General features: G+C 50.2%; 3 protein-coding genes across 8 annotated transcripts; 2 read left to right on the forward strand and 1 right to left on the reverse strand.

Moving 5' to 3' along the window:
• The first annotated feature begins 21,699 nt into the window (after positions 1-21,699).
• On the forward strand, positions 21,700-32,645 carry C1H1orf174 (chromosome 1 C1orf174 homolog). Its single transcript, XM_003775827.5, has 4 exons — positions 21,700-21,828; positions 29,304-29,417; positions 30,690-31,178; positions 31,705-32,645. Exons 1-4 carry the CDS (start codon positions 21,814-21,816, stop codon positions 31,819-31,821), a joined length of 735 nt encoding a protein of 244 aa, XP_003775875.1. The 5' UTR covers positions 21,700-21,813; the 3' UTR covers positions 31,822-32,645.
• DFFB (DNA fragmentation factor subunit beta) lies at positions 28,028-65,991 on the reverse strand. 4 transcript variants are annotated; one of them, XR_008517257.1, is made up of 8 exons: positions 65,516-65,956; positions 64,391-64,517; positions 57,125-57,313; positions 54,998-55,077; positions 52,518-52,688; positions 49,709-49,809; positions 39,195-39,488; positions 28,028-28,217 (listed from the first exon to the last, which is right to left on the reverse strand). XR_008517257.1 is itself a non-coding variant. In XM_024254779.3 (7 exons), exons 1-7 carry the CDS (start codon positions 65,627-65,629, stop codon positions 39,254-39,256), a joined length of 1,017 nt encoding a protein of 338 aa, XP_024110547.2. In that variant the 5' UTR covers positions 65,630-65,991; the 3' UTR covers positions 37,527-39,253. The 4 variants fall into 4 exon arrangements, 2 of the variants coding, with proteins under 2 accessions (XP_024110547.2, XP_063571645.1); XR_010136975.1 differs by lacking the exon at positions 28,028-28,217 and adding an exon at positions 37,527-39,060 and having other exon boundaries at positions 65,516-65,991; XM_024254779.3 differs by lacking the exon at positions 28,028-28,217 and having other exon boundaries at positions 37,527-39,488; positions 65,516-65,991.
• CEP104 (centrosomal protein 104) lies at positions 65,930-109,917 on the forward strand. Of its 3 annotated transcripts, XM_024254754.3 has the most exons (22): positions 67,112-67,347; positions 70,770-70,896; positions 74,401-74,574; positions 75,557-75,695; positions 77,829-77,891; positions 78,196-78,272; positions 83,415-83,583; positions 84,072-84,227; positions 85,348-85,575; positions 86,176-86,373; positions 87,789-87,956; positions 89,266-89,439; positions 92,347-92,523; positions 93,565-93,771; positions 94,177-94,284; positions 96,797-96,833; positions 97,093-97,159; positions 97,663-97,771; positions 100,060-100,198; positions 100,381-100,448; positions 107,351-107,441; positions 108,232-109,917. In XM_024254754.3, the coding sequence occupies exons 1-22, from the start codon at positions 67,254-67,256 to the stop codon at positions 108,345-108,347; spliced, it is 2,886 nt and encodes a 961-aa protein (XP_024110522.2). In that variant the 5' UTR covers positions 67,112-67,253; the 3' UTR covers positions 108,348-109,917. The 3 variants fall into 3 exon arrangements, with proteins under 3 accessions (XP_024110535.2, XP_024110522.2, XP_054398349.1); XM_024254767.3 differs by lacking the exons at positions 67,112-67,347; positions 70,770-70,896 and adding an exon at positions 65,930-66,350; XM_054542374.2 differs by lacking the exon at positions 74,401-74,574.
• The last annotated feature ends 8,422 nt before the right edge of the window (positions 109,918-118,339 follow it).

The raw sequence follows: 118,339 nt of genomic DNA on the forward strand, positions 1-118,339 counted from the left end.
TCTAGTCTTCATTTGCATATGGGTATAACTTTGTAACTTCACTTCAGCCTCTGATTGGTCCCTTCCCACAACCAACCAGGTGTTTGCATAAGGTGTAACTTCGTAACTTCAGTTCAGCCTGTAGTTGGTCGCCTTGTGCAACCAGTCAGACTGGTTGCAGGTCGCTACTTCATTTACACAGGGTGTAAACCAGGTAACCCATGGGAAACCCCTCAAGGCTATTTAAACCCCAGAAAATTCTGTAACCAGCACTCTTGAGTGGCTTCCTGGAGGCTGCTCCCACTCTGTGAAGTGCACTCTCATTTCAGTAAATCTGTGTTTTCGTTGCTTCATTCTTTCATTGCTTTGTTTGTGCATCTTGTCTAATCCTTTGTTCAAAATGCCAAGAACCTGGACAACTCATAGTCAAGACCCTCTACTGGTAATGAAGGCAGAGTCCGACGCAGCCTCCGGTTCCAGCTGCCCCTTGCCAGGAAGTCTGGAGGACAGAGGAACATGGTAGCACCTCGCAGAGGCCTCAGGAAAGCCTCAAGGATGGCATCTCTACAGCCAGATGTGGGGCTCGTCATCAGATAAAGCTTGAGGAAAAGAAAGGCATGGGCAGGAAACCAAGTTCCCTTTCTCGATGTGGGTGGTGGTTTCAGGGATGTCTGCCTTATCATAATCCATTAAGCCAAATATTTATTAGTGTAGTTTTCTCTGTGTGTGTTTTACTTACAATAAAAAGATTTCAAAAGTTAACTAGGGAACTGGTTTTCTCAAGGAGGGAAAAGGTAAGACAAAGAATAAAAACATTAAAAAAAATTTTAAGCTAACTATTGTAATTATTATTAAAAATTATCATCATCTTCACCATCATCCTTCTATCCTTTCACAAATATTTTCTAAGAGATCCAAGTGCCCAGCACTGTGCTGTATGCCAAGAATTCAATGATGAAAAAAACAGGTGCCCTCATGAAACTTACCACCTGGCGTGGGTGGGCGGTGAGCAGGGAACAATCTGTCCACACGAGAACCACACAAGTGACCACATTATTCCAGCGCAAGCAGCACGAGGGTGAAAAGGGGACCCTGAGTCTGGATATTGAACCAGAAGAGTCTCCATTTCCACTCATGACAGAATGGCGCTTGCATCTGTCTGAAGGATGGGGCTAAACACTAGGAAGAATTAAAAGTAGTAACGATGCCGCCAGCCAGCCTCTGCTGATCCACAGCCGTGGCGCAGGCGCTCTACTAAGGGCTTGAGATGGATATCTCATTCAATTCTCATAACAATCCCAGTTCCACACATGAAAAAAAAAAAAACGCAAGAACTGCTAGCTGGTGTCATAAGACATTTTTTAATAGATGTTTGAAGTGCTCATTTTAACGAGTTTTGACAACTGTGTACACCCATGTAATCACCACCCAAAAAGAAGAGGTAAAGCTGGATTTTTTCAGCCCTAGAAAGGTTTCTGAGTCCCCATTCCAGTCCATCACCTCCCGTCAGAGGCCAGGGCTTTCATGTTGAGAAATGATCGAGGCAGCTTTAAGAGGCCTTTCTGTCATAATCTGGCTGTACCTTTCCCTAAAGCAGGGGCCGGTGCTGGGCGCAGTGGCTCATGCCTGTAATCCTAGCATTTTGGGAGGCCAAGGCAGGTGATCACTTGAGCTCAGGAGTTCGAGACCAGCCTGGGCAACATGATGAAACCCCATCTCTACAAAAAATACAAAAATTAGCCATGTGTGATGGTGGCATGCACTTGTACCCCCAGCTACGTAGGGGCTGAGGGGCAGGGATCACTTGATCCCAGGACATCGAGGCTGCAGTGAGATACGATTGTGCCACTGCACTCTAGCCAGGGTGACAGAGTGAGAAGAAGAGAGGGAGAGGGAGAGGGAGAGAAAAAGAGAGGGACGGAGGGAGGAGGGAGGGAGGGAAGGGAGGGAGGGAGGGAGGGAGGAAGGAGGGAAGGAAGGAAGGAAGGAAGGAAGGAAGGAAGGAAGGAAGGAAGGAAGGAAGGAAGGAAGGAAGGAAGGAAGGAAGGAAGGAAGGAAGGAGAGAAAGGGGAAGGGCGAGGGAGGGAGGGAAAGACAAAGAAAAGAAGGAAGGAAGGGAGGGAGGGACAGAGGGAGGGAGAGAGGAAAGAAGGAAGGAAGGAAGGGAGGGCAAGCAAGCTGGTTGCTATTTCCAATGCCCTTGGAACTTCAGTGCCCACTGTCAGCCTAAAACCTGCAGAACGGAGCAGGGGAAAGTGCCAGCCAGTGAATACCTGAGGACGGCGGCATGGGTGGCCATGACATGTAGATATGCAGAGTGCACCCAGCCCCATGGCATTCATAGGGTGAGGGGCCCAGAGACCAAGACAGCCCAGGGCTGCAGGCTGGGGGAAGATACCTAGAGCAAGTCCTGGAAATGTAGCTGGTCCTGCATGGTTAAAGTGCCTCAGGGACTGGACAACTGGGCATTTTTATCACTCCATGAACTGGGGGCAGCCCCTTGTCGTGCATGGGAGGGAGCTTGCGTTGGGTCTTTCCCCATAGGCCTCCTGATCCCTGGGATGTGAGTAGCCACTGTTGCCGATGCTCACTTACCCTAGGCTCCCTGATGTCCCAGACACCTTGCCAAGCTGGGCCTTCATCACCAGCCAAAGTGGCCAGAGAGAGAATGTGGATATCTCAGGAGACGGCCTGTGTGCCCACTCATGAAGGATCTTTCCTGGAGCAAGACAGAGCATCCCCTTCCACCGCCACTGTCCTTGAAAAAGGGAGGGGTCCAGACGCAGATGACTTTCAGCCCCTATCTGGAAAAGGGAAAAGACTGTCCCCGCAACAGCAGCTGGCACTGTGGGCTGGGGTGAAATGGCAGCATTTGCTGGCCTCCACTGGTGGCCTTCCTGGCACACAAAGGTTTCCTCCGAACCAAGCAGGGGACCCACGTGAGCAGCAAAGCCACAAATAGCACTGGAGAGGGCGAACCCTTTGTAGCTGGTGAATTGCCGATAGAGGTCCGGAGGTGGGAGGGAGGCAACCGGGGTGTCCTGCTGGAAGAATGAGATGTCCTCAGGCACCCTGTCCTCCAGCGCCGCTCAGAACAGCCCTCTGCCTGGCAAGTCCGGGGGTGGTGATCCTGGAAATAAATCCCCTACGCTATTAACCCAGGAGGGCTCTTGGTCTTCTCTGTCTGGTAACGACCTGCCATCACTCCAGCATTCAGGGCCATTTGCAGCCAGTGTTTTGGATGAGAATTTGACCTGGAGTCAGCTCAAGGGTTTCCTGGGAACTCTGCTGCGTGAACACAGCGAAGCGCCTCTGCAGGTTGTTTTTCGTCCCCCATGAGCAGAAACACATGAGCTTATTCCAAAAATAAGGAGGTTACATGCTGGCTCCCCACCCCCAGGCAAAGACTTCTACGTAATCCAGGTGTTTTCTGTGGCTCCCTTGCAAGGCAGCTCTTCACAAAGAAAGCCCGCCTCAGAGATCTGCCCACGCCTGGCTCTGTGGGACGTGAGGCTCCATCGTATTTGCAAAACGGCCCTGTATTAGTCCATTTTCACGCTGCTGATAAAGACATACCCAAAACTGGGCAATTTACTAAAGAAAGAGATTTAATGGACTTACAGTTCCACGTGGCTGGGGAGGCCTCACAATCATGGCGGAAGGCAAGGAGGAGCAAGTCACATCTTACATGGATGGCAGCAGGCAAAAAGAGAGCTTATGTGGGGAAACTCCCCCTTATAAAACCATCAGATCTCATGAGACTTATTCACTATCATGAGAACAGCATGGGAAAGACCTGTCCCCATGATTCAATCACCTCCCACCAGGTCCCTCCCACAACACGTGGGAATTCAAGGTGAGATTTGGGTGGGGACACAGCCAAACCATATCAGATCCCCTTTGGAATGCCAGTGTCCCCATTCACCTTTGCACCCTCCAACTTGGCCTGGCTAGCTCCAAAGAGTGGATGACCATAAGCCAGAAGAAAGGAAGGAAAGGAGAATTCAAGCTGTTGAGCCCCTTCTATGAGTATATACCCTACCTGGTGCCACACATGACACATGCTTTGTCACAGAAGGAGGCACAGTAGGCTTTGATGTCTGGGCACCCAGCACACACTTTCTCTACCCTGGGGACCACCCATGCCCCTCTGGCAGAGGTGTAACCTCAGGATGGAGCCAACTCCACCCAGCTCCAGTGCAGGCTTGACCCATCAGCTCCAACAGTCCCCTGGCACCAACGGCAGGGCACGGGACCTCATCAGAGAGCAGGGACCACAGACACACTCCCAGGTGGCTGGAATCTGGGAGGATGCAGGCCCTGGGCTTCGGCCGTGTCTTGCCCCTATCTGGAACTCGAGACTGAAGCCCAGGAGGAGGTGACAAGAACCAGAGAGGGAGGCTAGACCCCAGGATTTGCAGTTATGAGGCTAGACCCCGGGATTTGCAGTTACGAGATCTGAAGTCCTTTCTTTGGCTTCAGCCGATTAGGGTTGCTTCTCATCACCTGCAACCCAGAGAGTTAGAACAGATACAGCCCTGCTGTCAGATAAGGGAACCGAGGCTCAGAGGGACCAGGCAATGCAATCAGGTTTGTGCTGCTGTTTACCTGCAGAGCTGAGCTTAAAACTGGAACTCAGATCTGACTGCATCTGCCTAGAATAAAACATTCAGTTCATCAAATGAAAGGCAGAGGCCCTTATCTAATGGACCAGTAAGAAAGAATTTAAAATGCTGCCAATTAAACTTTAACACAATGCTTTCTTATTATCTACAATTTTATTTTAAAATTTGTTATGCTTTGGGAGGCCAACGTGGGAGGATCATTTGAGCCCAGGACTTCAAGGCTGCAGTGAGCTGGGATTGCACCGCTGCACCCCAGCCTGGGCTACAGAGCAAGACCCTGTCTCTTAAAAAAAAAAAAAAAAAAATACTTAAAAAATTCTTATAGACTTAGAAGGGCTTGGTTTTTCTTTTCTTTTCTTTCTTTTTTTTTTTTTTTTTTTTTTGGCATCCTAATTTCTCTCATTATTCCCACAGAAAAGAGGAAAACATATGTAAAATAAATCTGTTATTTCTTTCTTTTTTTTCTTTTTTGAGACAAAGAGTCTCGCTCTGTTGCCCAGGCTGGAGTGCAGTGGCACACTCTCGGCTCAATGCAACCTCCGCCTCCCAGGTTCAAGCAATTCTCCTGCCTCAGCCTCCCGAGTAACTGGGATTACAGACACGTGCCACCACGCCCAGCTAATTTTTGTATTTTTAGTAGAGACGGGGTTTCACCATGTTGGCCAGGCTGACCTCCAGTGATCCACCCGCCTCGGCTTCCCTCCCAAAGTGCTGGGATTACAGGTGTGAGCCACTGCACCTGTCCAATCTCTGTTATTTCTGAATGTCCTCACCATCAGAGCCCCCTTCACCTAAGCACCCCCGACACACAGTGCCAACGTCCGTGAGCCCCCACGCAGCATCACCCTCTGGGTCGTCATCAGGAGCCATGAGACGGGGCGCTCCTGCTAAGAGGGGCCCACTGCTGTGTCTTCCAAGCTGCTGATGCCCACTCCAAGTGTGAATGCTGGCATCTTCTAGAACAAGTTGAGGGAGGGTTTTCTGCAACAACAAGAACCCCTACTCCTTCCTCAGTTGGTCCGTACGTGGTTTGTGGACTGGGGTGTTGAGGCTGCAGTTATCCACATGGCACCAGAAATAACCACCAAGTTCACACGCGATTAGAGATTTCATATGCTGAGATTGTTTTTTTAATTCACATGTGAGTAGACAACGGCAACTGCAGCCCGGATGCCACACTTGCTGTCAGATGCATCCCAATTCAGAGACGCTGGGGTGGGAAAGGGTACGTGTCAGATTCTATGAAACAGATCAGAACGCGCACCCCGCTCTGGAGTTTGCAGAGCACTTACTCATTCATTAACTATCTCATTCAATTTCAAACACATCAATGAAAAGTATTTTTATCTGTACTTTACTGTAGGGATCGGAGACCCGGGAGCTATGCATTCCGTGGCCACATAGCTACTGTGTGGCAGGGCCCAGATCCAAGCCCAGGCTTTCTGCCTCCAGAGCCGACATTCTGTTTAAAAATCAGGGAAATACCAAAGTGGAGGAGAGAAAGTTGGCGGCTTTAAAATGTGATTTTAAAAACTATCTGTTGTCAAGGTCTTGAGGGGACCCAAATAACATCACCCTTCTTCCCACCCAAGTTCTGGACCGAATAAGAAACAAGACAAATGCGTCTGCAGATGGAGAACCAAAGTCTCTGTTGTCACGGGTGAGGCAAGGCAGGCCATGCAGCTCTGCAGGAGAGCCAGGTGGGCTCCTGCCCCGGAGCAGACCAGCTGGAGGCTGAGCTGGTGGGACAGACACACTCACCACCCGCTGCCTCACCCCGATCCAGCCGAGAGGAGATGAGGAAGAGATGGGATGCCTTCAGCACACAGCCTGGCATATTTTGCCTGAATCCACCCGGCAAGGGTGGACCATGGGCTGTCACCCACCAGGAAGTTCTCTCTGCCACCGAGGGGAGGGAGGGAGGGAGGGCCAGGGGCCACAATGTCCCACGTGGGTGTCCTTCACTGGGAGGAGACATCAGGAGTGCACAGTAAACACCCCACCCAATCCCACACGGTTCCTCTTGGTTCTAGGGCTATCAGAAGGCTTCCTCTCGGGAGAGCTGCTCTCCTGTTTGGTGGGAACCCTGCCCGTGGCCTTAGGATGACACGGAGATGATGCCCAGAGCCTGCTGTGAAGTCAGGGAGGCTGAAACAGAGGAGCTGAGCTGCTCTGTGCAGCGATCATCATGTGGCCCAGTCCAGATTCACTCAAAAAAGCAGTCACTCAATGGATTTCAGGAAAGGGGTTCCATATGAGAATGAGGGTTTTTACAACTGTGGGGGTGGCTGGGGGAGGGAGGTCTGGAGTTGGGGTCACTAACTCATCCACCTGAAGCCTGGAAGCAGGGGGGAAACCAGAGCTTTGGGGGAGTCCCAGGAACTGAGGCCACCTATGTCCAGCTGCCCACACTTCACTGGGCACTGGTGCTAGGGAGGCTCGGCGGAGCCACTGGGCCTGCTACAGCCACAGCACCAACAAAGCTATGGGGTATGACCATCCTCACGGTGGCCACCAGGACCTCCCACACATCCCAGCTCCACTTGTCCTCCCCCAGACCTCACATGCGTTCAGCATCTGCCACCCCAACCCCCATCCCAGCAAGGTAGGTTCTGGGACACGTAGCCTCCAGCTGTGGCAGGGATGGCGAGTTGACCGAAGATGCTCCAGCCCTCCGGCTGCGGTGAGAGACGCAGGTGCCCGAATGTTCAGGAGAGAGGGTCGCTCCAGCTGCAGGAACTGGGAGGGGTCGCTGGCTGGGGGTGTGGACAGAAATCCCGTTGAGGGCCCTGGGTGGAGGAGGGACCCACGACTGTGCAGAATGGCGGGAGTCAAGGTTCCTCTTAAACCTCTTCCCTTTCTGGGGTGTTTAGGAGTCAAGGGTGGCCATCGCAGAGGCCTCCCACCTGTTGGGAGCGCTGAGGGAGGACACTGACGTGGCCGCCTGGAGCAGGGCCAAGGGCCACAGCCAGGGCTGCCCTGGGGAAACGGTAAGCCTCTCGGGGGTCAGACAAAGGAGGAGGACGGGAGTCCCAGAGGACAAGCGCGAGGTGCACGTTAGGTTTTCCTGGGGACAGCGAGGCCATGGTGACACAGCCGTCACTGACGTGGTCCAAGAACCCAAACATTCCAGCAAACAGCGAGGTCAACACCCACGCTCAGCCGCATTCCTGGATGTCACCAAGAAGGGCCCAGCCAAGTCCACGGGGGCGCTCTCGAGCCCTCGGTGGCTGCAGGGGCCATAGGTCTTGGCTGGTTCTCGCGTCCTGCGGCATCCCTGCACAGACCCCTGGCTTTCCTGCTGGAGATAGTTTCATATCAGGATGCTGAGAGCCACAGCCCTGCCCCAGCACTGCCAGCCCCTTCTTCAGCCTCAGTGTGGTCTCAGGTGCTGGGACCAACCTTGCTGTGCGTTTGCTGTTCATGTCCATCTCCCCAGTGAGACCCCGGCCCTCACAAGGCATTCGGGCAGCCGCTTTCACTGCTGTGACTCCCAGAGTCTACCTCAATATCGGCACATAATAGATATTCAATAAAAACTTGATGAACAAGCTGGGAGTGGTGGCTCATGCCTGTAATCCCAGCACTTTGGGAGGCCAAGGCAGGCGGATCACTTGAGGTCAGGAGTTTGAGACCAGCCTGGCCACATGGTGAAACCCCATCTCAACCAAAAATATGAAAAATTAGCCAGGCATGGTGGCACATGCTTATAATCCCAGCTACTTGGAAGGCTGAGGCAGGAGAACCCGGGAGGTGGAGGTTGCAGGGAGCTGAGATCGTGCCACTGCACTCCAGCGTGGGCAATAGAGTGAGACTCCATCTCTCAAAAAAAAAAAACTTGATGATCAGATGGATGATCAATACTTCAAGTGGTTTCTAGCCCAAACCTGTCCAGTCAAGGCCCAAAACGAGAACCTCCTGGCTTCATTAACATTAGGCTTGCTAGGCAAACCTAATGTTGATACAATTTTACTTTCAGGCCTTTCCCTAAATGAAAAAAAAAAAAAGTATTATCATTTGTCAGTGTCTTTCAAATGCTTGGAAGAGAGAGGGCGACCTGTGGACCTGGGCTTGGCCTGCCTGGGAGTCCCTGGGAGGAGTGTCCCCCACCAGGTCTCCAGGAAGGGGAGGGGATTACAGCACCCCCTGTGTCCAGAGGACCCCCAGAAAGCACATCCAGCCACCCTCTATCCACACCGACCCAGTGGCCTCACCCAGACACCAAGAGGCCGTGTCCTTTCAAGGTACCAGTTCGACTGGGCCTGGGGGCTTGAAGGTCAGAGGTCAGGGGTCATTACAGTTGAGGCCAGATGGGAGATTGTGTCAAACTCCAGAGAGATGGGGTGACCCTCTTACCGCCTCCTGTAGCCCCCAGGCTGCTTCCCACAGAGCAGGGTCCAGCTGCAGTCACCGACCCCCAGTGTGGTGTGATGGCAGAGGCTTGAGCAGAAGGCCACCAGGGTCTGGTCACCAGACAAACCCACTCCTGGTGAGGTCAGAGGCAGGTTCAAGGAGGAGGCCTGAGGCAGGAACAGAAATGTCAACCAGGGTGTCAGACGCAGGCAGCACCGAAACCCACGTCCGCCTCCAAGAGCAAGAGGCTCAGCCTCTCTCTGCCCGGGCCTCTCCTTCAGCCTCATGCAGCTCCAGCCCACAGAGCTGTGGATAGTTGCGGCAGAAACACAACAGAAGGAGCAGGCTGGCATGTGGCCCGCACATCTCGGGGGCTCAGCAGGTGGCATGGCTGTAATTGTGAGGTGGCCTTGGTGTGGCCACATGTGAGGATGACCTGCACCTAGGCTGGCTGAGGCTCTGCTCCCAGGAGATGAGGCTGCGGACAGGCGGTCTGCTTGAGGGGAGCCCAAATGCCAGCCCGGGGTGGTGGACTCCTCAGCCAGCCCAGGTCAGGCCAGGGTTGCACGCCCCTGGAAGCCACGGCTCCATTCCTGTGGGCTTGGCTGTACCCACTCGATGCCAGGCCCCAGCAGCACAAGGTAGCAGCTCCCTGGACATGGGACGACCACGCCTGGATCTGTGTTTGCGCTGGCTGTGGGGACCCAGCGACCTGTCTGACCCCATGGCCAGCAGCTGGCCCTGGGGAGAGCAGGGCCTTCAGGACGGCGCTCCCAGGCCTCACTTTGTTTAGGATCTGCCTGCCGCCAGACCTTCAGGGCGCAGTCTCTCCTCACAGGTCCTGTGGCGTTGCAGCCACTGAAAACCGTAGCCCCGTCAGGCTCAGGAGGGGCAGGAGGAGCTGGCACCCATGCGGGGTTCACTCTGCTCCTGGTGACAGGCACTGGCGCTCTCCGGACCACGGTGCTGTGCTTGCCGGGTAGATCTGCTGGGTGGACCTAATGGCCGGCACCGGTTTAATTCCCACTCCCCTTCCTTGCCCCGAAGACTTGGGATAAAGGCCCAAAGTTCATGCCCAGAGGGTGGCTGGAAACCCCCCAGCCCCAGCGTTTGTGGGGACCACCCATGTTAAACGAAGACTGGCCTCTTGGGAGTGCTCCAAGGCACACATCCTCAGAAACCCTGGGGACCCATCAGTCCCTCCCCAGATCCCCCAAACACGCCGCCACAGCAAGATGAACCCGGCCAGTGGTGCCCACTCTTCCCACTGGCTGGAGGTGGCGGGTTCATGCCCAGATGCCAAGGCCCAGAAGCAGAGCGACAGACAAGGCTGGAGAAAAAGGAAGAGAAAGGAGATGCTGGGGGAAGGGGGAGGGAATAAAAAGTATTTGGAATGGCAAACAGGAGGAAACTGAGGCCAAGAGAAGAACCCAGCCCTCCCCTCAAGGGAGACAGATGGGCGAGGCCAGGACCCAGCCCCAGGGGCGGGTTCCAGGCTCAGTCCAGGGCCTGAACTGTTGTGGGCCTCAGTTTCCCCATCTGCGAATGAGGGATTCGGACCCGTACATCCCAGAGCTTCCTCCAACACGATGATCTGTGCCTGGGAGGAGGAAGGAGGGAGCCAGATGAACCTTGGCCTGAACCCCAAGTCCCGCTGGGCCTCCTGGGTCTCAGTGGGTGGAGGCCACCACGGACTTGGAGATCTGAAGCTAGGCCCACCTGCTGGGAAGGTCCCTCTGGGTAGGAGCAGCCTAAAGAACTCTGCAGAGGGGCTGGGCTCCCGAGAACAGCTGGGGGAGGGTCCCCCCGGGCAGCAAAGGCTGCGTGAAGGAAAAGACTAGCAAAGCAGGGGGGTGCGGGGGGCAGCAGCGGACACTCAACCCAGAGGGGAGCAAAGCCTCAGCACAGCACCCACCACCCTGAAATCCCCTCACCAGCTCAGAACCTGCTGGGAGAGACTGGGAGGGAGCAGCAGTCACCGGGATTCATGCTGTTTCCAGACCAGACAGCAGTGGACACAGAGCTCAGCGGTCCCGGCCCAGCCCACAGCTCCCTCCCTGAGCCCCCTCGGGAAGCAGCTGCCGCTTCTCACAAACACATTCTTAATTCAGTGATTTCACTCCCTGCTGCTTGCCAAGGTGTTGGATACCTGAGAAGCCAAAGATTCTCCTTCTCTACAGAGGCAGCTGCTGCCCCCATCCTGGACTGCTCAGAAGACTCTGAAGGCCCTTAGTGAGCAACGGAGCCACGTTCTGAGCCCTGCCTGCCACCCAGGCACCCTCCAAGAGCCATCCTGAGAGCGTCTCAGGAAAAGACCAGCGAGGCCGCCACGCCTGCCACACCGACTTCGTTCCCCTGTCTCATCCTGCCCCCTGGCGTTGGGACTGCAGACACCTGAGCTGGTACCTAACTAGGCGGCCAAGGGTGGCTCTCCAGGCGGCCGTCCCCTACTCAACAGGGGTCTGCAGCAGTCCTCCTCCAGGAAGGGTGCCCTGCAGAGACCCACATGGTCGTGAAGGCAGGGAGTCCAGGTCCAACTCGACCTCGGCACCTCCTTGCTGTGTGATCCTGAGCAAGGTGTGTCCCCTCTGTGTGCCTCCATCTCCCCAGGTGTCAACAGTGGGCAATGAAAGAACCCGTCTGTCTCACAGGGTTGCCGGGAGAATCACGAGATATCTGCGCAAGAGGGTCCGTGCCAGACCCAAGCCAGGGCACCCTCAACACATGCAGCCCTTAGAGGGGCTCGGCCACCAGCAGGTCCACGGCACCACCCACGGCATAGCCATGCAGCCAGGGGCTCCTCCTCTCCCAGAACGCCCGCCTCCCCCGGCGCCAGCCGCCATTGCAGGTGAATAGCCTATTCTCTGCGCAGGTGGGAGCCTGCAGCTGCCTCGAAGTTGGGGTGGCTGGGCATGCAGGGCTGGGGTGCTGCATTGCTTCTGAGCCTGGGCATCCTGCTTCTCCATTGTCCTTGGGAGACTCTCGGGGACCCAGTGCCCAGCTTGAGAGAGAAATGGAAACTCCAGGCCTGGACCACAGGAGCTCAGTGGCAGCCCTGCCGTTTCAGGGAGTCGGATGTCCCTGATGCTGGGCGTCCTCGCAGCAGAGTTTAAAAAGCCATTGCTAGGAAAAGCCCCACTGGGAACGTCATGCCGAAAATTCCCGTTTGGATGCAGCGCTCTGCCCCGAGGGTGGTGATCACCACAGAAGCAGGTGCTATGTGCACCAAACCATCAACACTCCACTGGCCTTAAAATGCACTGACTTCTTTAAAACCCCAGGAAGAAATTAATAACAACATCTAGGGGAAGGATAACGAATTTTTTACTAAGTGGGAAGGCTGGCCTCTGGCTTGGAGAAGAGTCTGGGTCAAACTGTGTCCAACCAAGTGAGGAACCTCAGTCTGGTTCCCATGGCCTCAGGGAGGGACGAGGCCTTCACAGCCCGGGGACCCATTGTCCTCACCCCAGTGACAGGGTGGAAGTCACTTTACAAATCACCACGGTACACACCCCCCGGGCTGCAGCAGCCCATGCTCTGCAGAAATGCAAATATTAAGACAACATTATCTGCACGCCTCTCTGCAGGAAGGTTGCATCCCCTTAGCAGTAGGATCAAAAATTTTTTGGTAAATTAAAAAATTATTCAAAAGAACATTTCTCTCTCACTGAGAAAAAAGCAGGGTGCCTCCTTTTTCCTGAGAGGAAAAATGCTCTGTAAAATCTCTGTCTTTGTAATCAGGTTCATACAATAGGCATTAGTTCCGGGGAATTTCAACAGAAATCAGAAATAAAAGGAGATAAGAAAGTTCCAACCAGCCTCCGAAAACGGGCACTCCAGACCCACCAGAGAGGTATTCTATTCCCTTTTCTCCTTAGTTCACTTGTGTGTGGGGGGAGGAAGGTCTGCAGTAAGAATTGAATCCTGCCCCAAAGAGGCCTGACCTTTGTCCTCAGCCACTGGGAGGTGACCTCCACGATGTCCTGCCTGATAGGAGTTATTGTTTGCCCAGGGCCTTGGGTCACATGGGAGAGTCCAGTGATGTGACTTAGGGTGGAGGACAGCCACCATGATGGTCTCAGGGTGGGGCTGGCCATGCCAGAAAGACCAACGGTGTCATGGAGGGTGGGAGATGGTGGCCACGCAGTGTCAATCGGCCCAAGGACGGGGACTGACCACTTGGGTGGTCACTCAATCAGCCATGCCCATGTAATAGAGCCCCAGTGAGAACCTGGACACTGTGGCTTGAGGCTGGCCCTCGCTCGTGCTACCACATTGACGCAGGAGAGTCACAAGTCCCAGTCCCACAGGAAAGGGACAGCAAGAGCTCCGCTTGGGGCACTTTTCCTGGACTCTGCCCCCTGCCTCCCCTCCTTTGGTCAATCTTAATCTGTATCCTTTCCCGGTAAGGAACTGATATATGTAGATGTTGTTCCCACCCAGACAGGCTGGCTCCCCCTCTGGCTTCTGCCACAACTGGAGGCTTCCTGAGGCCTCCCCAGCAGCCGAGCAGGTGCCACCATGCTCCCGGTACAGCCTGTGGACCCGGAAGCCAATTACACCTCTTTTCTTCATAAATTATCAAGTCTCAGGTATTTCTTCATAGCAATTCAAGAATGGACTAATACAGAAACCACAACTGTGAGTGTAATAGCTTTCAAGGAGTTCTGGGAGTCCTTCCAGAATCATCAAACTGAGGGTGGCCTTGGGCGCCTGAACTTGTGATTGGTACCAGGGTGAGGCCTTGTATGGACTGTGCCCTTGACCTTTGTAACTGGCCTGAACTCTTACTGAGTGTGTGTGTGTGTGTGTGTGTGTGTGTGAGAGAGAGAGAGAGAGAGAGAGAGAGAGACACGAAAGACAGAGAGAGAGGAAAGAGAGAGAGGAAAAATAGAGAAATTCCTGATCTGGTATAAATCTATTTTCTGGAATACTAAAGTTATACATCTTGGAACTGACAAATCCAAGGGAAAAATTATCCCCACCCTTTTGCCTCTAAATTCATGCAACTGAGTTAGCTTGAGAACGTCCAAGAATTCCAGACAGTTCAGTCCAAAATTCGAGACAAGGTACAGACCTTGTTAGCTGCTCCTGGTCCGCAAGCCAACACCCGCACAAACCCAGAGACACGTGTGGAGACCAGATAACCACGTGGGCTGGCCTCCATTCTGTGCCCAGACTTTGAAAAGAAGGATGGAGCCAGGCAGGGGGCGAACCTGCGCTAGAATAAGACGAGGTGAAACCATTGCACGAGGTGGCCTGGAGGGAGCCTGGAGCAAGCCAGCCCCGCAAAGCCCCACCTGAGAAGCCAGGTTGTCCACCCCATCAGTTCACACCAGTCAGCTGCTGCGAGCCAGCGGCAGTGACCCTGGCTCCGCACTCAAGTTTAAGGATGGACGCTGCCATTCATGCAGCACTTAGCTGCCTCGAAACGCACTGACCTGAATCTGTTCTGGATTCTTAGGAAGCAGCATGACAGGGAAGTCACAGTCGCAGGGACCTCGGTAGGCAAGTGCCCTTCGAGGAAACTGGGGAATCCTCCGTGCGGCAGAGCGAGCCTGGGTGAGCAGAGACCGGCCGTCGGCCATTCCGCTCCCAGGGCCCACGAGCAGGGCAGACCCCCCCCCGACCGACGTGGAGAAGCCTCATTTCTGAAACATGCCACCAACACACAGTCTCTACGGTCCTGCATCCCTAAAAGCGGAGTGATGCCTATTCACAGCTCTCTTTCAAGTGGCTGAGACACTAGGCGGGAGGGCCTGCAAGCCCCACCCCGCCCTCTGGCCGCACCCCTGCCTTCCCACCGCACCCCTGCCTTCCCACTCACTCTTTCCTACATCTTCCCCCTAGGGGGCCCTCATGGCCTTTACTGACAGCCCGTGACGTCTCAGTAGCTCAGATGAAACCTGTGTGATTTGAAAGCTGATGATTTTAGCTCCTGAAGGCCACACGTGGGAACCAACCTGGACTTGAGGGCCATTGTTCCCGGTCCTGCCTGGGTCCATGTCCTGCCAAAATGCAACACCCGTGAGAACCGGGCAGGGCCCCACAGTGTCTCCTCCTGGGCGGCCTTGACCTGTGTCGGTGGCAGCTAAGGATGGATGCTTGGGTGTCAATGAAGGCAAGTGAACACGCACAGCCGCCAAGAGAGGCCGCGGGGCAGGGGAACCTCGGAACCCCGTAGTCTCTGCCCTGGGTGCAGACGGTTCTTCAGGAATTCCTCATCCTGCACATGGTCTGAGCATGGCTACATGGCCACAGAGGCAAAAACAGCTGCCCGTCAATGACTAGTATGTTTGCAGGAAAACTCATTTATCTGTCCGCCCTGCCATGCCCCTGATGTTTGACTAAGTGAGCCTACGGGGTGCTGGGCACAGGAGCATCTGCAAGTGGGAGGCAGACGTGGATCTGCAGGGAGGGACCTGTCCACACACCCGCTCCCAGCCTGAACCTCACTCTGCCATCAGCCCGATCCCCGGCCGGTTTCCACTGCCAGCGGTCCCTGCTTGAAGGCAAGGCAGCTCTCAAATTAGGGCTTTTCATCTTGGTGTTTTTCTTCCTGACTGCCCAAAGGTTCTCATAAAATGGCAATTTTTTTTTTCATCTAGCTGGAAATGTAGCCTTTTCCAGGCTCTGCAAATCCCAGGCCTTTTCTTCAAAGGACACTGCAGTGTGATCCCAGTGGAGGGCTGGCAGTGAGGCGCAAAGTGGCCCATCCCTCGGAGCTTTTATGCTGGATGATGTTGGAGTTCACGATTTGAATATTCCCCCCTGATGTGCGGTTTCACTGATACCCAAATGGAGCGTGTTCTTCATATAGTCAGGGCAAGTGGAGACTACGGGGTTCCTGAGGTTCTCCTGCCCTGCAGCCTCTCTCTGCAGCTGTGTACATGCGCCATGACTCCCCATGGAGGGTGCAGCTCCACCCTGGCAGGAGCCGCGCCCACAGCTCCCACAGCCCTGCCTGTGCACTGCCTGCAGTGCTCTTTACAACGTGTGTGCAGAGAGCCCAACAAACTTTTGATGAATTAAACCAGTGGACTCCACCAGGAGACAAGTCCTGGCTTCCGCTGGAGCATCTCCACAGGGCCTGCATCGGTGAAAAGCGGAGGCAAGTGAGTTCTCCTAGGTAGGCCTCCACTTCCTGCCCACTTACACAGTGATGGTGAGCTGCCATCAATAAGAACAGAAGCACAATTCAATTTTTAGAACACACAAAATTAGGTGCCCATAAAAAACAGAAGCCAAAAATTAAAAGACAAGTGAATGAGAAAGAACAAAACAAAACCACAATATTGAGAAACTTTAAGGAAGGCTCAAATTTCCTGGCAAGGGGTCAGAGAGGGGCCAGGGCTGGGCGTGAACCTGGGAAGAGACAGCCAGGCCGGGCTGACCAAGCCGGGTCAGGCCATGGGTCATGACCTCCTGGAGACCACAACAGCGTTGGGCTGGGGCAGGTGCCATGGATGTGCCTCCTGATCCCAGCACGTTGTAGGATATATGAAGCAGAAAATGGTCTACTCTACTCAAACATTGTCATGTCACAGACTACTGATCAGTCTACAAAGTGGGCTACAAGAGTCCAGTGAATGCTCAGCCTCCAGTGAGGGCCCCAGGGGCGCAGGCATTGGGCCCTTCCACCCGCATCTCCTTCCCCATCTCTGCACGGCGCCAACAGTTCCTATATACTTTACACCTGATTCTGATGCCACCAACTCCAGAAGAGACCCTCTGCCCCATGCTTGTGGCTCCCTGAAGTTTCTGGGCATCTTCCAACTGCCCCAGGCGGAGCCCTGTGAGTCTCTCAGGCACCCTAGCAGGCTCAGAGCCTACATCCTTCTCCGCTGTGTCCTTCATTCAAGGCAGGACCTTGGCACATGTGTACGGGGCGGACACGGGAGGAGCTGCAATACTTTCCAACAGCAGACAGCTGTCCTACCGCAGGGTTATTTTTGCCCAGCTAACTCAGGTGGACCAAGAGGATAGGAGAGGGTGGGCTATTAAGAAAACATTAGTTTAGGTCAATTCAAAGAGAACTTTTTTTTTTTTTTTTTTGACGAAGTCTTACTCTGTCGCCCAGGCTGGAGTGCAGTGGTGCGATGACATTTTAAAAGCATGCTGCAAGCTTTTTTTCCCCTGCCTTCTCCCTCTCTCTCTCTCTTTCTACCTATTACTTCTTTCTTTTAATTATAAAAGGCCAGTATGAAAGAGAGGACCCGTCATCATACAGGTCACCATCTATTGGCAGGAATGCGACGTGCTCTGGCCAGGGTGGCCTCAGTTAATGGGTCTACCAACTGCTAGTCAGTTGAAAAATCTCTTCAACTTTCTCACTGGCCCTACAGTGTTTGTCAAAGGCAAATACTGAACTGGGGCACAGCAGTGTTTTAAGTCGGACATTTGTGGTATGGGCAAGAATGCAAAGTTTCCTCCAATCCACAATCCTCAAGTTCTCTGTGTGTGTCTCACCCCCGGCCGGCCGGCCAGCCAATGTCCCCTGGGTATCACCAGCCTCTGTGAACAAAACACAGACCCTGCCTTCCAGGGGCTTACAGTTCACATGGGGGGCCAGCCACGTACAAGCCTGCACAGACTTCACACGCCTGTCACCATGAGGAGTCTCACTGTGCCCTGACCTGGCCGGCTGGGGACACAGCTAATCAGGAATAAGAACAGAAGCGGACACAGCGAACGCAGGAAGCCGTGGCGCGGAGGTGGCTTCGGCCGAGCCTGGTTTTCTGCCCCCTCCAGGGTCTCCTGCAATTCCACGTGACAGCTTGAGGTGGAGCCGGGGAGAGAATTCAACACTGGCTCCTCTGCCCACGCCAACACCTCCCACCTCGTCAGGAGGGGTAGCCTGTCCAGACGGGGCTCCACTGCACATCCAGCCTTGACTAGGAGGCTCTGTTTCCCCCAGGTGGGCCTGAAAGGCGCCTGCATCCTACAGGATGAGAGAGGGAGAGGGGGCCCCAGCCACTTCCTCCCAGGATCCTCGCCGGACACCCCCAGCTCTGTGCTGTTGCCCACGTGGCCTCTCCCCCGTGGCTCCCATCACACTGCAAACGTACAATTCTGTGTGACGATTCCACGCCTGGGCTCGCGCCTGGCCCAGTCCCCAGAATACAGTGGAGCTTGATACGTTGAGTGAATCAGTGGATGCGCCATGCTCTGGGATAGCGCCGGAGAAACGGTCCCGGCCTGCCACAGGGTCTTGGTAGAAGAGTGCAGAACACTACAAAAGCAGTAACCGGCAGACTGAATGTGGCGGGCAGGGGAGCATCCAGGAAGGGCCCCCTGAGGACAGGAGATATAAGCTAAGTTGAGGTTTAACAAATGGATTAGCCAGGCAAAACGTGGGTTGGGGAGCTGGGGAAAAAAGGTTTTCAGGCACAGGGAAGTGGGGAAGAGGCTTTGCAGTGCTCAGGAGCTCAGAGAGGCACTGTGGATAGCAGAGGAGCAGGGGAACAGGTGCTGGGACTCTGTGCGTCTGCAGCAGGGAGCGGCAACGGTGGGCAAGCTCAGAAGCCCTTCCGCACATTCATTCGACAAATACCTGCTGGGCACCCACAGTGTGCCAGGCACCATGCCAGGACTTACAGGCCACTCTAAGACTGTGGCTCTGGCTCCTAGAAGCAGGGGATCACCCCAACAGCTGTGGGCTGCCCAGGCCAGAGGAAAAGGAGAGACCAGCCATGAGGCTTCAAAATCTAGAATTAACAGCAACCAGCATCTGATAGGATGTGGGCAGGGAGAGAGAGACGTTCACGAATGGCCTGGGTGTCAGGCCTTACAGCTGGGAGGCCGGAAACCATGCTCATCCCAGACCCAGGGAGGGGATAGACCACAGTGGTGAAGGGAAGGAGAGTGCCCTTTGGGATGTTAAAAGTCCACATGGCTTGGAGCCCAGAGCCCTCATCGGGCGGGCGAGGCCAGGCAGTGAGGCGTTTACATCAACTGGCACCAACCACTAACAAAACAGGCAAACACCAGCCAAGCCCCAGTGGATGAGAACTTTGAGCGCCCAAGGACTGGGAAATAAAACCACTGAACCAAGCTTATTATGAAATCAATCTCTGCGAAAATGGGACAGGCTAGGTGTTTAACAAAGTATCGCTTGCTCTCATTTTTTTCTGAACAGCTGGCAGCGATTATATTAAGTTTCCATTTCAAATGCATTTCCTGCCAGTTACACATTTGTCTCCTCCCCTTCTGTACAACATGGGAAATAACACGGGAGAAGCGCAGGTCTAGGAAGAGAGAGGGTACAACAGCCAGGTAGGACATGTGTGAGTGTGCGTACACCAGGGCTGCAAGCATCTTCACTCACTGCCGAAAGCAAAACCCCACGTGCAGTCTAATTTGAGGGCTCCACCTAATTACCAAACGTCACACTTCTAAAGAGAGTGGAGGCCGCATAGAGCTCAAGCTGGCAGGATCCTTAAATACTCTCCCTTCTCAGGCACTAAAAGGAGGCATCAGCTGCATGTCTGGGCTTTGAGAGTCATACCGTAAGAGCAGGCACACTGATGCTTTTGGAAGAGATTATGAATCACACCCTGCCTTGGAACAGTGCACAGAGGGACCCTGAACAGGCCATGAAGCCACAATGCAATGCAGTTCACTTTTCAACCTTTGTAGTTTAAGTGGAAAACCTAATGCTTCTGACAAAACTGCCTGATTTAAATGTTCTCACTTGAAAAAAAATAATAATGATTTAAAAAGGAAATAAGACTCCCATTTATTTGCAAAGCACAGTACGGGCTGCTGGGTGCGCCTTGTGCCCAAGCACCTGGGAGCCAGCCCTGGACTGCGCAGCCACCTGCGGGCGGAGAGGGGAGGGGCCAGGTGTCCTCGGCCTCTGACGTGGTTTCCACCCTGCGCCCTTTCCTGAAGACACACATCCTAGAGCCCAGAGAACTCGAGGGCTGGAGAGTTTAAGGCAAGGCTGGATTTCATTTCTATGTTGAAATTCTTAAGAACAGAACAGTGTGCCGGGCGTAGTGGCTCACACCTGTAATCCCAGCACTTTGGGAGGCTGAGGCAGGCAGATCACGAGGTCAGGAGATCGAGACCATCCTAGCCAACACGGTGAAACCCCGTCTCTACTAAAAATACAAAAAAATTAGCCGGGCGTGGTGGAGGGAGCCTGTAGTCCCAGCTACTCCGGAGGCTGAGGCAGGAGAATGGCGTGAACCCGGGAGGCAGAGCTTGCAGTGAGCCGAGATTGCGTCACTGCACTCCAGCCTGGGCGACATAGCAAGACTCCCGTCAAAAAAAAAAAAAAAAGAACAGAACAGTTGGCCTCTCGCAGTGGCTCAGGCCTGTAATCCCAGCACTTTGGGAGGCCAAGGTGGGCGGATTATTTGAAGTCAGGAGTTCGAGACCAGCCTGACCAACATGGTGAAACCCCATCTCTACTAAAAATACAAAAATTAGCCAGGTGTGGTGGTGCCTGCCTGTAATCCCAGCTACTCAGGAGGCTGAGGCAGGAGGATCCCTTGAGCCCATGAGGCGGAGGTTGCAGTGAACTGAGATCGCGCCACTGCACTCCAGCCTGGGTGACAGAGCGAGACTCCGTCTCAAAAAACAAACAAACAAAAAAAAAAAACCCACAACAGAACAGTGGTCCTCAGCTTTACAAACATCTCCCTCAGCGGCGGCCAAAGAAGATGCATCACAGCAGCCCAGCCCAGCTAGGGGCGTGTCTGCTGGAGGAGGCGTGGCCGCCGTGTGTCCACCCAGAACTGATAGGGCGTGGCCACTGGAAGAGGCTTGGGCGATACGGGTCCACCCGCGCCTGCTAAGGGCGTGGCCATTGGAAGAGGCGTGGCCACTACGAGTCCACTTTGGCCCCGGAGAGTAACGGGACGGCGGAGGGGTCAGTTCCCGCCTTGCTCGTAACGGGGGGCGAAAACCGGCCCCCAGCCCGACGCCGGACCCTGGCCTCCTGGGCCCACCGACAGCCTCCACTAAGGCCCGCTCCCGGACGCGACGTGGGGGACAGCCGAGGCCACTTCCCGGGCAGGCCACCCCAACCCAAAGCGGCACGTCGCGGGGCAGCACAGCCTGCGACAAGCGCGCAAAGCTCCCCAGCGGGGCAGCAGCAAGGGCAGGCCTGGGAGTCTCTCGCGCTGCTCAAGGCCGCTAACCGGCGCTCAGAAACCAGCGCTCTGCGGCACTGGAGAAAGCACTTCCGGCCCTCCTGCAGGCTCTTAACCAGGGGCCGCAAGGGGAGGCGCCCCTCACGGACGCCCTGCCCGCCCCTCTCAAACATGGCGGCCACAGGCGCACCAAGAGAAGCGCCCCTTACAAACATGGCCATCTGCCCTTCTCAAACATGGTGGCCAAAGAGGCTTCAAGGGAAGCGCCCCTCAAGAACATGGTTGCTCGCCCCTCAAGAATATAGTTGCCCACCCCGCTCAAACATGGCGGCCACAGGTGCACCAAGGGAAGAGCCGTTCATGGCCATGACGAACATGGCCGTCTACCCTTTTCAAATATGGCGAACACAGTAGCTACAAAAAAAGCACCCCCCGCAAACATAACCTCTCAGGCCTGCCACGGGCATGGGAAACATAGCGACTACAGGGGTGCCAAGAGACGCGCCCTCACGAACATAGCCGGCCACAGGCCGACTTCCTGCTCCAGCGTCCCACCACTGGCCCAAGGCCTGTGAGCTTCGCCCGCCGCTTACGTAAGAGCCAACACTGTGGGGTCACATGACGAGGGCGCTGCACTGTGATTGGCTGTGCTGACGTCGGACGCCGCCGCGGCGCGCTCTGCAGACTGCGGGTCGCCGCTCCGCCGGGACGCGTTGGGCCGGGGCGCGCGGTGCTTTACTGCGGTGCTCACACTCATGAGGAGCCGGAAGGTGAGGGCTGGGTCCCGGCAGCAGCTGCGCCGGGCAGGGCGGGGACTCCGGACCACCTGCTGTCTGGAGAGCCGGGGTGGGGTCACGGAGTTCCTGTGGCCTAGGAGCGGCCTCCGCTTGGGCCTCGCCCCCGGGAGGAGTGGGGGGCTCCAGGCCACGCTCCCGGGAGAAGGAGGGCTCCCAGGTCGCGCTCCTGGGAAAAGGGGGACTCCGGGCCACGCCCCCGGGAGAAAGGGAGCTCCCAGGCCACGCCCCCAGAAGAAGGGGAGTTCCCAGGCCACGCCCTCGGGAGAATGGGGGCTCCGGGCCACGCCCTCGGGAGAAGTGGAGCTCACAGGTCACTTCCCCGGGAGAAGGGAGTCTCCCAGGTTACCCTCCCCGCAGAAGGGGGGCTCTGGGCCACACCCCCGGGAGAAGGGGGGCTCCGGTCCACGCCCTCGGGAGAAGTGGAGCTCACAGGTCACGTCCCCGGGAGAAGGGAGTCTCCCAGGTTACCCTCCCCGCAGAGGGGGTCCCTGGGCCACACCCCCGGGAGAAGGGGGGCTCCGGTCCACGCCCTCGGGAGAAGTGGAGCTCACAGTTCACGTCCTGGGGAGGAGGGGGCTCCCAGGTCACGCCCCCTTGAAGGGAGGTTTCAGGCCACTTTCCTAGGAAGGTGGGGCACCCTCTCCAGAACTGGTTTCAACTCCTGGTAGTGCTGGATGCTGCAGAGCTGAGTTTGTGCCCCTCAACTGCTGTCACTCCAATGGAGGTCACACAGCAAGTGACCTCAGCTTGGCCCCATCTATTTAATGTGCTAGAAGTGGGGTGATGAGGGATCCACCCAGAGGGTGGTGAGGATTGAAGGGGGGATGCCAGTGTCTGGCAAGGGGCAAGTGCTCACTGCGTGGGTGTAACAGTTAAGGTGAAGGACCCTCTTCACAGTGGACCCGGCTCAGGTCCAGGTCCACTTGGGAGGCTCTGAGCTGCATGGAGGCTCTCCTGGTTTGTTCAAATGGAGTGGCCACTTGTGAATTCCAATTCCTTTTACTATTTTTATCTTTGAACCAAAACGTGTCTTCTGTAGGCGCATATACTTGGATCTTTTTTAAAATCCTGTCTGGTAGTTTCTGCCTTTTGATTGAATTGTTTAGCGCGTGCACATTTAATATTATTGATATACCGTAGTTAGGTTTACATATGCCACTTTACTTTTTCTTTTGTTTATACAAATCTGTCTTTTTCTTCCCCTGTTCCTCCTTTAAGTGGATTAAAGTGAATATTTCCTAATGTAGCATTTTAATTTAATGATTTTTTTCACGACGTTTTTTGGGTTTTTTCCAGTGCTTGCTCTGTGTTTCACCGTATACATCTTAATCTTCATATTCTCCATATACATCTTAAGCTTCAGATTTGTACTAGGTTAATTCCAAGTGATACGGAAATGTTACTCTTATATGGTTATTTTTGTAGTATTTTGTTATATGTATTACATCTGATAATGTTACAAACTCAACAATACAGTGTTATCATTATTACTTTCTGTTTGTGGTCATTTCCTTAGCCAGTAGGGGTTTGCTTTCACCCACTTTCTTTGTTTTGTTATTGGCAAATATAGTACATGTCTGTATATATTATATACATATTATTGTATACAATTGCTTTTTAATTTAAGAGGAGGTAGAGGAATAGGCATTTAAACTATCTTTATAAGAACATAATTACCTTTATTGGTGCTGTTTTTGTGTGTGTGTGGTTTTGAATTACTGTCTGGGGTCACTTGCTTTCAGCCTAATGAACTTCTTTTAGTATTTCTTGTAAAGTGAGTTTTTTTGGTTGTTTTTTGTTTTGTTTTGTTTTGTTTTGTTTTGTTTTTTTGCTTTGAGACCAGAGTCTCACTCTGTTGCCCAGGCTGGAGTACAGAGGTGTGATCTCGGCCCACTGCAACCTCTGCCTCCCGGATTCAAGTGATTCTCGCCTCAGTCTCTGGAACAGCTGGGGTTACAGGAGCCTGCCACTACGCCCGGCTAATTTTTATATTTTTACTGGAGACGGTTTCACCATGTTGGCCAGGCTGGTCAAAACTCCTGACCTCAGGTGATCACCACCTCGGCCTCCCAAAGTGGTGGGATTACAGGCGTAAGCCACCATGCCCAGCCCATTTTTGAAGTATAGCTTTGCTGGATATAGGATTCTTGGTTGACAGGTTTGTTTGAGCACGTTGAATATGTTTGAATATTCTCCATTGTTTCAGTCAGTTCATTTATTGAGGTTCCCTTCTAAGTGGCTTTCTTCTTGGGGCTTTCAAGATTTTGTTCTCTTTCAAGATTTTGCTTTGATCTTTGTATTTTTACAGTGATGTGTCTGTGGATCTCTTTGCATGTATCCTATTTGGAGTTCTGTTCATTAAGATTCCTGGATATGGGGCCAGGAGCAGTGGCTCACGCCTATAATCCCAGTACTTTGGGAGGCTGAGGCAGGCAGATCACGAGGTCAGGAGATCGATACCATCCTGGCTAATGCGGTGAAACCCCATCTCTACTAAAAATACAAAAAATTAGCGGGGCATGGTGGCAGGCGCCTGTAGTCCCAGCTACTTGGGAGGCTGAGGCGGGAGAATAGCATGAACCTGGGAGGCGGAGCTTGCAGTGAGCCAAGATTGTGCCACCGTACTCCAGCCTGGGCGACAGACTGAGACTCCGTCTCAAAAAAAAAAAAAGATTCCTGGATGTGTAGGTTAATGTTTTTCTATAAATTTGAGAAGTTCTCAGCCATTATTTCTTCAAATATTTTTTCTGCTCCTTTCTGTCTGCATTCCTGGTGGTTCTTATTATGTGTATGTTAGTGCGCTTAATGATGTCCAGCATTTCTCTGCGGCTTGCTTTATTTTTCTTCATTCTTTTTTTCTCTGTGTTCTTCAGCATGCATAATCTATCGATCTGTCTTCAAGTTTGCTTATCCTGCCAGTTCAGTTCTACTGTTGAGCCCTTCTAGTGAATTTTGTTATTTCAGGTTTTGTACTTTTCTACTCCAGAATTTCCATTTGGTTTTTAAGTAATTTCTCTTTATTGATAGTCTCTTTGATGCAACATTATCTTATGTTTCTTCTTTATTCGTGATCTTGATATTGTTTATTATGGCTACCTTGGTCCTTTATATATGTGTAAATCCAACATCTGGTCACTCTCACAGCTTCTGTGGCCTGCTTTTATTCCAGCGTATGAGTCTACTTTTCTTTTTCTTTGAGTGCTTCATAATTTTTTGTTGGAATTATGCCTTCATAATTTTTTTGACATTTTAGATAATACATTTTAGCAATTCTGGGTACTGTCCCCAACCCTGGGGCTTGTCATTGTTAATATGCTTCTTTGTTTAGCAACTGGGTAGATTGTTTTGATAAAGTATATTTCCCCTGCCACAGTGTTCAGCCTCTGATGTTGCTGGTGGAGGGTGGCACCCAGCCACTCTGGATGACAGTGGTTTTAATGAGGTCCTTTTCCTCTTTTCCCTGACCACATCCAGCTGTTAAACTTCGCTAATGCCAGGTTATTGTGCTGTTCTCAGCAACAGCCTGGGCATAAGTTGCTCTACAAACTAATCCAATCAAATTGTGGCTTCTTCGAAGGGATGCTTTCTAAGGTCAGTGTTTGGTTAGTTTGTTCTATGCCCAAGAGGCCTCCTCCCAGCCATGTTAGTCTCTGTTTCTCTCCTGCGAACTAGTTGGCCTACCATTTGGCCTATTGCTTGATTCTCCACTGCCCCCACCCCCTTCATCACAGCCTCCAGTGTTCTTGAACAGCTCCCTTAGGCTTGAACTTCTCCACATTCCGTTACAGTGAATTTGGTGCCTTTGGGCAGACTTAAGAGCTGTCTGTTTAGTTGCCTGCCTCTCACCCCAGGCAGAGCCTCTGAGCCAGGGCCCTGCAGCTGAGGACAGTAATAGGCTCCTCTTGGAATAGGAGCTGGGGGAGCTAGCAGCAGCCTGAGATCCTCCAAATTTGCCTTCCCCAGCCTGGAACCACCTCATATCTAGGACAGGGTTGATGGGGCCCCAGTCTTCTTGGTTCACTGGGTGGAGCCTCTTGTAGAGGCTCAAACCCTACTTGTAGAATGGAGCCAAGGTGAAGCCTTCATTCTACAAATAGGGTCTGAGCAGAAAGGAGGGCCCCTCTTCTCAGTCCTGCTCACTCAGGACCTAGTTTCAGCCATAGGTGGGATGAGAGCAGAAAGGGAAGCACTACTGTCCTGCCTCTCCTGGGAAGAAACCCCGCTGCCTGGGAGCTGGGGAGGTGGGAGGTGGGAGGTGTGAGGTGGGAGTTGGGAGGTGGGAGCTGGGGAGGTGGGAGCTGGGAGGTAGGAGCTGGGAGGTGGGAGGTGGGAGCTGGGGAGGTGGGAGCTGGGAGGTAGGAGCTGGGAGGTGGGGAGGTGGGAGGTGGGGAGGTGGCCCTGTGTTCTTGGCTGCAGCAGGACAGAGTTCAAATGCCACAGACTCTCCATGTCCTTACCAAATGTATGTAGGTGTTCTGGAGCAAGTGTTTCTTCATTTGCTGGGTGCCCATAGGACCATTTCCAAAGTCTGTCTAAATGGCTGTTTTGGGACTGCTCATCACTTTCTCTGAGTAGAAGGTCAGTGAAGCTCCTCAAGCCGTCATGTTGAAGTCAGTCTCGGCCAGCCCTTTTGGAGAAACCATGTTTGTGCTTCTGACATACCAGTTATTAAACAATCTACTGGAATGAGGAGAATCTCAATGGTGAGAAAGTCTTTCCTTTTTTGGACTGTGGGAGCAGTCCAGCTGCAGAGCAGGAATCTGCAAGTGAGACTGTGACCAATTCTTGACATTTTGGAGTTGACACCTTGGAGGTAGTTAATCCATGATGAAACTGAAGCTAAGCTGCTCTCATATTTTGACTCCTGTCAATCCGGAGTGGACAGCAAATGGCCTGCTCAGGTGTCTGTAACAGCCAGCGCTTCCAGGCCCACCGGATCATCTGGCTTTTCTCTGCAGAAGGGGCCGAAAGGTCCACCTGATGAACCTGTTGCACGCGAAAAGTTCAGAACCGCTGCTGCCAAGATGCTGACAGAAGCCTTGAGAAGCACCTGCTGCGGGAAAAGACCTGCAGGCGTAGAACACAGAGCGGGTGGCAGCTTCTTCAGTTCAGTCCCCACCTCAGGCAGTTTTTGGGGGTCATATCTAGGGTGAGCTGTGGTAATGGAACAGAGATTTGGAAGCCAGGCATCACTTGTATAACCTCATAAGCTCCTTACCCAAGTTGTCATCATCTGAAATGGGTGTGCCACTCCTTTAAAGCTGCTCAGGCACCGAGCTGGGCTCCCCACACAGCATACTCCAGAACAGAGCAGCAAAGCGCCCAGAGGACGGCTCACAGCAGGGAGGAGAGGAGGGGCAGTGGCTTTCTAGGACAGCGATGTCTTTTCCCTATGAGGCACGTGATGGTGTTTTAGGGAGATGGGCTTGTTTAAGACCCAGTGGTAGGATTTTGATGAGAGATGTTTATGGCAACTCTTAGCAAGTTCTATAACCTCTGTTGCCTCAGTCCCCTTGGTGTAACTGTGACCATGACGTCTGCCGGGGCTCTCAGGAAAGCCCTGCTCTTATGAGAGGACGGAGGCCCAGCCCCCGGTGTGCCATGGTAGCAGGCACTTCACCCAGCCTGTGGGCACCTGGTGTGTCCTGTGTACAGTGGGCAGGTGTCCTGGCCTCTGGTGGGCTGCTGCCTGCTCTTCTCCCTCCTGTTTCAGACGCACACTCTGACTGCCACAGTATCACAGGACCTTGGAGCTGCCACCCCACAGGGCTTCTGGAGCTGTCTTGGGCAACGGGGTGCATGGCAGAGAGAGATTATTTCTTTTTTTTTTTTTTTTTTTGAGATGGAGTCTTGCTCTGTCACCCAGGCTGGAGTGCTGTGACGCAATCTCGGCTCACTGCAAGCTCTGCCTCCTGGGTTCACGCCATTCTCCTGCCTCAGCCTCCTGAGTAGCTGGGACTACAGGCGCCCGCCACCACGCCCGGCTAATTTTTTGTATTTTTAGTAGAGACGGGGTTTTACTGTGTTAGCCGGGATGGTCTCGATTTCCTGACCTCGTGATCCACCCGCCTCAGCCTCCCAAAGTGCTGGGATTACAGGCATGAGCCACCGCGCCCAGCCGAGACAGATTATTTCTATGTTTTATTTTTTTGTTTTTTTCCTTTTTTTATTTCTCTTACCTGCTGTTGGGCAGGGCACTCTTCATCCGTCCCCTTCTGGGTTCCAGTTCTAGGGCCTATTGGCAGCAGCTCTTGGGTCTTTCCAGACCATGTCAACCTGCATTGCTCCTGTTTGTTGCTTCTACTACTCACACTCATTGCTTTCGAGTTTTCTAAGTGCGGTGTGGTATTCTGGACTGGATTCTGGAACAGAAAAACAGTTCATGGAGAAACTGATAAAATACAAATAAAATCTATAGTTTAATGAAGAGTACGGTAATGTTACTAATTTCTTAATGGTGACAGTGTCCTGTAGTTGTTTAACATTAGTGGAAGCTGAGTGAAGGCTACATGGCAACTCCCTGTACTATTTTATTGCTATTATTTTTTCAGACACGGTCTCACTCTGTCACCCAGGTGGAGTGCAATGCTGCAGTCATAGCTCACTGCAGCCTCAAATTCCTGGGATCAACGATCCTCTCACCTCAGCCTCCCACATAGCTGGGACTACAGGTGCACACCACACACCTGGCTAATTTTTTTTCTATTTTTTTAAAGATAGGATCTCGCTGTATTGCCCAGGCTGGTCTTGAACTCCTGGCCTCAAGCGATCCTCCTACCTCAGCTTCCAAAGTAGCTGAGATTACAGGTGTAAGCTATCACACCAGTTTCTTTGTACTATTTTTTGCAACTTTTCTGAATACCAAAAATTATTCCTAAATAGTTATTTTAAATGTTATGTCTTTAATTAATTTCTTTCTTGTTATTAGAAGAGTTTGCTTTGCATTCAGGATAAAAGAGAGGTGGACCAGTTTGTTAATATTAAGATTTGTAAGACAGTCACTAGCTGCATTCAACTAATGGAATAGGACTCTAATTTGAGGGAGAGAAACTTTGGTTTCCTCATGTTACCTTTTTTTAAGAACTTTGACAACGTATGAAAGTTGGAGATCCTTCTAAGGAAGGGCATGTGCTGCTTATTCTAAGTCAACTTTGAAGTTGACTTAATTTCCACTAATGGACAAATGGTGGCTACTAGAAATATACAAGATAAGGGGGACAGATTGTCCCAAGCCTCCAAGATCGTGGAAATAGTAGATCCTGTATCCTAAACCCAGGCACAATTTTGTTTGGATTTACACATTCGGGCCACAGCTGTCTCCACAAAGATGATAAAATCCTGGGAGCGGGAGGGGCTGTCTTCGGGTGTTCTTTAGGTGGGAAATTCTCGTCTGCACTTTCATGTTGCCTCCCTGAGAGTGCTCTCTGAGTGGCTCTTGATCTGTCTAGCTCACAGGTGCAGTGCGGTCTTCGGCGCGCTTGAAAGCACGAAGTTGTTCGGCAGCCAGGTTGGCCTCTGCCCAGGAAGTCGGTGGTTCCACATCTGCCAAGACAGCATGTCTGGTGAGCTCTGTTACCATGGAGAACGCCAAGATCCTGACTCGAGGGTCCATTTTATACAAAATTGCCACTCCAAAATGTGTTGCTTTAGAAAAATATCGAATGTTACTTGTCTGCCAGAGGGGGACTATTTCAGATGAAAAGGTGACAGCACTGTAATTACCTTCAGAGAAAGACACTCGGCAGGCTGGGGCTGGCTCTTCTAGCACCTGCTCATCTGTGTGTGGGTCTAGACCCGGGCTCTGATCCTAGCACCTGCCCACCTGTGTGTGTGTGTCTAGACCCGGGCCCTGATCCTAGCACCTGCCCACCCGTGTGTGTGTCTAGACCCGGGCCCTGATCCTAGCACCTGCCCACCCGTGTGTGTGTCTAGACCCGGGCCCTGATCCTAGCACCTGCCCACCCGTGTGTGTGTCTAGACCTGGGCCCTGATCCTAGCACCTGCCCACCCGTGTGTGTGTCTAGACCTGGGCCCTGATCCTAGCACCCGCCCACCCGTGTGTGTGTCTAGACCCGGGCCCTGATCCTAGCACCCGCCCACCCGTGTGTGTGTCTAGACCAGGCTCTGAGGCCACTTGTGCTCATCGCTCTGCTCTTAGTGTGCCATTGAGTCATGCTGGCCCATTGCCATGCAGCCTCACCGCCAGAGGCTTGAAGAGAAAGGCAGAGTGGGTGGGAAAAGGAATCTCATGCCGTCTGCCGTTCACCCTAGCCCAGCCATCGATTCCGAGGAGTGAGTTCCTGAACTTACCAGTGAAGTAGAGCCGCTTCATGGAGCCCACAGCTGAGGGGTTGGGACTTGGCCATATGCCAGCGTGTAGCACAGAGCTTTGCTCATAATGAGGTGCTTGGTAAAATTTTGTCGAAGTCAATTTAGCAAATATTTCTTGAGCACCTTCTGTGTGCCAGGCACTAATCGGTGAATAAAGCAAAGACCCCTGCCTTCACAGAGCTTATGCCCTAGCAGAAATGAATGAAAGCTGGATTCTTTTACTGTAATTGTATAATATATAAATATATGCTTCAGAATTCACCTCAGGAGCTGTAACACCACTAGGGAAAACTGAAAGTGTAGGAGTGATGTGGGGTGTGTCTAGATTCAGTCTCACTTGTATTTTGTCCCTTGGTGGCAAAACAGTGAAATGGCGATCTGTGAAAGTTGTGGTCACAGCATCTTTATCATTTCAGATGTGAGAAGAAATACTAGCCTCTGGATTGAGGCCTGTTTTATTTGCTAGATGTGTCTGGTTCCCCTTACATTTTTTTTTTTGACAGACTTCCTCATCCCACAAAGCCACAGACAGGCGAATGTCCAAGAAGTTCAAATGTGACAAAGGACATCTTATGAAGTCAGAATTACAGAAGCTTGTCCCTAAGAATGACAGCGCTTCTTTGCCAAAAGTGACACCTGAGACCCCTTGTGAAAATGAGTTTGCTGAAGGCAGTGCCTTGCTTCCAGGCAGCGAGGCTGGCGTTTCTGTGCAGCAGAGGGCTGCAAGTCTTCCCCTCGGTGGCTGCAGAGTTGTGAGTGACTCTCGCTTAGCAAAGACTAAAGATGGCCTGTCTGTGCCGAAACACAGTGCCGGGTCCGGAGCAGAAGAATCCAACAGCAGCTCCACTGTGCAGAAGCAGAACGAGCCAGGGCTAGAGATAGAGGATGTGCAGAAGCCACCACTTCAGATGGACAACAGCATCTTTCTAGATGACGACAGCAATCAGCCAATGCCCGTGAGCCGGTTCTTTGGAAACGTTGAGCTCATGCAGGTAAGAGCGGCGCCTTCCTCCTCCCATGGGTACTCAGGAGGCAGCTGCACATTCAGGTCACACACTCGCCACTCAGTGCAGTTTAATGCCTCAACACAACATTAAACATAAATTGATCATTTTAACCCACGAGGAGAAAATGAAACCGTTGGCTAATTGGGGGCCCTCCCTCCATCTCCCGAGCTGAGATTCACTGCCATCGGGAAAGGTGGTGGTGGGAGGGGTTCCTCCCGCAGCCACAGGTGTGTTTCTGTGAAATCAGATTTGTGGTTTTTTTGAACATCTACCCCACGCTTGCTGTTGCTTTCTTTTGTTTTGAACCCAGCATCTTTCCTTCTCTTTACTCGATCAGCCCAGTAGGGAGGAAGCTCTCATCTAGAGGTGAGTGCTGGGACTCAGGTATTTTCACGTGTCTAAAAGGGAAGAGCGCTCTGCAAGCCCCAGAGCTGCTGGATGGGGCACATTGCAAATGCGGGTGCAGATATGTATTACTTATGACTGAAGTCATGTTTTCTTCTCCTTTAAGGACCTCCCACCTGCATCTTCATCTTGTCCTTCAATGAGCAGACGAGAGTTCAGAAAAATGCATTTCAGAGCCAAAGATGATGATGATGACGATGATGATGATGATGCAGAAATGTAGAGGCCATACAAAATCATGTCTTTGAGTATTTAGTACCATTAACAATTTGACAACTTAGTACATTACAAGATTTATATAAAATATATCTCCAAGAGAATGTCTTAATCAAACTTCAGAACTGACCCATCTAAGTCAATAGTGCAAAGCACCCAATACCTTTGGAGGATGTACTCATGGGAACTAAAACTCAAACCGTCTTTGAGGTTGCAAAGCTGCTGTACTGTGCCAATGTCCTTTCTTTTTTTTTTTTTCCCCCCCTTGGAGACAGAGTTTCTCTCTTGTCACCCAGGCTGGAGTGCAATGGCGCAGTCTCGGCTCACTGCAACCTCCACCTCCTGGGTTCAAGTGATTCTCCTGCCTCAGCCTCCTGAGTAGCTGGGATTACAGGCGTGTGCCACCACGCCCAGCTAGTTTTTGTATTATTAGTAGACACGGGGGTTTCTCCATGTTGGCCAGGCTGGTCTCAAACTCCTGACCTCTTGATCCGCCCGCCTAAGCCTCCCAAAGTGCTGGGATTACAGGCGTGAGCCACCGCGCCCGGCCAGTGTCCTTTCTTATACACGTACATACATGACGATGGCTTGAATCAGCTGCAGGGCAGTGGGCTTAATGAGAGGGATCTTTGTAAAGACAGCTCTTCACTTCAGCTCAATGGCTTTGGTCATAGGCAAGTTTGTTTTCCATTATCATAATTTGATCATTCTTGTGATGAATTCAATGCTAGTTCTTAAAGAACTCTTTTATTTCTGTATGCGGAAAAAATGTTTACCTCGGAAATTTTGCAAAATACATGTAAGAAAGAAATAAAATATATTTTGAAAATATTTTGAAAGCAGTCATATGTTCCTAAAACCAGATTCCTTTCTCAATGCCTGGGAGCCAAGTGGAGGAAACACATCCTGCCTCAGTCTCATGCTCCCAAATGCTCATAAGGCTGGGTCCTTCTTTTTTTTTTTTCTGAAACTGAGTCTCACTCTGTTGCCCAGGCTGAAGTGCAGTGGCACAGTCTCGGCTCACTGCAACCTCTGTCTCCCGGGTTCAAGCGATTCTCCAGGCTCAGCCTCCCAAGTAGCTGGGATTACAGGCATGTGCCACCATGCCTGGCTAATTTTTCGTATTTTTAGTAGAAACGGGGTTTCACCATGTTGGCCAGGTTGCTCTCGAACTCATGACCTCAGGTGATCCGCCTGCCTCGGCCTCCCACACTGCCGGGATGACAGGCGTGAGCCACCGCGCCCGGCACGGGTCCATCTTTTAGACCCGTTAACCACGGAGGCTGGGACAGGGCCTCTTCCCTTCTCTCGAGTGTACTTCCACTCCCACTTGTCTGCCGCAGAAGTGTCGGGCTTTCCTATCCTGTGTGGTAGAGATGGTCAGCCGTCCAGCGAAGGCCATGCTCTGCTCCAAGCCATAGAGAGGTCCGTGTGCAGCTGCCTGACGAGAACTGCACTCCCCAGCCCCAGCGGCATCAGGGAGCACCTCACCGTGTGTTCTCGCCCAGGGCAGTGGAGACAAGCCGTTGGGAGTGCTCTTTCCACGGCCTCTTCCTGCTGCCACCTGCACATAGAAGCCAAGTGGACCAACCAGGAGCAAGCTGGGGTCCCCGGGTGACCAAGGACAAGGAGAAGTTGCCTGCGATGTGGGAAGACCGTGTGGGCCTTTTCATGAGGGAGCAAGTGAGTCTTGCTGGTTTTGAGCTTTTATACGTTTCTGGTTTAATTACAAGAGCAGCTAGAATTAACCCTGTGAAAATGTCCTATGAAGCACAGGAAGGATTTTCCATAACATAAATTGGAAGCAAAATATAGTTGAAGTGCCGTGTAAGAAGTGTTTCCACTCTACTATTCAAACACTGCCCTCCCTGAAGGTGTCATTCTCCACTTCTAATGTGATCCTTTTCTCATGAGCTGTGACCTTCACCTGCTTTGAATAACTTTGTGATTTATTGATCAACAAACTATAATTTGGAAATGTGGCTTATAAAGTCATTTTATGATAGCCAGGGAAAATAATTTACAACTTTTGCCGGGCACAGTGGCTCACGCCTGTAATCCCAACACTTTGGGAGGCTGAGGCAGGCAGATCACTTGAGGTCAGGAGTTCGAGAACAGCCTGGCCAACATAGTGAAACCCCGTCTCTACTAAAAATACAAAAATTAGCCGGGCGTGGTGGTGGGCGCCTGTAATCCCAGCTACCTGGGAGGCTAAGGCAGGGGAATCACTTGAACCCAGGAAGCGGAGGTTGCAGTGAGCTGAGATCACACCATTGCACTCCAGCCTGGGCAACAGAGCGAGACTCGGCCTCTAAAAAAAAATTAATTAATTAATTAATTAATTAAGTACAACTTTAGATTGCTGCATGAATAACTATTAATAACAGCACCTGGCTGGGCGTGGTGGCTCACACCTCTAATCCCAGCACTTTGGGAGGCCGAGGCGGGCAGATCATGAGGTCAGGAGATCAAGACCATCCTGGCTAACATGGTGAAACCCCGTCTCTACTAAAAATACAAAAAAAAATTAGCCAGGTGTGGTGGTGGGCGCCTGTAGTCCCAGCTACTCAGGAGGCTGAGGCAGGAGAATGACGTGAACCCGGGAGGCGGAGCTTGCAGTGAGCCAAGATCACGCCACTGCACTCCAGCCTGGGCAACAGAGCGAGACTCCGTCTCAAAAAATTTAAAAAAAAAAAATAACAGCACATATCCTGGTAGTGATGAGAATTTTGCCATCCTCTAAGCAGACTTCAGTGAGGTGCACTGTCCCGAATGATGATACACCTGCAGAGGAGACGCAGCATGCAGAGTGGAAACTGCGTGAGTTCCTGGGGCCACCCCTATTCACTCACGGATGTTAACCTGCACTAACAAGCACTGCCAGGTAGGATGTTAACCTGCACTAACAAGCACTGCCAGGTAGGATGTTAACCTGCGCTAACAAGCGCTGCCAGGTAGGATGTTAACCTGCGCTAACAGGCGCTGCCAGGTAGGATGTTAACCTGCGCTAACAGGCGCTGCCAGGTAGGATGTTAACCTGCGCTAACAGGCGCTGCCAGGTAGGATGTTAACCTGCGCTAACAGGCGCTGCCAGGTAGGATGTTAACCTGCGCTAACAGGCGCTGCCAGGTAGGATGTTAACCTGCGCTAACAGGCGCTGCCAGGTAGGATGTTAACCTGCGCTAACAGGCGCTGCCAGGTAGGATGTTAACCTGCGCTAACAGGCGCTGCCAGGTAGGATGTTAACCTGCGCTAACAGGCGCTGCCAGGTAGGATGTTAACCTGCGCTAACAGGCGCTGCCAGGTAGGATGTTAACCTGCGCTAACAGGCGCTGCCAGGTAGGATGTTAACCTGCGCTAACAGGCGCTGCCAGGTAGGATGTTAACCTGCGCTAACAGGCGCTGCCAGGTAGGATGTTAACCTGCGCTAACAGGCGCTGCCAGGTAGGATGTTAACCTGCGCTAACAGGCGCTGCCAGGTAGGATGTTAACCTGCGCTAACAGGCGCTGCCAGGTAGGATGTTAACCTGCGCTAACAGGCGCTGCCAGGTAGGATGTTAACCTGCGCTAACAGGCGCTGCCAGGTAGGATGTTAACCTGCGCTAACAGGCGCTGCCAGGTAGGATGTTAACCTGCGCTAACAGGCGCTGCCAGGTAGGATGTTAACCTGCGCTAACAGGCGCTGCCAGGTAGGATGTTAACCTGCGCTAACAGGCGCTGCCAGGTAGGATGTTAACCTGCGCTAACAGGCGCTGCCAGGTAGGATGTTAACCTGCGCTAACAGGCGCTGCCAGGTAGGATGTTAACCTGCGCTAACAGGCGCTGCCAGGTAGGATGTTAACCTGCGCTAACAGGCGCTGCCAGGTAGGATGTTAACCTGCGCTAACAGGCGCTGCCAGGTAGGATGTTAACCTGCGCTAACAGGCGCTGCCAGGTAGGATGTTAACCTGCGCTAACAGGCGCTGCCAGGTAGGATGTTAACCTGCGCTAACAGGCGCTGCCAGGTAGGATGTTAACCTGCGCTAACAGGCGCTGCCAGGTAGGATGTTAACCTGCGCTAACAGGCGCTGCCAGGTAGGATGTTAACCTGCGCTAACAGGCGCTGCCAGGTAGAAACACTTCCTAGTCTGCATGTGAACCGTAGCCTGCACAGACCTAGGGGGACTGAACAAAGGCGGGCGAATGAGGGAATAAAAGATAAAATACAAAACAGTATATTTGTGCTCACGCACAGCCTCTGGCGCAGGCCGACTGTGGCTCTGCCTACAGTGCGCTCCCTCCTGAGGTGCAGGAAGGCCATGTCTTGTGGTCGTGTTTGCTGCAGCTTTGCCATCTGGATGGAGCCTGGCACTGAGCTGGTTGAGGCTGTCTGCAGGCCTTTACTGGGCTCTTCCCTTGGAAGCTTCTTACCGATGCCAGGACCTCCCAGCAGGTGACCCTCAGCCCCACAGATCACAGAATTCCACACTCTTAGCTCCTAGAACTTTTCTCCCTCTTGTGTGAGAATGGACAGACCACACACTCTTTCTTTGTTGCAGAGGTTCAGCCACCTTTTCTAACCTGAGACTCTGGGTGACATAACTCCTGATAGGTGATAGCTCTTTGTAACAATCACCAGCACCTTGCCCAGCCAAGGGCCCGGAAGCAAGAAAAAAAAGACCAAAACACCATGTCACAGCCAGGAGAGCCTCGCATGCTTCACACACAGCTCAACAAGCCTGGGTTTCCGGTGTGTCACCTCCTGCAGAAATGAAGCCCCAAGTCAGGAAGGGTGAGGAGGGGTACGGATGAGGCCCAACAGCTGCAGGATGGCGCAGAAGGCCTGAGGGACACAGAACCTTCTAGGCCTAGTCGTAGGCAGTGGGGCAGCACCGTGGAGCCACATGGTAGAGGGATAGCCGCCCTGTGTGTCCAGGGCAAGATGGCACAGCATGCCTGGACCGCTGAGAAGGAAGGACTTCCCTCAAGAATGTGTCTTGCGCCGGGTGCAGGGGCTCATGCCTGTAATCCCAGCACTTCAGGAGGCCAGGGTGGGTGCATCGCCTGAGCCCAGGAATTTGAGACCAACCTGGACAACATAGTGAGACCATCTCTACAAACATAAAAATAAATTAGCTAGGCATGGTGGCACACGCCTGGGGTCTCAGTTACTGCAGAGGCTGAGGCAGGAGAATCACTTAAACCCAGGAGTTCAAGGCTGCGGTGAGCTGAAATCACACCACTGCACTCCAGCCTGGATGACACAACAAGACCCTGTCTTAAAAAACAAACGGTGAAAGAATGTGTCTCTGAAAAAGGCCCACGTCTGTGGCTGGAAAACAGAGCAGCTCATCTCCTGAGGCCAGAGCGATGGAGCTGGAAGGGCCTCACAGCTGTCCCGGCCAGGCTCCTTGCTGCACAGGTGGGATCTGCTGGCTCCAGAGAGTTCTTCAGACCCTGCAAAAGGGATCTGAGAAGAGGAACCAGGCCCCCTGGTTCCCAGGCCCTGACTCTCCCACTGTTTGTCCTTCCCTGATCAGAGCAGATAAATACCACTGTACCATAGATGGGACATCTAGAAATTCCCCACACAGGACTGGGTAATTCTAAGGTATTGCTTTAGCTCTGTGAAGAAAATGTAACAACTGAAGTCAATTTGTAAAACATCACGGACTCCTTATTTTTATCCTTATTTTCAGCATCCTCAATGAGTGCAAACTTTTTTGACATGTCTATTTTTGAAAAATCTTTATTGCTTTTCCTGATTGTACAACAAATGTAAAAATTCAAATATTACAAAATGACTTAATTTAAAAAGTACATTTTAACATGTTATAAAATAAATGCCCATTTCAAAAAATTCAAGTATCATAAAATATATGACGTAGAAAATGAGCCCTCTGTAATCCAGCCCTACCCCGTATCCCCCAGGATTACTGCTGTTCAGATCCGTGTGTTTCCTTCCAGACTGTGTCTGTGCACCTGCCGCCCACATGGCTGACATGAGCTCCATATGATCTGAGATGATAGTAACGCTGACCGACGGAGCAGGGTTCAGCTGCCGGTGCCCTGAACAGCTTCCAGTTTCTACACAGAAACACCTTCCTCATAAAAGCTTGAAACTGCGACACAGTTTTGCACTATGTAAATGTATCAGGTTGAATCATGAAATAAATGATCGCTCACCATTTTTGGCCTAGAAAAGGGCAGTTCCATGTGGTTCAGCATGATCGCTGTGGTCCTACTCACAGACATTGGGGGGTTTCCTAGTTCTTGCCATTATAAACAGCTCAGCAGGTCAGGTGCAGTGGCTCATGCCTGTCATCCCAGCACTTTGGGAGGCCGAGGCGGGCAGATCACCTGAGGTCAGGAGTTTGAGAACGGCCTGGCCAACATGGTGAAACCCCATTTCTACTAAACATACAAAAATTAGCTGGCCATGGTGGTAGGTGCCTGTAATCCCAGCTACTTGGGAGGCTGAGGCAGGAGAATCACTTGAACCTGAGAGGCGGAGGTTGCAGTGAGCCAAGATTGCACCACTGCACTCCAGCCTGAGCGACAGAGTGAGAGAGACCCTGTCTCAAAAAAAAAAAAAAAAAAATCAGCAGTGAATGTCCTTGTATGTTCTTTATGGAGTACAAACATCATACCCCCAAAGCATGACACCTCTTTTGGGCATTTAGAAGAGTGAAGAGGATGGAGCTGCCCATTTGCCATGGAAAGGGAACCCAGCAGAGAGCTGATGCATAAACAACTTGTCCCTCAAGCAGGAGTGGCCAACTTCAGCCATGACACCATTTGAGTATGATGACCACATTACATGAGCAAACCCAACGCTGGTGAAACCAGAGAACAGAAGAATTCCTCTGCCCAGAGACAATTCTTATCCCTACTGCCCCGTATGACCAGGAACTCAGAGACATCCAGCAAGTACCCCAGAGCTGTCCTCTGGAAGTTGGGCTGTCAGAAGGTATAAGAAGTGATTCAGGCTGGGCACAGTGGCTCACACCTGTCATCCCAGCACTTTGGGAGGCTGAGGCGGGCGGATCACCTGAGGTCAGGAGTTCGAGACCAGCCTGACCAACATGGCGAAACCCCGTCTCTACTAAAAATACAAACATTAGCCGGGAGTGGTGGCACATGCCTGTAATCCCAGCTACTCGGGAGGCTGAGGCAGGAGAATCACTTGAACCCAGACGGCGGAGGTTGCAGTGAGCCGAGATTGCGCCACTACACTCCAGCCTGGGCAACAAAAGTGAAACTCGATCTACAAAACAAAACAAAACAACAATTCAGAAATGTAATGAAATCAGATTTGCAGGAAACATTTTTTAAGGTTTTTTCCAGGAGCTACTGGAGTGACCAAAAAAAAAGAAAAAAACAAGATAACAAAAAAGGCACCTGTTAAAATGATGCCCACGTCAGGCCTCAAACAAAGACCAGAACGTGGTGTGTACGTGTCACTGGCGTTTCCGCACAGGCCGCTTCCGCTTCAACCTTGTCTGGGGTTTGTAGATTCTGCTCGGGTCACAGTTGAGCTTGTGGGTGGTTTTCTTATGGCAGACAATGTGCACTAGTTTTAGGTTCTCTGAGGTAAAAAGCAGGCCATAAAAATACTCCCAGTCCACTTCTCTTCCGTCTTGTTCCTTAATTGCTTCCACCAGTGTAGGAATGATGGTGCGTTTCTTTTCTATTCTGCAAAGTAAAGTTAGAGACATCATTTTCTGTGGTCACGGTGCCACAGGCAACAGGTCACAGCAGCGCATTGCAGCCACAGCTCTTCACAAATTCCCCTAAGTGCCGTCACAGACACGCGGCCGCACCTACTGGCCAGGTTTGTTGAGCAAAGCCTGATGCAAGCACCCTTGCTCCTCTTACTTTTTAAAACTTGACTTGTGGCCAGGCGCGGTGGCTCACGCCTGTAATCCCAACACTTTGGGAGGCCGAGGCGGGCGGATCACTTGAGGTTGGAGTTCGAGACCAGCTTGGCCAACATAGTGAAACCCCATCTCTACTAAAAATACAAAAAATTGGCTGGGCTTGGTGGTGGGCACCTGTTATCCCAGCTACTTGGGAGGCTGAGGCAGGAGAATCACTTGAACCCTGGAGGTGGAGGTTGCAGTGAGCCAAGATCACGCCACCGCACTCCAGCCTAGGCAACAAAAGCAAAACACCATCTCAAAAAAAAAAAAAAAAAAAAGACTTGTGTCACTGTTCAGAATACTGAAAAGTACGCAGAAAATAAAGGGGGTCAACCACCTTCCCATCACTTACAGTCACCCACCATCAACAACTGGCTTAACTGCCTCCACGTTTCATCTACGTATAGATTTACCCCCAAAAAATTACATGATAGGACATGAAAGTTTTAAAAACAGAGCCTTACAAAGGAAGCTGAAGTGACTTTTGATACCACTTGTCATCTCATCTCCTTCCTTCCCCTCAGAGGTAATCACTATTAAGGGTTTGCTATTGATCTTTCCAATCCTAATCTTATACCGTTATATGCATACATGTGTATCTGTTTAAAAAACTACATGAGGCCAGGCGCAGTGGCTCACACCTGTAATCCCAGCACTTTGGGAGGCTGAGGTGGGGGGATCACCTGAGGTCAGGAGTTCAAGACCAGCCTGGCCAAGATGGCGAAACCTCATCTTTACTAAAAATACAAAAATTAGCTGGGCATGGTGATGCATGCCTGTAATCCCAGCTGCCCAGGAGGCTGAAGCAGGAGAACTGCTTGAACCCTGGAGGCAGAGGTTGCAGAGAGCAGAGATTGTGCCACCGCACTCCAGCCTGGGCAACAGAGTGAGATTCTGTCTGAAAAAAAGAAAACAACTACATAAGGCTAGGCGCGGTGGCTCACATCTGTAATTCTAACACTTTGAGAGGATGAGGTGGGTGATCACTTGAGGCCAGGAGTTTGAGAGCAGCCTGGCCAACATGGTGAAACCCCATCTCTACAAAAATTACAAAAAAATTAGCCAGGCATAGTGGCGCACGCCTGTAATCCCAGCTACTACTCAGGAGGCTGAGGCATGAAAATCACTTGAACCCGGGAGGCGGAGGTTGCAGTGAGCCAAGATCATGCCACTGCACTCTAGCCTGGTTGGAGCGAGACTGTCCCAAACACACACACACACACACACACACACACCATGATATTGTTGTTTCACTTATAAACCATTTGGAAGACTGTGCAGTAACAAGTGGGGTTTAGAGACCTCATGGCCAGGAGGGCTTATGGTGGGTGGTGAGCTAAACTGGTGCAGACCCCTCTCCCTACAACCCACAAAATGCTGAGCAAAAGTCGCCTTTTTTTTTTTTTTGAAACAGAGTCTTGCTCTGTCACCCAGGCTGGAGTGCAGTGGCACGATCTCAGCTCACTGCAATGTCCGCCTCCTGGGTTCAAGTCATTCTCCTGCCTCAGCCTCCTGAGTAGCTGGGATTACAGGCATGCGCCACCACACCCAGCTAATTTTTGTATTTGTATTTTGTATTTTTAGTAGACGGGGTTTCACCATGTTGGCCAGGCTGGCCTTGAACTCCCGACCTTGGCCTCCCACAGTGCTGAGACTATAGGCGTGAGCCACCACACCCAGCCAAAAGTCACCTTGTTAAAATACTTAGTTGAGATCAAAAGAAAGGGGCTCCCCAGCTGCCAGAAACCAAAGAGAAATTAGTGCACACAGGCAAGCTATGGTCCAGGGGCTCACCAGGGTTCCAGTCCCTGATACAGGCCCAGGGGACCCTAGAAAGACAGGGAGAGACCCCTGCCATAGCCATTAAGGGGGATAGAAAAGCTTGAGTGGAGCCCGGGGCTTGGGTAAGAGGAAGGGAAACCCACTGAGCCCATTATCTAATGCTGCAGAAGCAGCCACCACAAAACGCAGTGGCTTCCGGGGGTTGGCCTGGGGGGCCTTCTGCTGGTGTTGCCTGGTGCACACGGGAGCTGTGTCTGATGGAGGGTGGCCTAGGGCTGGGCCCTTCTCCCCTGTCCTCCCCCATCCTGAAGGAGCCAGGACAGGCTCCCTCACATGGCCATGGCAGTGTTCAGAGGGGACAAGTCCCCCACACAAGCAGGCCTCAGTGTTGCCTTCACTGGTGTCACGTGGACAAGCCTGAATTCAGCGTGGGGAGAGAAGGCAGGGGAGCACACAGGGTGTAGACACTGGGAGTGCGTTCCTGTCCCCACCTTCACAGTCATCCACAGAACGCAGGGTGTACAGCCCAAAGTACACAACCAACAAGGCAGGGAACCACAAGCAAAAAATGGCAGGAAGTTGCTTCCAAGTCACAGGGAAACCCTGGGCATCTGCAGGAATCAAATCCGAACCCACGAAGAGCCACGCTGAAGGGGGGCTGTGACACACCGGAGCACAGAGGAGGCCTACGGGAAGCACTTCCTACTGAAGCGAGCTCCGGGCCCAAACACACAGCAGCAGAAGGCTCCACCAGCAGGAGAGGCCAACCCAGCAGCGGCACAGGGCTGCTCACATGACAAGCCCTTCAGGAGCCTAGCACAGTCCACAAGGACCCTCACTCCTGACACCAACTACAGCAGGGAGGGGTCCCTGAGACCACCTCAGACTCCATAACTCTCTGAAAGGACTCGCAGATCCCCCAACGAGCCATTGGACTCAAGGTTATCATTTCTTATAGCTGCAGATGAAAATCAGCCAAGGTTAAGAGGCACAGAGGGGGCAGTCCTGGAAGGTTCCAATCCCAGAGCTTCCAACTGTCCCCTCCCTGTGGGGTCATGGCCAGCCCTACCTTCCCCAAGCACTAACTTCCACAGCCCTCGGTGACGACACTGCCAACCGGGAAGCTCACCAGGCCTGGGCGCCAGCCTTTACTGGGGCTCACACAGACATGGCTGATGGCCCACAGCGCCAACCTCCACCTCAAACCCTCTAGAGGTCAAGCTGACCCAAAGACCCCATCCTAAATCACCCCATTAAACTATCCAGTGACCCAAGGCCCCCAGGTGAACAAAGACACTCCTACCAGGCAGGACATTTGAAGGCATTGGCGTTTACCTCCCAGGGCTCAAGAACGAATGCCAGACCTCTCTGTGGGCAAGGTTGAATGCTTTAGCATGTGACCGTAAAACAAATATGCTTAAAATGGATGATTAATGATTAAAGTGATTAAAAAGAAATGGAAATAATGAAAACAGACTGGCATAAAAAAGGCTCATTTTATAAAGAACCCAAAAGCACTTCTTTTGGGCTCTTTAGGAACCCAAAAAAGGAAGCATGTACTCAGCGGACAGAATGTACACATGAACAGCTGAAGAGAGAATTCCTGAACAATACAGGAGTGTCTTAGTGTGCTCCAGCTGCCAGAGGAAAATACCACAGACTGAGTATTTACTCTCTCACAGTCCTGGAGGCTGGAAGAACAGGTGCCGCACGCTGGGTGCTAGTAAGGGCTCTCCTCCAGGCTGGTAGATGGCCGCCTTCTCGCTGTGTCCTCACGTGGTGGAGACAGAGGGAGAGTGAGCTCCTTTCCCATTTTCTAAGGACACCAGTCCTAGTGGATTAGGGCCCCACCCTCATGACCTTCATTATCTCCCAAAGACCTTATCACCTGATGCAGTCACACTGGGGATTAGGGTTTCAACATATGAATCTTGGGGGACATGATGGAGTCCACAGCAGAAAGTCCCAGTGAGACAGCAGCCCAGACGCAGGCACAGCGTGAGGAGAGCACAATGAGAAGGTCCAACACACAGCTAACAGGCGCTCCTGGAAAACTGCACAGGCAGAATCAAAAAGAACCCACACCTCATCAACGCAGAAGCATTTTCCAAAACCAAAGAAAAGCGTGTCCTCAGCACAAGGAATACAAGTCCCAGGCAGAATCCAAAAGAAAGAACTCTACCTAGATACTTATCATTTTCCAAGAGGAGGAGAAAAATCTAAAACTACCATTAAAAAGGCAGAAAATTAGGCTGCCAACAGACTTCTCACAGATTCCAGAAGACAATGGAGTTATTCTTCAAAGTACTGAAGGTAGGTATCTGTCATCCTAGAATTCAGTACTAACTAAATAATTACTCAAGAGTGGAAGCTGAACGGACCTTTTCAAACACTGAGTAGAGTTTACCCCTCACAGCCATTTGTGGAAGAAACACTAAGGGCTACACATCAGTAATCAGAAAATGAACCCAGAGGTGAGATGCAAGAAGCACTGGTAAACACAGACGCGGGTGAATCTGTTGATAAATAAATGGAAGTGTTGGCCATAAAACCACACCAGCATTTTGTGCAGGATTAAAATAAGGTGAGACACGAACACTAAAGAATACCGCAGAGGGTCACAATGAGGCCGGCCCGGGAGAGGGGACAGCAGCAGTGCCGTCTTCCAGTATCACTAACATTAGGGACACCATGAACGTCAAACCACAAAAGGGTGGGGTGATGGACAAGCGAAAGAAGGAAACTCAAGTAGGTCAACAGAAGGCACACAAGAGATCAGAAGAAAGTGAAGATGCAGCATGCTGGATACAAACCCAGAGTAAAGCAGCTAAAATCCAATCTACGTATTCACTCAACAAAATGGTCAACAGAGGTTCACTGAGTGGGCTCAGCGTGGTGGCTCACGCCTGTAACCCCAGCACTTTAGGAGGCTGAGGCGGGCAGATCACTTGAGGTCAGGAGCTCGAGACCAGCCTGGCCAACATAGTGAAACCCTGTCTCTATTAAAAATACAAAAATTAGCCAGGCGTGGTGGCAGGTGCCTGTGATCCCAGCTACTTGGGAGGCTGAGGCACAAGAATCACTTGAACCCAGGAGGTGGAGGTTGCAGTCAGCGGAGATCACGCCACTGGACTCCAGCCCAGGCGACACAGCAAGACCCCGTCTCAAAAAAAAAAAAAAAAAAAAAAAAAGATATTCACTGAGTAGCCATCATGGCCAAACTCTGTCCCACGTCCCACACACTGGGGACACAGTTGAGAGCGAGGGACCCCACAGAGTCACGTTCTAGGAGACAGCAGCTGTCACAACACCTGCAGCAGGAGGTTCAAGCTGCGGCTGGCTGAATGACAGAATCTCAGGTTAGATGAAGACGAAAGGCCGTTACCCTTGGCTAACAAGAGATAAGCCCTAACCTAATGGCACATAAAGGCCAAAGGAAAGGGGTGGAAACGCCACAGGACCGAGAGAAATCCGACACAGAATAGAAATCCGGCACAGAATAGAAAGCTGGCACAGTGGAACTGAGGTGCTGAGCATTATGAACATCTATAAACGCTGACCAGTTACAAGGAAACAGACCACAACAAAAGGCAGGCAGGAACACAAGACACCGTACACAAACATGAAAACATGTCCGGAAACTAAAAAGACTTCTGAAAAATCCATGGGTCAAAAACAAAATCATAATGTAAATTATGCAGTCTCAAAACAACTCCGGCTCGGCGTGGTGGCTCACACCTGTGATCCCAGCACTTTGGGAGGCTGAGGCGGGTGGATCACTTGAGGTCAGAAGTTCGAGACCAGCTCGGTCAACATGGTGAAACCCCGTCTCTACCAAAAATACAAAAATTAGCCAGGCGGCATGGTGCGCACCTGTAATCCCAGCTACTTGGGAGGCTGAGGCATGAAAAACCGCTTGAACCTGGGAGGCAGAGGTTCCAGTGAGTCGAGATCATGCCACTGCACTCCAGCCTGGGTGACAGAGTGAGACTGCCTCAAAAACAAAAAAAAAAAACAAAAAAAAAAACAAAAAACTGAACCCCCAAGACACAGCTCATGCAGCCTAGGAGAAACTACCTTAAGCACAGATTAGATACAAAAGAGACATGAACAAATGAATACGCAAGAAGAAACCCACAAAGGTAGAAGGTAGGAATAAATTTTAAAAAAAAAGCAAACATTAATAAAGTGAAGTAAAGGGCCAAAGACGGCCAAAGACAGCTGTGAAGAGACAGAAAGGAAAGTTCCCCAGCGGCAGGGCTCACACAGGCCATGAGGATCCTGCTATGGTGCTAAAAGAAACATCCCTAGGGCTCCAGGAAACGGGAGCTTTCCAGGCCCCACCCACCACAGCCCTCCCACCGCAGGCAGGATTCTTCTGGGCTGAGGAGTTGGGTCCACCCAGAGCCCACACGGACGCTCCCCGTGCCACCTTCCACCCAGGGGCCCCTGAACCGCACGGGCTCTGGGCCAGGCCATCCTCCTCGGACAGGCCGAGCCCCAGGGCCCATGCCCTTCAGCCCGAGGGGGAAGGTGTTCCAGGCCTGGACGCTCTCTGTGCAGGCCCCTGGTGTGAGGTGACACTAAGGGTGGGAAGAGAAGGCGCAGGCAGCAGGTGGCAGGCCATGTTTAGGTTCCACTGCCGTGCACATCCCGGAACTGGGAAAGGCCTGCAAATTCTTCTCAAACCTTCCCAGCCATGATGCTATGTAAGTCCAGGTAGGGGGACAGCATGCATTTTATTTCATTGTTCATTAGCTTTTAATTCTTAAATAGTTAAACATGTGGCACATGGTGTCAACCCCCACAAACGTCAGGACAGGCCTGTGGCAAACAAACCACTGTCTCTGCAACTTTCCAAAGACCGGTGCTAAAAACTACATTTTTAATTAAAACTCAACGCACTTATCTGTGTGTGAGTATACATATTTAGGAAGCGTGAGAGAAAATATAACTGCAGCAAACACTTGGTGAAACATTCCTCTGACTCACGCTGTCCCTTCTGCTATTTCCATCTGTACTCTGTTCTAGGATGGCCTATTTCATTCTGTAAATGCTAGTTGTGTCCCCTAGATTGACATCCCCACCCGCAATGGTCTTGAAAAGGACAAGAGCATTTGGATGGCCGGGAGAAAACATTTTTGGGTACTTGTTGCATGTGGCAAGGGGTCCAGCAAACCAGCAGAGAAAAGAGTAGGAGAATCTCTTTTGGATAGACAGGGTAGGGCAGGATTTCTTAACACACAAAGGGAACATCTGAGCACATTAACACTGAAAACTTGCTGTGGGCCAGGCACAGTGGCTCATGCCTATAATCTCAGCACTTTGGAAAGCCGAGGTGGGCAGATCACCTGAGGTCAGAGTTTGAGACCAGCCTGGCCAACACGGCAAAACCCCATCTCTACTAAAAAAATACAAAAATTAGCCGGGTGTGGTGGTGCACACCTGTAGTCCCAGCTACTCGGGAAGCTGAGGCAGGACAATCACTTGAATCTAGGAGGTGGAGGTGGCAGTGAGCCGAGATCACGCCACTGCACTCCAGCCTGGGCAACAGAGTGAGACTCTATCTCAAAAAATAAATAAATAAAACTTATGATAAAAGATATCATAGGATTAACGTATCCAGAATGTGTAAAGCATGCCCACAAATAAGACCACAGTCCAAGACAGAACGAGCAAAGGAAAGAAACACAGAAGACACAAGCGGCCACACACATGGAAAGAGAAGCTCAACCTTCCTAGTCATCAGGAAAATGAAAATTAGAGCAAGAGAATCTGTGTCTCACCTATCAGGTTGGGAAAATGCAAAAAGGTACAATTACACCAAGTGTCAGCAAGAACCTGGGAAAGCATGAACTCACACGGATGGCGAGCGTGTAGGCTGGGACACGCGAGAGCAGCCTGGCCAGGCTCAGAGAGGGAACAGAGGTGTCATTAGGACCCAGCACACTCCCTAGAGGGACTCAAGCTCAGACACTGGGGCATCTTGTCCATGCTGGGACGTACACCCCAATCCCCAGGCACTTGGGTTACGGCTGGATGGGGCCTGAGAATCTGAATTCCCACCCAGCTCCCAGATGTTGCTAATGCTTGAAAGTAATCACACTTTAAATAGCACGGAACCAGACCATATGGGTTCATTTCATAGAGTGTTCATCCCAGGGATTTGTATAATGATGAGAAATGAGAAATAACCTAAATGCCCACCAGTATGGAAAGATGTCAAAATTAGAGCCTATTCAAGAAGTGAAGTGTTCTGCACCTGCCACAATGAATATGCCAAATCTAAGCATAGCGTGCAATGAAAAGGTACACTGCAGATGACAGTGTGGGCCACCGTATATGTACGTTAAACTCACACGCGTGTGGTAAAGGTGCAGCTACAGGGCTCTGCAGATGACAGCGTGGGACACCACATATATACATGTCAAACTCACATGAGTGTGGTAAAGATGCAGCGAGAGGGCTCTGCAGATGACAGCGTGGGACACCGTGTATGTACATGTTAAACTCACATGCGTGTGGTAAATGTGTAGCAAGAGGGCTCTGCAGATGACAGCGTGGGCCACCGTGTATGTACATGTTAAACTCACGCGTGTGGTAAAGGTGCAGCTACAGGGCTCTGCAGATGCCAGCTGGGATGCCACGTATGTACATGTCAAACTCACAAGCGTGTGGTAAAGGTGCAGCGAGAGGGCTCTGAAGGGCACACTCACCTTTCACAAGAGTGTTTTCCCTCGGGGCAAGGTGTAGAGGCTGAGTATGGACAGGGTAAAAGCTCAACTATGCCCATAGTGTTTTACATACTTTAAAAAAAATCTTACTCCGAAAGCAATACAGGTTGAATGTCCCCATCTGAAATGCTGGGGACCAGAAGTATTTTGGATTTGGGATTTTTTTAGGATTTTGGAATATTTACATTATACTGACTAGCTGAGCGTCCTTTAAAAAATCCCAAATCCGGCCAGATGCGGTGGCTCACGCCTGTAACCCCAGAATTTTGGGAGACTGAGGCGGGCAGATCACCTGAGGTCGGGAGTTCAAGACCAGCCTGACCAACATGGAGAAATCCCATCTCTACTAAAAATACAAAATTAGCTGGGCATGGTGCCATGTGCCTGTAATCCCAGCTACTGGGGAAGCTAAGGCAGGAGAATCGCTTGAACCCGGGAGGCGGAGGTTGCAGTGAGCCGAGATCACATCATTGCACTCCAGCCTGGGCAACAAGAGCAAAACTTCATCTCGGAAAAAAAAAAAAAAAAAAAAAAAAAAATCCCAAATCCTAAATGACCGGATGAGCATCTCCTTTGGGCGACATGTTGGTCGCAAAACGTTTTGAATTTTGGAGCACTTCGGATTTCAGATTTTCAGATTAGGGATGCTCATCCTGTACAGCCACTTTAAGGGCATTTGAAGGCTTTTGTCTTCAAAAAGCAAGGGCAAGGCTACAATTATATTCAAGGAATGCATCTCAGTTTAAAAGAGTGAAGTCTTCCATCCTGCCTATTTGTTACAGCCATAGAGCTCATACAGCTGTGAAACACTCCTGCCAGCTGAGACTTCTGCTCATGCTGGTTCCACAAAATAAGCAGCCAGGCATGGTGGCGAGCACCTGTAGTCCCTGCGACTCAGGAGGCTGAGGCAGGAGGATCGCTTGAGGCCAAGAGTTCAGGGCTTCAGTGAGCCATGATCCTGCTACTGCACTTTAGCCTGGGCCACAGAGCAAGACTCCATCTCTAAAAGAAAAAGAAAAAGGGAAAAACACCCTTACCTATCATAACACCAGGAGCTCCCGCTTTCTGAGCTCACCCTGGTTCGAACTCACAGAGGTTCAGAACCTCTGACGGCCAAGGGCTGGGACCTGTGTTCTTGGGAAGGACGCTGCCCACCAGCTCCATCCATAGGGAGGACTGGAGGGGACAGGAGGGATGGCTCCGGGTCAGGCACACGTACCAACAGTGGAGGGAATGGTGTGTGCCCACTCAGCAGCCCCCCATGCTGCCATCAGGTACCCCTTCCCTGGGCTGTAACACGGGTGCAGCCCTTGAAACCCAAGGAGGCAACACCGTGGCAGGGACAGGGCCGCGGCAGGGACAGGGCTGCGGCAGGGACAGGGCCGTGGCAGGGACAGGGCCGCGGCAGGGACAGGGCTGCGGCAGGGACAGGGCCCCACAGGCACTCTTGGGTCTGAAACTCGTTCTGTGAGCTTACATGTGATCCAGGTTCCAGGTGCTGAAGAGGATCCTGCTCTCCCTGTTACTGTAGGGGTTGATGGAGTGTCTTGATAAGCAGCTGTCCATGTCAAAGGGACCCTGGGGGCCAAAAGACAACGAGGGAAGGCCAGAAAATGAGTCTCTTTTTTTTTTTTTTTTTTTTTTTTTTGAGACAGCATCTCGCTCTGTCGCCAGGCTGCAGGCTGGAGTACAGCGGCCCAATCTCAGCTTACTACAACCTCCGCCTCCCATGTTCAAGCGATTCTCCTGCCTCAGCCTCCCAAGTAGCTGGGACTACGGGCGCCTGCCATCAGGCCCCGCTAATTTTTGTATTTTTAGTAGAGACGGGGTTTCACCTTGTTGGCCAGGATGGTCTCGATCTCTTGACCTCGTGATCAGCCCGCCTTGGCCTCCCAAAGTGCGGGGATTACAGGCGTGACCCACTGCACCCGGCCAGAAGTGAGTCTCTTATACAGTCTCAGTCACCAAGTGACATGCTTTAGACGTGCAGCCCCACCCCAGAGCTCATGTTGAAATGTCAGCCCCAGTGTGGGAGGTGGGGCCTGGTGGGAGGTGGTGGATCCTGGGGGTGGATTTCTCATGAAGGGTTTAGCACCATCCCCTGGGTGCTGCCCACGCCAGAGTGAGTACTCCTGAGATCTGGCTTAAAAGTAGCACCCACCCCTCAATCTCCCTCTCGCTCCTGCTCCCCCCACATGAGACGTGCCTGCTCCTGCCTCCCCTTCCACCACAAGTGTGAGTTTCCTGAGGCCTCCCTGGCAGCTGAGCAGATGCCAGCACCATGCTTCCTGTACAGCCTGCTGAACCGTAAGCCAATGACACCTCTTTTCTTTATAAATTACCCACTCTCTATTTCTTTATAGCAATGTGAGAATGGCCTAATACACAAGTCAGGCGATCTTACTGAGAGGCACACCCTGTGGGGGTTGGTCCCTGATCCAGGGTGTGCTGCTTTAGGGAGATTCAGAGTTCTGCCTTGGCCGGGCACGGTGACTCATGCCTGGAATCCCAGCACTTTGGGAGGCCGATGTGGGTGGATCACCTGAGGTCAGGAGTTTGAGACCAACCTGGCCAACATGGTGAAACCCCATCTCTACTAAACATACAAAAATTAGACGGGCATGGTGGCGGGCGCCTGTAATCCCAGCTACTCGGGAGGCTGAGGCAGGAGAATCACTTGAACCTGGGAGGCAGAGGTTACAGTGAGCCGAGATCGCACCACTGCATTCCAGCCTGGCGACAGAGGAAGACTCGTCTCAAAAAAAAAAAAAAAAAAAAAAAGCTCTGCCTCTGGAATCAGATCCTTCTTTTTCCCTCATTACCCCAACAATATGTTCTGAGTTCCCAAAGAGGACAAGGTAGTTATTGTCACTGTTACCCCTGTGATCACACCCCAGCACCCCCACCTCACGGGAAGTGAGGCCGGGAAGGTACTGACTTGCCAGGGCAGGGCCAGCACGTGAGAAGCAAGGACCCATGTCCCAGAGGCTCCCTTTCCAGCCACTCCCCACGGCTTCCTGATGTTTCCCTGTGATCCCAATGCAGAGGCAGGGCTGCCTCACTGAAGGTGCCATGGCCACAGCTTCCGTCTTCCCTGTGGTCCGCAGCCCAGCACTCAACACACTCATTCGTGCACAGACATCTGCAGAGCACGTGCCCGGAGCCCCATTGCCCACCTGCACTCTGTGTCCCCATCACCCCAGGGACTCGCAGCCTCCCCAGCAGAGCCCACTGCTTCCCACTGCCATGCCCGGGGCACCTGGTCCCTCCCAGCTCACTCTTGCGCCCCCACCTATCAGTCAACCCGCTCTAAAGCCCCACCCCCTCCCTGGGGCCGCTCCTGACTGGCCTTCGCTCCCGTGACACTGGCTGCGGCTCCTGCAGCCCCACGGCCTCCTCTGTCTCGCTCGTTTATGTGTCTTTCACCTTCCACTGTGCAGGATCCCCCTGCCGTCAGGGATGAAGGATTTTTCGTCTTTGTGTCCCAACCCCTCCCACAGTGCCAGGCACGAAGTACTCAGTGAGTGGTGAGCGAGCGCAATGCAAAGTCTAAATGTTAAGCTAACTTGGAAGAAGTGTTTTTATGGCCAGAGCCCATCACCCCAGAAGGATCTGCCTGGCAGGAGCAGCAAGGAGCCTTGTCCCATGGGAAGAAGCACTGGAGGCCACGCCCACCACCTGGCCCCTGCTGCTGGACCCACTGAGTGGCACTCGGAAGATCACGGGCATCATTGGACCTTACTGGGAATGCAACTGCAGTGTGCGAACGCCAAGAGGCGCCTCAAGTTGCTCCCCACACCATGGGAGGGGGAGGGGTGTGCCCAGGACTCGCCAGAGACACAGATGCATCACCACTAAAGGCCAGACCACGCCTAGCATGGTGCAGAAGGGACACCTGGGAAGGCAGTGCGGGAGCATGGGCCTGATCTCAGCTTCCAGCCTCCAGAACTGTGAGCAGTAACTAGCTGCCGTTCCAGCCTCCCCAGCAGGGGTCATCTGTTATGGCAGCCAGGGCTGACTGAGACACTGCCCAGCCCTACTGAGACAAGCCCTGGGGCGGGGCCCTGCAGCCCTCTGCAAGCTCCCCAGGGGCTCCTGTGTGCACTGCGGCTTGAGAGGCACTGGCTGAGGCACTGCCGCCCTCCCTGGGAATGTGAGGGCTGTACCTCTTCACAAGGCTTTGCCCAGGCAGGGCAAGGGCTGAAGGTCCCCACCCGCCTCGCCCCAGGCGGGCTGTGTTCCACAGGCCAGCCGGGTGGCCCCAGGATAAAGGGCACACAGCTCACCTGGCAGGAGAACCAGCCTTCCGGTGTGCAGAGACGGCCGCCGCCCTTGGCTCCTCTGTCGAAGTAGCTGCCATTGTACTGCACAGACCGGAGCTTCTGGCACATGGAGCCGAGGACCCGCAGGAATTCCTCCTGAGCCTCCACACCCACCGTGGAGGGGTAGGAGCTCACCTGGAGGAACCAAGGAACGTCGCTGAGCCTGGTGCACAGTGCTCCAAAACCCACACTGGCTCTCGATCCATCTCACTCCATGGCCCTCTGAGATCCTGCCCAAGCCCAGTCCTGTGGTCAGAGGGTCTGAGTTCACATGGCCTCTCAGCCACTGCTGGGCTGTCCCACCCTGGGAGACTCTGACCTGTGAAATGGAGGGAACCACACCAGCCCCCAGGCTGGGTGAGACTTAGATGAGCTAACAGGCTGGGTGTGGTGGCTCACGTCTGTAATCCCAGCACTCTGGGAGGCCGAGGTGGGCGGATCATTTGAGGTCAGGAGTTTGAGACCAGCCTGACCAACATGGTGAAACCCCATTTCTACTAGAAAAATTAGCTGGGCCTGGTGGCACATGCCTGTAATCCCAGCTACTTGGGAGGCTGAGGCAGGAGGATTACTTGAACCTGGAAGGCAGAGGTTGCAGTGAGCTGAGATTGCACCACTGTACTCCAGCCTGAGCAACAGAGTGAGACTCCATCTCAAAAAAGAAGATGAGCTAACAAAGTCAGGCAGGCACAGCCGTCCCGCCCTGGTCAGGCGGGCAGTGGTGCGTGGAAGGGCCTGGGCATTGCACTTGCAGGGAAGAGGATCAGCATCAGTTAGCTCCACTACAGGGAGCAGGCTGGGAAATGCGAGGGAACATGGCCAGTCGCCAGGCCCTCGAAGAGATGCAGAAAACACAGGGGTGCAGTGCAGCATTAGCAATTGTGCCACAGAGAGGAGTAGGCCGAGGGTGTAGGGGCTGACCATGCAGGACACCCATTGCAGGGGCCTCCACAGCACCCTCCACGTGCTAATGATGCAGTGTGGCGTGGCGTGGCGTGGCATGACATGGTGTGGCATGACGTGTGGCATGGTGTGGTGTGGCCTGGTGTGATGTTGCCTGGTGTGGTGTGGTCTGGTGTGATGTGGTCTGGTGTGGTGTGGTATGGGGTGGTGTGGTCTGGTGTGGCGTGGTCTGGTGTGGTATGGTGTGGTGTGGTCTGGTGTGGTGTGGCCTGGTGTGGTGTGGTATGGTGTGGTGTCACATGATGTGGTGTGGCCGGGTGTGGTGTGGCATGGTGTGGTGTGGCCTGGTGTGGTGTAGTATGGTGTGATGTGGTCTGGTGTGGTGTGGCATGGTATGGTGTGGCCTGGTGTGGTGTGGCCTGGTGTGGTGTGGCATGATGTGGTGTGGCCGGGTGTGGTGTGGCATGGTGTGGTGTGGTCTGGTGTGATGTGGCCTGGTGTGGTGTGGTCTGGTGTGGTGTGGCCTGGTGTGGTGTGGCCTGGTGTGGTGTGGTCTGGTGTGGTGTGGCCTGGTGTGGTGTGGTGTGGTGTGGTGTGGCGTGGTCTGGTGTGGTGTGGCCGGGTGTGGTGTGGTATGGTGTGATGTGGCCTGGTATGGTGTGGTCTGGTGTGGTGTGGCATGGTGTGGTGTGGTCTGGTGTGGTGTGGCCTGGTGTGGTGTGGTATGGTGTGATGTGGCCTGGTGTGGTGTGGTCTGGTGTGGTGTGGCCTGGTGTGGTGTGGTATGGTGTGATGTGGCCTGGTGTAGTGTGGCCTGGTGTGGTGTGGTCTGGTGTGGTGTGGTCTGGTGTGGTGTGGCCTGGTGTGGTGTGGTATGGTGTGATGTGGCCTGGTGTGGTGTGGTATGGTGTGATGTGACCTGGTGTGGTGTGGTCTGGTGTGATGTGGCATGGTGTGGTGTGGTCTGGTGTGGTGTGGCCTGGTGTGGTGTGGTATGGTGTGGTATGGTGTAGTGTGGCATGTCATGCTATGTGATGAGGAAATCCACATTCAGATGGGGTGGATGGAAATGAGGGCAGAGCTGACTCCACCTTTGGGAGGGAGGAGGGAGAGGTGGAGAGGTTTGTAGACCAAGGATGGGCTCATGAGAAGGGCCTCAGATCCCTGCTAGTGCCTGCTGACCTTGGTCACAGTTGGGCAAATGACAACTCAGGCTCTGTGTCTGCCCTGATGCTTGCCACTGCTGCCCAGGAAGAAGCCTCGGGGGGAGAGGAGGGGAGGCAGGAGCCACCACCGCCCCGCTCCCCAACCCCAGTGACCTCAAGTGCAGCTGAAAAGGCCCGATGGGTGCTCACCCCCATGAAGGTAGGAGGCACAGGGTCCATGCGCTAGCTTCCCTCACCAGAGCAGCCCCATCAGATCCACACAAGCACGGAGTGTGGTCCTACCAACTGCCCATCGTGAGGACCACAAGCTTCCAGAGCCCACAGAGCCTGGCTCTAAAAACCCTCCCAGCACACCTGGCCTTCACTCAGACTCACCTCCCTCAGGTAACTCCGGATCCGGCTCTCACAGCTGTATCTCAGATAGCCAGACTTACTCTGAAATCGGGACTCCAAGCCTGCAAGGAAAACGAGAAGACCCCCAAGTCCACAGGGCAGGCCAGGGGCCTCTGGGTCTGTGTCCCGCCCAGCTCAGGTGCCAAGCAGGGTAGAATATGAGGGTCATACTGCTTCAGCTTTTTGACAGGGTCTTGCTCTGTCCTCCAGGCTGGAGTACAGTGGCACGAACACAGCTTACTACAGCCTTGACCTCTTGGGCTTGGGGAATCCTCCTGCCTCAGACTCCCAAGTGGCTAGGACTACAGGTACGCATCACCACACCTGGCTAACTTTTTTAATCTTTTTAGAGATGACGTCTCACTTTGTTACCTAGGTTGATCTTGAACTCCAGGGCTCAAGCTGTCTTCCAGCCTCGGCCTCCCAAAGTGCTAGGATTATAGGTGTGAGCAACCACACCTGGCCAGATTGCATCATCTTGAGAAGTATTCTAATGGTGACACAGACAGCGTCCCTGTTTGGTTTTTGTTTTTAGAAGCATCTCAAATACCACCAAGGAGCTTCTGGCTGGCCCTCAGCCCTCCTTTCCCAAAAAGGCTACAATCTCTCAGCATCACCTCTGATGGGCTTACAAGGCCAGGCCAAAAGGTGGAAGCAACCCAAGTGTCAGTGAATAGACAGTGTGGTATCTACACGCAGCGGAGTGAACAGACGGAGCGTGGTATGTATGCGCGGTGGAGTGAATAGACAGTGTGTGGGTATGTACGTGCAGTGGAGTGAATAGACAGTGTGTGGGTATGTACGTGCAGTGGAGTGAATAGACAGAGTGTGGTTTGTACACACAATGGAGTGAATGGACAGAGTGGTATGTACACTCAGTGGACTGTCATTTGGCCTTAAAAAGAAGGAAATTGGCTGGGAGTGGTGGCTCACGCCTGTGATCCCAGCGCTTTGGGAGGCCGAGGCGGGCGGATCACGAGGTCAGGAGATCGAGACCATCCTAGCTAACACGGTGAAACCCCGTCTCTACTGTAAATACAAAAAAATTAGCTGGGCATGGTGGCGGGCGCCTGTAATCCCAGCTACTCGGGAGGCTGAGGCAGGAGAATGGCGTGAACCCTGGAGGCGGAGCTTGCAGTGAGCCGAGATCGTGCCACTGCACTCCAGCCTGGGCAACAGAGCAAGACTCTGTCTCAAAAAAAAAAGGAAATTTTGATATATGCTATGATATGGATGAACCTTGAGGACACTGTGCTGAGTGCAATAAGCCAGTTACAAAAGGACAAATACTGTGTGACTCCATTCATATGAGGTCCCTAGAGTCATCAAATCAGAGAGACAGAAACCGGAACGGTAGTTGCCAGGGGCTGGCGGAGGGGGAAGGGGGAGTGAATGTAACGGGGACACAGGTTCAGCTTTGCAAGGCGGAAGGAGTTCTGGAGATGACGGTGGGGATGGCCACATAGAATGTGACTGTACCTAATGCCAATGACCTGTGTACTAAAAAAATGGTTGAGATGGTAAATTTTATGTCATATGTACTTCAGCACAATTTTTAAAATAATTATAATAGGCCAGGCGCGGTGGCTCACGCCTGTAATCCTAGCACTTTGGGAGGCTGAGGTCAGAAGTTCGAGACCAGCCTGGCCAACATGGCGAAACCTCATCTCAACTAAAAATACAAAAATTGGCAGGGCGTGGTTGCACTTGCCTGTAATCTCAGCTACTCAGGAGGCTGAGACAGGAGAATCGCTTTAACCTGGGAGGCAGAGGGTGCAGGGAGGCAGAGGTTGTGGTGAGCCAAGATCACGCCACCGCACTCCAGCCTGGGGGACAGAGCAAGACTCCATCTCAAAAAATATATATAAAAATATAAAAAGTCCCATCCGAGGGCTGCCCTGGACTCTGGCCCCACGTGAGTCCTTGCTGGGTGCCTTTCCCACGAGGCTGGGAAATGCCGGGAAATAAGCACATTTTCTTCCAAGTCCCCCACCTCAACCCACGAGGGTACAGGCCAGCCCTTCACTGGGGACTTTTTGGAACCCAACTTCTCCTGGCACCTCAGGCTCCGAAGAAGCCTCTCCCCTGCCAGTTGCAGCCCCCACGCACCTTCAAACCACGGCGGGTCCTCAGCCCGGGTCTCAGCCGCAATGTTCTGGCTGACGTTGTGCAGGAGGTCAGCCAGCAGCCTCTGCCTCTGCGGGGCCTGCTCATCACACAGCAGCTGCTGGGCGGCCTGGATGAGCCCCACTTGCGGCTCGTGAAATGCACTGAGGAAGCGCCCGATGTCACTCACATCTGCCACCAACGGGACAAACAAAAAGGTGCCAGTCCAGCAGAAGACACACCCTGCCCTGGTCACAAGAAGAGCCTCTGACCACATCTTCCCCCATTCCCCAGGGCCTGGCAATCACCAGGACTCAGACTCAAGGTGTCCCTGGTCTTTGTCCTTGCCCTGACACCAACAGCTGGGGACCATGCACCAGGGTGGCATGAGGACAGAGGAAGAAGGGGCGGGGTGTGCTTTAGAAGACAGACGAAAGCGCACCAAGAGACGGCTGCTTTCCCATTTGGCCTCCTCCCCTCCAAACCATGCACCCCTCCTTTGGCCCTTCCTGGAGACCTTGCTTTCAGATTCTTCCTATCACTTTTCCTACTCTCTCCTGGAGCCTTTTCACAACTCCCTGAAGCAGCGAGCTCTCCGGGCAGGCTCTTAATAGGAAGTTAAAGCAAAGTCTACCCAGGACCTTAACAAAATGTTAGCAAAGAGAACTCAGTAACATGCAAAAAGAAGTATCACCACGGCCAAGTAGGAAGGTAAGGCTGGTTCACACCTGAAAAGCGATCAGTGCGATCCACCATATGAGAAAAGTCTCACAATCACATCAGCGGGTCAGAAGAAAACAGGAGGACATGCTGGGGAGTGAGGACTTGGTGGAAGTAGTTAGACCTAACATCAAAAGCACTGCATAAAAGAGAAAATCAACACACTGAGCTTCTTCAAAACTAAAAACTCTTACTCTGCAAAAAAATGCTCTTAAGAGAATGAAAAGGCAAGCCACAGGGTAAATATTTGCAAACCACATGTCTGACAAAGAACTCATGTCCAGGTATTTTGGTGGCGGGCGGGGGGGTGACTTTCAAAACGCAACAGTAAAAAAAATAATAATCCAATTAGAAAATGGACAAGAGATAAGAAGAAACACTTCACCAAGGAGAATCTACAGATGGCAAATAAGCACATAAAAAGATATTTAGGGCTGGGCGCGGTGGCTCACGCCTGTAATCCCAGCACTTTCAGAGACCGAGGTGGGAGAATCACTTAAGGGCAGGAGTTTGAGACCAACCTGGCAACCAAGACCCCATCTCTTAAAAAAAAAGCAAGACCCCATCTCTAAAAAAATATAATAATAATTAGCTGCACATGGTGGTGCACACCTGTAGTCCCAGTTACTTGGGAGGCTGAGGTAGGAGGATCACGTGAGCCCAGGAGTTCAGGCTTGCAGTGAGCCATGATTGCCACTGCACTCCAACCTAAGCAACAGAGTGAGACCCTGTCTCTATTTTTACAAAAGATATTCAGATAGTCAGCACTGTTAGCCATTAGGGAAATGCATATTAAGGGCACAATGAGACATCACCACACTGCAATCAGAATGGCTAAAATTAAAAATAGCAACAGCGCCAAAAGCTGACGAGGCTGCACAGAAACTGCGCAGTGGAAAGGTAAGATGGCCACTCTAGCATACAACTTGGCAGTTTCTTTTCTTTATTTTAAGTAGCTTTATTGAAATATAATTCACACTCCTTACAATTCACCCATTTAAAGTGTACAATTCAGAGGCCGGGCACGGTGGCTCACGCCTGTAATCCCAGCACTTTCGGAGGCCGAGGCGGGCAGATCACAAGGTCAGGAGATCGCGACCATCCTGGCCAACATGGTGAAACCCTGTCTCTACTAAAAATACAAAAATTAGCCGGGCGTGGTGGTACATGCCTGTAATTCCAGCAACTCGGGAGGCTGAGGCAAGAGAATCGCTTGAACCCAGGAGGCGGAGGTTACAGTGAGCTGAGATCGCGCCACTGTACTCCAGCCTGGGGAGAGAGCAAGACTCCGTCTCAAAAAAAATAAATAAAATAAATAAAGTGTATAATACAATGGATTTTATTATATTCCCAGAGTTGTGCAGCCACATCCACAGTCAATTTCAGAGCATTTTCACCACCTCAAAAAGAAACCTCATACTCTTTAGCTACCAACCTCCCTCCCCTCTACCCCACCCCCAACCCTAAACAACCACTAATCTATTTTCCATCTCTCTAACATCCCCGTTCTGGATGTTTCCTATGAATGGAACCCTACTGTATGTGCAGGCTTCTTGACGTGGCATGGTTTCAAGGCTCGGCCATGCTGTGTTTCATTCCTCTTCATTCTTCATAGTGAGTAATTCCATTGTATGGATGTGCCACACTCTGTTTATCCATGTGTTCATCACTGGAGACTTGGGTGGTTTCCACCTTTTGGCTATTATGAATAAAGCTACTGTAAACGCTCACGGACAAGTTTTGGTGTGGATGTGTTTTCATTTCTCTTGGGTACATACCTAGGAGTGGAGCTGCTGGGTCACATGGCGATTCTGTGTAATCGTTGAGAAACTGCCAGACTATTTTCCACAACAGCTGCACCGTTTTCCCTTCCCGTCAATGGGGCCTGAGGGTTCCAGCCGCTCCACATCCTCACCCACACTGGTTGTTATCCTAGTGGGTGTGAAGCAGCATCTCACTGTGGTTTTGATTTGCAGTTCCCTGACGACTGATGATCTCAAGCACCTTTTCATGTGCTTACGACCACTTGAATATCTTCCTTGGAGACATTTCTTTCTTTTCAGAACCTCTGCCCATGTTTAATTGGGTTACCTTTTTACTATTAAGTTATAAGGATTCTTTATATATTCTGATGTAAGTCCCGTATTAGACATATCATTGGCAACTATTTTCTCCTATTCTGTGGGCTGCCTTTTAGCCTCCTTCCTGGTGTCCTTTGAAGCAACAAAGTTCTTAATTTTTCTTTTTTTTCTGAGATGGAGTCTCGCTCTGTCGCCCAGGCTGGAGTGCAGTGGTGTGATCTTGGCTCACTGCAGCCTCCACCTCCTGGGTTCAAGCAATTCTCCTGCCTCAGCCTCCTGAGTAGCTGGAATTATAGGCGCCTGCCACCATGCCCGGCTAATTTTTGTATTTTTAGTAGAGACGGGGTTTCACCATGTTGGCCAGGCTGGTCTCAACTCCTGACCTCAAGTGATCTGCCCGTTTCAGCCTCCCAAAGTGCTGGGATTACAGGCGTGAGCCACCATGCCCGGCCCAGAGTTCTTAATGTTGATGAAGCCCAATTTATCTGTTTTTTCTTCTGCTGCTCATGTTTTTGGTGTCAAATCTAAGAATCCTTTGCCAAATCCAAGGTGATGAGGACTTATCCCTACGTTTTCTTCTAAGGGCTTTATATTTTTAACTTTTACATTTAGGTCTTTCATTTACTGTACTTTTTGTATAAGCTACCAGCTAAGGGTCCAACTTCATTCTTTTGTATGTGAATATGCAGTTGTCCCAGCACCATTTGTTGAAGATACTACTCTTCCCCCTCCATTGAATGGTCCTGGCATCCTGACCACAGATACATAGATTTCTGGGTGCTCTGTTCTATTCCATGGATCTATATATCTGTCCTTGTACCAGTGCCAGTCTTGATTACTGTGGCTTTGTACTAAGTTCTGAAATCAGAATATGTGGGTCCTCCTACTATGTTCTTTTTCACGGTTGTTTTGGCTATTCTGGGTCTCTTGCAATTCCATATGAACTATGGATTAGAATCAGCATGTCAATTTCTACAATGAAACCAGCTGGAATTTTCACAGGGATTGTGTTGAATTTGTAGGTCAATTTGGGGAGTCCCACCGTCTTAACAATGTTAAGTTTTCCAATCCATGAACACGGGATGTTAATCCGTTTATTCAAAACTTTAATTTCTTTCAACAACATTTTGCAGTTTTCAGAATATAAGTATTACAATTTTTTGTTACACTTATCCTAAGTATTTTATTCTTTTTGATGCCAATGTAAATGGGATGATTTTCTGCTTCATTTTCAGATTGTTCATTGTAAGTGTATTTCTATATTTGCATATTGATCTTATATCCTTCAACCTTGCTAAACTTGATGATTAGTTCTAATCATTTTTTAGTGGATTCCTTAGGGTTTTCTACATACAATTTCATATGATCTGCAAATAGAGATAGCTTCACTTCTTCCTTTCCAATCTGGATGCTTTTTATTTTTCTTGCCTAAATGTCCTGGCTAGACCCGGCAGTACCATGTTAAACAGAAGCAGCAAGAGTGGACATCCTTGTCTTCAGAAACTAAACACACACCACACAATGCAGCACTGTACTCCTGAGCATTCTCCCCAGAGGAATGAAAACCTACATCCCGCAAAAACCTGTCAAGATGGCCAGTGCGGTGACTCACGCCTGTAATCCCAACACTTTGGGAGGCCAAGGCGGGTAGATCGCTTGAGCCTAGGAGTTCAAGGCCACCCTGGGCAACACGATGAAGCCCTGTTTCTACAGAAAATACAAAAATTAGCCAGGCATGGTGGTACACCCCTGTAGTCCCAGCTACTCAGGGGTGGAGGTAGGAGGACTGCTTGAGCCCAGAAAGTGAAAGCTACACTGAGCTATGATTGCACCACTGCACTCCAGCCTGGGCGACAGGGTGAGACCCTGTCTCAAAAGAAAACAAGAAAGAAAAAAGAAAAACCTGTACATAATTGGCCAGAGCAGCTTTATTTGTAATAGACAAAAACTGGAAACAAACAAAATATCTTTCCACAGGCGAATGGCTGAATAAACTGTGGTAAAACCAAACCATGGAATGCTACTCAGCAATGAAAAGGAAGGGACTATGGATACACACAACTTACATGCATCTCAGGAGCCTTATGTGGAGTGAAAAAGGCTCATCCCAAAAGGTCACATACTTTATGATTCCATTTACCTAATATTCTTTTTTTTTTTTTGGTGAGACGGAGTCTCAGCCTGTCACCCAGGCTGGAGTGTAATGGCACAATCTCAGCTCACTGCAACCTCCACCTCCTGGACTCAAGCGACTCTCCTGCCTCAGCCTCCCGAGTAGCGAGATTACAGGCGCCCGCCACCACACCTGGCTAATTTTTGTATTTTTAGTAGGGACGGGGTTTCACCATGTTGCCCAGGCTGGTCTTGAACTCCTGATCTCAGGTGATCCACCCGCCTCAGCCTCCCAAAGTGCTGGGACTACAGGTGTGAGCCACCGCACCTGGCCCCTAATATTCTTTCAATGACAAAATTATAGACATGGAGAACATATGAGCAGTTGCTACGGGCTAGGGATTGGTGGTGGATAGGGGTAGGCAGGATTAGAAAGGGGAGAACCTTGAGTGATGGATGGGAGAGGTCTGTACCTTGACCCTGATGCTGGTCACAGGAATCTACATGGGGAGAAATGACAGAACAACACCCACATTGCACTAGTGTCGGTGTTCCTGTTTTATATTGTACCATGGTTGTATCTGATGTTGCCTTTGAGGGAAAGGGTAGAGGTACATGGGACCTTCCTATCTGTGCAACTTCCTGGGAATCTGTCATTATGTCTAAATAAACGGTTTAGGCCAGGCACGGTGGCTCACACCTGTAATCCCAGCACTTTAGGAGGCCAAGGCAGGAGGACAGCTTGAGCCCAGGAGTGTGAGACTATCCTGGGAAACATGGCGAAACCCTATCTCTACAAAAAATACAAAACAATTAGCCAGACGTGGTAGTGCATGTCTGTGGTCCCAGCTACTTGGGAGGCTGAGGTGAGAGGATCACTTGAAATATGGAGGTCGAGGCTGCAGTGAGCCATGTTTGTGCCACTGCACTCCAGCCTGGGCAACAAAGTCTCAAAATATAAATAAAACAATATTTTGGCCAGGCACAGTGGCTCCTACCTGTAATCCCAGCGCTTTGGGAAGCCAAGGTAGGAGGACTTCTTGAGCCCAGGAGTTTGAGACCAGCCTGTGCAACAGAGGGAGACCCCATCTCAATGTTTTAATAAAAGAAAAGAAAAAAAATTGTTTTAAGTCTAACAAGGAGGAGGACTAGTGGTCTCAGGGAAGAGAGGGGGATAAAGCACCAGAGAAAAGAAGGACAGAGAGAGAGACAGAGACAGACAGAGAGAGCCAGAGACAGAGACAGACAGAGGAGACAGACAGAGACTGAGAGATGCAGGGAGAGACAGAGAGAGAGCAACCTGCTCTGCTGTCTTTCAACTATGCTCTGAAATGGGAAAGAAGATAACATCCAAAGGTGAGGCATACCCTGAGCACACCCCTGCCCAGCCCCCAACTCCTGCAGGGGCCACCCCAGGGGGCATCACAGTGATACATTTTCCGACTGCCTCCTTTAAAAGCACAAGGCCCGGTGGAGAAAGGGGGCTTGCAACCTTGGAGCACACACCAGAGGCGTCACCCCTCGATGCTGACAGTGGAGCCCCCAACACTGTAGCCAGGGAGGTGGCGACATGGACGTTACTCTTCGACTTCTCTCTTTCTGTCCCTTAGGCCAAGGAGCCAGAGCTCCATCCCTCAGAGCACCCATGTCCTTCTTGGGCCGCCAGAAGCATCTCCTGGAGCCTAACCCCATTTGCACAACACTGGCCGACCCTCCCAGGTAAAGGCACATGATGGCATCTCCTGCCCCAGTGGCCAAAAGCTCTCTTTTACGGGCGTCAAACAAGCACAGACCTTGGCATTCAGCTGGTTCTGAAAGGCAGGACTTTGGGTCCTGAGGCTTCAATACAGATATCCCTAAAGAACCACCTCTCAAAGCAATTGCCCCCAAACTTGAGCCCTGAGGACAGCATCTCAGCAAACACCAACCAAGAACAACGTGAGAGCATCCCACAAACCACCACCTCGTCCTTCTAGAAGTGTGCTCAGCCCAGCAGAACAGAACAGCATCTCTTTCTGGCTCCACCTTCCCCATGAAACCGTGCAGGCCCAACCCCTAAGCCCTCCCTCTGCTCTTGGGAATTGCTAGGACACCTCAAATGAACGCAAATAAAATTACAAGATTTTTTGAAGAAAAAGACAACCAACTGAACAGCTGGGTTCATGAACGAGAGGACTGAGGACTCTGCCACCTAAGCGACGCTGACCAGTTCTGCCTCCAGAGGGCTTCCTCCTTGAGACCCGAGAGTTCACAGCAAGGGGGACCCTTCCCCACCCTGATGGGCACCCGGAGCTAAGCCCCCAGGACCTCCGAGAGTGCCAGCTTCCCGCCCACCTCCAAAGTCCTTGCCACTCACAGCCCTGCCAGGCCTGGCCCGAGGTGAGCAGCACCAGCTCGGCGTTGTCAGCAACGCTGGGGAAGTAGTCTTCCGTCAGCTCCGTGCCATCCTCGTACAGGCACAGCCGGGAACCGCGCTCAGGGAGCTGCAGGGACGGGAGAAGCAACAGGAGGAGGAAGGGTCTCAAGACGAGGGCTTTGCATCTGCAGGCCTCACAAACGACCAGAATGAGCTGTCTTTAAAGAGGCAGGCTCAGGCTGCCGCCTGTATGCCACAGTCGCTCCAACGCCCAGGCAAGGATGAGGGAGCGGGAGCAAGGGCGCCTGACTGCGGGCCGTTCTAAAATACGAAGAGTCAGGAAAAACATACATCAGGTAGTGACTGCTGGCTCTACAGGATTCACCCTTTTTAAATGAGCTCCTGAGGGCACTTCAAATAGAGCCTGTCTTTGACAGCGCCGCCTCCCTGCTGCCAGGAGCTGAACACCACCATCCCCAGCACACAGCCGCCAGAGCGGTGCTGGCACACTAAGGAGAACGGTTGGTTGCTTCTGTGCACAAGTGTGACCGGCACGTGGCACTGTTAATTTGTTGGAGTCTGGTTCCCTGTTACTCTGCACTGGTCAGTTTTAGGCATTTTATGGCAACTCCCACCCCACCCGCACCGACCCCGGCAATGCACACCTGGTAACCCTAGTACTGGTCTAAAAAGAAAACCAACCTAGAATAAGGTGACGATTGCAATCCCCAGCTGCGAGGGCTGGAAGGGCCTGCAGAGCCCACCTAGCCAAGCCTTTCATTTTACGCAAGGGGAAGCTGAGGCTGGACAGGCAGAGCAGTCGTGACCCCGCGTGCCAGTACCTGGCACTCTACCCGGGTCTCCTAGCTCTGATACAGGGCTGTCCTGCCCGAGAGGTGGGAAGAGGGAAGGGGTGATCCAGGTCGCCCCCCAACCCCCTGCGCTCTGAAGCCACGCTCAGGAACCCCAGGCTGCGGGGGCCCGGGGTCCTAGCGGCTGAGGCGAACGAAAACTACCCGCCCCGGGCGCCGCCTGCACCCTCCGTTTTGCAAGAGGAAAAGCGGCACCTCTTATTCTCCCCACACGCCTCCCCGGCGGGCCGTCCCCGCCCAGCCCAGCAGGCACCTGGAAGCGGAGACAACCCTTGCGCAGCACCTCCTGGCAGCTCCGGCCAGCCACGCCGAACTTCCTCGGGCTGCGCAGGGCCCGCAGCTTCACGCTCTTGGGCTTCTGGAGCATTGCAGATGTCCTCAAGCCCTCTGGGTCCCGCAGGCGGCGGCACCCGCTGCCCGGCTGCTCAGATCCGTCCTCTGCCTGGCCGCAGGGGTCTGCACCTGGTGAGCTCTGCAAGCTGGCACAGGCCGGGCGCCGATCCCGGAAACTACATTACCCAGAAGGCCTGGGAAAAGTGAGGCCCGACGTGGTCTTGTGCGCAGGCGTCGCCCCACGGAAACCACATTACCTTACTCAGAAGGCTCAGGAAAGCAAAGGCGCGACGCCACCTGGTGTGCCCAGGTGCCGTGGCCCCGGAAACTACAAGACCCTGAGGGTCAGAGTAGCGGAGCCCTCCCCTTGTGCGCAGGCGCGGCCTGGGGCGGGGCGGGGTCGCGCACGCGCACGCGCAGAGGCCCTGGCCCAGGGCTGGGCTTGGTTGTCATGAGAGCGGCGGCTGCGGCCGGGGCGATGGGCAGACGCGGCCTGGTCTGCTTTTTCCCTGTCACTGCCGCAGCAGCTTGGGGTGCAAGGCGGCCTGGGGCGGCGGAAGGGGCGCCCCCTGAGTTCCGTCTGAGGAAGCGGCGGCTGCCGAGGAAGTCCACGAGAGCCGGGTCCCGCCCGCCCCTGGGGTCCGGGTGCTGAGGCGCCGCCTGGCCGCCTCCCCGGGCCGCGGCACCGCTGCGACCCAGCCGCCCTCTCCACCGGGGCCGCGGCAGCGCCAGTCGGGGCCCTTCCGTCTAAGCAGGTACATTCCGGGCCGCTGCGGCGCCGGGCCAGGGCCGGAGTGGGGAGCGGGGCGCGGGCGCCGCGGGGGCGCGGTCCCCACCTGGGAGCTGGGTACGAAGCCTGGGTGCGCGGTGCAAGCGCGGACGGTGTGGAGCTAGATGCCGGCCTTGCTGTCACCGAAGAGCCGGCGCGGCCCCGTCGTGCCGGATGCCGGGGAGCTCAGCACGGGTGCTGGGAGCGCCTGCCCCGGCCGGGACGGCCCATTTAGCGTGGAATATTGTTTTCAGATCCGGCTTTTCCTCTTCTGGATGCGTAGCACATAGCGGGCCAGTTTCAGATGTGTTCTGCTGAGCAAAAGTTTGAGGAAAGTTGCTCTGTCCCTGTAGAGATTAAAGTCTGATGGTTGTTTTTTGTTTTTGGGTTTGTTTTGTTTTGTTTGCACTTAAGTTCAGATTTCTCTGAAGCCCTTTCAGTCGATAAGATGACTTGATCAGAAACCCATAAGCCTTTGAGACAGTCTCACTCTGTCGCCCAGGCTGGAGTGCAATGGCACGATCTCAGCTCACTGCAGTCTCCGCCTCCCGGGTTCAAGCGATTCTCCTGCCTCAGACTCCCGAGTAGCCCGACTAATTTTTTTATTTTTAGTAAAGACGGGGTTTCACCATGTTGGCCAGGCTGGTCTCGAACTCCTGACCTCAAGTAATACGCCCTCCTCGGCCTCCCGAAGTGCTGGGATTACAGGCATGAGCCACCGCGCGCGGTCACACTTAAAAGTCTTCTTAAAAAGAAAATCAGAAACAAGTTTTGTTTCCTAGTCTTGTAACAAAATGGAAGTTGCTACACTGAGTTTCCGTTTAATTTATAGTTAATTGCCTTTTACCATGCCAGCACTAGGAAAAGTGTAGTGAGGGATGAGACCGCCATGGAGTCATCGCTGCCTGGGGAGAGATGTACTCTGGCACTTGTCGGGATGCCGATGGCTGTCCCTGGGACAACGGGGATCCATCATGCCTCTGGTGAGGAAGACCAGCCAATAACTGGACGTTCAACAGAGCTTTGCTTTTTCCCAAATTGTTAATGGTGATTTTTATAGAGCCTAAAAGTGGCATCCTTCAGTGACATTCCAAGTATCTTATGTAACACTTGAAGGTTTACACAGAGGGGACCCTAGGGTACAACTGGAAGGTCTTTGGGAGACGGTAGACTAAAAAAGGAATCCATTTCAAATACCAGACTGAGGTAATAGCATTGCCTCCACAGTGCCTGTGCATGTCTCTTAGCTGGTTCTTAAATGCCAGTACTTTGTTTTAGATTTGTTGGGGGCAGTATAGCATACTGGAAACACCCTTCTGTTTGACTGAAAAGGTCCTATGTTTACGTCTTCGAGCCATAACAGAGAGTGTTGGTTAGGTTCAGAGACTAGCCAGGCTCGGCGGCTCACACCTGTAATCCCAACACTTTGGGACATTAAGGTGGGAGGATCACTGAAGGCTAGGAGTTCAAGACCAGCCTAGACAACACAGTGAAACCCCATCCCTACAAAAAAAAAAAAAAAAGTAGCTGTGCATGGTGGCATGTGCCTGTAGTCCTAGCTGCTCAGGAGGCTGAAACAAGAGGATCATTTGAGCCCAGGAGTTCATGGTTACAGTGAGCTATGATCACGCCACTGCAGCAGTACAGCCTGGGCAACAGAGCGAGAACCTATATTAAACAAACAAACAAAAAAATCGGGGCTGGACGTAATGGCCATGCCTGTAATCCCAACACTTTGGGAGGCTGAGGCGGGTGGATCACCTAAGGTCAGGAGTTCGAGACCAGCCTGGCCAACATGAAACCCCATCTCTACTAAAAATACAAAAATTAGCTGGGTGTGGCGACACACACCTGTAATACTAGCTACTTGGGAGGCTGAGGTGGGAGAATCACTTGAACCCAGGAGGCAGAGGTTGCAGTGAGCCGAGATCGTGCCACTGCACTCCAGCCTGGGTGACAGAGTGAGACCCTCTCTCAAAAAAAAAAAAAAAATGGAGACTGGAACCCAACAGCCTGAGCACAAGAGCTATTTTCAAGGTGGAATAGGGAGTGACAGGCCCTGCCCTTAAAGATGATGAAAGGGGCCTGGCATGGTGGCTCATGCCTGTAATCCTGGTACTTTGGGAGGCCAAGGCGGGCAGATTACTTGAGGCCAGGAGTTCGAGACCAACCTGGCCAACATGGCAAACCCCGTCTCTACTAAAATACCAAAAAAAAAAAAATTAGCCAGGCATGGTGGTGCATGCCTGTAATCCCAGCTACTTGAGAGGCTGAACCACAAGAATCACATGAACCAGGGAGACAGAGGTTGCAGTGAGCCAAGATCACGCCACTGCACTCCAGCCTGAGTGACAGAGTGAGACTCTTGTCTCAAAAAAGGAAAAAAAGATGATGAAAGGATTGGAGGGCTTCAGAGCTGAAGGGTATTAACTTTGAGCTTTGATTGTTTGGCTGGACTTCAGAATTCAGGACAAGAAGTGAGGGTCAGGGGAGAGTTGGCGCATTGATCCCTAGATGGGGAGCCCACCGAGAGCCCTGGAGTTAGGACATGGATGGAGATGACTGGAGCTGGGCCTGAGGCGCGTTCACACAATAGGAACTTAGGACTTGTCTGAGGGAGGCGCTTCAGGTGGGGATACCAGGCGGTTGCTGTCTAGAAAAGACCGTGGGATGGGAAGGAAGGGTGGGCCTGATAAGACCTGGCACACCGTTGGGTGGGGAGTGGGTGAAGAGAGATGCTGTGGCCAAGGGAAAAGCACGTGACCCAGAAGTGCCAGGTCACAAAGGAGTGGGAACCATGGGCTGTGCGTTTCTGTCATAGGGTGTCCAGAGTGCAGGGGGGCTGTGCAGCTAACAGTGGGTTAAATCACACTCATCCTTTCAAAACTCTTTTTTTGTTTGCTTTTTTAGAAATGGGGTCTCACTGTCTTACCCAGGCTGGTCTCGAACTCCTGGGCTTAAGTGATCCTTCCACCTCGGTCTCCCAAAGTGCTGAGATTATAGGCGTGAGCCACCACACCCAGCCTCATCCTGTTTTGGGGGGCTTTTTAAAAATTATTTTCTGGGTTGGTTTAGTTTTCGTTTAATATACAGTAACATCTTGCAGTGAACTTTCTGCAAAAAATAACTAGAATCTCAATGATGGTTTATCATTCTATTTTAGTGCTTTTGTTCATACATTCCAAGAAACATTAGCAATGCCAGCCAACAATTAATATACTGAAGTGGTTCTCTTCAAATTCTCAATGAAAGTAAAAGAAAGATCTAGATCACGCATCAAGCATGTCAAAATACGTACAGTTTTATGTGGGGGTATGTTTATATGTTACCTTCTATTGGGAATTTCAGTTAATAGTTTATCTTATCCCAGAAAACTTTCTGATGGAGTCTTTCTCCTGGTTTAGTGAGGAGCCTTTTTTCCCCCGATGATTTAGACCTAACCCAAATTGGCTTACTTAGGAGGAATCTGACTGGCTTAGTAACTGAAAAGTAACCCAGAGTCCCTGAGCAAATTGGGCTCAATGTCCTGTGAGTCAGTCCCTCAACCTGACTCTGCGTGAACGTTTTTATACTTAATATGCCTGCCTGTCATTCCTGCTCTTCCTTCTGGTCATACGCGTTCATTTAGCAGTTGTTATGCTAGCGCTTACGTTGCCTTTCTCCCCTTGGTATTGTATAACTAATTAACGTACTGGTTGTATTAGTTTCCTAACTAATAGAAAGAAGTTTGTGTTTATATTCTAGACATAGCAAAATATCATAAAGTAGATGGCTTAAAACACCAGAAATTCATTCTGGAGGCAGAAGTCAGATGGCTGCATGGACAGGGCTGCACTCTCGCTCTGGAGGCTGTAGGGGAGGATCCCTCCTGGCTTCTTCCTAGCCTTGGATGCCTGCTGGCCATCCTCGGCCGTCCTTGGCTGGCCCGCTTAGAGATGCGTCGCTCCGGTCTCTGCCTCTGTCACCACGTGGCGCTTTCCCTTTGTATGGCTGTGTCTCTTCCCTTCTTAAAAATCACATTGGATTGGGCCCACCCCGAGGACCTCATTTTAACTAGATCACACCTACAAAGACCCTATTTTCAAATAAGGTCAATTTACAGGTACCACAGGTGGAACTTTAACGTATCCTTTTGGGGAGCACAAGCCACAGCACTGGTCAAACTTTTTGGACACACATTTGGGAAAAGTCAAGATAACTTAAATGATACCTTAAACAGAATCAGAAGCATCTATAAAAAGTGTTTAACAAAAAAAAAATAATAGACTCTTTCAAAGAGATGGGAAAATTCTGAATACTTAGTGCATTATTGTGTGTGTTAGCAAGGCATGAACTAACCCTTTAAATGTCCATGTGTTAGTGAATTCCTTTGTTTTAAAGAAATCTTTCCTGCTCTTATAAACAGCCCAAACGTGCAGAATGCCCCACAAGATTGGATTTGTAGTCGTCAGCTCATCTGGACACGAAGACGGCTTCAGTGCCCGGGAGCTCATGATCCATGCGCCAACCGTCAGTGGGTGGCGATCACCTAGGTGAGGGCTGGACGGGGCGGGGCTTGGGCTGGGAGGCAGCCTCAGGTCCCTGAGGAGGGTAAAGGTGCTCCTTTCATTCAAAGCCTCAGATTTTACTATCACTCAGACATCAGGACCAAGGATGTCAGCGTGCAGTGCAGTGTCGGGCATCTCTTTCTGTTTATATTTTTAAAGAAAATGTGTTGACCTTCTTTTCCTTATAACATTCACCCACACTCCCTTAAGAAAATGTGCAAATGTGGAGGAGAAGGAAGAGAAATGAGGCCCCGTAACTGTCTAACCATACTTCCTGATCACACGCTGGGCTGCACATTCTCATCCAGTTTCTGTGCAGAGATTGTGCGTGCAGCCTTTTTTGCTTTTACAGTTGGGCTCCTGTGCCGAAAGAGTGTGTGTCTAACTGCTTTTATGTGACACCAAGCTTTAACCAAAAGATATGTCTTTCACATTTCTCTTAAACACGCGTATACTTTTATTAAAATGTTCAGTTGGGCACAGTGGCTCCCGCCTGTAGTCCCAGCTACTCAGGATGCTGAGACAGGAGGATCCCTTGAGCCCAGAAGTCCAAGGCTGCCATGAGCTGTGACAGCCATGCACTCCAGCCTGAGTGACCAAGTAAGACGCTGTCTCAAAACAAATGTTCATTAGATGAGTGTTTTGCTTGATTATTTTCCCAAAACATTGAAGTCTTTTTGCCTCTGCTGCTTTGGTCTTTACAGCTGAGCCCCTTCATGCACTCACTTGGCATCTGCCCTCCACCCTCAGTCACATGAATAAAAACCCACCCTCCACCCCATCCCACCTCGTCAGCTCTGTGCTCTTCATGACTTGCTTTCAAGACTGAGAAGTTACTATTTATTCCTAACCCGCGAATGTGTAAATATGTATGGCATTTTAAATTCAATCATATAATTGTATCTTGCTTTTATTCAGAAGTCATGTTGCTGAAAATTGAGTGTAAATCTCATTTACAATTAAAATGTATTTTCCTTTTGGAGTTTTTGAGGAGACGCAACAAATAAGACCCCCTGTCCATGCATTTCCCGGAAGTGAGTTCTGAATGAACTGAGAAATGAAGCAAGAGTCAAGCAGAAGGGGCCAGACAGCGCCTTTGTCACCCGCAGAGCTGGGATTGCAGGCGAGCCAGCGTCCTGATACTGCCCAGGCCATGGCCGATGCACTGCCCATGCAGGCAGCATTAACAGGGTCCAGCCTGTGGCTGGAGGGCAGGAGGAGGAGCACACCCACGGGGGCAGCCCAGCGCTCCGCCCTCTCCTCCCAGACTCCCCATGAGCCTGCTCATGCCTCTCTCAGGCAGGAGCATCCCCTCTGCAGGGGTCCTGTACGCTCACTGCACGTGTTCCGTGTTATTTGGGGACTGAAGGTTCTCGAGTATACACACAGCCACCCTTTTTGGTAATAATTATAAAAATCACACCAGTATGGTTCTCTTGTGCGTTGACATGGTATTGCTTTAAAGGGCATAACCTACACTCACTTCAGTAACGTGCTTTCAGAGGATGTACCCAAGAAAAGGATCTGTGTGCCCTTGGTCACCACAGACTCCCACTGGGTTTGGCTCAGGGTCTCTTGACTTCCCTGAGGTCAGGCACATCGCAGAAAGACAAAGGAGGATACTCTGAAGCCGGTCCCAATGACAGGACAAGGCACCCTGTTACCACAGGTCATAGAAAATGTAGGACCCTCTACATCGGAGCTCAGGGCATAGATTGATGCACTTCTAGAAGAGACACTGAAGGGGTGGTTAAAGAGATCCAGGGAGACCCCCGTGCCATTCATGTGACCTCAGAATTCAGAGAGCCTAAACCCTTCAGAGCAAGACGTTTTTCCAAGAAACCATAAAGTTTGCACCAACCGTAGCCCCTGGGCATCCATTTTTTCGGTTGTCCAAGTATTTTTATTTTAAAAAATCTATATCTGTCAATTTATCTTGAAAGGATAAATGCATACTAGCCTTTTTAGCTGTGTGGTTTCTTTTTATATGCAGCTTGAAAGGTATTTTTGATTCATCTATAAAGTGTTCATCAGCTACATTTGAGTAGCTAAATGATAGGCCCTTTTTGGAAGGATTTTTTAAAGTACAGTCCTACACCACTCAATCATGGGGACATTCTGAGAAATGCATCATCAGTCGATTTCATCGAACACCTAGAGTGCCCTCAAACCCAGATGGTACAGCCTACTCCTACACACCTAGGCTCTGTGGCATAGCCTGTTGCTCCTGGGCTGCAAACCTGTACAGCACGTGACAGTGCTGAACACAGTAGCAAGTGTAACACAAGTAGGTATCTGTGTATCTAAACATAGAAAAGCTAAGTGAAAATACAGTGTTGTCATTTTATGGGACCACTGTCTCATGCAGTGCATGACTGTATACAACTTCAAAGCTTTGCCGGTTGTCTTGGTTTTCTTTAAACAGTTTTGGAGTTTTGTTTTTTTTTTTTTTTAATAAAGATTTTTAACTAATAGATTACTTATTGTCCTTATGTTCAGATAATCTCGCCATGAGTGATAATATATGTGTCCTGCATTTAAAAGCAGCACTTTACTGACATGAAAGACTAAAGAATTTCATTTCAAAAGTTGCTCGGTTTCCCAGTTTGTGCCAGCTGCCCTCCTGCCCCAAATGTGCCTGTCTTGAACCTTTGCATTTTTGGAAGCAGTGTGGGGTCTTTGCTGACTGCTGTATTCTCTACCCAACTCTTAGTTTTTTAATACGTTGTGTCACTTTTGGGCTGGGCCCAGTGGCTCACACCTGTAATCACAGCACTTTGGGAGGCTGAAGGGGGAGGATCCCCTGAGCCCAGGAGTTCAAGACCAGCCTGGGCAAAATTTTAGCCAGGCACAGTGGCACATGCCTGTGGTCCCAACTCCTCAGGAGGCTGAGGTAAGAAGGTTACTTGAGCCCAGGAGATCGAAGATGCAGTGAGCCATAATCACACCACTGCAGCCTGGGTGACAGAGCAAGACCTTGTCTCAAAAAAAAAAAAAAAAAAAAGTTACGTCACTTTTGAGCAAAGAAGCTCCAGCATGGCCCATAGCATAGGCTTGTCTCCCTAGACCACTATGCGTGAAAGGCAGGCGCTCCTTAAATATTGATACCTTGGGGCCCTTAAGCATTTGAGTTCCTGTGGAAAATCCTTTGGCTCCATCCTGCCCACTGGTGCCGCCTCATAAGATTGATTTATCTTATGAAAAACTGCAGGTTTCACATCAGACCATTTACTAGCTGCCAAGAGTATGATTCCTATAGGGTTACAGGCAGATCAAATCAAATTTTAATTCCAAGCTTCAGCTCCAACAAGAAAAGCTCGAGAGAACAGGAATCATGTCGCAGGCATCTTTGTACCATCAGTACCTACAGACTGTCCTGTTCAAAGTGGGTGTGTGGTTAATGCTTCTTACCTGCAAGAATGAGATGCTAGCATCTAGAAACCCTCTGCAGAAATTGTTCAGAAAATATAAAAATGTGTTTGCTTTCAGATTTTGCCAATTTCCACAAGAAATTGTCCTTCAAATGGTGGAGAGATGTCGAATAAGGAAACTACAGTTACTTGCTCACCAGTATATGATTTCAAGTAAAATTGAGTTCTACATTAGTGAAAGCTTGCCTGAATATTTTGCACCCTATCAAGCAGAGCGGTTTCGAAGACTTGGGTAAGAATGAAATTTAAAATGTAACATGGCAGCTTTTAGGCTAATTCTACCTGAAAGCTCTTTTTTTTTTTTGAGACGGAGTCTCGCTGTGTCGCCCAGGCTGGAGTGCAGTGGTGCAATCTCAGCTCACTGCGGCCTCCGCCTCCCGGGTTCACACCATTCTCCTGCCTCAGCCTCCCAAGTAGCTGGGACTACAGGTGCCCGCCACCACGCCCGGCTAATTTTTTGTATTTTTAGTTGAGACAGGGTTTCACCGTGTTAGCCAGGATGGTCTTGATCTCCTGACCTTGTGATCCACCCGCCTCGACCTCCCAAAGTGCTGGGATTACAGGCGTGAGCCACTGCACTCGGCCCTGAAAGCTCTTAAAAATGAATTGTCCCTTAACTTTTGGTCCTATGTTATGTACTTCTGTTTGGTTCAAGAGTACACAATTTCTTAACACCTGCCTCTTATTGAATATGCTTGAAAAGCAGCGTTATAATTTCTGTGAATTCTGCTATTCAACTCTACTTTTCAGATGTAGAAATTTTCTTAAGAATACTAATTAGATGACCAATCTGGCCAACATGGTGAAACCGTGTCTCTACTAAAAATACAAAAATTAGCCGGGCGTGGTGGCGAACGTCTATAATCTACTTGGGAAGCTGAGGCAGAAGAATTGCTTGAACCGGGGAGGTGGAGGTTGGAATGAGCCAAGATCGCGCCACTGCACTCCAGCCTGGGTAACAGAACAAGACTCCATCTCAAAAAAAAAAAAAAAAAAAAAAGAATACTAATTAGAATTTGAGTTCTAGGGGTTTTTCCTAGGTTTTTCATTCTAGACTTAGCTTTTATTCAAACCTGTTGATCCTGCCTAGGGGCAGTCTAGCTTTAAAAAATAAAACAATAAAAATAAATGAGCTTATTGAGTTCAATCAGAGTAGGGAGCAGTTTTATTGAACAGCACATTTTCAAATTCTTCAGTTGTGTTTTGTTTTTCAGCTACGTGTCTCTCTGTGATAATGAAAAGACAGGTTGCAAAGCCCGGGAACTAAAATCAGTTTATGTGGATGCAGTAGGACAATTTCTTAAACTGATTTTTCACCAAAACCATGTCAACAAATACAACATATATAATCAGGTAAGATGCATGCAGCTTCGCCTTTGATTCTGCCCCTACCTTCTTTGTGGGATTATGTGGTCACGTGTCTTTTCTTAGCTGCATTTTCAAGGTGATCTTATAAGAGAGGATCTCTTCTGGGAGACTGCTGAGCTCTCTGAGCTGTGCTGTCTGATCCAGCAGCCTCTGGGCACACGTGGCCAGTGCCCACCACGAACTGGCCTAGTGCCCAAAGCTGCTGCCAGCATCACCAGACAGTGGGCTTCAGAGACTCAGTACAAAAGGAGAACACGAAAGAGTTCTTGAGAACTTTTATGTCAATTGTATGTGATGAAATGATAATATTTTGGATATGTTGTGTTAACCTACATTTTTTAAATTAATTGCATTTTTAAATTTTTTAATGTGCCTACTTAACCTTAATGACACGTGTGGCTCACATCCTATTTGTGTAGGACAGCACAGTTCTAAATAAACCCTCCCAATGTGCACAAGGTAAATCCCCTGGTGGAAATTGCGGACACATTAATGTTGCGTGTAATCCAGAATCTCTCCAGCTCCAGGCTGCTAATTCTTCATCTCTTCCTTCCTCCCTCCCTTTCTTTCCTTCTTTTTTTCTTTTTCTCACATGATTAGTGTAGTAGAAATCAATTGTGTCCAAAGCAATCTAGTTAATTAGCACAAGCATTTACAACTCTCCCTGCCCCCTCCAAGAGGAATGCGAGCACCCAGCAAATCAAATCTCTAGACCAAGCAGGTGAGCTGGACAAGAGCGCAAAGGTCCAGTTAAGCTGCCTGGCCCCTTGCAGCATAACATGCCAGGAAGCCAGAAGAATGAGTCTTAACCCTTTTCCTTCCTCCACTCACCTGCATGTGTTTACCAGCAATGACCTGGCTGTTGTCTTGGTTTTCTTTAAACAGTTTGGAGTTTTGTTTTGTTTTTTAATAAAGATTTTTAAATAATAGATTATTTATTGTCCTTATGTTCAGATAATCTCGCCATGAGTGATAATTTATGTGCCCTGCATTTAAAAGCAGTAACTATCTAAAGCAGCACTTTACTGAGATGAAAGACTAAAGAATTTCATTTCAAAAGTTGCTCGGTTTCTCAGTTTGTGCCAGCTGCCCTCCTGCCCCAAATGTGCCTGTCTTGAACCTTTGCATTTTTGGAAGCAGTGTGGGGTTAGTCTACAGTGGTTGGGGGTGCAGGATGGAAAAGTGACTCCCCACCTCAGGTGAGACTCACCAACTGGGAACTGAGTTGTGTTAACTTTTCATCATCTAATTTCCCAAGATCCTTCAAAGATGAGCTCCATACTGAATCTCGAGTGGATGTCTCATTATGAGGCTATGTTAAAACTTTGGGAGTTTTTAGCTATTATGATTTGAACATCTTTTTTTTTTTTTTTTTTTTTTTTTGAGACGGAGTTTCACTCTTGTTGCCTAGGCTGGAGTGCAATGGTGCAATCTCGGCTCACTGCAACCTCTGCCTCCCAGGTTCAAACAATTCTCCTGCCTCAGCCTCCTGAGTAGCTGGGATTACAGGCATGTGCCTGGCTAATTTTGTATTTTTAGCAGAGACGGAGTTTCTCCATGTTGGTCAGGCTGGTCTCGAACTCCCGACTTCAGGTGATCCTTCCACCTTGGCCTCCCATAGTGATGGGATTACAGGTGTGAGCCACCGCGCCCAGCCTTTAAATGGTTAAAATAACCATTTGGTTAAGCATTAGAATACTAACTTACATAATTTATTTAAAATTCTTTGTTAATTATTAAAAATTATTTATATTGGCATAACATTTTAACAATTAATACGCTTTGATATACATCATCCCATTTGATAACAGTGTAGGTCAGAGTTTGTTATAAAGGGGTTAAGTCCAGCCTGGGCAACATAGTGAAATCCTATCTCTGCAAAAAAAAAACACAAAAATTAGCAGGGCATGGTGGCTCACACCTATAGTCCCAGCTACCAGGGCGGCTAAGGTGGAGGATCCCTTGAGCCCGGGAGCTCAAGGCTGCAGTGAGCCATGATCACACCACTGCACTCCAGCCTGGGTGACAGATGAGACCCTGTCTCAAAATAAGTAAATAAAAGGGTTAAGTCATTTCAAACATTGTATATTTAATTCTGTTAATTTAACACTTTCTTAGGTTGCTTTGGTTGCCATAAATATCATTGGAGACCCTGCCGATTTCAGTGATGAAAGCAATACTGTAAGTTTGGAAATTTTAATTCCTAAGGAAGTAAATGTATTTCTGACAGGAGGGAGTCATTTATTTTCACCCAAAAAATGTATCATCTTTATAATCTGCATAAAATTGACTAGTAAATAACTTTCAGATGATTTTTAGGAGCTATAGCATATGAAACTTTTCTTTAACAGTTTTAGCTGTCCCTCCAAAAGATGAGGATCACTGAACCTTGCTGACAGCTTTATATGAAATAAATCTTGTAGTTAAGCTTTTGTGTTGTTCCTCTTTCTCTCTGAGACACTAAGCAGATGTTTTGCCCCCAAAGGCCTCTCGAGAGAAGTTGATTGACCACTACCTTGGGCACAACAGCGAGGACCCTGCTCTAGAAGGAACTTACGCCAGGTAAGACTCCTGCTCCCCAGCAATGAACTTCTTTTACTTTCCTCAGAATCCTGAAAGGGTCAGTCATTTCCAAAGGATTCTGGACTTAGAGCCTCTAAATTCAGTTTAGAGCTGGATAAGCCACTGATTGGATTGTCTGAAATTTACATAAAGATTAAGGTCACTGTTTTATTTAGCACACCTTCATTTATTTTTTTCCTTTTTTTTTGAGACAGAATTTCACTCTTGTTGCCCAGGCCAGAGTGCAATGGCACGACCTCGGCTCACTATAACTTCTACCTCCTGAGTTCAAGCGATTCTCCTGCCTCAGTCTCCCGAGTAGCTGGGATTACAGGCGCCTGCCACCACGCCCAGCTAATTTTTTGTATTTTTAGCAGAGATGGGGTTTCATCAGGTTGGCCAGGCTAGCCTTGATGGAGTCTTGCTCTGTCGCCAGGCTGGAGTGCAGTGGCGTGATCTCAGCTCACTGCAAACTCTGCCTCCTGGGTTCAAGCGATTCTCCTGAGCCTGACCTCAGGTGATCCACCTGCCTCAGCCTCCCAAAGTGATGGGATTACAGACGTGAGCCACCATGCCCAGCCACACACCTTCATTTATTGCCCAGCAGAGACTACTTCCTTTCTTGTGTTCAGGTGTTACTAGAAGTTTCCTAAAATACGTTTAGAACAAAGATCTGTCAGCCATCTTTTGATATTTTATCAGCACAAGCAAATTCATGGTAAAAATCAAAGATATTAATGGACCCAGGTTATCAGTTCTAGAGACATCACCTTATGGCCTCTTCAAAAGTTTATTCTTTAGAAGAGTGAAAAATATGTATCACATACGTTTTTAAAAACACAATTTTGCCGGGTGCAGTGGCTCACGCCTGTAATCCCAGCACTTTGGGAGGCCAAGGCGGGTGGATCACAAGGTCAGGAGTTCAAGACCAGCCTGGCCAACATGGTGAAACCCTGTCTCTACTCAAAATACAAAAATTAGCCAGGCATGGTGGCACACACCTGTAATCCCAGCTACTTGGGAGGCTGAGGCAGGAGAATGACTTGAATCCGGGAGGTAGAGGTTGTGGTGAGTCGAGATTGTGCCACTGCACTCCAGCCTGGGCGATAGAGCGAGACTCCATCTCAAAAAAAAAAAAACACACACACCACAATTTTTACCAATCCCTCTCTACCCATTAAAAATATTTTTTCTCACTGGTAAATTTGGCTAAAAAAAAAAAAAAGGGTATGGGGAAAGTTCTTCATGTTAACAATTGTAGGCCGGGTGTGGTGACTAACACCTGTAATCTCACCGCTTTGGGAGGCCAAGGCAGGAGGATTGCTTGAGATCAGGAGTTTGAAACCAGCCTGGGGAACATGGCAAAACCCCATCTCTACTAAAAATACAAAAATTAGCTGGGCGTGGTGGTGCGCGCTTGTAGTCTCAACTACTCAGGAAATTGAGGCAGGAAGATCGCCTGAGCCGAGATCACGCCACTGTACCCCAGCCTGGGTGACAGAGTGAGACCCTGTCTCAAAAAAAAAAAAAATTATAGATATTTTTCTGCTGCTGTTGCTGCTTCCTCTTTTTTTTTTTTAGCAGTGTAAGGACCGGGGGTGAATCCACTTTTGGAGAGCTAAAGGGCCCCACCGTGCCATCCTCGGTCACCCTTTCTGTCCCGGGCACCTCTTTGGGGCAGTGGCTCCCTTGCCACCTGCCTGCTGTGGATGACAACGAGGGGACTCCATTCCAGAGGTGCCTGGTCTAAAGGAAAGAAGGGAAGGGCTGCCATAGTTGCCGCAATGAGAAAAAAAGAGGAATTGAAATGTTTTTTAGGCTGAGCGTGGTGGCGCACACCTGTAATCCCAGCACTTTGGGAGGCTGAGGTGGGCAGATCACTTGAGGTCAGGAATTCAAGACCAGCCTGGCCAACATGGTAAAACTCCTTCTCTACTAAAAACACAAAAATTAGCCAGGCGTGGTGGCACACACCCATAGTCCCAGCTACTTGGGAGGCTGAGGCAGGAGAATCCCTTGAACCTGGGACGTGGAGGTTGCAGTGAGCCAAAGTCATGCCACTGCACTACAGCCTAGGGGACAGAGCAAGACTCCATCTCACAAAAAAAAAAAAAAAAATTTAAATAAAGAGGAATTCCAAATAATCCTTGGTTCTTCTCTGACAGCAGCTTCCCAATAAAGAAAAGATCAACTTTTTAAACTTTAATAGAAATTTCAAATTTGTCCGCATTTGGTGTAATTTCACTTTTACCTGCATACAGACTGCTCGCATAAAGTGATTAATTCTTGATCCAGGCTCTTCTGTTTGCACACAACCTGGATCAGATTCTCTCTGCAGTTGCTCAGGAGCCGCATGCAATTTGCTGAGCATGTGCACTGGTGGACAGCGAGCCTTCCCTCCTGCAGAGGCTACACCGCCTCCGCACAGGCCTGGTGCAGACCAGAGCTGTCATAGGCACTTGTGAGTGTGGAGTGCTTAGAGAGTAGAGGCTATTCATGTAATGTCTATAAAAAAATAACACCAAGGGCGGGCACAGTGGCTCACGCCTGTAATCCCAGCACTTTAGGAGGCCGAGGCGGGCGGATCACGAGGTCAGGAGATCGAGACCATCCTGGCTAACACGGTGAAACCCCGTCTCTACTAAAAAATACAAAAAATTAGCCGGGCGTGGTGGCGGGCGCCTGTAGTCCCAGCTACTCAGGAGGCTGAGGCAGGAGAATGGCGTGAGGTGGAGCTTGCAGTGGGCCGAGATTGCACCACTGCACTCCAGCCTGGGCGGCACAGCGAGACTCCGTCTCAAAAAAATAAATAAATAAATAAATAACACCAGCCTCTCGGTCTGTCCCTCAGATGCCTCCTTTGTGTAATAGAAAAATCACAGTACTCTTCCCATCCTTCAAGCTGGCAATTGGAAGCACTGTGGGGAAGGAGCACTGAGAGTGGATGGCTACCTCCCTCCTGCCAGCCTCGCCACAAAGACCGCAGCTGGGGCTCTGCCCTTACTGAAGCAAGTGCAGTAGGGCAGGAACAACCAAACTGATTAAGTCTTTAGTTTCTCAGTATCGCCAATAAAGCTTCTTTCTGTTATTTTGATTTAGACTTTAAATCTGTTGCCTTAATCCAATCAGCCAGGTGGGATGGCAGGCTGTGGTTTGCCTGTCCTGCCCCACACCCGGGGTTTTATGAAGGTTAAGTGCAAGGACTGGGAAAAGCTGTGTGACTGGCATGTGCGGGCCTGTGCTGGACATGGAATCCGGTCATTGCCGCTGGGGGTTCTGTACCAAAGTGGATAGATGGCACCCCACACTGCTGCTGAATCAACAGGAGGTGGGACTGGGTACCACAGGACATGATGTTCACTTTGAAGGATTTTTATAATCAAATGAAGTCTTTGTGTTCATCTCTGGGACAGCAAGGCAACGTGACGTAGACTTAAGAGTGTCATATGTGTTACGCTGAAAATAGTTAATGTGATCTTGTAGACACCCCAAAATGTTTCGCTGTTTAGTCACCCCTGGGATTAGATACAGCTCAGAGCTGCTGGTGCCGTCCCAGCTGCCAGCCTGTGGTGCTGCTGTGAGCGAAGTACCGTGACCTCAAGGGTGGGGAGATGCCAGAGGGGGGCTGTGAGTGCTTAAAGAGGACCTATTCCCATGCCCCACTTGAATTCATTATAATACAGATTCACCAACTACACTTTTATGACAAGTGTTTTCATTAAAACGTACCTGTCTCGAAGGATGTTCAAGTCACCGTAAGCAGCTGGCTTGTTTAATGGGGTTGATACAGCAGCTGGGACACTTCCATCCTCATCCTCTCGTAAAGTTTTGTTGCTTGGTGAGACTAGCTTTATTGTTTACATTCTAGACCCTACTATAGAGCTCGAAAGGAGGAATAGAGGTCATATTTAATCAGAAATGAGCTATTCAGGTGACTGCAAAAGATCACTTATTTCTGAAGGAATGTTTTTGATCTCCTCTAGGATATGATGGTTGACACCATATAACTTAACCCTTTGAGTAAAACCTCAGTGGTAGCAATTCTTAACCTATCATGTTCATCAAAAATACTGTGATGTTGGCTGGGTGCAGTGGCTCACACCTGTAATCTCAGCACTTTGGGAGTCCGAGATGGGTGGGTCACCTGACGTCAGGAGTTCCAGACCAACCTGGCTAACATGGTGAAACTGCGTCTCTACTAAAAATACAAAAAATTAGCCAGGCATGCTGACTCACGCCTGTAGTCCCAGCTGTTTGGGAGGCTGAGGCATGAGAATTGCTTGAACCCAGGAGGCAGAGGTTGCAGTGAGCCCAAGATCATGCCACTGCACTCCAGCCTGGTCAACAGAACGAGACTCTGTCTCAAACAAAAAAATACAGGCTGGGCGCAGTGGCTCACGCCTATAATCCCAGCAGTTTTGGGAGGCTGAGACTGGTGGATCACTTGAGGTCAGGAGTTTGAGACCAGCCTGGCCAACATGATGAAAACCTGTCTATACTAAAAAATACAAAAATTAGCCAGGTGTGGTGCCACACACCTATAATCCTAGCTACTCAGGAGGCTGAGGCAGGAGAATCGCCTGAACCTGGGAGGTGGAGGTTGCAGTGAGCCAAGATTGCGCCACTGCACTCCAGCCTAGGCAACAGAGTGAGACTCCGCCTCCAAAAAAAGAAAAGAAAGAAAAAAATACTGTGTTGTTATAAAATACGGCGCCTGGACTCCATCTTGGGCCCACTAGTCACATTTCTTAGGGTGGGGCCTGGTCATCCATTTGTCTTTGTTTTTGTTTTTCTCCTTGTTCTGCATTTGATTCACATTCACTGTCCTATTCCCAGGGCCCATAACAAGGCGAGGCCCAGAGTCTGCACTCTGAGCGAATGCACTGGAGGCTCAGATGCCCTGAAGTGCAGTTTGGTTCATGGTCAAGAGCATGTACTTTGGAGTCGGAAAGGCCTGCTTGCAATTAAGAGCTTTGTGACCTAAGGCCCGTTACTTCTCTGAGACCGGTTTTCTCATGCAGGAAATGCTCTGTGAACCATGATGGGGCAGGGTGGGGAGGGGCATCTTCTCAACCGTGCATCTTCAGCACTGAACTCCTAGGGCTTGAAATTATCTCTAAAATATGCATTTCTTCCCTTTAGGAAATCTGACTATATTTCTCCGCTAGATGACTTAGCTTTTGATATGTACCAAGATCCAGAAGTTGCACAGATTATACGAAAATTAGATGAAAGAAAACGGGAAGCTGTCCAAAAGGAACGCTATGATTATGCGAAGAAACTAAAACAAGCTATTGCTGATTTGCAAAAGGTATTGCTTTTGGAGAAAACAGTTCCTAATTTATGCCTGTAATAGGTTTTATGTATACTTAGAATAACTACATGGTAAAAGAAACCGGTTACTAAAAGCCGTGAAGTTAGTGTAAGTTCAAAGATTTCAGCAAAATAAAGTTACGGAGACAGATAAGCGCTTTAAAAATGTAAATGGAAGCAGAAGCTTTACCTCTTCAGACTCACGTTCAGGTGTCAGGGTCAGCCACCTCATTACTAGGACCCCGAGCACGATGGGAAAATAGGAAAACCAGCTATCCTGAAAGTCATGACCAACCCATGGGCTTATTAAATGTCCGTACAGCAACAGCAGCCAGACCTTTGCTGAGTGTGGCCCATTCCTTCCATTTCCCTGTGCTCGCTCCCTCTCCTCGCAAGACGGTTCAAGCATGATTCTTAAAAATTAGCTTTGCATTTGATGTGAGTTGATCCAAATTTGAAACAAAAAGCAAATATTTTGTGCTTCAGGTTGGTGAGCGCCTTGGGAGGTATGAGGTAGAGAAACGCTGTGCCGTGGAGAAGGAAGACTACGATCTCGCCAAGGAGAAGAAGCAGCAGATGGAGCAGTATCGCACCGAGGTGTACGAGCAGCTGGAGCTACACAGCCTCCTGGATGCCGAGCTGGTGGGTGCAGGAGCCCAGACAGGGTGGAGGAAAGCCTAGGAGAATAGAGATTCAACTGTGTGGTTCACAAAGGTGGATAGATGTCTTTGAAGTGTAGTGTAAAACACTCTGCAGTGCTCAGGGGACAGTTATCATAGATGGCCTCAGCTCTGTGCCTACGTCAGGGAGGCTTTGCGTGATTGAGAGTGCACACTCTCAAGGCCAGGCATGGTGGCTCACGCCTGTAATCCCATCACTTTGGGAGGCCAAGGCTGGAGGATTGTTTGAGCCCAGGAGTTCGAGACCAGCCTGGGCAACATAGACCCTGTCTCTACAAAAAGTAAATAATAGCCAGGCCTGGTGGCACACACCTGTAGTCCTAGCTACTCAGGAGAGTGAGACAGGAGGATCACTCGGGCCCAGAAATTCGAGGCTGCAGTGAGCTACGATCGCACCACTGCACTCCAGCCTTGGTGATGGAGTGAGACCCTGCCTCTAAATAAAGAGAGCACACTCTGGAGCTGGACTGTCTGGGTTCAAATCCGGACACCACCATTCCAGCTCTGTGATCACAGACTAATTCTTATCAGCTTTATGCCTCAGTTTTCCCTCAGCTTTCAAGTGGGGGTAAAAAGAGTAAGCATTAATGAGCCTACCTGTCGAAAACAGTACCATGCCCAGTGTGCAGCAATTGTGCAGTCAGCTTTGCTTGTTGGGATTACACAACATCACTTTCCTTTGTACACACAGTGAATAGCGGTGCCAGATTTTGAATAAAAGTCCACTTGGGTCCAGCCCAGGTGCTTTCTCCACACCACTGTGCTCCTGCAGGGGCACGTATGTGTGGACATGCTCCATGCACAAGTGCTCATTCCTTCACTAGCATTTTGGGTGTGTATGTCACTTTTGTAGTCCACACAGAAATGCGGAGAGACAGCTGAGACGAGTGCAACTTGATTGTGTGGGACTTTCAAGTAGATTTCACTCCGTGGAAGTTTCTCTTTGGTTTTGAAATTTTTCATTGTGCCAAGGAGCCTCTTCCAGCACAGCTTTCTAAAGTCTTATTCATCTGAAGGAATGAGATAGATATATCTGGCGTGGCAGTTGTATTTGAAATTAAATGTTCCTTTTTGTTCTCTAGATGCGAAGACCTTTTGATTCGCCCCTCCAGCCCCTCGCTCGTTCTGGCAGTCCTCGCCACCAAAAGCCAATGCCCTCACTACCACAACTGGAAGAAAGAGGAACAGAAAACCAGTTTGCAGAACCTTTCCTTCAGGAAAAGCCTTCATCATATTCTCTAACTATTTCTTCTCAGCATTCTGCAGTAGACCAGTTACTCCCTGCCACAGATCCTCATCCAAAGATCAATGTAGGTAATTCTGTTTCAGATTGGCATTCAATTTATTTGGGTATTTGTAGAGGACATGTGTTGTGCCAGGTGCTGTTCCCATGCATGGGGTGCATGAGTGCACCCCAGCCAGACCCACCTCTGTTTCATTCTAGGAGCCGTAGTGCTGAGTGAGAGCATAGCCACATAAGCAATAGGCCTAATGACACCTTGTGAGCATGTTTATTAAAATCAGGCTTGATGCTTATTTCTAAGCAATAAACTAAGAAAATATCAGAGATCTTGTCAGAAAAAAAGATGTAATAGCCTTTACTTTAGTAGTCTCCATGTCAATTGAACTGAAATTTGCTACAAGTAAACAGTCATTGAGGCGGAATCTACCTTGCTTTTTTTTATTAGGTCTGTAATGAGTTTAGAAAGTAATAGAAAGCCTCATCTAATCTTTTCAATTACATCCTATTTGTTGTATAAATTATTCTAACCTGATGATACTGATATTTAGCAAAATAACATCTTTCAGATCAGGTAAGTAAGTGCAGTAAGCCTGCCAGTGAGAGTTGCATCGGAGAATGTGACCTATGGATCTCCCCAGCGCTTTCCTCTCTCCTTCACTCACTGCAGGCAGAGTCCCTGCCCTACGATGAGCGGCCTCTTCCAGCTATTCGTAAGCATCATGGGGAGGCAGTGGTGGAGCCGGAAATGAGTAATGCAGACATCAGCGATGCTCGGAGGGGAGGCATATTAGGGGAGCCAGAACCCTTAACTGAGAAGGCCTTGAGAGAAGCCAGCTCTGCCATCGATGTGTTGGGAGAAACCTTGGTAAAAAAAAAACAAAACAAAACAGTGGGGGGCAGAGGTGAGGGAAGTCTATATGGTATGCACACCTCTGTGTACTTACACATAAAGGAGGGAAAACGCCCAGGGCTTTGCATTTGTAATATTGTCGACTTCCCTTTGTTCTTCCTGAATTGGAAAGTCTTTTGTTAACTTTTTTTTTTTTTTTGAGATGGAGTCTTGCTCTATCACCCAGGCTGGAGTGCAGTGGCAAGATCTCCGATCACTGCAAGCTCCACCTCCCGGCTTCACGCCATTCTCCTACCTCAGCCTTCTGAGTAGCTGAGACTACAGGCGCCCGCCACCACGCCTGGCTAACTTTTTGTAATTTTTTTTAGTAGAGATGGAGTTTCACCCTGTTAGCCAGGATGGTCTCGATCTCCTGATCTTGTGATCCGCTCACCTTGGCCTCCCAAAGTGCTGGGATTACAGGCATGAGCCACCGCGCCCGGCATTTTTTTTTTTTTTTTTGAAACAGAGTGTCGCTCTGTCACCCAGGGTGGAGTACAGTGGCATGATCATAACTCACTATAGCCTTGAACTCCTGGCCTTGGCCTCCCAAAGTGCTGGGATTACAGGCATGAGCCACCGTGCCTGCCCTTCTGTAAACTGTAAATTATGTGAAACAGCAGAAACATGAGCTAAGATGTACCAGTGAGTACTCATTTCAGCCTGGGTGTTTCTTTCTGGCATTCATGGAGCTTGTATTAAACAACTGCTCCCTTCTGAATACCAGCTAATTCCAGCGCAAAAGGATGGCATAGCAAAAGATGGAAGTATCTCCTTATGGAAATGAGTAGAGTTGGCCAGGCGCAGTGGCTTATGCCTATAATCCCAGCACTTTGGGAGGCCAAGGCGGGTGGATCACGAGGTCAGGAATTCAAGACCAGCCTGGCCGAGATGGTGAAACCCCATCTCTACTAAAAATACAAAAATTAGCCAGGCATGGTGTCAGGCACCTGTAATCCCAGCCACTTGGGAGACTGAGGCAGGAGAATTGCTTGAACCCGCAGGGGGACGGAGATTGCAGTGAGCCGAGCCACTGCACTACAGCCTGGGCAACAGAGTGAGACTTTGTCTCAAAAAAAAAAAAAAAAAAAAAAAGAAATGAGTAGGGTTTTCCCCTCATTCTCAGCTTTAAAATATTTCTCTTGGAGAATTTAATACTTTTTATATTTTAACATAGTCTTAAATTTCCTTATCAGAAAAAATTATTTCTCTAAATATGCATATTTATTTGTAAAAGTTCTATTATTATAAATGAATCATTTTCGTTTATAAAAGTTCTGTTATTAGAAATGAATCATTTTAGTTTAAAAAAAAAAAACAAAGCCTTCAAGTTGTATAGTATTGGAGGATGGTTGTGTGATGTCATGCAAATGCTGCCTGTTTTGTGGTAGGTTGCTGGGGCCTATTCTAAGACATGGTCCTACCGAGAGGATGCACTGCTTGCCTTGTATAAGAAGTTGATGGAAATGCCTGTTGGAACCCCAAAAGAAGATTTAAAGAACACACTGAGAGCATCCATCTTTCTCATTAGAAGAGCCATAAAGGACATTGTGACCTCCGTGAGTGTCCTCAACTGGCATTGGCTCCAGCGTGCATAGATGAGATCATGCGCCATACCACAGAAGACCAGAGCAGCTTGAGAGAGGACCAGTTGGTCATTGACGTGGTCACCAACTGTAACTCGATAGAATCACTAAGAAATGAAGTTCTCTAGCAAGAGCTATATTGTGCAACTGATCTTACATGAAGGGTCTGGGAAATCTGCCTTTGCTTGGGTCATTGTCTCTGGTCTCGAGCAGTGTTAGCTTTTCCATGGTCTGCAAAGCCAGGCATTTATAGAGGCCTGGTTCAATGCTACCACATCTTCAGTTTGTGTTTTCACTTTGCATGAAACCTGATGAGGTTGAGAATTACTGTTTTTCTAATGCTGAATGGGCCTTAAGAATGGACATTGCACAGTTGGGCTTCTAACAGCCCACTGAAGCAGGGCTGTTGGATACTCAGTATGAAGGGAAGATTTGGGCTTACCCATTGAAGCAGGGATGTTAGATAGTTGGTATGAAGGGAAGATTTGGGCTTACCCATTGAAGCGGAGATGTTAGACACTCGGTATGAAGGGAAGATTTGGGCTTACCCATTGAAGCAGGGATGTTAGATAGTTGGTATGAAGGGAAGATTTGGGCTTACCCATTGAAGCAGAGATGTTAGACACTCGGTATGAAGGGAAGATTTGGGCTTACCCATTGAAGCAGAGATGTTAGACACTCGGTATGAAGGGAAGATTTGGGCTTACCCATTGAAGCAGGGATGTTAGATAGTTGGTATGAAGGGAAGATTTGGGCTTACCCATTGAAGCAGAGATGTTAGACACTCGGTATGAAGGGAAGATTTGGGCTTACCCATTGAAGCAGAGATGTTAGACACTCGGTATGAAGGGAAGATTTGGGCGGCTTACCCATTGAAGCAGGGATGTTAGACACTCGGTATGAAGGGAAGATTTGGGCTTACCCATTGAAGCAGAGATGTTAGACACTCGGTATGAAGGGAAGATTTGGGCTTACCCATTGAAGCAGGGATGTTAGACACTTGGTATGAAGGGAAGATTTGGGCTTACCCATTGAAGCAGGGATGTTAGATACTTGGTATGAAGGGAAGATGGGGAGTGATTTCTGTGAAGTAAGAGCATATGTCCTCTATATGCAAGGTACTGTGTTTAGAAAGCAGTTTTCAGTTTGCCATTTTCAGCCTTTCAGACGAGATGTCATTTTCAATATAATGTTCATATGTATTACTGATAGTAAATGCCGTGTTTCCTCTTGGTGGAATTCCACTGTAGTAACTCATCCGTGTTTATCACTTTTCTCTTAGGTCTTTCAGGCTTCTTTGAAATTGTTGAAAATGATCATTACACAATATATTCCTAAACATAAACTGAGTAAACTTGAAACAGCTCACTGTGTGGAGAGGACCGTTCCCATTTTGCTCACCAGAACTGGAGATTCTTCTGCCCGCCTTCGCGTCACAGCTGCAAATTTTATTCAGGTCTGAACTTCACCACAGCATTTGAAACCATAGATGATAAACGTATTCCTGTAGCTCTCTGGCTTTCTTAACACCTTTTACAAGATTCTGTCTCTACTCAGTTAACATTATTCTCAGGGATTCACCATCACACTTTCCTTATGCTCTAAAAGGTCAGTTTTGTCTTAGACATAAACTTTAGTTAAAATCTACAGTTGGGTTTTTCCAATGTTTCTTTTATCCAACATATGCCATTAATTTTTTAAATAAATAAAAACATACAGAAAACGATATCAAAATAGAAAATCTGAGGGTAAAGAAATAAAAAATATAACTGTCTTAATAGAAATATTTTCATTCTTTCACCAAATGTGCCTCCTCTAGGCTAGATACTATGGGAAATATTGAGATAGAGATAAATGTATGAGTTTTGGGGCACACAGTTATGCACCATAATTTGAAAATCTTTAAACTAGCTAATGAATTCATCTAGTCTAGGAGTTCTTAAGAGTCCTCCTTTGAGCTTAAGAAAGCTTATGAATTACTTAAGTTTTACACAAAATTTTGTGATGTGCAGATCCTTCTTAAAAGAGAATCCAGGCCAGGCTGGGCACGGTGGCTCACACCTGTAATCCCAGCACTTTGGGAGGCCGAGGCAGGTGGATCACAAGGTCAGGAGATGGAGACTATCCTAGCCAACCTGGTGAAACCCCTTCTCTACTAAAAATACAAAAATTAGCCAGGTGTGGTGGTGCGTGCCTGTTGTCCCAGCTACTTGGGAGGCTGAGGCAGGAGAATGGAACCCGGGAGGCGGAGTTTTCAGTGAGCCGAGATCACGCCACTGCACTCCAGCCTGGCGACAGAGTGAGACTCCATCTCAAAAAAAAAAAAAAAAAAGAATCCAGGCCAGGTGGGGTGGCTCACGCCCATAATCCCAGCACTTTGGGAGACCAAGGTGGGCAGATGAATTGGGCCCAGGAGTTTGAGACCAGCCTGGCCAACATAGTGAAACTCTGTCTCTGCAAAAAATACAAAAATTAGCTGGGCATGGTGATACACCCCTGTAGTCCTAGCTACTCGGAAGGCCGAGGTGAGAGGCTTGAGCCCAGGTGGTTGAGGCTGCAGTGAGCCGTGATATCGCCACTGCACTCTAGCCTGGGCGACAGAGCAAGACTGTGTCTCAAAAAAAAGAATCCAAAGGGGTCATTTCTCCAAAATATGAGGAACCACAGATCTAGTTTCATTTAATAAACCTAAATTTTCAGAGTAAATAAGGAAAACGACTGCTAATAAAAAGGTAAGAAGAAATGCTGTCATGCTAATGTGCTACAGTATACTCCTGGTTACGGCCTACACTACATTTCTGGTTACTACACTACACTCCTGGTTACAGCCTACACTACACTCCTGGTTACGACCTACACTACACCCCTGGTTACGACCTACACTACACCCCTGGTTACGACCTACACTACACCCCTGGTTACGGCCTACACTACACCCCTGGTTACGGCCTACACTACACCCCTGGTTACGGCCTACACTACACCCCTGGTTACGGCCTACACTACACCCCTGGTTACGGCCTACACTACACCCCTGGTTACGGCCTACACTACACCCCTGGTTACGGCCTACACTGCACCCCTGGTTACGGCCTACACTGCACCCCTGGTTACGGCCTACACTGCACCCCTGGTTACGGCCTACACTGCACCCCTGGTTACGGCCTACACTGCACCCCTGGTTACGGCCTACACTGCACCCCTGGTTACGACCTACACTGCACCCCTGGTTACGACCTACAATACACTCCTGGTTACAATATACTCCTGGTTACGATATACTTCTGGTTACAATACACTCCTGGTTATGACCTAATGTGCTATAATACACTCCTGGTTACAACCTAATGTGCTACAATACACTCCTGGTTACAACAGCTAGAATTTGGGGGTGAGGAGGGTTCATCTTTCAAAAGATATGTTGCAAATGAGCACATGTTATTGCTTCATTTAATTATTTTTAAGCCACATTAATTTCTGAGCAGTTTGATGGTGCTAAAATATTCTCTCTATTTGAGATAACCTTAAGGCAATCTGTCGAGGGTTACAATTCTTGTGCACCAGTGTGCCGGTTAGTGGACTAAATACACACTCAACAGCATCTGTTTGTAGTTAAGGAGTTTACTGTCCAAACTTCCCTGGAGAATGCTCTTCTTCTTCTCTTAGCTTTTAGATTTGTACAGAGTCACTCACAGGCCCAAATACAGAGTGAGTCAGTCCAGCACGATGAGCGATTATTTTAGATGATAGGACTTACAGACCTATTGGAAACAGGTTTATTTCTGATTGTAACTTAATGCTTCAGCATCTTATTTTTTTCTCCATATCCGGTTAATTAAGTGATAAATATCTTAATTACATAAAGACTTGTTTGTTTAGAGACATTCAAATATGTAATGGTACTTACATTTTTTCCATCTTAACCCACTAGTGACCATATCACTGCAGAATCATACACTCTTGGCTGACATTTAATAAATACTAAAATAACGGTGATTCTAGCAGCAGCTATAATTTCTTTTAGAATTTTAGAAATGAGAAAACCTTTTCCTTGAAGCTGAGAATACTGAGAACAGAAACCTTCAAGTTTTCAATTACGCTCCTGAAAAGCTTTCATTAGACATAAAATCGTTTTGTTCTTCATGATTTTATTTCCTGTGGCTCAGATTTTTGTTTCTAGTGGTTGTTACGCTTTCAATAGAAATACAAGCTTACAGATCGGTGCTCTTATTGCTCCTTACCACTATCAATCTGTATTTCCCTATTTTTCCCTTCAATGTTTAGTTTAAGATCATGCTGAATTGTACTAAACTGCCTCCAGCATTTTCCAGTAAAAATTAACAAATTACGTTGGCTTTCATAGGAAATGGCCTTGTTTAAAGAAGTTAAGTCTCTCCAAATTATTCCATCCTACCTGGTGCAGCCATTGAAAGCAAACTCTTCAGTTCACCTGGCAATGAGTCAGATGGGCCTCCTGGCCCGGCTGCTGAAAGACCTGGGCACTGGCAGCTCGGGCTTCACCATTGACAACGTGATGAAGGTAAGCAGACCTTGCATGTGACACACCACGCGGCCCGGCACTCACCACAGTGCCTGGAGCGTGGCGAGGGTCTCATCAGCATTTGTTGAAGGAATGAGTGAGGCAGTGATTTCAGAAAAATAGCCAGTGTTTCATCCAACAAATGGGGGCCCCCACATGCATCCTGGTGTCTAATCCTACTCGGTGGTGCATGGTGTGTGCAGATCTTTATCCATGGAGAGAAACAAATAATAAAAAACATTTGTCTTTTTTTTTTTTTTTGAGACGGAGTCTCGTTCTGTCGCCCAGGCTGGAGGTGCAGTGGTGCCATCTCGGCTCACTGCAAGCCCCGCCTCCTGGGTTCATGCCATTCTCCTGCCTCAGCCTCACAAATAGCTGGGACTACAGGCGCCCATCACCATGCCCGGCTAATTTTTTCGTATTTTCAGTAGAGACAGGGTTTCACTGTGTTAGCCAGGATGGTCTCGATCTCCTGACCTCGTGATCCGCCCGCCTCAGCCTCCCAAAGTGCTGGGATTACAGGCGTGAGCCACCGCACCCGGCCTGTCTTTAAGAGACAATAACAGCAGTGTGATGGAGAATATCAGGTACAGGTTAAAGCCCCTCATCTGGAATGCTTAAGACCAGAAGTGTTTAGGATTTCAGATTGTTTTCGGATTCTGGAATACTTCCATTATACTTACTGGTTTGGATCCCAAATCCAAAAACCTGAAATCTGCATATCGGCTACACAGCAGCGCACACCTCCAAGGAGGATGAGAAACCATGGGCCCCAGAGACGCACAGCGGGGATGAAATTACACTATAGCCACAGCGTTCTGTTTCTTAAAAAGATTCAAAACAAGCGTGATGAAAATATAACACGGCTTACAATGAGAGAGTAGATCCATGAGGTTTTATGTTTGAAGTATTTCATAATACTTAATATGGATGTGTTCTCTTTTCTTTCTTTTTCAAATGTTTATAATGTACCTTTTTTGTATGCTGGAAGAAATTAATTTTATTTTAAGAATCAGTAACAAGAGCCCCTCCCAACTTTAGTTTTCAGTGAGTGCCCTGGAGCATAGAGTGTATGAGGTCCGTGAGACGGCGGTTAGAATTATTTTGGACATGTACAGACAACACCAGGCTTCCATCCTGGAGTACCTTCCTCCAGACGACAGCAACACACGCAAGAACATTCTCTACAAAACAATTTTTGAGGGATTTGCTAAAATAGATGGCAGACCTACAGATGCTGAGATGAGGGTAAGTTAACTTTGGTAAAGTTATGACCTCATCCTGTATTGAAGAAGTTACTCGGTACATAAATAAGTAAACACGTAATTTGAAGGAGTCATGTGTATGGGAAGCCCAGGCGTCCTGGCTAAGAACACAGGTTCCCGCATTCAGATCCCAGCTCCTCCACTTTCTGCCAGTGAGACCCTTAGGTTCCCAGGCTGCAAACGGAATAACGATAGCTGTGAGGACACGGCGGGTTTATCTATCAATAAACACCGATGAAATCAATGGAAAAGATTTATTATAACTTGTTATTAGTCTTAGTGAATATTCTAATTTATAAGAAATATAATTGATATGCTATAATTTGTCTCCCAGTTTCTAAGATTACCCTAACAAGCTGTTCTAATGGATAAATAATTTTCTTACCAGGCACGGAGAAAAGCGGCTACAGAAGAAGCAGAAAAACAAAAGAAAGAAGAAATAAAAGCTTTACAAGGGCAGCTGGCAGCACTGAAAGAAATTCAGGCTGAAGTTCAGGTTGGAAGTTAACACGTCTTTCGCCTGTGTGCTTTTAGCGGAGATGTATTTTGCTGTATAGATCCACATTATACTTATTTTTCATGGGATTATGCAAATGAGTGTCTTGATTCCTTTTGGTTTTTTAGGTTAGTTTTGGGGTGGATGACAGAAGCCCTCCATGAAGAGGTGGAATTGGGTGGCAGATACTCTTCCTGCCCCTCCATCCTCTGTCAGAATTAATGTGAGCTGCTGCAGAGGTTTAGGGAGGGACCAGGGGCTGTGGGCACAGAGCTGCTCTCCTCCACAGCTCTCCAGCCACCTTCAGAGGCAGAGGAGAAAAATCAGCTTGACTATAAAGGTCTGACTTCAGCGCATTAAAAAGGGAAGGTTTCAGGTAAACATTCTGTTTCTATGAGCCCTTACTCTTTAAGCCTATGGGGGTGTCATATGTACTGGGAACAAATATTATTTGGTTGAATATTTGTTCCTTTTCAACCTCCCTGCTTCTGGGATATGAATTAGCTTCATAACACTGATTTTATGATGAAGTTTCCTTCAGTTGAAAGAAAATTTCCTTTAAAAAAAGAAATAAAGGTGGCAGAACACAGGGAGTTTCCGTTCCGCAGACCTGAGGTTTCAGCCGTGCCAGGTGAATGAGTTCTGGGACCTGCTGGCACCTCAGGCCTGCAGCCCACTTGGCTGCACAGCGCACCCAGAGCTATTCAGAGGGCAGAGCTCATGTCAAGTGTTCTTAGCACAGATTTTTAAAAGAAGAAATGGGTACGAATGGGGAAAAAACATCAAATGTGGCTGAATATAGCCTGAACTTCCTATGGCAAAAAGTCACTGTGACATTTCCACCAAATGCTGGAACGTCAGAGTCACAATCAGAAAAGGACAAAAGAGGCGGAAGGAGGCAGGCAGACCCTGGGATGGGGAGTGAACCTCTGGCTCAGGTCCGCATCGTGGTGTGGATGACTCGTGTGCTCAGTGACCCTCAGTGGCTCAGCACACACTCATTGTGATTAGTACACAAACGAGGACACGGATGTCGCAAACTGAAGGGATTTCCCTCCAGCCATGAGCTAGCACGTACTAAGCCCATTGCCAGGTGCCTGCCTCCCGCCTCCCTCACCACAGCCCAGGACCTGGTGGCAGTGGCTCCAGAAGCAGCAGCTGTCCAGGAGCTGTTGTTCCCAGCACTGTCCGTCCTGGGGCCACCTATGGGCACACAGCACTGTCTGTCCCAGGGTCGCCTATGCTGACGGGCTGCACAGCCTCCACACAGCCATCCTGAGAGCCTGCAGCTCCTGCTCATTGGCTCGGTGTTTATGGAGCGCCTGTCTGTGCCAGGCACCATCTGGCTGTGGAAATACAGCAGGCAGCAAAGCAAAGTCCCGCCCTCATGGAGCTGGGGCTCCAGGGAGGAGCAGACAAGGGAGAAAGACCCAGGCAGTGGGTCCCTGCTGCAGGGTGCTGGAGACCACGGGGTGCGGGGGCCTCGAGGCCAGCGTAGGCCTGCGCCCCCACACAGGGCCTGGTGAAGGCCTCTCCCAGGAGAATGATAGGATGGGATGGTTTCTTCTCTTTTTTTATTGGGGTAAAATGCGCAGAGTGTAAATCTTACCATTTTAAGTGCACGCTGCAGTGGTATGGAGTGCTCTCACATTGTTGTGCAACCATCGCCACCATCCATCTCCAGAACTTTCAGAATTTACATATTAAGTCCATTTCTGGTTCTAAAATTATACTCTTGGCCAGACACAGTGACTCAGGCCTGTAATTGCAGCACTTTGGGAGGCCGAGGCAGGAGGATCACTTGATTTCAGAAGTTCAAGACCAGCGTGGGCAACATAGTGAGACCTCATCTCTACTAAAACTTAAAAAAAAACTTAGCCAGACACGGTGGTGAGCACCTGTAATCCCGGCTACTCAGGAGGCTGGGGCAGGAGGATGGCTTGCACCCAGGAGGCCAAAGCTGCAGTGAGTTGTGTTTGTACCACTTCCAACCTGGGCAACAGAGTGAGACCCTGTCTAAAAATAATGATAATAAGAATAAAATTGTGCTCTTTTTAGGGGCGGGGTGGGTGTCTGTGGAACTAGAATTGCACTTCTGCATGTGTTTTCCACAGTCAGTGGTTGAGTTTGAGAGAAACTGCAGTAGCGTGATCTCAGCTCACTGCAGCCTCCACCTCCCAGGCTCAAGTGATCCTCCCTCCCTAGCCTCCTGAGTAGCTGCGACTACAGGGCACGCCACCACACCCAGCTAAGTTTTGTATTTTTTGTAGAGACAGGGTTTTGTTTGCCATGTTGCCCAGGCTGGTCTTAACTCTTGAGCTCAAGTAATCCACCACTCACCTTGGCCTCCCAAAGTGCTGGGATTACAGGCATGAGCCACCTTGCCCAGCCAGTAGAAATTCTAAAACAAAACCCAGAAATGTGCTTTCATGATCAAAACGTATCTTCAACAGGCTCTCACTCACTGACACTGCGGCCCTTTGTCCCTGACCTCACTGTTTTTGTGTCTTAGGAAAAAGAAAGTGATGCTGTGAAGCCAAAGAGTCAGGGTATGTAAAGAATTGGGGTGTGTAAAGAATCGGGGTGTGTAAATGCATGTCATGGAAGCTCCATGTGGAAACGGCTTCCATCCATTCAGCAAGTATCGCTGCACACCTGCTGCACCTCAGCCATCTCCCAGCTGAATGGAAAACAGGCTACCTTTTCACTTGTATAATCGTTTTAGAGCTCACATCAAACTGCTTACTAAAATTTTGAAAATAATTTCTATAAAAAGTTATTTAAATTGTTTTCTTTTAATCTCTTCAGACATTCAAGGAGGGAAAGCAGCCCCTGCCGAAGCTCTGGGAATCCCGGATGAGCACTATCTAGATAAGTAAGTCGCGCTGTCTTCCACCCACTGTACGATGGTCAGGGCAACGAGCCACACAGAAACCCTGGAAAGGGAACGCGTCCTCCCTAGTTGGCCCTTCGTAGTCATCATAAAAGGTAGGAAATGTGCCTTCTGCACTAACTAGCATCCACTCCGAGTCAGTCAAGACAACTTTCCCTCTCTTTATTGTAACTTAAAATATCCTTTCTGCTTGACGATGCTGAGTGAAAGTTCGGAAGGATTGTTCGCCCATTGATTTCAGGCACCTCCTTGGTGAGGGCTTTCCTATCGTGCTTTAACACATGGCACACCCGGCCTCCTCTGCCACCTGCAAGGGAGGCCCAGCCCGGCCCCCGCAGAGCAAACTGAGGCAGTTCCAGATGAGAGGGAAAGTGCACACATCACAGGGACTGGGGAAATTCAGAATTTCCTCGTGACGTGGGAGCAGAACGGCCATCAGTGGAACTAGATCCTTACCTTTGTTTCCTGCTTTGCTTTCCTTTCAGTTTGTGTATTTTTTGTGGGGAAAGGAGTGAATCCTTCACAGAGGAAGGTCTGGATCTCCACTACTGGAAGCACTGTCTCATGCTGACAAGATGTGGCCACTGCAAACAGGTCAGGCCAGCGGCACAGCAGCCCAGCTACTTGCATGAGCGTGAACACCTGGCTGTTGAAAGGCCGAGTCAAAAAGCTGTCCCAAGTCTTAGTATTGTTAGAGGAGAGGTTGTGAGAAAAGTAACTGAAGCCGAACACACACCTGAAAATGCATGCGAGTCATTCCATGTGACAGACAGCCCAGTGAACCGGAAACATGCTGTGCTGCCACCTCCCCTCAGGGCTCCTTCCAGAGTCAGCAGGGGTCTGATTTCCGACACCACAAATGGGTCCTCCTTGCCCTTTGAGCTTTGTAGAAACGGAACCATGTGATGTCATGTTGGATTTCTTGCTTTATAGCGTCCACTGCTTGAATACACCACAGTGCCTTCATCCACCTACTGCTGTGTGCGAGGGCTGTGTCCAGTTTGGGACCATGATAAACGATGTTGCCACAGCGTTCTGGTGTCTTCCAGGATGCACAGGAATGCACTTTCTTGGGTTCACAATGTGTCGTGGCATTGCCGGGTGTGCTGATGCTCAGTGGGGCTGCCCAGGAGTGCTCCAAAGGGGTTGTGCCTGGGCACCACTGCCAGCAGCACAGGCACTGCCCCCTTCCCACAGTGCCACTGCCCCCTTCCCACAGTGCCACTGCCCCCTTCCCACAGTGCCACTGCCCCCCTTCCCACAGTGCCACTGCCCCCTTCCCAAAGTGCCACTGCCCCCTTCCCACAGTGACACTGCCCCCTTCGCAAAGTGCCACTGCCCCCCTTCCCACAGTGCCACTGCCCCCTTCCCACAGTGCCACTGCCCCCCTTCCCACAGTGCCACTGCCCCCTTCCCAAAGTGCCACTGCCCCCCTTCCCACAGTGACACTGCCCCCTTCCCAAAGTGCCACTGCCCCCCTTCCCACAGTGACACTGCCCCCCTTCCCACAGTGACACTGCCCCCTTACCACAGTGCCACTGCCCCCTTCCCACAGTGCCACTGCCCCCCTTCGCACAGTGGCACTGCCCCCTTCCCAAAGTGCCACTGCCCCCTTCCCACAGTGCCACTGCCCCCCTTCGCACAGTGGCACTGCGGCTATGCTTCCTGCTGTCTTGGTGAGTTCCCACTGTGCCAGTCCCTGGTGAAGATGAGGTGGAGTGCCCGTCCTTTTGTCTGCAGGCCTTGGCTGTCCTCCTGCAAAGCACCTCCTGGTTTCTCACCCGTTTCCCTCGGGTTGTCCGTCTGTTTTTATTGATTTAGGGCCGTTCTTTATACATGTGGATGTGAGTGGTTGGTCAGTCGCGTGAATTGTGACCACCTGCTCCCACTCCACAGCGTGCATCTTCACTGTCTTCAGTGTCTTGAGGTAGACTCATTTTTAATGCTAGCATTGCCCACCTTGCCAGTCTTTTTCATGGTTCATGCTATTCGTGTCCTGTGTAAGAAGTCTTCCCCTATCCCCTATATTAGGCCTTCTTGCATTACTATAAAGAAATACCTGGCTGGGCACGGTGGCTTACGCCTCTAATCCTAGCACTTGGGGAGGCTGAGGCAGGCGGATCACGTGAGGTCAGGAGTTCAAGACCAGCCTGACCAACACGGAGAAACCCCGTCTCTACTAAAAATACAAAATTAGCCGGGCGTGGTGGTGTATGCCTGTAATCCCAGCTACTCAGGAGGCTGAGGCAGGAGAATCACTTGAACCCGGGAGGCAGAGGTTGCGGTGAGCCGAGATCACACCATTGCACTCCAGCCTGGGCAACAAGAGTGAAACTCCATCTCAAAAAATATATATATCCCTAAGACTGGGTAATTTACAAAGAAAAGAGGTTGAACTGGCTCACAGTGTGTCAAGTCCTGCAGCTTGAAGTTATAGAGTATATACAAGTCATTCCTGCCAGAGACACCAACGTAGCGAGAGAATCTCTTAAAATTCTTTTCTGTGGTCCTGTTTCTATGCACATTCTTAGAAATAGCGGGGAGCCACGATTTCAACCCTGGGCCACACTGTAACCACTAAGCCACTCTGCGCCCTCATCCAAGTTACACACTCAGGTCGACCGTAGCTTCCCCATCCTTTACAGCATCCCTGCCCGATGCTAAGATGACAGGAAAGAAGGACATGGGGTCTTCAGCAAAGTATCACAAGTGACTCCAGACAGTCTGTGGGCAAATGCCGAAGACAGAAGCCTGTGGCTCACTTCCTGTGCAGGTGGCACAGACCTCCCTGGGCAGGGGAGGCGCTCACAGGCTCTGCAGGCTGGCTGGAGGGCGCTGCCGCTTTCTCAGCAACATGCTTTGCTCTGTATTTCGAAATCCAGGTGGTCGAGATATCCAGTCTGACAGAGCACTTGCTGACGGAATGTGACAAAAAAGACAGGTTTGGAAAGTGTTACCGTTGCAGTGAGGCTGTTTTCAAGGAAGAGCTGCCCGGACACATAAAAAACAAGGATTGCAACCGTGAGTGCCCCTTCCCAGGCTCCCGTGCCCTCAGGTCACCAGGTATCCTCTTGGAGAAAGTGCCACTGCTCTTGGGCCTCTGCAAGGGCTTGGTGAATTAAAGGGCACCTGCAGGCAGGCCAGCAGCATGTCTTGTCACCTGTCATTCAGGGAGCGACTGAGTCTTTTTTAAATCATTTCAGCTGCCAAACCAGAGAAGCTGGCAAACCGGTGTCCTCTGTGCCATGAGAACTTCAGCCCTGGAGAAGAGGTGAGGGGCCTGGGGGGAAGGGACCAGTGAAGTAGGTGACACACCTGTGGATGACGGTGGTGGTGACAATGGTGGTGTTAGTGCTGGACCATAGCCACAGAGTACAGTACATGAGTGTTCAGGGAGTGGAAAGCGTCTAGTGAGCCCTGTCTGAGCAGTTGTTCCATTTACCTACACGTTCACATGATTTCCTTCCTACATTTACGAATGGTTTATCGAGAAGCCTCAACTCACTGAGGCCCAGCCTGTGTCACTGGGATACAAGCATGAAATGGTTTTATTTTGTTCTGGTCATTGCCTTTATCCAGATAATGAGGCCCTCAGTGACATCTTGGCCAGATTCTGTAACACTGCAGTCCCTTTTGCCTAATAAAACCTAGCCCTATTTGGTTAAACGATTCTCTTTCCTACCTGATTCCAAGCTCTCCTCCCTGCCCCAAGTGCACTACGCTGTGACTCAGCAGGCTTAGTGGGGACGGCCGGCTCATACATGCCCACCCTCCGCTCCCCCATGTGCTCGGCTCCTCTGGCATTGGAGGCAACGAGGAGGGACATGGCGTGCAAGGCTCCATGGCAGTTATTCTGGCCCTGTCCAACACGATGGGCTGGCGGTGCCCTCTTTATGCCAGGCAGCGAATGCTGAGCCCTGGGGCCCTGCTCAGGACCCAGTTTTGGAATCTGGCTCAGCCACTTCCACTCCAACCTCCTTAGCTCCTGCCACCTGCAGTGTGTCACTGTGTCCTGCTGCTGGCTCCCCTTGTCCCAGCCTTCTGGGATATGGTACCAGCAAGATGGCTCCAACCCAGCCACTGTAGCTTTCTCTTGACCGCAGAAAACTCACACACCAAACAGAGAAGACAGCCCCCAGCCACTCTCAGCCCTAGTGTCTACCCAGTTATCTGGCTCTCTCTGTCTGTCTGTCAGTCAGTCTCTCTCTCTCAAAATTTGAAATGCATCACAGAGTACGCAGAAAAGCAACAGAAACCCTCAGGACTCTCCCTTGTAGCAGTCACTGAGCTTGAGCAACTAGCAACTCAGCCCGTCTTGTTTCTCCCGTGCCCCCACGTGCTCCCCTGTCATGTAATGTTGAAGCCAACCCAGACGGCACATTGTTTCATCTGTAAACGTTCCCATCGGAGCTTTCGGAATCGGGACTTTTTTTTACACAGCCGCAGCAGCAGCCTCAGCCTTCCAGACATCAGTCAGATTGCCGCCATCTCATCAGGTCAGAAGCATTTGATTACCGGGATCCATAGAAGGCCCCGGTGCCTGGTTGGTCTGTTTTGAACAGGTTCATTCTTTTGTTCTTTTTCCTTACGATTCACTTGGTGAAGGAAGAGGCTGTTTGCCCCATAGGGCTTGCCATCCTCTGTATCTGCTGACTACGTCCCCTTGGGGGCGCTTAACCTGTTTCTCTGTCCCTGTATTTCCTATAAACAGGAGGTGGGATCTCTGGGCCCCATCAGGTGTGCACAGGCTCAGCGTGGGTGTGGCTGCTTTACAGGCAATGCTGGTGTCACCCCCGGGAGGCGCGTGATGTGTATGACGGTGGCAGCTGCTGATGCTCAAGGCCTCACCCACTGACTCAGGAGGGAACTCATTCTGTCATCCCTCTTTCGTTCATCTGCTGGGATATTCCTCTAAGCAGAAGCTCGTCCACTCTGTGGTTACCCTGGGTTAGACTTTCTATTGGAAAGGCAGAATGAAGGTTTAATTTTTTTCCTTGGTTTGCTGGTTTTCAGAATAGTAAGCTGAGTCACTAGCATCTTCCATGGCAGCTAATTTGTTTTGTTTTGTCTGTAGTGTCGTTATGAACCATGGATTTAAATTATTTGATGTGTTCCAGTCACTGCAGTTACCATGCTTAGTGATACGTGAATTATCCCAGCTCTGGCCTATGGCAGACTCTTCAGCTGGGCTCCTGAGGCCTGGATGAGACCCACGCAGCCTCAGAGAGCTCCCTCCTGTTTGGTGCATTCCTGCCCCGGACCTGAAATCAGCCATCTGATCACAGAGGCCTGGTTCCCATTAGCAGGAATGGATGTCTCAGGACAGCGCTGGGGGCCTCATGCCCACTGCTGCTGGGTGGGTCGCTGTGGCTGGACTCTCAGTGGACACAGCCGGGAGAAATCAAGGGAAGTAAGCTCCATCACTCATGCACACACACTTCCCCTTCCCGTCCTGAGCTGCAGGCTTTATTTAACCTTGTCTCTCCCAACATCTGTGTCTCCTTTCTTACATCCATGGGCCCCGGTTCCCAAAGGCCCAGGAGACAGAATTCAGGTATTGGAGGCGACCAGTTCACCTTGGCCCCCACTGCACCTGGGGCAGCCCCAGCACAGTGGCACCTGCACCGCCAGCAGGAGATGCCACTGGAAATTAGATCTGTTCCCAGTTCTTGTCCTGACCACATCTGCCACTGGTGACGGGGGTCCCAGTGGCCCTGTGTTGGAGGGACTTGGGTGAGCCCTGGCTAGCAGTGCCACCAACTGTAAATACATTCATTTTATATTACATTTCTAGGGGACTTTAAAGAATTAAGTTCTGTAATTACAGAAGACATGTTTCCAGGTCGATAGAATCAGGCATCTTAGAAGAACCCCGGACAGAGGCTGCCGTCCTGCCCCGCTTCCATCCGCCTTCCTCCACCCCAGACGGAGGCGCCGTCCTGCCCCGCTTCCATCTGCCTTCCTCCACCCCAGACGGAGGCGCTGTCCTGTCCCGCTTCCATCCGCCTTCCTCCACCCCAGACGGAGGTGCCATCCTGCCCCGCTTCCATCCGCCTTCCTCCAGGGGCTGCTTTTCCTACAGGGCATCCGGCCCCTTTTCTACCCAATATAAGCAGCTCTCACTGCACATACATCTTTTCCGCTGGTTATCTCCAGAATGTAGGAGCCTTTGTGTTTGCATTCGAGTTGTTACCTTTACTTGTCCTTCCGTGCAATGCCCATCGTCCCCTCTGATTTCAGTTATTGCCATTGGTTTCCTGCTAGGAGCAGTACTCAGATTCTCCTGTAACCGCCTTTTCTTCCTTCCCTTCTTGTTCCCAACATCTGATTTGAATTGACATCCTCTTACAGGTAGTACCTGTAAAGCTGTCACCAGGCATATCTCATGTGTCATCTGCTTTCCCTGTATCTAATTCTCTGCACTGCCTTACACATCACCACACACCCTGCAGCATAAGCAGAAAACACACACTCACTTATTACCTCACAGGTTCCCTGGGTCCAGAGCCAGGCTTCATTCTCATCTGTCGGCCCTGCTAGGGAAGGACTCACTTCCAGGCTCGTCCCAGCAGCTGGCAGTAATATGTTCTAGGGGGCTGTCAACCCAGAGCCACTCAACTCCTAGAGGACCCCACCGTCAGCACCGGGGGCCTCTCTGCTGGACAGCTCACTTCCTCGAGGCCAGCAGGAGGCTCTGCCGCTCTAGCCTGCTGAGACACGTCTTTCTAATTTCGTGTGAATTGTTTTGCCATTCGTTCTTCAAATATTTTTCCTCTCTTCAGCGTTCCCTCCCTTCTCTCCTGCCTGCAGGCTCGTGAGTGTGAAGACTGCTCAATCTGTTCTGTGGGTCACTGGGCTTTGTCCAGTGTTTCCTTTCTGTTCTAGTTGAATGGCCCCGCGCCCTTTCTCCTTCCATCTCCAGTCCTCTGTTAAGTGAATATTCCATTTTCAATCTTGTACTTTCCAATTCTAGTATTTGTGTTTGGCTGGGATTTCTTTACAGGTTTCATTTCTCTGCCGAGATTCACCTCTGTTCACTCATTAAGATCACCTGTTTTTAACAGCTTCACGGAGATCTAGTCTGCACAGCCTCTCCCCATGGACAGATAGTGGGTTTTCATGTATTCAGGGTTGTGCAACCATCCGCACACATGTGGAACTTTTCCATCACCCAAAAGACAGCACTTTCTACATGTTGCCCCTTTTCTCCCCAGCCCCCTCTCCAGCCCCTGGCAACCATCTGTCTAGTTTTGGTCTCTATGGATTTGCCTACTGTGGACATTTCCTGTAAATGGAATCGGACTCTATGCGGCCTTTGTGTCTTTGACTTAACATGTTTTCAAGGTTCTCCCGGGTTCTAATAAATCAGTAGCACTTCATTGCACGTTTAAGTCCTTGAACATACTAGGGATCTGCTTTAAAGTCCTTTTGTGCTAATTCTAACATCTGGAATTTTTCTGAATGTGAAGGGGGTAAACAGTGAAGTTCAACACCCTCCACACTGCTCAGAAGAAAGCTCCGAGTGGATCTGAGATTCAAATGTGAAAGGCCCAATTATGAATCTCTCAGGAGATGCTAGAGATAAGAGAATAGCCTTCAGAATAGGAAGGGATTTCTCAAACAGGACACAGAAAGCTTAAGCCTTGATGGAAGAGGCGGATCAATTCAATTAGATTAAAATGAAGAACCTCGGGGCAGAATTTGGGTTTTGTAAAATGAAAAGAGTTCTGGAGTTAAGCATCGTGAACGTGCTTAACGCTACTGAACTGTACACTCATTTTACAATGAAACTATTAAATTGTAAAAGGTGAGAACCTCCTCTTCATCAAAGGACATAAATAGACTGAAAGGCAATGCTGGGGATGAAAAATCATTGACCATTATTCTTCAAAGTGAGTGGAAGGCAATGTCCCTGCAGGGTTTGAGCGGAAGAGTGGGCATGACCTGGTGGGCCCCACGCCAGCCACTTTTGCTGCTCTGTTGAGAGCAGCCTGTGGGACAGAGAGGTCGGGTGGTAGCAGAGAGCTAAGTGGCAAGAAGTGGTCAGATTCTGGACACGCACTGCAGGCAGACCCAGGACTTGGCCGGTGGAGCCCTCACAACATGGTGAGGGAGTAACTGCGGTCAGGAACCCAGGGCGCTCAGGAGCTTAGCCTGGAGCTGTGGAGTTAAAATGCCTGTCAGACGCGCAGGCCGGTAGACAGGTGGCTGCAGGTGGAAATGTGGGGTTTGTAAGCGTGTGTAATAAGTGGGGTTAAGGTCATGATACTGGAAACACTCTTCTAAAGGCAAGTGTAGACAGAGGAGAGGCCCACAGGCTAAGCTCCAGGCAGAGTGGGAGGAAGAAGCAAACCAGGCGCTGGGAAAGAAATGCATTGGGGAGGAAGCCTGACGAGGGTGGCGTCCTGGAGGCCCCAGAGCACAGCCCATCAGAGAGGACGCCCTGCTGGCCTGGCTGGGCTCAGCTGATCGCAGCTGCCCGGCTCTTGCATCTGCACTTGGCCATAGGGCGGCCAGGCGGCTCTGCTGGCCCTGACTGGGCTCACACACGCGTGTGCCTGGGGTCCGCAGCCGGAGACTGATTGAGGATGGTCTTGGAGGCAGCTGCAGCACTTCAGCTTTGCTTCCTGTGTCTGACCCCAGCACGCCAGCCTGGGCATGGCGTTCCCGCGGCAGTGGCAGAGGGCAACAGCAAGACAAGCCCAGGCGCATGAGTTCATTTCAGCCTGCCCTGCCACGTGTCTGCCACTGTCCCATTGGCCAAAGCAAGCCACAGTCACCCAGATTCAAGGGATGGAGAGGGACCCGCCACCTCTGTGCTGGGGAGAGAGGAATTGGAGCCTTAGGGCAGGCCGTGTCCCTCCACAGGGGAGGGGGAAGCAACTGCACCCCATGTGCCGATGGGCCACGTCCTGATGAGAAGGCGCCCCAGCTTTAGGGACATGAAGGTTGCCAGTGGCCTGGAGAGACCAGAACCCAGGCCTGCTGGGAGCAGCTAAAGCGGGACAGGAGTGGGCTGGGCTGGGGCTGCAAGTGCTCCAGTATCTTGAGGGCTGCTGCAGGCGACCAGAAACTGACAGCCGCTGGTGAGAGTGAGAGAGGAACCAGGGAGAAGCAGGGCTGTGTCTGGTGGAGATACTGGTCCACCAGAGAATGGGAGAACGGCTGGAGCAGTGTCCCTAGGGAGCGTTGTTTGTTTTTGAGACGGAGTCTCACCCTGTCGCCTTGGCTGGAGTGCACTGATGTGATCTCGGCTCACTGCAACCTCCGCCTCCCACGTTCAAGCAATTCTCCTGCCTCAGCCTCCTGAGTAGCTGGGATTAGCTGGTGGGGACACGAGATGTGCCACCACACCCAGCTAATTTTGTATTTTTAGTAGAGATGGAATTTCACCAAGCTGGCCAGGCTGGTCTCGAAATCCTGACCTCAGGTGATCCACCCACCTCTGCCTCCCAAAGTGTTGGGATTACAGGCGTGAGCCACCGCGCCCAGCCTCGCGAGTGTTGTTTAAATAGAAGGGAAGAAACCACGAACAACCCGAATGTCCAGAAGACTCAGGGAATCGGCGGCCCCACATTTATATCCAACAGGGGGACGGGATGAGCTCCCTGTCCCCATGCAGACGGTCCCACAGATGGTCCTAAAGGAAAGAAGCTGGCTGCCCAGGCAGTCAGGCCTGCGTAAGCCCCACATTCTGCAGGGTGAGTGCATGTGGCGTGGCTCAGGAGGAGTAGGGATGAAGAGAGTGGGAACTCCACGAGGAACCGTGGGCAGCAGGCTGGCGGGGAGCCCGCAGGGCCTGGTGCGTTCTGTCTTCTGGCCTGGAACGTAATCACGCGGGCGCTCTGCTTCTCACCCTTGCATTTGCGTGCGTGCTCTGCTGTGCTCAGAGTCACTGACGCCAAGGGCCCTGTGTGGCTGGGTGGGGATGCAAGATGCAGGCTTGCCTGGCGACAGGACTTCGTGCTTCCTGAGTTGTACCCCGCACAGACTGCAGAGGCTGACATAACATATCCGAAGGGAGGTGCCCAGGTGAGGGAGCCGTTCTTCTGCGGCTCTTGCTGGAGCGGCCACCCCTCATTTTCAGCTGGCACAGCGAGTCCTTTTGGGTCTGAGGTAGCGTGCCAGGTCCGTCTCACCTGATTAACACTCTGTGTGCCTCCTCTGCTGCAGGCGTGGAAAGCTCATCTGATGGGCCCAGCCGGCTGCACCATGAACCTGCGCAAGACACACATTCTGCAGAAGGCCCCGGCACTGCAGCCAGGTGAGGGCCAGCGCCGCTGAGCAGGTGTAGTCTGCATCCCTCCATTTTGACTTATTCAAAAGAGCATCCCCGGCCAGGGCAACATGGCAAGACCCCATCCCTTTAAAAGCAAAAAAAAAGCATCCCAGCCTCTCTTCATGTTCTGGTTCCTTAGTAAGCAGGCTAATAATCATAAGCGTGTGACCAAAATCCTTCTCCACGTGCAAACTGGCTGTGCAGTGCAAAGGCTTCACAGGTGGCCTAGGATTCACACTCCAGTCCTCTGTTCTTTCTACATCACTGACTCAAGTGTTTAGAATCAGGAAGCTGGCCAGGCACAGTGGCTCTCGCTACAATCCCAGCACTTTGGGGGCTAAGGCAGGCAGATCACTTGAGGTCAGGAGTTCGAGATCAGCCTGGCCAACATGGTGAAACCCTATAAAAAATTGGCCGGGCACAGTGGCAGGCACCTATAGTCCAGCTACTCAGGAGGCTGAAGCAGGAGAATTGCTTGAACCCGGGAGGTGGAGGTTGTGGTGAGCCAATATTGCGCCACTGCCCTCCAGCCTGGGTGACAGAGTGAGACTCTGTCTCAACAACAACAACAACAACAAAATAGGAAGCTGAAGAGTAGACCCTACCAGGCTCAGCCCTGGCTCCTGTAGTCAGGTGACGGCCATCAGCATGGGCCTCGGACGTTGTTGCTGGGTGTCTGATCACTCCCGGCCACTCACACTGTGGCCACAGGTTCTGCACCTGGTCCATGGGTAGGAGCGCCCCTCCTAATGTGGGTCCTGTGCTTGCTCTGCAGGGAAAAGCTCAGCTGTGGCCGCATCGGGCCCCTCGGGGTCAAAGGCCGGAAGCAAGATCCCCACCCCGAAGGGCGGACTGAGCAAGAGCTCCAGCAGGACGCACGCCAAGCGCTGATGCAGCGCTCGGGCTCTTTTGTCTCTGTAAGGGACGGAGCAGGTCTCCTGATTCTCCACCATTTCTCCAGAACTCTCTGGCCTTGGTGACCCCATGCTCTGGCTGCTGTCCCCAGCTCCCAGCCGTGCACGCCTCTTACATGTCTGTGCCGTCAGCTCTCGTGCAAACAGTATGTATGGAACTAACCAAAGATCCTGTGTGCAGTGCCAGGACCTTGCTACACTGTACATTAAGCCTTCAGGGCTGTCTCAGGCCTTCCTTAGAATCAGAAGAGGAAGCATCCTGTTTGGAGAGAGCCAGAGAGCACTGCCAGGGAGGCGCTAGCGCAAGGCCACGGTCAGCACAGGCACGGTCCCGCTTTCCTTAGTGCTTGGAGCAATTTCCATAAAATATTCACCAGAAACCTTTTGCACATCAGTCTCTGCCACACGCAGTAGAATTTCCGCAGGGCTGTGGCTCGGCCAGCAGTGGTTCCAGGAGAGTGGCGGTGCGCACAGGCCTCCAGCCATGCCTTCTCCCCTGCAGGCCCCGTCTGCTGGGCCTGCTGCCCAGTGCACTCAGCCCCGGGTAGCAGAACTCACGTTCCCACTATAGCAAGAAATAAAGGCAAAAGAGAACATCTTTTTTTAAATCGTAGTTTTTTTGAGAATTGGTCCCACCTCAGCCGCACCTTGCAGGATGCTTCTCCAATAGTGCTGCCTCTGTGACAGGCGTCAGCTCCCTGCTGGAATTGAGGTAGACACAGGTGTGGGCCCTTCCCGTGCCTTTGCTCAGAGGCGCTTCACTTTCTCCACACTTTCGAATTCCTGAAGACATGTGGAGGAAGTCACTGTTAAATGAATTTCCACCTGATCACCCCTGTGTTCACAGCAAGCAGAAGCCCACTGGTATAGGCCTCCCGCCCCTTCCACATCCATGCTGTGATTGGATCCATCAGTTTACTTTCTTCAAAGAGTTGATAGGATGTTTAAAACATCAACACATTGCTTAAAATGATGAAACCAACCCTCAAAAAACAGTCTCCTAACCAGCCATCCCCTCCTGTGGGAGTGAGCTGGGGGTTTTGTCCATAGCTTTGGTTGGGCCTGTGTCACATCCAGGCAGCCATGTGGAGGGAGTCAGGGTCTGTCTGGAAGCGTCCACCCTCTCGCTGTCCCAGCCTGTGCTCCCAGGGGGCCTAGGCTACCGTAGACTGAAGGGCAGTCCCCTCCCACCTGGTGCCCAGGGCTTCTGCTTGCCTCGCTGGTGTTGCATGGGCCGACTTCAAAAATGATAGTTAGAAAGGTTTGGGTTGATGGAGTTTGTATTAATGCAATTAGTGTATAAATATGTTTTAATTGCCAACCGTGTGAAACAACAAAATATCTAAAAACTAATCCCTATTTGAAAAATGTACTCCCTGGCCTGGATACATTAATAACCATAAATTTGCATGAATTAATCTCCACGTTTGGTAAACTAATACCTCTGGTTGACTCAGAATACTGAGTAAGATATAAGACCTACCAACAACCTTTAAGAATATGCTCTGCTAAATGTTGTTTGTCTGTTTGTTTGAGACGGAGTCTCACTCTGTCGCCCGGGCTGGAGTGCAATGGCGTGATCTTGGCTCACAGCAACCTCCACCTCCTGGGTTCAAGCAATTCTCCTGCCTCAGCCTCCCTAGTAGCTGGGATTACAGGTGCACACCACCATGCTCGGCTAATTTTTTGTATTTTTAGTAGAGATGGGGTTTCACCATGTTGGCCAGGCTGGTCTCGAACTCCTGACCTCGTGATCTGCCCACCTCAGCCTCCCAAAGTGCTGGGATTATAGGCATGAGCCACCATGCCCAGGTTAAATGTGTTTAAAAGATAAGGAGAGAGGAGGCCGGGCGTGGTGGCTCACACTGTAATCCCAGCACTTTGGGAGGCCGAGGCGGGTGGACCACCTGAGGTCAGGAGTTCAAGACCAGCCTGGCCAACATGGTGAAACTCCATCTCTACTAACAATACAAAAATTAGCCAGGCGTGGTGGTCTGTAGTCCCAGCTACTTGAGAGGCTGAGGCAGGAAAATCGCTTGAACCCAGGAGGTGGAGGTTGCATTGAGCCCACATCATGCCACTGCACTCCAGCCCAGGTGACAGAGTGAGACTCCGTCTCAAAAAAAAAAAAAAAAAAAAGTGTAAGGAGAGAAATAACTTTAAAGTTTATTAGACAAAACAGAGTATAGATGCCAAGATGTCTGTAAAATGATTTTTTCTGGTTTCAAAGAGATGTTGGCCATTATTTTCTAATCCATTTTTAAAATACAGACAAAACACTTCTTTAAACAGAACAAGAATGAGAAAAGTTAACCAAGGAATTATTCTTTTCTCACCAATCAACACTTTTAAGAAATACATATATATACACATATACACATGTCTTCTATATATTGTAACTTAAAGAAAATATTTATAAAAAGACTTCATTTTTAGTGATTGACAAGCAAACTTGGGTTCATTTAAAACCGGTTCCTCTTTTATTAGTTACAGAAGAATTGTGGGGTTTTTTTTGTTTTTTTGTTTTTTTGTTTTTTTGCGGGGGTGGTGGAGTTTGAGACAGAGTCTTGCTCTGTTGCCCAGGCTGGAGTGCAGTGGCGCGATCTTGGCCCCCTGCAACCTCCGCCTCCCAGGTTCAAGCGATTCTCCTGCCTCAGCCTCCCGAATAGCTGGGATTACAGGCACCTGCCACCACGCCTGGCTAATTTTTTTGTATTTTTAGTAGAGACAGGGTTTCACCATATTGGCCAGGCTGGTCTCAAACTCCTGACCTTGTGATTCACCCACCTCGGCCTCCCAAAGTGCTGGGATTACAGGCATGGGCCACTGCACCCGGCCCAATCATGTGTTTTTGTTGAAATGATCCTGCCAGTGATTAGTGGCTATTGAGAGTTTTACAGGGTTATACATTGTTAAGGGACCAAGAATCAAGTACAAAAAATTTAAAAGGAACTGTAAAATCCCTTGGCCGTTCATAAATAAATATCTAAATTAGGAATACTAATTAATAATTGAATTTTCACTCATGAGTATGTTCTGAATATTTAATATTTATTTCTATTATTTTCATATGTTAAGATATTCCATTAAATCTAACTTAAAAGAATTGTATGTGTAAATTGGCATTAGGATACAAATGTAAATATTTTTAATGAAATTTTGCAACTTTTTAATATTTTAACATAGTTTTCTATTTGTCTTTATTTCAAGTACCAGAATTACAAAATATCTAAGTAATATATTTTTGTTGTTGTTTTAGGGCTTAAGGGTTAATTCACCCTGAGTATATTAATATAATAAAAAGATCACTAAATGTTTTGTCACTTTATTTCAACATTACAATTAAAAAGTAATTTGTCAATTACATTTACTTTAATAAACATGGAAGTGTAGCCCAGCCCTGAAACCTTAGAAAGTAGATTGAAAATTGCTGAAAAAAGACGCAGCAAATATGAAGTTGCCCTGAGGGTTTGGTCCCTAGAATAAGTAATTTGTCAAAACAAGTTCACTGCTGGAGAAACTGGACAATCTGAAGCCACATGGCGATTAGAGAAAATGATTGACCAGTTTCATCCTGTGGAATAAATTCAGAATGTTCTCTAAGTTCTCTAATTGTGCCCAGTAGAGGATTATACTTTCTAGTCTCTTCATGGGTTTTCCCCCCCTTTGAAAGAGGGATTTTACCAGCCCTCAAGGCTGTTTTGCTTTTCAACTAAGCACTGTACCGTGGTCACCCACCTACTGCCCAGCAAAGCCGGGGGCAGTGGCTGTGGCACCCTCGATTGGAAAGCTGGGTGGGCTGCCGTGGGAGGAAGGTAATGGCCAGGGTTCGGGCACTGAGCCTGTGAGCCTCTACCCTGCGGGGAGGTGTGGCCTTAGACTACCCAGCGGGACGGAGGCGGGTCCGCGGAATCCTCACCACGACCATGCAAGGCCGGTGTTGGCATCCTCAACAACAGAGCAGAGAGTTAGCCGCCAGGCATACAGCCACAGCTGCAGGACAAAGCTGCCCCCGCTGCCCTCTGACTGCAGGGAGGAAGGTGCTGGTCCAGAGGAAACTTGGCACTCTCTGGATCTTGAAAGTAGTATGGGGGATCCTGACTCCACTGATGGATCAGTTACCAGGGAGTGTTTGACCACAGCTTGCCTCTGCCTCAGTTTCCTCACCTGTAAAATGGAACTGAGGGTCCCTTTGCTGTGCACTGAAGAGGACACACACTCTAGGCACTTTCCAGCCCTCTGCACAGCTGGCCTCAGGGTGTCAGGCACCTGCCCCTAAATGGGGAGCACTTCTGAGGGTCAGCTGAGGTGGGGCCCAGCTGGCAGAGGGCAGTGGGCAGCCCAAAGGCAGGGGAGCCCCCATTGCCCACCCACCCAGCTGCAAACTCCCACCAGAGCATCTTCCAAACTCTGCTGTTCCCAGGGCATCCGTGCTTCCTGAGAATGAAGCCCTGGAGCAGGGCCAGGGGAAGTTGTTTTTTTTTTGAGACAGAGTCTCACTCTGTCACCCAGGCTGGAGTGCAGTGGTACAATCTCGGCTCACTGCAACCTCCGCCTTCCGGGTTCAAGGGATTCTCCTGCCTCAGCCTCCCGAGTAGCTGGGACTACAGGCACCTGCCACCACGCCTGGCTAATTTTTGTATTTTTAGTAGAGACAGGGTTTTACTATATTGGCCAGGCTGGTCTCGAACTCCCAACCTCAGGCTTCCCAAAGTGCTGGGATTACAGGCGTGAGCCACTACGCCCAGCCTGGACCTTTTTTTTAGATTCCAGAGACAGGGTCTCACTCTGTTGCCCAGGCTGGAGTGCAGTGGTGCTACCATGACTCACTGCAGTCTCCGACTCCGGGGCTCAAGCCGTCTTCCCACCTCAGTCTCCTGAGTAGCTGGGACTACAGGCGCAAGCCACCACCCCCAGCTAATTTTTGTATATATATATAGTAGAGGTGGGTTCTCACCATGTTGCCCAGGCCCCCCACAAACTATTTGATCACCAACATCAGTGTCCTCAGCAACCCATTTGCCTCTGTGATGTGGATTTCACACCTCCTGTGTTGTGGCAGACTGCTGTTACTACTTGAGACCATCATTATGAGACTGAACAAAGGGGGACAAACATAGAAATGAAAACTTAAAAGTAACTATTTTAAAGGAAGGGTAACACGGGGAAGAAGAAGAGAGCTCCCCGCTTCTAGTGAGCAAAGGCACCGCCCGAGCTTCCACAGCCCTTCCTATTTATTGGGTAGCAAGAGCAGGGAGGAGGAGGTAATGATCGGTCAGCTGCTTAATTGATCACAGGTTCATATTGTTACTAACAGGCGTCAGATGTACCTAATCACAAGAAACACTGCGCTTGAGGTGTGACTGTCCTCAGCATTCCTTCTAGGTGGCAGACGCAGTTTGTCAGTTTGCCAACATTCTGCATTTATGAGAAACAGTTTGCTGTTTACTCACGTCGCCTCCAGTGGTATACTGAGTTGATCACAACCCTCACTCTTTCAGCCTGCAACACTGTGTTACTCTAGGTAGCAGCGTCAGGCAGCATTCTGTTGCCTGGTGCTGGGAGATGAATGTGCCCCGCAAATTCACAGGCTGGAAACTCACTGCCCGGTGCCACAGTATAGGTAGGTGGGGCCTGACGATAGGCCCTACCCACATGGTTGGATTTGTGCAACAATCAAAGGACTTGGGGCCAGACACAGTGGCTCACACCTATAAACCCACAGCCCTTTGGGAGACCGAGATGAGAGGATCACCGGCGTCCAGGAGTTCAAAACCAACCTGGGCAACATACTGAGACCCCATCTCTACAAAAAATAAAAAATTAGCTGGGCATGGTGGCATGTGCCTGTAGTGCCACCTATTTGGGTAGCGGAGGCAGGAGGATCACATGAGCCCTGGAGGTCGTGGCTGAAGTGAGCCATGATCATGCCAGTGCACTCAGTCTGGGTGACAGAGTGAGACCCTGTCTCAAAAAAAAAAAGTGGGCTGGGCGCGGTGGCTCATGCCTGTAATCCCAGCACTTTGGGAGGCCAAGGCGGGCAGACCACCTGAGGTCGGGAGTTCGAGACTAGCCTGACCAACATGGAGAAACCCCGTCTCTACTAAAAATACAAAATTAGCCAGGCGTGGTGGCACATGCCTGTAATCCCAGCTACTTGGAAGGCTGAGGCAGGAGAATCGCTTGAACCGGGGAGGTGAAGGTTGCGGTGAGCCGTGATCGTGCCATTGCACTCCAGCCTGGGCAACAAGAGTGAAACTACATCTCAAAAAAAAAAAGTGGGTGGGAGGTCTTGGGTGTGGGATCACCCTCCACCTTCCACCCTGTGAGGACACAGCCTGCCTTCCCTCTCTCCCTCCAGAGGATGCTTGGACTCCCAGCCTCCACGGCTGTTAGAAAGAAACCTCTGCTTTCTATAAATTACCCTGTCTCAGGTATTTTGTTATAACAAGCAGACTAAGACACCTGATCCTCTTTGTTTATTATTGTTTGAGATAGGGTCTTGCTCTGTCATCCAGACTGGAGTGCAGTGGTGCAATCTCAGCTCATTGCAACCTTCAACCTCCTGGGCTCAACTGATCCTCCTGCCTCAGCCTCCTGAGTAGCTGGAACTACAGGCACATGCCACCACACCCAGCTAATTTTTACATTTTTGTACAGGGGAATCTCACTATGTTGCCCAAGCTGGTCTGGAACTCCTGAGCTCAACTGATCCTCCCACCTCAGCCTCCCAAAGTGCTGGGATTACAGGTGTGAGCCACCACACGCCCTGAGTGGTCCTGTTTAAAATGCATCCAGTGGCCAGGCGTGGTGGCTCACACCTGTAATCCCAGTACTTTGGGAGGCCAAGGCAGGCAGATTACTTGAGGTCAGGAGTTCGAGACCAGCCTGGGCAACATGGTGAAACCCTGTCTCTAGTAAAAATACAAAAATCAGTCAGGTGTGGTAGCAGGTGTCAGTAATCCCAGCTAGTTGGAGGCTGAGGCAGGAGAATTGCTTGAATCCAGGAGGTGGAGGTTGCAGTGAGCCAGGACTGCACCACTACACTCCAGCCTGGATGACAGAGCGAGACTCCATCTCAAAAAAAACAGTGTCCAGTGCTGGGAGTTGCCCCATAAGAAGAGAGTGGCCGGTGCTCAGTGGAGGCGCTCAAGCTAAGGGTGCCCTGTCCCCTGACCCTAGCCACTCTGACCTTGGCTTCTCAGCTGTCTCCTCAACTCTGGGAGTCTGCTGGGCTCTGCCACCCAGGCTGGAGTGCAGTGGTGAGTTTGATATGGTTTGGATCTGTGTCCCTGCCCACATCTCATAATGAAATGTAATCCTCAATGTTGGAGGAGGGGCCTGGTGGGAGGTGACTGGATCATGGGGGCGGATTTCTCATGAAGAGGTTAGCACCATCCCCTTGGTCCTGTCCTGATGATAGAGAGTTATCATGAGATCTGGTTGTTTGAAAGTGTGTGGCACCTCCCTCTCACTCTCTAGCTCCTGCTTTGCCTCCACCCTGAGTAAAAGCTCCCTGAAGCCTCCCCAAGAAGATGCTCATGGCCATACTTCCTTCACAGCCTGCAGAACCTTGAGCCAATCAAACCTCTTTATAAATTACCCAGTCTCAGCCGGGCACGGTGGCTCACGCCTGTAATCCCAGCACTTTGGGAGGCTGAGGCAGGCTGATCAAGAGGTCAGGAGATCGAGACCATCCTGGCTAACATGGTGAAACCCCGTTTCTACTAAAAATACAAAAAAAAAAAAATTAGCCAGGCATGGTGGCGGGCGCCTGTAGTCCTAGCTACTTGGGAGGCTGAGGCAGGAGAATGGCATGAACCCAGGAGGCGGAGCTTACAGTGAGCCAAGATCGTGTCACTGCACTCCAGCCTGGGTGACAGAGCGAGACTCCATCTCAAAAATAAAAAATAAAAAATAAATAAATAAAAATAAATAAATAAATAAATTACCCAGTCTCAGGTAATTGCCTTTTACAAACCTTATCACAACCTACACTGACCATCTACAACATGTTTGGACTTTCTGACTTGTCTGATACTTCTCTCTTTTCTAGTCATTTTACTTTAGGATAAGAATTTACCACATAATATCCTTTCTTATATAAAATTATTTTCTTTTCTTCATATCCTTACCAAAAATACATCTTCATAGCCAAAACTTCTTTTATTACTCTCTCCCCTACTTACTAGTTTCTTTTTTTATCTTTCTTTGTAAATAACTTTTAAACAACTTTCAAATTACATAAAATTATATTTTATCTCAATAAGAATACAATTTACACAACTATATATTAATTAGAATTCCTATTCTTAGTAACCTTAAATTTTAGTGAAAACCCAGGAAGCAAGAAATCTTGAACTATCAGATGTTATTTTGTAGATGAAACCATTCCATAATTTTTAGAAACACATTTTCCCATAGCACAGTCTTTTCTTAATTGGAAATGACCCAGACATCTGTGGGCGGCAAGCCATCCAGGTGCCGAGGCAAGAGACCGAGGGCACGAGCTGTTCCAGTATAATAAAATATATAAAACAACAAGAGTTATACTAGATCTAGATCATAGACATGATTATATATGAATATCATTAATCATTAGTTTGTAGCAATTACTCTTTATTCCAATATTATAATAATCCTCGCTCTACAATCATAACCTAGGAAAAACCAGGCCATACAGAGATAGGAGCTGAGGGGACATAGTGAGAAGTGACCAGAGGACAAGAGTGCGAGCCTTCTGTTATGCCCGGACAGGGCCACCAGAGGATTCCTCGGTCTAGCGGTAACACAGCATCTGGGAAGATGCCCGTTGCCAAGCAGACCATGGTCTAGTGGTAGTGTCAGTGTCAAGGAAAAACACCTGCTACTTAGCAGACCGGGAAAGGGAGTCTCCCTTTCCCCGGGGGAGTTTAGAGAAGACTCTACTCCTCCACCTGCATCTGTAAAAACGGGAGTAACTAATGTATCAGCTCTGGCATTTGCTGCCGAGAGGGGTCCGGGGAGGGTTGTATGGGCCCAAATGTGAGTAATGTAGAAAGGAGAAGACCTTGCTCTGGGCACAGACTGAAACCTTTGAAAAAGAAAGAATAGGTTATCATCAGGCAGAAATTGGATTAAGGCAGTTTCAATGTCACGAGCAACATGTACTACCTATGCTGAATCAGAGACAATGTTAACTGGTTCAGGGAAATCTTCAAGGATGGTCATAACAGCACAAATCTCATCTTGAATTGTACTCCCATAATTCCCATAATTCCCACAAGTTGTGGGAGGGACAAGGTGGGAGATAATTTGAATCATGGGGGCAGTTTCCCCCATACCGTTCTCACAGTAGTGAATAAGTCTCATGAGATCCGATGGTTTTATCAGGGGTTTCCGCTTTTGCATCTTCTTCATTTTCTCTTTGCCACCACCTTGTAAGAAGTGCCTTTCACTTCCCGCCATGATTCTGAGGCCTCCCCAGCCATGTGGAACTGTAAGCCCAATTAAACCTCTTTTTCTTCCTAGTCTCGGGTATGTTTTTATCAGCAGTGTGAAAATGTACAAATACACCTAGTGAGGAGAGGGGAAGCCTATCTTGCTGCTTTCTGACAACCAGATGGACCTAGTCTTGGCCACTGGGATGCAGACTGTGCCTAAGCACCCTCGGAGGGGGGTGCAACACTAAACAGAGACACAAACAGAAACAGATGCAATGTAGACAAAGCCCTCCAAACAGAGGGGAAATTGGAGCGAAGTCCTGAGGTCCTGTCCCAAACCCAGACGGCACCACGGAGTGACCTGCGTTAGGTCCAGATGGCACAGAGACCCAGGCGGCACCACAGAGTTACCTGCCTTAGGTCCAGATGGCACAGAGACCCAGGCGGCACCACAGACTACCAATACTAGCTCTAGACAGCTAGAGTCCCAGATGGCAGACGCAGAGGATTTCCAGGTGCACTTCAGTCCACATCCCACATGCTGCTT

The sequence above is a fragment of the Pongo abelii genome, chromosome 1 (assembly GCF_028885655.2).
Source record: "Pongo abelii isolate AG06213 chromosome 1, NHGRI_mPonAbe1-v2.0_pri, whole genome shotgun sequence".
Lineage (NCBI taxonomy): Eukaryota > Metazoa > Chordata > Mammalia > Primates > Hominidae > Pongo > Pongo abelii.

Bases quoted from the DNA above. Each gene is read 5' to 3' on its own strand.
- C1H1orf174 (XM_003775827.5), top strand. The intron at 29,418-30,689 runs GTGAGCTCTGTT...TTTTTTTGACAG, and splicing joins CTGCCAAGACAGCATGTCTG to ACTTCCTCATCCCACAAAGC. The intron at 31,179-31,704 runs GTAAGAGCGGCG...TTCTCCTTTAAG, and splicing joins GAAACGTTGAGCTCATGCAG to GACCTCCCACCTGCATCTTC.
- DFFB (XM_024254779.3), bottom strand. From the start codon at position 65,629: ATGCTCCAGAAGCCCAAGAGCGTGAAGCTGCGGGCCCTGCGCAGCCCG. The intron at 55,078-57,124 runs GTGCGTGGGGGC...TTTTCCTTGCAG, and splicing joins GGACCCGCCGTGGTTTGAAG to GCTTGGAGTCCCGATTTCAG. The intron at 52,689-54,997 runs GTGAGTCTGAGT...TGGTTCCTCCAG, and splicing joins TCCGGAGTTACCTGAGGGAG to GTGAGCTCCTACCCCTCCAC.
- CEP104 (XM_024254754.3), top strand. From the start codon at position 67,254: ATGGAGTCATCGCTGCCTGGGGAGAGATGTACTCTGGCACTTGTCGGG. The intron at 84,228-85,347 runs GTGGGTGCAGGA...TTTGTTCTCTAG, and splicing joins GCCTCCTGGATGCCGAGCTG to ATGCGAAGACCTTTTGATTC. The intron at 107,442-108,231 runs GTGAGGGCCAGC...CTTGCTCTGCAG, and splicing joins GGCCCCGGCACTGCAGCCAG to GGAAAAGCTCAGCTGTGGCC.